Source organism: Meles meles, chromosome 16 (genome assembly GCF_922984935.1).
Source record: "Meles meles chromosome 16, mMelMel3.1 paternal haplotype, whole genome shotgun sequence".
Classification (NCBI taxonomy): Eukaryota; Metazoa; Chordata; class Mammalia; order Carnivora; family Mustelidae; genus Meles; species Meles meles.
The window spans coordinates 15,945,107-16,089,285 of NC_060081.1; the positions used below are offsets into that span (position 1 = coordinate 15,945,107).

The 144,179-nt window shown below is 42.1% G+C and overlaps 1 protein-coding gene and 1 pseudogene across 1 annotated transcript; both read right to left on the reverse strand.

Moving 5' to 3' along the window:
- Window positions 1–8,387: 8,387 nt before the first annotated feature.
- MRPS9 (mitochondrial ribosomal protein S9) lies at window positions 8,388–73,079 on the reverse strand. The gene is made up of 11 exons (XM_045981408.1): window positions 72,910–73,079; window positions 61,124–61,303; window positions 40,547–40,609; window positions 40,427–40,457; window positions 27,631–27,710; window positions 18,901–18,986; window positions 18,000–18,075; window positions 15,363–15,528; window positions 14,345–14,453; window positions 10,390–10,559; window positions 8,388–8,671 (listed from the first exon to the last, which is right to left on the reverse strand). The coding sequence occupies exons 1-11, from the start codon at window positions 73,042–73,044 to the stop codon at window positions 8,580–8,582; spliced, it is 1,188 nt and encodes a 395-aa protein (XP_045837364.1). The 5' UTR covers window positions 73,045–73,079; the 3' UTR covers window positions 8,388–8,579.
- A 25,080-nt stretch (window positions 73,080–98,159) lies between these two features.
- Window positions 98,160–99,113, reverse strand: LOC123927132 (annotated as a pseudogene).
- Between the last annotated feature and the right edge of the window lie 45,066 nt (window positions 99,114–144,179).

The window sequence follows — 144,179 nt, forward strand, 5'->3', positions numbered from 1 at the left end:
GGCTGCACCAGCTGGCACATTGCTCCCTTTGTGATAGACTGTGGCTTTTATGAGGCATCAGTAAGGAAGTCCTTGAACTCTGGCCAATGTTTATTCCCACCCTTCCTGGGATCCAGGCCCTGGGGCCCTGAAGATAAGCCGAACCTTCTCCGTGCTTTTGCGGAGCTTTATCTAGAGATCTGCGGCGAGACGAACACGCCAGCAGAAACTCCCTGTTGAGCGCTGTGACTGCTGTGAGGGGCAGGTATTGTGGGAGCAGAGGGGAGCCCGTGGGGGCGGTGGGGCCAGGCCTGGGCACCTCAGATGGCTGGTGGGAGGGTATTGTAAGGAAGAAATAGTCCCAGAAAGGTGGGGAGAGGGCCCCTGAGCACTGGGCAGTAGGGAGAGCTCGTAGACGGTCTCTACAGACCTGCAATGACAATTTCTATCTTAGGACAACCTGGGACAACACCTGCGTTCACGGTCCTTTTGTGTGTGACTGCTGCCTTGTGGGGTGGGGACAGGACCTGCTGGCTTCCAACTGCCCCCCCTTTTTTCCCTAAGATTAAAAAAAAAGTTTATTAGCAAGCATATAGGCATGGAGAACAGCAGAGGGAGAGGGAGAAGCGGATTCCCCGCTGAGCAGGGAGCCTGACGTGGGACTCGATCCCAGGACCCTGAGGCCATATTCTGAGCCTTCAGGGTGTTGAGCCACCCAGATGCCCCCAAACTGCCCCTTCTCCTGCTCCAACCGCGGGCTGCTGTGGGAGAGGCCAGGGTTCCTACACGACCCCAGCTCCCTGGAGCCAGCTGGAGGTGGGCTCGAGTGTGGTTTCCCAGCATCGCTGGGAAGCACCTTGAGGGCCTGGGGAGACGTGAGGTTTGAGAGCTGGCGGGAGCAGCAGTTGTGCAAGGGAAGGAGGCAGAGGGCGCAGATGGGAGTTCTGGGAACCCTGCATGCTGGAGGCCCGAGGGGCTGCTCCCCCTTCCTGCAGGATAGCTGGGCATCTCTTCATGCAAATAGGCCAGGTTCCCTGAGAGCTTCCCAAAAACCCCCCTTTCAGGTGAAAGATGGTCCAAGTTTGGGGCATTTGTGGCCTGGGACCAGAAGGGTTCTCATATGACCAACATGGTACTCGGATCCCTTAACTTCATCTGTTAAACCCTACTAGGAAAACCTGCCTTCTCTCAGCCACTTCTCCCCTCCCTTCGGAGGAGCGATGCTCTAAAATTGCAAAGGAGAAAATCCACGTTAAGAGCGGGGGACACAGAGAGAGGTGTTGCTTCCAGAAGCAGGATGGGGAGCATTTACCAGAAGGTTGCCTGGTGCAGAGCTCGGTGTGAATCTTTCCTGCCTGACCTGGAGGCAGAGATCTCCCATGGTGAGGCTGGCTGCCCTGGAGAGGTTTCAGTCTTTGGGGGAGAAATACAGCCAGGTGGTGGGAAAAGGTAGAAGGAATCAATCTAGATTTCTCATGAACAGCTTTCAGAGAGGGCCCCAAAGTGGTTCTAGCTTTTGTTCAAGAAAGCTTAAGCAGCAGTGATTTAATGAAAAGTAATAGGGATTTATCCCCCTCCCCCGCAATAAAGGGGTGTCCTCAATTCTCTTAAAAACATTTCCTGGAGGGAACTCGGCTTATCACCAGGTACATAAACGGCGGAAAGAAATCCAGCGCTAACACAGTAAAGGGATAATAATCCTACAACAGTCAGAGTGTAATGGGGCCTTTCGAGGCTGAGACCTTGTTTGAAATGGAGATTTTATTATGATTCGGGTACAGGGAGGCCATCAGATTAGAACGCAACTGCCCCTGGACCATTCTGAGGCGGCGGCCATGCCACACCACACAGGACCACACAGGAAAGGGCCAGAGTTGGCTAGGAAGGAGAAAGAGCAAGGGGGAAAACCTCGTTTTTATTGTGGTTTCTCAGGGTGGAGTGCATTAGATGGTGTAAGCAGGCTTAGGGATGGCTCATTTCGGAGGGCTCTGGGCCACAGCAGGTGGCTGGGGGTGTGCACATGGGGCTGGCTGGTTTGCATATAGGAGGTGGTCTGGCGGCAGGTTCCGCTCCGGTCAGCAAGGTCCCAGGATGTCAAGGCTTACTACGGGTCTCTTATACAGATCTGTCCCATAAATCGTTTATGTGATTTACGCGGTGAGACTTTAAGTGCCTTCTAATCCTAATGAAATACTCGATTGTTACATTAACTCAATCGTTAATGTACATATCACTAATTTTATTGATGATTCTAAGTTTAAAAAGCTAGTAATCTGTGGCTGAAGGGAAAGCAATAACAACGATAGGACTTGAATTCTTTCAAAACCTTTTTCTTTTTTTTTTAAAGATTGAAAATATCTTTTTTTTTTAAATTTTTATTTATTTATTTGACAGAGAGAGAGATCACAAGTAGGCAGAGAGGCAGGCAGAGAGAGAGGAGGAAGCAGGCTCCCTGCGAAGCAGAGAGCCCGATGCGGTGCTCGATCCCAGGACCCCGAGACCATGACCTGAGCCAAAGGCAGTGGCCTAATCCACTGAGCTACCCAGGTGCCCCCAAAACCTTTTTCAATAACTCGCAATCTGGTGTCTGTGCAGTGGCAGCAAACCTTCTCTGGCAAGGCTCTGCACACGGTACTGACCTTCAGTCATTTTTACAGGTTAGTGTTCAGAGACCGTCTTTCTTACTAACGCGCGGTTTCAGCTACAGGCGTAGGCTAAGAGAAACTTCTGTTGTGTTTCGTGAGTTTGTTCACTGAAGGGGCAGTCATTTCTGTGAGGGGACGACAGCTTCCACTTTTTTGGTTCCTCGCCTGTTAATTCTGGGGACCATGTTACAGCCCATTCAAGGCACTTGGCATCAGTATTTGCAAAACCAAGCTACTGACGGCCGCTGCCTTGCTGGTTGGTAGCCGCCCTCGCTCTGAGCCCCTCCCGAGGCTGCACGCACCCGACGTTGGAAGGTTCCTGAATCGGGTCCGGCCTCGATACTCTCACAGACACTACACGGAAACACTCGGTCGGCAACACCCAACTGCTCCACCGTTTGCGCCACCACGTTTGAGTTTTCTCTGGGTGGCCTGTGAAGTCGGCGCTACAGAAGGCAGAGACACATACCCAAAGGACCTGCTCCTTCTTTTCCCAGACCACCGGCTCATACCAGCGCCTCCCCTCTAGCCCTCTTGAGAGCTCGTGGATCACCATGAACTTTTGTTTCACCACATGGGAGAAGGTGAAAGAGGGATTTTTTCATGAGAACAAACCAACGTTTACAGAGCACTTCCTGTGGCGGCGGTCCTCGGAGGTGTGCTGCTGCCCCCCCACGTCACGAATGAGCAGTCGAGGTGGGAGGAGGTCGGCTTGCCCGAGGTCACACATGGCCTCCAGGGACCGTGTTCTGAAGCCTCCTCGTACCACCACTCAGGGTGGCCTTATACTTATTTTATCCCGCAAGTTCGTGATGAAAACCCCACACACTGCCTTTGGAAGGTGTATTGGGTAGAGGCCCATGGACCTGTCTCCCCAACCCTCTGCCCCACCTGGCACAGCGCCCCTCACCAGCATCTACCGCATCTGCTCGGCCTCACCCACTGCTTTCAGTGCTTCGAGCAGAGGTCAAGCTTATTTTCCTTAAAACAGACAGAAACAAGACCAAAAACCAAAACCCTTTCTATATCTGTGGTTCCTACCATGACAGGGATGGCCCCCCCCCGGGCATCTCGTGAGATCGATGGACCAATGCCCGGGAAGGATTGCATAGCCATAAAACCTCGGGAAGGATTCTGAGGTTTCATGCATGTCCTGAAGCGTGGGGAGCCAAAGAGAGAAATACTTAGGAGTTACACTGAGATAACCCAGTGATACCGAGAGGTGTAGGCTGGGCCATCGTAGGCAAACTGGGGGAGTCCTCAGTTTCCTCAGGCTTCATCCATGGACTCACCACATTGCTGTTCACATCTCACCTGGAACCTTCTCCCACAGGCCCCTGGCCCACTCATTGTCCTCCCAGTGATCCCATCTTGATGGCATGGCAGTGACACCCCCCTCTGGTGTGACCAAGGCTCTAGATTCCAGTGTGGCTTGGCCACTCCCTCACTGTGCAACTTTGGGGAAGTGATGTAACAACGTCCCTGGGCACGATTTTTCTCAGCGACTATCTAATAGGGTTGCTGTGAGGATTCAACATGTTCTTGTTTGTCAAGTACTCAGAACAGTACTTGGCACTGAGTAAGGACTACAGAAACGTTAGCACTGAACTATCTGAAGGCAATCATCTTGTCAAATGCCCATTTTAAAAAAAGTTATCAGTTCTTCCCAACGCTGCATACATAGTGGGTGTTCAGAACACACTCCCCAAGTTTCTGAGCAAGGTGGCCGAGGAGGTCAAGAATCAGAGCCTGGAAAGCTCAGTGCCCAGCTCCTGCCCTAACCACTTGTTTGCCGAAGAGCTAGCCTCAAGCTGAGCGAAGAAACCAGGGCCTGGACCAGCTCTAATCATCTTCCTTGGTGGCCTGGTGCCACACTCTGACAGCCGGGGCTGTCCCACTCTGTCTTATGTGATCCTCGCCAAAGGGCAAGTGGAGCTCGCGGGGCAGACTGCGACCCGCTGCACACACGGAGCCCCAACTGTCCGCCAGCATGGGCAGCTTCCTTCTCCAGGGGCCTCTGGTCACTCCTCGACCTCCTCCTTCCTCCACTGTCCCTGCTGCTGCTTCTGGCTCATCTCCCTCCTTCAGGCTTTAAACTTCTCTGTTGTTTCTCCAGAGGGGAGGCTTGGCCTTCCTGCCGCACATCCCTCCTTGCTGGTTCCAGCCATGTTTCAAATGGGTCACCAGGTACTGGCCTCCCAACCGGGCCACCGGCCTGATGCCCCTTCTGAGTTACAGGCCCTTGTTTCCAACTATCCCCAAACACCTGAAACTCCATGCCGGTCCCTCTGGTGTCACTGTCCCCTGTGTCACCAACTGCCCTTCCTATGGTTGCATTCTCTGCACTACGAGCTGCCTGCTCGCTCTCCTACTTGTATCTGCCCCTGCCTCCTACAGCCAGTCACCCAGCTCTGCTCCGGCCCGCTCTGGGACATTCTGCACACCCACCCCCATTCTGGTCCCCCTTCCTTCAGTCACAGCAGGCTCCTGATGGGTCCCCTACTTCGAGTCCCTCCTGCTCCTGCAACAACTGTGATCTTCTGAGGTAGAGACTCCCTTGGAGGTTCCTGAGAGCCGCCTCGCAGGGAGGTGGGACCTAACACACTCTGTTGTTACAGGCTGACCCTCGTATAGTGTGGGGGTTCGGGGTGCCAATCCCTGTGAGGTAGAAAATCCATACAGAACTTCTGACTCTCCCAAAACGTAACTAATAGCTTACTGTTGATGGGAAGACTTACCCATAACAAATAGTTGTTAATTATGAATTTTGTGTATTAATTATATATTTCTATAATAAAGCTAGAAGAAATGTTAAGAAAATCCTAACACACATTCACAGTACTGTACTTACTGGAAAAAAAAAAAATCCAGATATAAGTAGACCAATGCAGCTCAAAGGTCAACTGTTGGGCGCCTGAGTGGCTCAGTGCGTTAAAGCCTCTGCCTTCGGCTCGGGTCATGATCCCAGGGTCCTGGATCGAGCCTCGCATCAGGCTCTCTGCTCAGCAGGGAGCCTGCTTCCTCCTCTCTCTCTCTGTCTCTGCCTGCCTCTCTGCCTACTTGTGATCTCTGCCTGTCAAATAAATAAAATCTTAAAAAAAAAAAAAGGTCAACTGTACTATGTGCTATGATCTTCCCTAATAGCTAAAATATTTCAGTCATGTCGCTTATAGTGTGAAATCATTGTTCTAATCTCAATCTTCATGGCTATTTCCTTGAAGGAGAGAAACCAGGTTCAGGCATGCCCCGTGGGCAGCAAGGGCGGACACCGCTCTGTGACGTCGCAGGCCGCCCCGAACCTGCACAGCACCCTCCCAGCAGCAGCACCCCTGCCTGCTGCCCCCTCCCCCGCCCCCGCCCCAAGCACCGTGGACTTGCTTTCCACCCATCTCTCTCCCACTGCTGGGGTCCGCACTGCCGCCACCTGCCCTTGCTCCCGTCTCAGCCAAGTCTCCTGTCCTCTAGGGCCCTGGCCCGTGGCTCTGTTCCTGGCTTCCCCGCACCGGCACCCTGGTGCCCCCTTCCCCCCAGATGTCTCCTCCACAAGAAGCGCTGGCCGGTGCACTGCGTCTGTCCTGTCCTGCCCGAGTTGGCAAGAGCGTGGCAGGTGCTCACTGAGACCTCAGCGGACCCGAGCCCCACGGCAGGACTGCTCGTCAGTTCCTGCTCGTAGAGGTGACAGAGAGCACGCTCTGACAAGAGGCAGAACAGAACCTGCCACAACTCCACAAGAGAATGACTGCGGCAGAGAGAACCTGAGCGCATTCTCTACGACCCCGTCTGAGATGAACAATGCACTGGGCACGATGCGGGGGTACATACGCCCTTGTTTTCCTCGGGTTACCGTATGGTGTAAGGATTTCCAGGGTATGTACCCATTTCAGAACTGAGCCTAGATTTTTCAAAAAACAAACTTACCGAGAAATCAATACTAGATAACTCCCTAGAGAAAGGATAACTGAACATCAAGGGTCTAATTTTTGAAGTACTGTTTTTATTAAAACTGTACTAAAATGGATTTAAGGCACCTGTCACCAATTACCTTCCCCCCAAAAAAACCTACTGTAAAATTAAAGTTAAAATCTAAGTTTCTTATATTAAATAACTTTAGAAACCCTGTAACAAACTCTTCAATTTAATCCTTAGCTCTGACCGAGGAGTCCAGCTGTAGGCCAGACACCTGTCTGCGGTCTTTCCGACCCAATGCAGGTGATCACAGAGCCTACCCCAGGGATGCAGCCCTCCCCACCCCTGCCCTGCAAACAGCCAGTGTGTGGCAGTCTCTGGGCGACCTGCAGTCTAGGACTCGGCACCTGGGTCCCCCCCCTTGCTGTTCCGCCTCCGTGAATTCCTGGCCTACCCACCTTCCTTCAGAGCCTCCACATCTCCTTCCACAGGAACCTCTGCTGAGTCCTCCATGGGCTGGGGGAGCGCTCCCCAGGGTTCAGAGTCTTGCTTATGCTATAGCAGGAAGCAGGTACAGACTTCACTGTTAATTTCACCTGGCTTATCTTTCCAGCTTTACTGAGGCAGAACTGACAAAGTTGTAATGTATTTAAAATGTACAATGTGAAGATCTGATCTACAGTAGTCGTCCCCCCCTACCCCCCGCCCCCTGCGGCCAACTGTGCTTTCAGATACCCAAGGTCAACCAGAGTCTGCAAGCAAATGCTCCTCTTCCTGCTAGATCGTCAGAGGGTCGGGAGTGGCCTAACGCTGTGCCCCAGTGCTCACGTCCTTCCCCTCACCTCACCTCCTCCCTGTGGGCAGTTCTCCATCTCACACCACCACGAGGAGGGGGAGTACAGCACAACAGGGTTCTGAGAGCTGCCACATCCACATGACTTACCACACTGCACTCTTACAACCACTCTACACGATTACTAATTACTGTTGCTAATCTCTTACTATGCCTAATTTATAAATTAAACTTGATCATAGATATTCATGGATAGAAAAAGAAAACCGGTCCTATATCAGGTTCAGTACTACCTGTGGTTTCAGGAGTCCGCTGGGGGCCTTGGAATGTATACCTGTGGATGGGGGGGGGGGGGGGCTACTGTACGTATACACGGGTTGTGAAAGGTTCCTACCATCCAGTTAATTAACCCACCCATCAACTCCTATTACCCCGTAACATTTTTTTTTTTTTTTTTTTTGGTGACAATGTTTCAGATCTACTAAGCAAATTTTCATTATAGAATACAGAATCATCAACCATAATCACCACCTTAGATCCTCAGAACTAAGTCTCTTCTAGCTGAAAGCCTGTACCCAACCTGGAGGGCACTGTGTTCGGGGAAATAAGCTGGAGAAGACAACACCACACGGTATTGCTTCTGTGTAGCCTCTTAGAGCTGAACTCCTACAAATAGTAGAGTGGTGGCTGCCAGGGCCTGAGGGGAGAACTGGCCTGTTGTCTGAGTCTGCTCCTTGGGACACTTGGCAGCTCAGCCCTCTCTGGCTCCTGACAAAGACCCCCACAACTGACTTTATTCTCAACAAGCACTTTCGCCTCTCATGTTGTAACAATGGCTGTATGGGAAAACAAGAGAATCAGGAGAAATGAGTTCTCTCATTAAATTAGCAATGTAGCTTTCAGGTCCCTTCGTTTTGGAGGCTGGGCCCTCTCGTCTGCAAACTGAGGTTACTCAGTTGACTAGATGCTGTTGAATGTTCCTTTCAGATCTAATATGCCAAGATTCTATGAATCATGCTTCTAAAACTACCTTCTGAGAAAGTTTAAAAAATAAAGCAGCAGAATGAAGTTAAATATTTTTTAAAAATTATGTTTACAAGGTAACCTTTACAAAGTAGCATTTAAAAATAAATCCTCTCCCAACTCAAATGCCTGATAGTGTTGCCCTCATACCGGCCAGCAAATATTTATTGTATGTCTGCCGCATGCCAGGCACATATACACGGCGTTTCCTCTCCTTGCCCGTGAAAGAACACTTAGCGCTTCTTCCAGGTAAACTTTCTGCGGGCTCCCTCTTGGCCTGGCTTCTTCCGTTCTCTGACGCGTGGATCGGCAGTCAGCAGTCCAGCTGCGGTGTAGAAAGAGAAGTCTTTATGAACCATGGAAAATGCATGCTGCCTAGCAGGAAAGCCAAGCAGTCCTGTAATAATTTACCAGCCCGGTGTAAGCATCATGACAGCAGTTTGCTCTCACTCTTTTAGGATGGTTCCCCATTTTGGAGACCAACACTGGCTACATCATTCGAGTCTGTTCTTCTCCTAGGAGGCCTATGGTTCCTTGTAGGTTTTTAAGCCTGTTCGACTAAAGATAAGTCCGCTCTAGGGTGCGCGGTCACTATTCACTGTGAACGCACTGACGCTGCCTGCTTATTACTGATGTGAAAGTTCTAACAGAGACCAGAGGCAGAAAAAGACACTACACAGCAAAGTAAGAGGAAGCAGATGGACACTGTAGACTTAAGAACATGAATATACAAATATACATATACAGTATGACTTATCAAACTTCTGGAAGCGTTCACTCTCCTAACCATAAAGGGTGAATACGATTTCTAGACAAGTGATAGTTTCTCTCAGCAGACGCCCCGAATGATACGCCCCTGCGGCGGCTGGAACCACAGATTTCAAGAACAGCAGTGATGAGAAAGCTCTAATGATGCACTGATAAATATGCAAACAGACCACAGTTTTCCTTGTCTTTTTTACTCTTTACACTAGCACTTCTTCTCCCTGTAGACCAGCTGTGGGTATCTTACTAGAAGCATCTGAATGGGTGGAAAGCAAAGGCAAACTTCAACCACTTGCTGTATACCCCTAAGTTTTGCATTTACTTGTCTTTAAAAGGGCACAGAATAAATATTTTGGACAAAATGCAGACAAGACTTGTCTAACTTCCAGGTTGAATTGTAAGTGATAATGCTTTATTACTTTTCAGTATGGCCACTAGGTCAAACTGGCAGAATTATGAAATAAGGTCCTACAAGTTATTAGAATGACCAGACATGAATCCTACAAAACGGTGAATTGTTTATAAGCGAATGGATTTTTAGAGACTTCAGGAGTCAAGCAGCCTAAGCTGGAAGTGGCGCCTCTCTGCAGCGCAGCAGCTCACGCGGGAGGAGACAGGCCTTCTTCCTTGCCCAGAGAGAAGCTGCAGGGCCCCGTGGCTCGGTGACTCGCCCGGGGCCACACAGCCTGTTAGTAGCGCCCCCAGCGTTCTCTCCCCTTGGCCAACGGTCCGAAGACGGGCTTCACCGGGAGTGCTGAAAGCAGCGCCCTAACGAACGAACTGATGGCCTGTCCTTTCCCACCCCGCGGATGCTTGTATTCGTGGCGAGGTGACAGAGTCGCCCAGTACTCAAAGTCACGTCACAGTGGAAAAACGGAAATCTCCAATAATGCTGGAAAGCTACAGTATGGGCTTCATCATCACATCGAACACCCAAGTTCTGTGATGAAACAAAAACAGTCACTGACCCGTCTGTTATCCGTCACCACAGAGTGGCGCTCTGACCCTAGCTCAGCAGTTAGGCCGTCGAGGCCAAAAGAAAGCTTCCCTGATGCTGGGAGGGCTCTGTTTCTTTTCCTAATTCAAATCCACCTCACAGAAACCAGCACTGAAAAGCGCGGGTACGGTTCTGGAGCACAGAGAAGGGAAGCCAGCCAACGGCAGGCCTGCGTAGTTAATGGAATCTTTTCTGATTTCGGGGAACTGGCGCGACTGGCGCGGGAACCAGCGAGCACTCCCAGACAGGGTGGAGACCACCACCCCCTCCGCAGCTCCTACCTTGTCTCATCCACTCGACCTCTTCCTCGGTGACAAAACTGCACAAGGCTCTGGCCACCGCCAGGCGTATGGCTCCAGCCTGGGACGACCGCCCACCGCCCGAGACCGTGCAGGTCGTGTCGTGTTTTCCAAGTCGGTCGAGGAAGTGGAAGGGGAACATCAACTGTTCTCTGGAACATATGGCAAGCAAAGGCAGCTCACTATCGAGATAGTTGTGTTCTACGCTGCTTGCACTGTCAACATTAGCGAAAGCGCATCGGGCACACCGGTGTGCCTGCTTCAGTCACCCATAACAGGAACACCTCCTGGTGTTTCTGATGTCAAGAAAGCTCTGCAGACAGCCATGTTTCTTCTTCTTCTTCTTCCTGGATAGAGCAATACACACCCTCTCACAGTTGAACCCTTTTCTCTCATGAGAACCTTGCGAAGCTTGAAAATAACCTTGTAAAGAAGTCTCAGAGCTGGGAAATTCCACTAATCAGTGGCATCTCCCTGGATTCGATGATCAGTTATCAAATGCCAGTCAGAGTCACTAAACCAACTGTCCCATGACATACCTGTGTGGTGCAGGACACTCATCCTAACGTGCTTTGTGCAGTTACTAGAACCACATTCATCTCCTCCCCACCCCCAAAACACCTCTTCCTATGACTGGTTCCTGAAGTGGCAGGGCCAGGCGACACAGCGCAGAGCCAGCCAGCCCGCTGCCCTCGGCAGTCCGTGCCTGGCTGGGCCCGCAGGACCAAAGGAATGGACAGTGGAATTCAGACAGAACGTGGCCCCAGACCTTCTCTTGTTCAGCCAGCAAGTGTCTGTTGAACACTATTTATGTCCCAAGTCCAGTCACCACTGTCTCTGTCACGTACGTTGATCTTGCTATTTTGCCCTAATATCTCTACTGAAGATTTAGGAAAAGCCGATTCATTGTGCACTGACTTGCTTTTTCTGACAGTGTAGCTTTCTAGGCCCTGAATAAAACTTATTATACCACAGTGATGCTGAAAGACAGATACGGACAGGACATTCAAGTGTTACTCCTCAAGCTACAGATGGATGGAACCTTCTCTCTGAACAAGACCTTCCACGGTTAATGAGAATCTGCAATGGGGATGCTGTTTTAACAGGGATGAAATGACAACACAGACCCGAAACTACATAAATCCACACTGTTTCTCTTGAATACAGCAAACCAAATCAAAAATAGGAATCTTGGGGCGCCTGGGTGGCTCAGTGGGTTAAAGCCTCTGCCTTCGGCTCAGGTCATGGTCCCGGGGTCCTGGGATCGAGCCCCGCATCGGGCTCTCTGCTTGGCAGGGAGCCTGCTTCCTCCTCTCTCTCTATGCCTGCCTCTCTCCCTACTTGTGATCTCTATCTGTCAAATAAATAAATAAAATCTTTAAAAAAAAAAAAAAAAAAAAAGGAATCTTATGAAAATATACTACTGTTCTAAGTAACAGCCATATAATCACAATAACTAAAGAAAATTTAGAGACTGATAAAGTAATTCCACCATTCCACTTTTCCAGCAGGGCAAGACAGGGCAAGACAGGCCAAGATGGCATCTATGGGACTGCCATGCGGACGTGTAGGGGGCCGTCTCTGGGTTGCCTGACACAAGTAAATGGTTAGTGATGTAAGTGACATTACTGAGCAGCTCTGGTCACCCACTTGTTTGGGAGCCTAAACACTTAGTGTGTTAATTCCTAAAATTCTAAGATTCCCTAACAAATGCTTATATAAAGAAATAGAGACAAATTCAGAAAAAACACATTCTCTAATCTACTCCAGATACACTACAGTGACTGAGCCAGGGGTCAAGGTAAGACAGCCCACCCAGAAGGGTCTGGACAGTTGGGACGTTGGTGCACACTGAGGAAGAAAACTTAATTTATATGTAAGTGTGATCCAAAGGGTAACAATTGAAGATAATTGTATATAGCTATTGATTTAACTAATCTGGACTGCAAACAAATCTGTGCAAAAACAGTCTTCCTCTGTTCTCAGGCATCTCCGATGGAATCCTGAGTTTAAAGAATCAGATCTATTTTGCTCTTTATTATCTACTCAAGGTTATTTTGAAAAAATATATAAAACAATCTCATTTCTATCCACTCTGAACACAACTCCTTATTGGCACCAGTTCAAAAGCCCATAATTCGGCATATGTACAAATACATGATTTTTTTGATTTTTCTTCAATTGCTGAGAATGCTAACCTTATCTCCCTTATTACATGGCTAATGCTGTGTGAGTAACATATTTCTTTGGGACAGATGATCAAGAGTTGTGTTAGTGGTTGGCTGACAGAGCAAAGGCCTTTCCAAATCAGAAGGGTTATTAATCTTTGTATTCCACAGTACTGGGCACTCAGGAATAGATGTCTGTTGTATAAGTGAAGGAAGGAATGAATGAACAAGAATTTCCTGATAACACTGGGAAGGCAACACAGTCAACGTTCATTCCCAATGATCTATTTGTGCAAAGAGCCTGAAGAAAGGACTCTGCAAAGATAGCTAGTCATCCAGCTGACTTACAGGTGAGCACCGGAGAGATCAAGTCCAGCTCTCCTACGCTAGAAGACAGAACAAGAAGCGAGATCACTTGATAACCATGCCCAATCCCTACAGCCACTTTAACAAGACGAGACGGTCCCGGTGCCCATTTCTGCCAAGACTCTTGACTTAGGCTTCCCAGTCAGAGAGGAAGTCTCTTGATCATAGATATCATATCCTAAATAGCTCTGTCTTCACAATGCCCAGAACAAGACGGTATACCCTAACAGTCCTCAATAAATGCCTGCTGAATTCAAACCGGAAAATAAGTTCTAAGGATACCACTGAATGATGAGATCAAGCCATAACTGAGATTTATGGTTAAATCATCAGAAGTTATATCTGAAAGCAAACTAACTGGTCGAATGCCATTTCTCCAAGCAGTTTCCTGTGCTGGCGTTCTGGGCCTCTCTCTGGCTTTTAAGGGAAAGAAGAGCTTCCTCTACCCATCTCCCTGTGAGAAGGATGGCAGAATTAGTCTACTGCATTTGGATGGAGTGAGAGTGGGTTACTCCTCGACACAGATACACATACCAATGAAATAAACATGCATTCCCCGAAGTCATTATTCCGTTCAGAAACTGACGTGACGTTAGCAGCGTCCTCTTTCCTTACATGAGCGGGGTCGGCACTGCCCCTTGCACCCTAAACAGCGCACTGCACATCCCGGAAGCAGGAAGACTATGGAGGCGGGCCTCATCATGCAGAACTCGTGTTACTTGTGGGTAATGACAGTAACTCCTAGAAAAATAATAACCATCTCCAAAAGAGGCCTTTAGATAGTTATTCAGAGATCGAAGACGAGCATATTTAGAGGACATGAATTGTAATACTTATTTATGATTAATGTCTATTTCTCCACGGGATACAACGCTCAAAAAATAAAACTGCCATATTTGGCACCGGGGACTAAAGCAAAGCCTGATGAGCTCTTATTTTAACACATCAACGTCAGGTTTCTCTGCTTGCTCAATATGCAATCAGTTTCCTCTGAGTCGGAAAAAAAATTCAGAGTGATAAAGCAGATTTTTTCTGGTATTTATGCTGTTAAGGGCCAAGGTTGGTTTGTGTTGCTTTGTGCACACATGCCCCCCAGCTAGGGAAACAGAAGGTGGGACTCAACTCTTCTCTCATTTTGGCTCAGTCTGCATCTCAGAAAAAAAGGTACATCTAAAATACTCAACTTCCAGTAGGATCTGATGGAGACAGGAAGATTCAATTCATGAGGAATTCTACAGAGGCTTTTTCAAAATCTGGAAAATGGCATAAAAAAGATAGTGACAGCTTCCCTCTAGCTAGTTTGATTTAAATTAATTACATCATTCAGACATATATAATCAGAAAATCACAAGCCTTTTTAATAAGTATAAAGACAAAATGCAAACGCAAAACGAGAAACAAACCTGTCTTGTGTCACTGGAAAGTAAAGCAGGTAATCGATTCCATTTACTTTTATTCTTCCACTTCCATGTTCATAAACAACTGCTTCTGCTTTTGCGCTCTTTCTTTTACCTTTGTAAATATAAAATTTCTATTAGTAAAAATCTTCAAGGCGAACGTTCTGAGATAGGTAAAACAACATTAGATTTTCTTCCGCAGAAGGACAATATACTATTACACTGTACATAGGAAGTTCCACGAGTATTACAAGTCAAACAAAAATAAAACAGGCACACTACACCATAATCGAGGTAACAGAGCTTACTATGGGGTAATTTTGTTCCTCAACTCTATTTTAGGAACACCATGATCATTTAAAATCAGTTTCAACAAGCGATGAAGTAATTCGTATTTATTAACCTTACTTTAGAAAAACAACCAATTTACGGTGGTCTTCTTTGATAATAAGAATATATCTAATCATAGAACTTAAAAAAATTGAGTAGTATGATACAATATAATTGGTAGAAATGAAAAGAATCCCCAGGAAAGGACCCATTTCTTTGAAGAGCCAAAGGAAGAGTTGAAGGTTTATCATTTACTAGGTCAGGCCTTAAGAGCTGCATCAGAATGAATGCCTGCGTGGCTCCAAGGAACACGCGAGGTTGAGGACCTCAAGTTTTCACGTTTCATAGTTTGGGTATCTGGTAAGCAGGTTTCCTGAGCATTTTACAGGGGAAAGCTTTACTACAGTTTTTGTTTCTGCCAGTTGAAAAGGTGAAAATAAAAAGATTTCACATAAATCTGTAAAAATAAAAAGTGTTAATATAATGGGGTAGGTATGCATCCACATTTTTTCTTGGGACATGAGAAGGTTCAGATTTTTGAAACTTCAACAGTCTTAAAAATTAGAATAGCCAATGCAGCAGTAGCAAAAAAAAAAAAAGAATCAACTGAATACCAGGGAGCAATAGCAAGTAAAAATAATTGTCGTTTCTCAGTTTTCATGAAATTTATTTTCTCCCCACGGAATGTCATTACCTTCGCTGGTGCTGAAGGCCATTCCTTGCTCGTCATACTGCACAGGTTCAATCAGGTGTTTTTTTGATTGAATAGTTACACTCCTACGGAATCTCTGTACAAATTCTTCTTCGGCACCACAGTGCAGCGTCAATAACCTTTCTAGCAGCCGAATGAACTGTGCATACTGCAGACAATAAAATCAAAATTCATTAGAAGATGCAAGTGTAATTGCATTTGCTAAATTTTTTCTATTTTCGTATACCTGATCTTTCCAATGTTGCTTTTCCTGATGAATTTTGACAGGATGACACTCCTGCACCGTCAGCTGCTTTTAAAACACAGCGTGCAGACGCCGCGCCTCCCCTGTGCAGCCCTCAGTGCCCAATCTTTTCTTTTGAGAAACAAAAGAGACTTACCAAGCAAAGAAAAATCAGTTTCTCTGTATTATAATTACATGAAATTGAGGTTTAAATTCATTTTCAAAAAATATTTAGATGATCTTCAAGTGTAATTTCTACTCTTTTATTAGCCGGATCAAGAGGAGGTTTAAAAATAATTTCCAGTTAAGTTATGTATAGTAAAATGGGGAGAGTTTGATTTCGAGAAAATGCACCTCTTAAATTATATTTCATAATACATTTGGCAAATATATCTTTAGCTGTTCAAGCTGTGTTACTTTAATGTTTATGATTTCCTTTAAAACCGAACAATCAAGCTATTTAAAAATTCAAGAGATACTTGACTTAAAGGGCAACCTCTTGAAATAAATTATCGCTGCTACTCTGTGCGTTTTTTTTAATAGTTCTCGAACATGTGATTAGAAAGTAAACAACTTGGTATTAACCCCTTAAAATTAGACGCCAGAGTAATCATTCTAAAGTGTTTATGCAGAAGGAGACAACTAATACTCAAGATCCTTAGTTAATGTGAAGTGTGAGACCCAATTTTTGATAACGTTATTTGTGTTTCTGTCAACCCTAAAAATCATACGCCTCTGTCGCCTCTGACTTTATCGTGAACATCTGCCATTACTAATCTGAAATGTGGAGAAATCTCAACAGTAAGTTTAAAAAGATTGCTTCAATTACTGCTTCCTGTGCTGTCACAATAAAAAAGGGGCATTTTCTAGGTAAGGGTGACAGACTTCGCCACCTGCGGTACCTGGACTGACACAGCTCTGTTCTTTCCCTCCATTTCCAGGCCTGTGCCCTCCGCTCTCAGTGGCTCTCTCAATTCTACTGCACACTGACCATGAACATACAGAGGGGTAGTACGAGTCCAGCACGGCCTTTCTGATGCGCTGGGGGTAAGGTTTAAGAAGTCCCTACCTTCCTCATCTTGATACCAGCCAGCAGCTTCAGGATTTCTTATGCTATCCAGTACCCCCAAAGTATAGCTGACTATCATCTACGCATCTACTGTCTATGCATAAGAGATATACATATCATTACGTGTATGTACAGAAAATGCATCTATTTGTTTTGTCTTCCCAGTTGCACACCTCTGAAAAATCCCTGGGATGTTTTCCAAATGGAAAAATAAAACCAAAAAACAAAGCCAAACTTGCATTATAAAAAAAAATAAATAAAAATCAAAGCAGCCAAAAAACACAGGAAACAATGAAACGATATATTTAATGAAGAAGCAAAGAGAGATTTTTCAGTTAGATCCAAATGCAGCAATAGTGACTTGGCAGTTAGGATATTAGAAATTAACTCCAGATCTACCACTCACCAAATGCCTGACACCTTGTTAAGCAAATTGCAACGTTTCCAAATCATTAATTTCTCCAATATGTTAAATGAGAAAAAGAGCAATTTAAGTACACGACTTAGAATCAACATGGGTGGCAAGGTACTAACAATGTTAGCCAGTGCCATGGAAGGAAAAACCCTTCTTGGAACAATTTGTGAAACTTACACTCCAATCGTCTACAAACAATCTAAATTTAGAACATCAACATATTTAAAACCATCAAATTCCCTCAGATAATACTGGCACATATTAGAGCACTTAGCGAAAGAGCACTCCAATTAAAACCCGAAGCCCAAACTTTACAGGGTGGAAGACTCACCTGGGGAGCTGGTTAAAAGTATGAATTCCGGGGTGACACCACTGCAAAGTCTGAGTGAGGGCTGAATCTTAGGAAACTGCATTTTCTAATCAGTTTTCTGGCTGCATTTAAGTGATTCTGACATAGGTGGTTTCGCAGATTCCAAGATGAAAAATACCGCCCTTCTAGAAACTGCACCCAAGTAGGCCAGGGAGCGGCAAACTGCACGAAGGCAACCATGTGCTCCCTTCTTTTTCTACCTAACCTGTGATAACTCCTTACACTTGTCATTATTAGCTTGTAAAATTAGCTCTCTGCTTTACTGAAGGAGATGAAAAATGACACCTGCCACGCTTCCCAAGAACCGCTGGCAGAGGACTGCAAGGGCACTTGTGGATAGGAGGATCCGGAGAGCAGGCATGCCACCTTCCTGACCGCAATAAGGCCCCTTGGCAGAAAATGACTATAAATACGTTTCAGAAAGGGAACTGTCTTAACAAACACCTGCCCCTGAGAAACATTGCTGTGAGACCCTAAATACAGCAATTGTCTACATTCTTATGGTACAAGGTCCCCTTAAATTTAAAAGATTAATTACTCACATCTTGATCTGACAGTTTTTCCACTAACATTTCTTCTAGTTCCTCCTTAATCAGCCATCTGCTGCCAATCAGGTCTCTGTTAAAATATCACATATATTCTCTTTTAAATTAACCATGCAATTAAGAGTTCTATCACAAAAGGTCCCACATGTAGTAGCGATTCTTGATTGGGAAACAAATTTTTGTATTCCAGAGCATTAAATTTCACCCAAGTAAACTATTTTTGAGAAGTGTTATTTCATTCCCTCACTCTACTTTAGAAAAGACTCCCAGTCTAGCAAACGTTTTGCTGGAGGACTTAAACATGCTCTTGTGGAACTCATCTGATACACCAAGCTACCAGGTTTCTTAAAAATTAACACTGCACTTATTTTTCACTATTTACCTCAAAGGAGAAGCAATGGACACAGAGTTGGCCTGCCTGCGGACTAAAGTAATCATCAAGTAAAGAGCTAGCGGTGGTGTGAACAATTTTGAAAAGGGATTCTCGAAGACTTATGTCTTCTGCATAAGAAGTAGTAAGTGAAGCAGCAGGCCAAAATCACCGGGCTGACAGAACTATCCTGTCCAATGGAAGCCCAAATCTTAACATTTATAGGCCTTGCTTTTGGCATTTTAGTAAATATACAGCTATATAAACAAAAATTCTGAGGACCTCATCTCCAAATATAAGTGCCACTTAATACATCAATCCGGAATGAAGATAAAAATAACAGCAGTAACATCTACTTCGTCCCCAAAACTCACAAAAAACTCACCTGTTATTTTGACCCTAACTTTAATGATCAATGCTGAAACAGGGAACACATGTGCAAGCTTTAAGTGTGCCTAAACACCAATGACAAGTGGCATGTTTTTCATTCAAAATTTTCATGTATTATAATGCAAGAGAAGAACTTACTTGGTTTCAGTTTTTTCTGAAAATAGACCTTTGGCTTGCAACTGATTCTGACGTTTTTCTGCTTCTAGTAGCTTTCCATATGCTTCCTGTGGCAAATAAAATACATGCGCTAAAATAAGAGCTATGGTACATTATGACTTCTACTTCCTATTTTCCCTGTGAACATTCCTCAGTTCAGAAGGGACCTCCTCACAGAATCTGGCTGCACAGCAAATAATACTGAAAGTACTTTTTAATTATACTGTTTCTCAAACTAAAGGACAGTGGTGTAATTTCAATGAGATTTAGTATCATACACAATAGCATACATTAACTGATTTTTAAATAATTCTTTAAGAAACTGACTCTATAAAGAACTCTATTTAAAAAAAACTCTAGTGAGGTTGGTAAACACAAAAGAAAGCTACAAACTATTTTTCTTTAAGTTCCACAAACAGGACCAAAAATTATCCTGTTTAAAAAAAAATCATAATTTATGTAGCAATATGCACTTTAAATTCAGGGAATTAACCAGCAAAGTTATGGTATTTATAGCTGAAGTGCTTATCTAATATTCAATATTTATATAGTATTTAAGTCCTCACCATGTTAGTCAGTATCTTAGAAAGTCTTCTACTTGTTTTATTATTTGATTTCTTTCCGCTAATTTACTTCCCAACAAAGTCTGTAAATGTATGTCACTTGTTAAATTGTAATATAAACGGGGGAAACTGCCATTTTGTTAGAACTTGCAGAATGCAATCATCTGGCAATGAACAGTATCAATAAAATAAATTTTCCAGGAAATCAGTTTACAAAAGTAGAATCATGCAAGTTGTCTCCCAGTTTTTTGACTGAACAAGTGTTCACTGAGGACTCACATGCAATATGTGTGTATTCACTCACGATTTAACATAATCTACCACACTAATACCTAATGAGTAGACATTTCCAAAGGATGAGCCAGAGATGATATAAATGACATTTTTTCTCTTGCTGATCACGTCACCTTCCAATATCACCAGCTACTGTCCAATAATGAAGACACAACCTGTTACTGTAGACACGTCGATCCATATCCCAGTCTTAGTAATTTCAGATTTTGGAAGGGCAACATCTTGTGGGATCTGATTAAGCTGCCATATATATTACAAGGTTGCTCACGAAGTTTGTTCTAAGAAAATGGAAGTGTCTCTTTGCACAGGTCTCTGTCTGTACGAGCATGCGTACGTTAACGGCGTGCATGGGGATCTCAAACAAAGTGAAACCATCACCAGTTGGGTAACTGCAAAGGTCGGTTCCCAGGGAAGCAGCAGCAGCACAAGTGTAGAACTGGTTAGACTGTAACTTCTCAGGCCCCAACCCAGACTTTCAGATGAGGAACCTCTGGGGTGGGGCCCACTGATCTGTCTTAATGACTCCAAGTTACATACACTGACGTTTGGATCTAAACACCAGAAGTACCAAGAGCCTAGTACAACATAATATAACAAAGGGAAAAATTCAGTTAATTCTATTCTCTTGTCCATTATTAAGTTTAACAATCTCTACAGCTATATCCATAGTACAAATCCACCGCCTGTGGCAACAGAACTACAAAGGTCTACCCCCAAGAAAGCAAAAATGAATGTGAACCATCCACACGTAATATGTATACCTGCTACTCAACTTAAAACTCTACAATTTATCTCCAAAGAATTGGTAAGCCTCATTTGACCGGTTGTGTAATTTATCTCCCAAGAATTGGTAAGTCTCATTTGACTTTTAACTCATTTTAGAAAGCTAAGGTACTGGGTTGTGACCCCAACTGGATACCGTATCAGAAAAATTTCTGTACACCTGTTTCTAGAAAGGAATTCTCAAATGCTCTGAGCAGGTGAAATAAAGGAAGAAACAAGAACCCACAAGAAGTAGACAGACACCATGTACACCGCATCTCTCTGTGCATCTGGCCCCAGGCTGTTGGCAGGCGGGGCCCAGCCACACTGCTATACCTTGGGGATCTGGGGAGGGAAAAGCATAGGTCTCTCTGGTCTGCTCCAGAGTCTGGACGTTCTGAGGGTATGGAAGCCAGAGATGTAGTATCTTTCAAATCCAGCCAAACAAACAAACAAAACAGATCCAAGAGAACACCAACAACAGTAGTAAGATGCCTTCTCCGGTTTGTAAGGCTGTTAATTTCTGGAATAACTACGGCAACTAGAAAATAATAATAATAATGAACCTGCCTCATAATCAAATTTTGAGTCACTTGTGGACTGCTTAGGTCATCATTTTCCAATGACTCTGGACCAGCTCTAAGTCCATGCTCTTCTTCACATTTCTTTTTCACTGTGCCATCACCTTCCATGGTTATATTTAGCTCCATAATCATTTGTAAATAGTGCAAGTGAAATAATCAGAAAAAAATGTGTACTATGAGAAAACCAGCCAAAAACAGTATATAGCAAATTTCAAACATGGTAAATTCTATTTATTTATAGCAGATGCTTACACTTTGATGGTTGTAATCCATCGAACTACATAATTCTCATTAAGGCACCCCATACATTTCTTTAAATAGGAAAACATGCATTAATATTTAGCGCAGTGCCTGACCCGTAGTAATGGTCAAGAAATGATAGCAGGGGGGAGGGATGGCATTCAAGAGTCTAACAATGCAAACACTTACTGGTGTACCATTTCTATTTATTCTTTCTCTTCTATATAATAAGACCACTCTGAGATTCTATCTTGGTTAGTCAGAGACAACAGCTCTCTGGAAAGTAGAGTCTATAGCTTCAGCTCCCTGAAGAGATGTGTACTAACCTGCATCAAAAAATCCCAGAGGGTATAATATATGTCAGGAACTGTCAGCATCACAGATTATCACTGATAGCTTCTGGTATATTGTTAAGTTTCCACTTAATTTTTAAAGGACACTGGAGAATTAGCATGACCCCACCCATACTAAGTTTATATACTGTATTTAATAGTATAATTTTCAAATATGACAGGAATAACCCAGATGTGAAATGCTGAATCATTAATCACAGCTATGATTAATATTTCATAAAATCAAAGCAAGCCTATCCACCCCTCGTGTCATCAGATTTCCATAATGTATGAGTCAAATTTAGAAGGTGCCTAATTTGAAAATACCAGATGCTCAGGTTGCAGAAAAGGGATGCTTAAACGAAATCCTTCCAAGAGCATGAGCAATATGATTTTTTAGTATCCTTCTCAAATCTGTTTTGGCTATGTTAATCATGTAGAAATTCCAATTTTAGGAAGGGTAAACAAATTTTCTTGTGGGGGTGGTATAGGAGAAGTCTATTATATATATATATATATATATATATATATAATATATATATTATATTATATTATGATACCCAAAACATACAACAGTAAACTGACAGTAACTATCCTCTTAGATACTAGTTAAATAAGAGGAAAGTAATGTACTTAAAATATGTGTTTGTCCAAAAAAAAAAAAAAAATCACAGAAGATCAGATTTCCTAAGTAGCAATCATCCCAATTTTTTTGCTACAGGCATAAAAATGAAATAAAGTGAAATAAACATAATACAGAATTCACTTATCACAGTTACTGCTATTTATCTCATGTTTCAAGTGACATACCACACACCCTCGCTATCACTTTGTGAACACAATACACTGCACATATCGCCTTAAAAGAGCAGGCAGAAATATGTCAGCACCACCCTGCAGCTTTTTAAACATCAGCACTCTGCCCAGTTTTAAGGAGTTACTTCATAATACCTCATTTCGAGAAGGCTCACTGTTTTAACTCCATTTTTAAAAGATAAGGGCACGAAATCAGAAGTTTTAAATATTCACCACAAGGGGCGCCTGGGTGGCTCAGTGGGTTAAGCCTCTGCCTTCGGCTCGGGTCATGATCCCGGGATCGAGCCCCGCATCGGGCTCTCTGCTTGGTGGGGAGCCTGCTTCCTCCTCTCTCTCTGCCTACTTGTGAGCCTCTCTCTCTCTGTCGAATAAATAAATAAAATCTTAAAAAAAAACAATATTCACCACAAGGTTACAAAGACGATGCAAACTACGTAAGAGTTCTGTGGCACTAAGTCCCCAGGACTTTTGTTTCTTGAAGTCTGGGATCTTCACATAGTGAAGTTGCTTCTAGGGCTGCTGTTCTCATGCTTCATGAACACAGAGGATTACTTAAGTCATTTAAAATAAACCAGAGAATTTCTAAATAAGCCAGGCTTCTTTCAAGAGTCAAATGAGTCCCATTTATGCATAAGTTATCAGGATTAGAATTACCTGGTTTTCTTCCAAATTTTAACCTTTTTCTTTTCACTTCAGCAGAGTAGTTTAAATAATATATAATGATCTACTTATTCCTTAACTTCAAACTTTTTTGGGAACACATTTCATCTGTGGCCATGTAATTCCTTCAATTTACAGAAATCCTTTGAAAATATTCCACTGTTTACTGTAAAGTGAATCCTAAAATATAAATGAGGTTTATAGATTTAAGAGGCTCAATTCCTGGTACAGTAAAAACTGCATCAAAAAGAGATGCACAGCCATATCATAGAAATTGGGGTGAGGGAGTTTGTGTGAAATGTCAGCAAATGCCCAAGGTATTTGGTAACTGATTTCTTCAATGTTTGTACGGCCTTTTCCAAGCACTGGTCTCATGGAACGTTAAAAGGGGCTCTGGGCAGCAAGGGTTCCGTGACCCAATGTTTGAGCAGCAGTGGGTTACCGCAACAGGCTTCTTTACTGCCGGACTTTATCATGCTATCCCGTAGCTCCTGGTGGAGTTTCCCAGGACTCAAGGGCAGCGCTGCCAAACTCACTTCATTGGCAGAACCTTTTTCATGAAGAATATTTTATTACCTGTGTTTCTCAGCAAACTTTGGGAAAGGCTGCAGTAGATAAGCCCAGACTAAATGAATCATATTTTACAAAGAGTTTCCACTTCAGAGTCAAATAATCCCTTCCCGTAATGAATTTTAAATAATTTTCAATTCACTTATAGTGAGTGAATTTAAAATTTTTCAAGAATGTGTACATATTAATGAGTAAACCTGAATTAACATTTTTCCTACAAGTGAAGGCCCTACCCAAACTCAACCATGGCTGTCCAGGTTGTACATATCTTGCTCATGGGTAAAACCTTCTTTACCACCAGCGTGGCCGGCCAGAAAAGGCTCCAGCTGCTGTGGGCAAGGGGAGCCAACCCCCCTCCCCCGCCAGACTGGCAGGCCCAAGGGCAGACAGACCACCCTTCCGCCCGGTCCCCTGACTGTGCACACATGGCTTTCTCCCTCATCTAGACCGAGGCTATTCACAGCTCAGCTGCGCCATGGCATAGCCTTTTCTTTTCTGCACACATAACCTTTATCCTCTTTAAAAAGTCTTCCCTTTCCTTTACACTTTGGCTCGGTTGTTTCAGGAAACTTCTCTTTTTCTCCCTCTGTTCATTCCTTCTGCTCCTGAAACCCTAAACTCAAACTCTAAATCATGTCTGAAAAGTATACAAGTTCTACTCGTCACACGGCCACTAAGGAAATGGAAAGCCATCCATTTTGGGTGAGAAAAGACAGATGAGCCAATGCCATCAAGCGTGGAGCTCCCTTTTTAGTACTCAAGGACCTTTTGAGAAACTCCTTAAGTCCCTTACTTCTTTTTACTTAAACTATTTTTACTCCTTAAGACACTACTTGTTTGTTCTGTCCTATACTTTTTACATACATATGCATCCCACATTCACTACAGTGTAAAATAAGTGGGTTTTTATTGACTTTCCCAAGAACCTGAAGACATATATTGTATCCATAGGAGAAAGGCAGTCCCAAGGAAGGGGGCAACAACCTTTGGAAAGTAACACATTTACAAAGGCTGAGACTGCTACAGATCAGCACGTTTCCTCCACTCCACTTCACGCTTTCCTATCACGCTTCACATCGGGGCAGGAACAATAAATTGCTTCTTTCTTCTCGTCCTCATCTTTCCTCAAAAATCTCCCTGCTCCTCCACAAAGATGGGATGGACTGATGAGAGGCCAACTGGAAACAGTGTTCACTAAAGCACTGGAGGTTATCCTTAACTGTAAGCCACACAGGGACTCTCTTGTATTAGTAGCTGTGAGGTAAAACATAAGCCTATAACACCAACAGTGACCAAATACCAAAAAGAGGAACTGGCATTATTACAGAAGACAAAAAGGTTAACTGATGTCAGAAAGGTCTCCTGAGCAGAACTGCACACATATTTGAGACCGTGAGGTTTTTTGTCTGTTTGTTTGTCAAAAAGCTTGGCCCACGACTGCCATGCCTCACAAAATTACAGTTAGCTAACGAGAAAACCTAGTTTGGCTTAGGGTCTTTTTGCCGTGTCACATGGTAAGAACCTGTATCAAAAGAAATGGCAACGGCAAAGATACACTTCCAAGTGTTTAAGGCCTGCCACAGTCTTTGGGGGTCGACTCCTTGCTGCAGTGGGATCACTCTCCCACAGAATCGAATGGCATCTGAACCCCCTCCACCCCAAGAGGAGGCAGAACAAAGGAGTGAGCAAACACATGAAGCAGTTTCAAGTTTTAGCCTTTTTTTCCTTATACCCCATGCCTGACTTCCCTACAAAACCACCTCTGTAAAGTGACCAGTGGATATTTAGTCACAGTGCTTCAGAGTAGCAGAGGGTCTCTAGGAGGGCGATCACCTGCACCACCTAGGAAATGAGGCTGGCATGACCACAGCTGTTAAGAGCATCCACCATACAGGAAGTGATGGGCACAGATTTAGGAAAGCATTTGTCCTTTTTTTTCCATGCATACATTTACTTTAAGATTCCATAAAAAGTTGGTTTAGAAACACAAGGTTTTATTAATGACCTGAATTAAAACACTCAGGTTAAACCAAACGATCTGTCATTCATACATGTAAACTGTTCTGATGAGCAATACAACAAATGCTAAGCCCCACACTGCTTGGGGAGTCAAAACACCCGACACAATGAACGGACCTAAATTACAGAGTTGAACAGAAAAGCCTGAAGAACTCAGATTACGTACAGAAACTGTATTACTCAGAACAAAAAAAAAAAAAAAAAGAAAAAAGAAAACCTTTTGTTAATCAGTTGTAATTTGACATCTTCAGTCGGACTACGGTAGTGAAACCGACCGCTTTCTTGAGCAGTACCTTCCTAAAACACAGAAACCAACCCAAACCCATGTTAGGGCCCTTCTACAATGTAATTTCTTCATTATGATGGAATGCAACAAAATATCTTGCCCTTGGGTTGCTCAGTTTCAGCCCAAACAAATGCAAATGGCTTGTCAGCTGACAGCTGTTTGATAAGGCTCCCCTACAAGACCTGCATACTTTACTTTTTTCCGTGAAACTCGGGATGAAAGGCAGAAGGCAGGAAGAGAATTAATGTAGCATACAGTCTAAAGGCAATGCTACAACCGTGATTAAGTAGAAAAGTTAAAAGGCACAGATTTTCCACAGCTTCGCTGCGTGCAACCCATCCGTGTAACAAGTTGACAGGCCTAGCGCGTCAGCTCCATCATCCCCTCAGACAGCTAAAACGCAGCATTGCATCCCTTTTCAGAGAAAATTTGCGTCTGCACCATGAAGCGTTGTACATTATTTCTTAGCACTGCAGGGGGCTCAAGTCCATATGGAACCTTCACAAATATTACCACAGATCAAACCAGCGGCGTTTGGAGGCAGATTTGACATACCTATTTAAATGAACAGCAGGGGTCCTCGGGCAGCCTCGGGCTGCGGGGGAGGCTCGGCGGAGAGCCAGCCGCAGCTCCATTAGTCAGCAAAGACACACTCTACATTTATCATTCATTTCATTTCTGCCAGGGCAAGAAGCTCATTTGCCCAAGGTCAACAAAAAGCGAAAAGAAGGTTTTCTTTTTTTTCCCCAAGAAATAAATGTACCTGACAAGTGGGGATTTTGTCCTTTGGGTTTGTGGAGCACAAATAAACACCAGAGAGTTCTAAAAAAGCCGAGTGAATGTGTGCCTGGGATTCAAGCAACCTGAAAGCTGACTGAGGCCGGGGAAGCCCGGTGCCTGTTTTTGCAATTTTTTAAAAACCGTATAATGAAGAAAATAAAACTTGACGCCGTGTTCTTAAAGCAAGATGGGTTTTGTTGTCCAAAACTGGGTATTAGCAGCTAGCCATTTTATTCATAATACCCTAGGGAACCCCCAAATTTACACGCTATCAGACACTTAGAGCGCTGAAACAACAACGAGAAAAAGCTGTTCCCAGTACACTCAAACGCAGTTGCAAGTCAACGTGTAATAAAACCATTTCTTAGGTCTTTGGAGGGCACAAATTCTAGACTCGTAATGCTGCATTTGCCTCTGAAAGGCAAAAACTGTATAGGAATAAACAAAAAGTACAGACAACAATTTGACCGTGGTAAACGCCTTACAGCCCCTGACAGCAGCCTTACCCTCCACGCACGTGTGTGCATTATGACTGAGTGGAGCACCGACTTCCGAAAATGATCGAAATTTGTAAGTACCAGCATTTTAAGGCCAGACGTTCAGATATAAATTCTATGGCGTTTATTTACCTTTAGCAAAAATGAGTTAATATGATATAAAGTCTTTCGACATACTGCTTTACCTCTAGAGATCTTAGTTTTGCTCAGTCTGAAACATACTAGGTAAATCCTGAAGCCGAGCAAGATCTCTGGTATAGTCACTTAGCTTACAGTTCATGCTATTAATCATCGATGTAATATACTTACATGCATTAATGAATAATACGACTGTTTGCCGGTATAAAAGAGAAAATGAAATGGACGGCCATCTTCTCCCCACTGGATCGCTAATAAAAAGCGAAATGAAAATAAACAAAAATAAAAATTTATAGCTATATTTAACTGAAGTTAGGAGACATGTCTACAATTCTGATTAACTTTTAATGACAAAACAGCGTTAATATTTAGAATTTTAGTATTTGGTTCAGCATGTTTAATGTGCTATAAACTATTTAGGATATTTAATATTCCACACTCATTAACATAAAACAGTGTTTGTATCTGATAAAATATTCCTGTGTAGTTCATCATGAGAATTTCTAGAACTTGTTTTAAATAAACACACATAAAATAGCAAAAAATCATCTTGTTGGAACAAAGAATTTAGGTTTGGCTAAAAATACAACACACTCCCATATTCTTCAAAAGGAAAACTGATAAAGTCAATGATGTCATACATTCAGGAAATTAGGGAAAGGCATAAAATAACAAAGAAAAAAACTAAATGGATTTTTCCATGCCACATTATTTGCTCCAACTCTGGTAACACACCTCTGAGTTCAACCGTCTAAAACAGAAGGGCCCCCACAAGGTGTTATGTGTAATTCCTTTTGAAATACAGATGGTCATTCACATCTAATAAACACCAAACAAACTGAGGAATGGACTCACTGTAGTAAATAAACCAAACCTGACTCCACATCCTTTGCCCTTATTTCTACTGAGTTGTTTCCTGGTTAACCATTTGTGGGAACTTCAATACGTTAAAGGTACACTCCTCTGTCAATTACAGAAGTTGAAAACTCTTTTCTCCCAATCTATCACTCACTTCTTAAAAAAAAATTTTTTTTTTTTTTGGAGAAAGCATTTTTTTTTAAAGGAATGAGGTCCTTTATCTTTTTTTTTTCCATGGGGAGCGTATATGAGACAAACACAAACAGCCTTAATGTGCTGAAATCCTTTGTCACCCACCTTTCACTTTGGTTTACAGTGTCTTTCATAGTCAAGAAGTTTAAAATAAATGCATACTGTAGAATCTGTCACTTTTCTCTGTAGCACGGTTTATTGGCTGTTTTTCACTATCACCCCTACTAAGGAGCCTTGCTAGACATCTTTTTCCCTAACTGCCTCCCTCCCCATGAAACTTCAATATCACAAATATACCGGAGATCTGCTGATGTATACAGAGGTCCTCTGGAGGGTCAAAAACATTCTAACAGTTCAGACTTTTCTCACCTCCTATGAATCCATTTATGTCCCCTCGGGGACAACATCACTCCTATGGAGAGAGCATGCTTTAAGACTTTGGGCTTCCTAAAAATTATTTTCCCGTATTTTCTTCTGGAATTTTTTTTTTCATGCTCAGAAATTTCATCTATTTGAAATCTATATTCATCAGGCAGAATCCAAGTTATTACCTTGTGCAGCAAAGAGAGTCTTTGTCCTATCAGTTTTTTGATACTACACTCTTCTGTTGAGTCAATCTTTTTTTTTTTTAAGATTAATTTTAGAGAGAAAGAGAGTGCACTCAAGCAAGCACGAGCAGGGGGAGAGGCAAAGGGAGAAGGAGACTGAATCTTAAGCACACTCCAAGTCGAGAATGGAGCCCAAAGTGGAGCTCGATCTCATGACCTCAAGATCATGAACTGAGCCAAGACCAAGAGTCCGACGCTTAACTGACTGTTCCGTCCAGATGCCCCACTACGCTCCTGTGCTGAAATACCACCTGTACAATAAGTAGGATATTTCTGCTTCCGAGGGTTACTGACATTACACACAGGCCAGTTTAAGTGAATATATTTAAAACAAAGACCAAAATTTCATAATAAATTCTGAAGAAAAAGTCTTGACAGGGATTTTAGCTTGAAAAAGAAAACTAGATTCTTATATGCCAAAGGCAGTGGATAAATTAAATACTTCTCCAACATCATTCTCAGACTTCATGAAATCCTGCATATTTTCCAATAGTTGTAACTTCACTATGCAATCCATTTGCACTGTATGCAGTGTTAAAGCAGTCAGAAAGTGCCTAAGAAAGACAAATATCATCGCTGCACATAAGACTCTACTGTAAAACTTGGGAAGGGTTTTTGAGTGGGCCTCGTTTCGTGGATGAGTACATAGAGGTGCATGTGTATATACTTGATTTCATAATATTTCATTCAATCCAAGATGTCACAGATTTTAAGATGCCCCATCACGTGTCTTATACAAAGAAGGAAGGAGAAAATGCTGAGCATCATGGTTTACGTTGATTGTAAAATTAATCCTGTGGTCAAAAATGTTAAAACTGAAAAACTGTCTTAGGATTCACAAAATATGACATTGACAAACATGCTGATGCTGAATACTCTAATCTGGTCCACTGGTCGGTCTGTCAGGACACTGCACCACCACCACCCTTTGACTAAAACAAAGCTGCATTTGATAGCTGATAAGGTAAGGTTCCTACATTACCCTTACTTCCTTTTAAAAAGTTCTCTCTGCTTCTTACACATTTACTCTTTCAAATAAAGCTTATAAATATCTCCCAAAAGTCCTACCGGGACTTTGATTAAAATTATATTACGTTCGGGACTTCTGGGTAGCTCAGTTGTTAATCATCTGTCCTCGGTTCAGGTCATGATCCCAGGGTCCTGGGATCGAGCCCCACATTGGGCTCCCTACTCTAGGAAGTCTGTTTTTCCTCTTCCACTCCCCCTGTTTGCGTTCCTTCTCTCTCTGTGTCAAATAAATAAATAAAATCTTAAAAAAAAAACCCAACACTGTATTATGTTTGTTAATAATTTTTAAGGAAGTAACTTTCCAATATTTCCTTACAGGAACATGAAATCTTTTTTCTAGCTATTCAGACTTTCACCTATGAGGTTTATAATTTTATTAATTTTCATACTTACTACAAAATAATTTTCATAATTTTCTACATAAAAACTCATGCATATTTTTCTAAGTTTTACCTGTATTTTAGTTTTTAGTGTTCTTGATACTGTCCCCTCATTTAACTATGTTTTCTATAAAATTAACTTTATGCGATATACCCTTCTTTCACTATTTTTTCAACGCTTTATTTTTTTAAGAGCAGTTCACAGAAAAGTTGAGAGGAGGGTAGAGATTTCCCATATACCATCTTTGCCCCCAAATACGTACAGCCACTCCATCATACAACAGCCCCTGACAGATGTTACCTTTGTTACAAGTGATGAACCTACTCTCTCTGGTGAATTATTATCACCCTAAGTCCACAGTTAACAGGGCTCACTCTTGTACACTCGGTGAGTTTGGATCCAGCACTATAGTATCATACAGAGTAGTTTCAGTGCCCTAAGGATCCTCTGTGCTCTACTTACTCCCCTTAAGCCCTGGCAACCACTGACCTTCCCATTGTTTCTGTAATTAAGCCTTTTCTAGAATGTCATATACATAGAACATAGTAGGTAGCCTTTTCAGATTGGCTTCTTTTGCTCAGACATTTGCATTTAAGTCTCCTCCATGTCTTCTCATAGCTTGACAGCACCTTTCTTTTTAGTGCTGAATAATATCCCATCATCTCTACATACCACAGTTTCATTACCCATTCAAATGCGGAAGGACAGCTTGGTTACTTTCAAGTTTTGCCAATTATGAATCAGCTGCTATAAACACCTGTCTACGGGTTTCTGTGTGGACCTAAGTGTTTAACCGCTCTGGACAAATACCAAGGAACACAAATGCTGGATCGTATGGGAAGAGTGTGTTTAGTTTTGTAAGAAACCGCTGAACTTTCTTTCAAAGTGGTTGTACCATTTCTGCATCTCCATCAGTGATGAATGAGCGCTCCTGTTGCTCACCATCCTTGGCCAATTTGGTGGTGTCAGTGTTCTGGATTTTGGCCATTCTAACAGGCGTGTAGTGGTATCTCACTGTTGCTTTAATTGGCATTTCCCTGAAGCGAAGCATCTTTTCATATGTTTACCATGTGTATACCTTCTGTGTTATCTATTAAGAACTTTGGCCAATTCTTAAATTGGGTCATTGGTTTTCTTACTGTTGAGTTTAAGAGTTCCTCGTATATTTTGGATAACAGTCCTTTATCAAATATGTCTTTTCCAAATATTTCTACAATCTGTGGCTAGTCTTTTCATTCTCTTGACAGTGTCTTTCTCACAGCAGAAAATGTGAATTTTAATGAAATCCAGCTTCTCCTTTGGTGTTGTACATAAAAAGCCATAGCCAAACCCCAGGTCTTCTGGGTTATTAATTACTGATTCAATTTCTTTAACTGATATAGGCTTATTCAAAATGTCTACGTCTGGTGTAAGTTCTGGCAGATTGTATCTAACCTACAAGGAATTGGTCCATTTCTTGTAGGTCATCACATCTGGAGGCACAGAGTTGTTCACGGTATTCCTTGATTGTCTTTTTAATGTCCCTGATCTGTAGCAGTACCCTTTCTTTCATTTCCGGTACTAATCATCTGTGTCCATGCTCCTTTCTTTCAGCTAGCCTGACTAGAGACTCATCGATTTTATTGATAAAATAAAACTGACATATAAAATCTATTATCAAAGAACCAGTTTTTGTTGATTTTCTTCACTGATTTCTTGTTTTCAACTTCACTGACTTCTGCTATAATTTTTATCATTTTTTCTTCTACTTACTTCAGATTTAATTTGCTCTTCTTTGTCTAGTTTCCTAAGATGGAAGCTTAGACAAGTGATTTTGATCTTCTTTTCTCCTATACACTTTCACAATGCTATAAATTTCCCTCTGAACACTTCTTTTGTCCATTGTTTTTATAAAGATTAAATACCAGAATTTCCTGGCCACAGACAAGGCTGAAGTTGACTGTTCTAGACTCTTTCAGTTTATTTACCTATGTCTACCTACCTACTGATACAGAGGACTGTCTGCATGTTTTTTTAAAAACACAAATGGTATTAAGCTGTATTTACATTACATACTTCTTACAGACTATTTGTCTTCCCCTGCCCCCAAAATTCATGTTGGAGCCTAATCCTCCATGTGCTGGTATTTTGGTATGGGGCCCTTGGAAGGCGATCAGGTCATACAGGCAAAGCCATCATAAATAGGATAAGTGCCGTCACAGAAGGAACCCCAGAGATTCCGGGCCCCTCTGCCACATGAGAACACAGGGAAAGACAGCCGTCCATGAACCAGGAAGCCGGCTCTCACCTGGTGTCTTGATTTTGGACTTCCAGCCTCCAGAACTAGGAGAAATACATTTCTTTGGTTTGTAAGCCACCCAGTGTATAGTAACCTGAATGGACTAAGAAAACACTACACCATTTTCACTTCCTTTTCTCACCCAACAGTGTGTCTCATTTGTACTAATGCAACTGGAGCTGCTTTCTTCTCTTTCAATTTGGAGAGTGAAAGAGAGGGAGTGGGAGAGAACGAGCAGAAACGCGTGAGTGAGGAGCGAGGAGTAGGGGCAGAGGGAGAGAGAATTTTAAGCAGGCTCCAGTGTCTGTGCGGAGCCTGACCAAGGCTGGACCATACAACCCTGAGATCACGACCAAGCCAAAATCAAGAGCTGGCTGCTTAACCGAGACCGAGCCACTCAGCACCCCTGGAACTAGCTCTCTCTTGATTATCAGCACATTACTCCACAGTAGGTTCTCTGACATGTAGTTAGCTACCCTAATTAGTGAACATTTAGACTGTTTCTAATTCTTTGCTAACACATACTATTTACAATTTCTAATCTGGTAAGTGATAATGATCTATCATTGTTTTATGAAACATTGTTTCTGATCTGATAATTCCTGTGTTTACTGGTTACTTGTATTTTCATTTATGAATTGACTATGTTCCCCTTTGCCTACTTTGTCGGATGCTTAACTGACTGAGCCATCCAGGTACCCCTGATGACCTTTTAAAATTTATACTTTTTTTCCCAAAGAGAAGTTTTGAATTTTAAAATAGTTAATTTACCGATCTTTGTCCTTTTCATTTTTTTGTGACTTAAGGACATAATATTATCTACTATCTATGTTTATCCTTCAACTAACCACTTTAATTCTCTTCTAGAGTGTAAACTTAATTCCAAAATCATAATGAACTTCTGAGTCTTGACCCAATTCTGTTATGTTCTGGATACACTCTATTTTTTTTTTTTTTTTTAACATTCCATTGAGTGGATTAAGAAATAGGACACTTCTGGGGCACCTGCGTGGCACAGCTGGTTGGTGCCCAGCTCTTGGTTTCAGCTCAGGTCATTGCCTTGGGGTCGTGGGATCAAGCCCTGTGTTGGGCTCCAGTCTGTGCAGAGTCTGCTTGAGATGCTCTCTCCCTCTCCTTACCCCTCCCACCTGTGCTCATTCTGTCTCTAAAATAAATAGGTAAATCTTAAAAAAAAAAAAAGGAGGGGGGGACACTTTTGTCCACAGAAATGTGGATGCCTCTTTCCATTTATTTTTTTAAAGACTGCTACAAAAATAAAACAGAAAATGAGAATAATCCAAATGTTCAGCTGAAGAAAATCATCCTTAGTAAAACCAATGACAAAACAGAAGAAAAGTGAAATGCAACACTCCAAACTGAATTAAATATTTTCAAACAAGCATTTGGGTTTACTGGAGGATACTCTGAATCAAATCTTCAAAATAAGACATCATAATGGACAAAAAAAAAAAAAAACCAACCCGAAAGTAATGAAACAACTTGATTAAACTCAGAGAAGAAACAGGAAAAAAGCTAAAAATCATCAGAAATGTAAGAAGAAATAGATTAAAAGAAGAAATAGATTAAAAACACGATAAAGGACATTGGAGGAAAAACTACTAAAAACATCATCAAGAAAATGAAAATGAGACAAAGAAAAAATGAAGATGAGTCAGAGAGACAGACTAGAAAACAACCAAAGAAGGAATAACATTTATATAACTAGAGTCCCAAGGGGCAAAACAGAAAGTGAAACAGAACTAATATTTAAAACTATTAAAAAAACCTTCCTGGATATAAAGGACTTGAATCTACAATACTGAAGGAGCTCACTGGCAGCACAGTAAGCTAACTTTTCATAATCAACTCAATGTCATACTTCCACAAAGCTACTAAACAAAGGTAAAGAATCCTTAGGACCACCAGGAAAAAAGATTAAATGACTTATAAGGAAAGAATAGCTGGACTGGCCTGAGACGTCTCAAAAACAACAGACAAAGCAGGACAACAATAGTGCAGCACTTCCAAGAAACTCAAGAAAGTGTGAACCAAAGACTTTCCCCTCTAGCCTAGCTGTCCTTCAAATATCAAGGCTATAGGAAAATAATTTTAAACACGAAAATGCTCAAGAAATTTTGTAACCTATGACATCTCCTTGAAGAATCTACTACAAAAGGAACTCCATTCAACCAAGAGATGACAAGGGAAACTTTAACAAAAGGAGTTTAATAATTTAATTACAGATGTAAAATTAGAACAAAGATGAAGAGGTGTACACAAAGAAATGTTGAAAAAACAGAATATACCCAGATACCTATTTTTCTATGTGTATATGTACATATGTATTTGTAAAGCTGGAATTCAATGTTTCTGAAACAGTTCCTGTCCATCAAAATACATACAGGTGAGAAAAATCACAATTTATTTGTTACCAATGTGACCATCGTGTTACTTCGATCATCATTACACTCCATTCCATACTGACTTGTGTGGGTTTGGCCACCATGTTGTCAACCGGCAGGGTGCTCATATCATCTCTGTACAATTAGCACTTTGCCTTTCACCTATACTGTGGCATGTTTTTATAAGAGTACCACTTAAGGGACACCTGGGTGGCTCAGTCGGTTAAGCGTCCGACTCTTGATTTCGGCTCAGGTCATGACCTCAGGGTTCTGAGACAGAGCCCCAAGTCAGGCTCAGCATAGAGTTTGCTTGAGTCTTTCCCCTCCTCCCTCTCCCATCCCTTTTGCTACTCTCCCCCACTCCCTGCAAGCGCGTTCTCTCTTTCATGTGTGCTCTAGCTAAAATAAAAATCTTTAAAAAAAAGAGTATCATTTAAAAAATTACAACTCACATAGTTTAAATGTTTTCAATATTCAGATATCCAAATAAGGATATTCTACTGTAATTCTAATATGGTTTTTAGTTTGTGTCTGTTTTTTCTAGGTGGGCAATCTTAACATCTATGAATAATAACTGACTTATTCCTAACCTCTGTGCCTTTTTTAATCACACTGGTTAAGCCTTTCGGAACAATACTGAATACCAGAGGCAAGTACAGACGTACTTATCTTATTTCTGAACTTACGACAAAGTAATTCCAGTGCCCTGCTTTTTAGTTTAATGGGTTTCTGTTTCTCGTGATAGTTTTTCTCAAATAAAGTTTCTTTTTAGTTCTAGTTTAAGAGTTTCATCAAAAAATGCTGAATTTTGTTGAATGATCTTTTTTTCATCTATGAAAATATTTACTCCCTGACTCAAGCAACTCATTAATAAATTCCTAATGTTAAACCATCCTTATATTCCTGGGAGTAAAAAGGCCTTCTGGTATATTCTCTTAATATAATGCTTTATTTCGTTTGCTATCGTTCTATTTAGTAAGAACAGACTACAAGTTTTTATGCAATTCGTGTCCAGATCTAGTAATTGTCTGAGCCTTTAAAGTGAACCTGAAGGTTTTGTTATCTTTTTGCTCTGCAACAGTTCACATAACGCAAAAGTTCAAGCTTTCTCAAGTGTGACAGAACTCACAGAACCTCTGGGCCTGGTACCTCTCTGATTAGATCTCTCATCACTTCTGACTTCCCCAGCTTTTAGGCTAACCAGTAATCTCCCTAAGATAATCACTACCTGTTTGAGAGTCAGGGAAGTGTGGCAGTGCTTTACAGTCGAGACTGTCAAGGCCTACCTATATCCTGCTTCAGCCACTTCCTTGTAGACCTGCAGTTCTGCTCTCTCAGATTGATTTCTTGGGTGTTCAGAACAATCTGCTATTTATCTAGCTGTGTTTGAGGGACGATGCAAGCTTAAGGTCCCAGTACGCCTCCACCATCTTAACTCTACCCCCTCTGCCCTAGCCACTTCCTAGCTGTGGGTTCTTGGTAGAATACTCTCCAGGTTTTAATTCCTTTATCTGTAAAATGGGGCATGTATCAGTATCTACTTAATAAAACTGTTGTGAAGATTATGAGCAAACACACACAAAGCACTCAGAACTGCGCCTGGCTCACTCGAAGTTTCAATAAATACTCGTCATTAATTAGGGTATTTTTCAAATTAATTAGAATAAAGCTACCCACAACAACCTTTACTTCAAAAATATCCTCTGAAGGGGTGCCTGGATGGCTCAGTCACTGAGCATCTGCCTTCGGCTCAGGTCATGATCCCGGGATCCTGGGATCGAGCCCCACATAGGGCTCCCTGCTCAGCAGGAAGCCTGCTTCTCCCTCTCCCACTCCCCCTGCTTGTGTTCCCTCTCTCATTGAGTCTTTCGCTGTCAAATAAATAAATAAAACCTTTAAAAATTAGTAAAAATAAATAGAAATATCTTCTGAATATTATTGAAAATGATAAATATTGTCCGTTTATGTTTTCTTTTTTCCTTACCAGACTAGCCAGATGTTGATCAATTTCACTGGCTTTTTCAAAGAACTAGCTGGCTTCATTTATCCTACCTCATCTTTAAAATTTCTTCATTCATCAATTTCGTTCCCTTCCTACTTTCTTGAAATGAATACTTTCATTTATTTCCAGTCTGTTAATGTCTATTAAATACGTTTGCCTCTGCATAATACCTGCCTATATCCCATAGGGTTTGATATGAACTGTTCTCATCTTTCTACATTTCTAAATAATCTGTAATTTCAATTCTGATTTCCTCTTTAATCCAACAGTTTTATGGTTCTAGTGATCTGAAGTCAGAGGATCTAACCTATATAATTTCTACTTTTTTGGAACTTGTTAGATTTTCTCTATGATCTATTACCTCATAATTCTATTAATATTCCATTAGCATCTATACAGAAAAATGTATTCTTTGTACTTGTATGTGTAAGCTATAAAATCATGCTGTGTTATTCGAATTCTTTAGAGCCTTATTTAACAGCTTTTGCTATGAACATTTCAATGCTAAATGCATGGTACAAAAAGGTTCATGGTCGTCAAATCCACTTAAAGGATATTAGAGTCTATCAATATCAATTAACATTCTTGTCTCATCGAACCACTCCTCAACCCCCCTGAATTCCATTTCATCTCGTGTTAGGTGCTATTCCTTGCGTCTGTCATCAATCTGGCATATATCTTTGTTTTTCCGATATTTTTATCACTTGCCTTAAACAGCAGAGCAAGATTTTTATGTTAACTCAATCTGGAAGCTTCCACCTTTTAATAAAGGAAGTGGTGGCACTTTACAAGCATCATAATCTATTCAAATCTAAATTTTGCTGATTATTTTTTAACATAAAAATTAGTTTGTCTTATGTTTACAAAGTACAGCAAAATTGGTAGGTAGGTGGCAAAAAATATTTTGCTAATTCTAAAGGACTCCTGTCTAAATATAGTTAACTGCAATATGTAATAAAACCCCACCAATACTGACAAAATAACAGAACATTTTGCAGGATGTCTGGAAGCTTCAGTTGTTACATTCTAGCTGATAGTAATGACAAATTTCTAATACTGAGAAGCTGGTATGATTTGAAAGAAACAGTTTTAGAGGCACAGATATACAAGAGATGCAAAAAGAGACAGGACATGTAAGTGAGGAACCTGTGAGGCTGAAATATAGAGAAGCTACTAAAAATAAGAAAAAAAAATCAGTTACCACATTTACAGAAAAAGCCATTAAGTTTCTATGTCCTGTATATACAGTTCTATTTCAATAAACTTGAGCTGCAACTTTAAAACGGATGTGCACTTGTAAGACAGCCTTTGTTTATTATCTCCCCAAGAGCTACCAACTGAAATGTTATAGTTTATAATCAACTATGCCAGAAAAATGAAGAAATATGAAAGACAATGTATTTATAAAAGAACCCCTAATTTTTTAACAAGATTCAAAATAAAAGTTATCATTTCAAAGAGCGAAGCAGAGAAGTAGAATGAAAGAACGCCTAGCTCTGGGGGCCCCTGGGTGGCTTTCAGTCAGTTAAGTTTCTGCTTTCAGCTGGGGTCATGGTCCCAGGCTTCTGGCATTGAGCCCCACATCAGGCTCCCTTCTCAGCAGGGAGTCTGCTTTTCCCTCTGCCCTTGCTCATGCTCTCTCTCCCTCAAATAAAAAAAAAAAAAAAAGCCTAGCTCTGAACACAGGTTAAGCCTTAGCAGAAATATCAATGCAAAACATTTTTTTTAATTGAAATATCTGCTCTCTTACCAATCTCTACTGAATCAGCTCTAAAAGAGACTGAGTAATGCAGCCTGTATAATGAGAATCTGTGGCTACCAGGCTCTCCTCTATGAAATTTATGTATCTTTGCTGCAGAGTTAAATGCTTATGAAGAGTCAGCTGTGTCCATTCCCAAACCTGTTTATTACAATTGTATTTATTTCTGTAATTACATGAATTAAGTACAATATAAGCAGATGATATATGAGTGGAAATAGAAAAGACCGTTTTTGGTGCTGTGAAAACTAAGTTGAATGCTTCAGAAAAACTGTAAGGCAAGCTACTAAAAAAAAAGTTTGTTCCACTTCATTGTGGTTAGAGGAAAAATCTGTAGAAATAGAGAAATATTCTGCATTTAGATTTCTTAGAAATTTAAGTTCTTTGTTCCACTGTGAGGAAACCAAAACTAAAAAATTTTGATAATGTGTCAGTGACAGCAGGGTTATGCAAAAGGAATGGGGAGAAACAGATACCTACTGAAAGAAAAAAAACCATCTAGGGTTATAGCAAAAGATTGATGAATAAAAATAAACTTACAGAGTGTTTTTAAGAAGTAATTTCTAGCTTTAGTACTTAATTTTTTTTTTTTTTTTTAAAGCAGGCTCAATGCCCAGCATGGAGCCCAGTGTAGGGCTTGAACTCATGACCCTGAGATCAAGACCTGAGCTAAGATCAAGAGTCCAAGGCTTGACCCACTGAGCCACCCTAGCTTTTGCATTTTTAAATTAACCGATAATTACCACCAGTCAACACTGGCTAACAGGCTTTCTTTTAATGTAAATTGGAAAACAGTAATTATTATTTCCTGGCAACCTTAAAGCTTTTCTTCAAAATTTAATGTTTGTTTTCTTCAAAATTTAATTTTACACAGTTAAGAGATAAAGAGAAAATCTTAGAAGAAATCAGAGAAAACAGAAGGCCAGACAAGAATGATGGCTAACTGCTTATCAGAAACAATGAAAGACAAAAGACAATGGACTTATATCAACAAAGGAAAGAGCGGAGGTGGGAGGGTCTATACTCAGTGAAAATATACTTCCGAAATGAACAAAAATTTTCCATTTTCAAATAAAGGCGAATTAGTCTCCAGCAGATCTGTACCAAATTCTTCCTCAAAAAGGCATTTTAGAATGCAAATAAATGAGTGTACACTAGTATAGGCATAAACTCTAATATTATTTAATTAAAAAGAAATAATTTGTAAGTTCTAGTCATTTATTGTTAGTTATGAAATATCGCTGACCAGCCTCGCAACCGCCATGACACAAGGGAGTGTCCCACCATATGTGGGTGGCTGCTGATCCGGAGGCTGACACTGCAGTGAAGGAAGCACTGCTCGCGCACTCTGCAGTTAGCAATAACCAGCAAGAATCGTGCCTCAGATAAACCCCGCGGGCTATGACACTGCCACTGCGCAAAGCTACTGCTCATTCATTCTGGAGCAAACTTACTTACCTCTTTGTTTCGGAAAAATCTGTTCAGGATGCTGTAAAATAAATTACAGTGCATTAGATAATCACTGTAACATATTATAAACCTAAGTGAAATTTTAAAAATATTAATGAAGAGAATTACCTTCATTATTGGCCTGGCTTGCTTCTCAAACAAACCACTCGGAAAAAGGTAAGCAATAGCTCTCTGAAAATATACACAAAGGTTAATTAACAACTGTTATAAACACAAGTTAATGTTATGACTAATACTTCCTGAGTGCTTAGTACATGCCAGAGAGCTCGTAGTCTTTTAAACAGGAGAAAAAAATGACCACATACACATCCCCCAGAGAAAAATTATTTGTCACTATTAAACTGGTTATTAACAATTTTCAAGTGTCAGTTTCAAACACGCATGTACTCCCACAAATCCCTTTTTATTATTATTTTTTTTCAAGATTTTGTATTTATTTGTCAAAGAGAGAGAGAGCGAGCGAGCAAGCACAAGCGCACAAATAGGCAGAGAGGCAGGCAGAGAGAGGAGGAAGCAGGCTCCCAGCCAAGCAAGGAGCCCGATGCAGGGCTCGATCCCAGGACTCTGGGATCATGACCCAAGCGAAGTCAGTGGCGTAACCGACTGAGCCACCCAGGCGTCCCCAAATCCCTCTTTCAAAAGCAAACGAGAGATGCCCCTCTACAACCTCTGTGGTAATGTGCTCAGGAGCCCCGCTTCGGACTCCCCGTTGGCAGTGCGAATATCAGAGACCGAATACTGAGAAGAGCAGGCTCCAAGCCTCCCCCACTGTGACAGCCCCTGTGTTTTTAGATGCTCTCTGAACTCTTCCTAGGAAGTTTTGAGAGGTTTTTATACTACATTTTCCCAACCGGGTTCTCTTAAATGTCTGTTTCTCAATGGGGACACTATTGGCATTCTGAGTGTGACAGCTCCGTTGTAGGCGGCCTTGCCCTTCCCTGTCCTGTAGGTCACTTAACAGCCCTGGCCCTTCTCCACCATCTCTGCCAGTAATAACCCTAGCGCCTGTGACGAATCTCGTCCACAGACATTTCCAAAGCCCTCCACCTCCCAGGACTGCCACCAACTTGAGAACAACTGTGTGAGCTCTGCCAGTGTCTTCGCCAACACGCCTCACAATCAAAAGCAAACCACATGCGTTTTCCTTTCTCTCGAATGGTGTCAGATGAGAAGTCTGTGGCCTTGGATCTTATTAGCACTGCATCTGAACTCTAAATGAGCGGGCAGCTCACGTGGACACAGCGCTGCTCTGCTGGAGAAGCTGTTCTCAGGATGGGCCTCTGTGACCTCCCACGCAGTCAATGTGCTAAGACCGGATTCCACCCCTGAAAGTCGGGTCTGTAACCTAGGGCTTATCAATTCAGTTATCTTAGGGAGCCCATCTGTGTCTCTGAGTCAAGCTTCATTCTTCCATTTGGCCTTCTGACAATAAGACGGACACTTAAGAAACCCTTCGATCACATAGCAGAGTGCTAATTTTGTTAACATTTTTTTTTCTTTTTTAAAGCCAGGGACGACTTTGCCTTTCCTTCTCTGAGGGAGAAAAGGTGGACTTTTTAATAAGTGATGTTGAGACAACTGATTGCCATTTGGAAAAAGATAAAAGTGGATGCAAACCCGACACCATATACAAGGATAAGCCACAGATGGGTCAGACAGCTGAACACAGAAAATCAAACAACTATGAGGAGAAAACATGGCGAATTCCTCTATATAAGCTACACCTCCACAGGCAAAACCAACACCATCACAGGTTATTTGCTGATTTACAACCACCAAATATTAGAACCCCCCCCCAAGGTTGGCTGCATAAATGATGGCATGCCCATGCCACCAAGCACTGCAGCCATAAAAAAAGACTGATAAAAGCAAGACACAAGGGAAATGGGCTTAGAGTGTGACCTTTGGTGTAAGAAAAAGAAATAAGAAAATACATAGAGGAATAGGGGGAAATATACATAGGATTCTTTCCACAAGGAACGGTACAGTGTAAACGAATAAAAATGATCATTTATTAAGGGGTAGGTGGCAGCAGGGTGAGGGCTACGGGGATGAGTAAGGCTTTCCTGGGAATGCCTTTATTCAGCTGAACTTTGAAGCACGAATATGCTGTATATATTAAAGACCAAAATTTTCAAAAGAAACTCTAAAACTTAATATAAACAAAATAAGCAAACCTCATTTCTTTCTTTAAGGTTTTATTTATTTGACAGAGAGAGAGAGAAAGACAGTGAGAGAGGGAACACAAGCAAGGGGGGTGGGGAGAGGGAGAAGCAGGCTCCCCACTGAGCAGAGAGCCCATGTGAGGCTCAATCCCAGGACCCTGGGATCATGACCTGAGCTGAAGGCAGAGGCTTAACAACTGAGCCACCCAGGTGCCCTATACAAACCTAACTTCTAATGACAAAAACAACAACAACAACAACAACAAAACACCACAATAGCAAAGAATTCTTCAACTTTACTCGGAAGGCTTATTGTTAGTAATATTAATATTAAAATTCTGAAACATTTTGTGTCTATTATAGCATAAAGTAAATAAAGGTATCAATTTTATGGTGACCAAGATGTTACTGTAGGAGAAAAGATACAAACATAAAAGAAATGTAATGTTAAGTTTGAATTAGACAAACCAAAACATACTTGTGATCTTTAGAATATATTATTTCCTGGATTATTCCTATAATATTTAAAAGAGATTACTTTTTAGTTCTGTCCCCTCAAAGAGCATAGATGTAATGAAACTCTAGAATCAAGGAGTGGTCTCTAGAATCCAAATCTTGGTTTCTAAATACAGTTTCCTAGTATAAGGAACACAGCATTTTAGGTAAAGGATTAATCCTAGGCCTAAGGCAGGGAAAGTACAGAATAAGCCTGAGACACCTTCTTGTGCCAGAAAACAAGGAAGTGCTCGAAAGGACAGAGAAGCCAGCTTCAAGAAGCTCCCACTGGCCACACTTGTGACAATGTGAACATCAAAAAGAACAATGACAATGCCTGGTAACATACTTAATACAAACATTTGAAGAGTGTGCCTCTACACACACACACACACACACACTCACTCTCTCTCTCTTTCCAGGGTTCTGAAGTAGGAAGCAAGGAGAAAAGGAAGGCCTCTTTATGAAACGATACCAGTTAATAAAAGTAGAAGGAATTAAAGAAGTAGAAAATCACCGTTTTATAACCTCCAAAGTAATCTTCAATTTCAGCCAAGGATCACCAGTGGATGATAAAGTCATCGGCTGAAAGGTTACTGGGGACTAGAATATTCAAATGGACCCCAAATAATCACCCTACAGATGGCTTAGTTATGAAGGGAAAAAAATCACTTTTACAATAAAGAGGTCGGTGGTCACCACATTAACCAAGGGGTCAGATGTACAATCAATAGTGGGACAAGCTCATTATATACCTCCTGGTGTGAGGGAACAAGAACTATACAATATCACACAAGTATTACCCTTTATACATTCTAAATCTAATCACCAGGAGCAAGCAGAAAGCCAGAATATAGACAACCGTGTAAGACAAGTGGTCTGGATTCTACAAAACTAGCTAGCTATAAAGCCATTTTAGGGAAAACTGAGGAAATTTAAGTACAGACTATAGATTATAGAGTGTTACACATTTATTGTTAATTGTATTAGATATAAACGTGGTTACCATGGAAAAATGGTATGAAGGATGTATGTATGTAGGGCTAAAGTAAATGCGGATACATTTAGGGGTTAGGTGTTATGATACTGCATTTTCAACTCACTCAAAATAAGTTTTATATACACAGAGAGAAAGGGAATGTGGCAAAATGTTAACTGTCAAATCTATGTGAAACGTATGTATGTACAAGTGTCTTTATATTCACCGAATATTCAAGTTTTCTGGAAATTTGAAAAATTTGAAAATAAAAAGATGAGAAATGTTAAAAATTAAAAAGTAAGTCCATCGGGTCTTTCCAAACCTAACCTGTCTCCAGAGGGCCATACCTGTAGTAGCCCAGCTGGCCTTCAGGCCTGGTTCCCATAATCAGCCATGGCAGTCCCAAGGCTGGTCAGACATCTTAGCCAAGGCCTGAGTGAGAATAACAGCACGGAAGACTGATGTACAACTCTGCAGCCTGGGGTAAGCACGCAGGATTACAAGGGTGAAAGTCCAACCAACTTTTGCATCAGGTTCAAGCTGTCACTGGTATCATTTTCAAACATAAAAATTACTAGTAACCTAGGTGACCAATGAAAGAGTTCAAGAAAGCAATGAAAATGTAAAGAATTTCATCCCGTAGCAGACTTCTCATGAAAACTAAGACATACACGAGTCACGAGGAAGTTAATCAGTAGAACTTGAAAATAAGGACTGACTGCAAAGGGTGTCTAGGTCTTCCAGGCAATTTCTGTATTGACTTAAAAAAAAGTTAGTAAAGATTTTGGTAGAAATATTCTGAAATTTCCTAGAAGGATCAGGAAAAGTAGCACTGCCTTTAAAAACAAACAAACAAACAAAAAAAACCCTCAGCTAAGAAAAAACACATATTTACTAATTCATAATTCCTCACTCTATTAGATGATAATGTTGGTTTTATTTATTTTAGAAAGAACGTGCAATGCAGGGGGGTGGGCAGGAGCAGAGGGAGAGGAAGCAGACTTGGCACTGAGCATGAGCATGATGACCCTGAGATCATGACCTGAGCCTAAACCAAGAGTCAGATGCTTAACCAACTAAGCCACCCAGGCACCGCAGGTGATAATAGTAACACAACCAACTACACTGTATTAACTATATTATGCTATATTATATACTCTATTACTAATTACTGACAGGGCATGTACAAGGTGCTCTGCTATACTGTACCAACTATATTATATTTGTACCAAATTATATTAGGTTTTGTACTAAGTACTGTGGAAAAGGTCCACAGAGTAAGACACCATGTTAAATAAACAGCAAAATCACAGGTTCAGTAAAAATAATAAAAAACAAAGGATGGCAGAAAAATGAATGAAGATACAGAACATAAAAGAGTTATTCCCCCAAATCCGTATTACATCTTTTACACCAAATTATGTGGAACAGGCTTTCTAATTCCAGTGGAGTTATGATATATTAGTCATAAACTGGTTACTTTTTAACCAAACAGAAGATACAAAACAGGAAAGGCAACAGTAGGAGTGAACATTTCGTCATCCATCCAGCATGAAAGGGACAGTGCGACCACCTAACCCATCACTTCCATTTACCTCCTACGGGCATTCTGAAGAGATTCCTTACAAATTCTGAGGCTAACAAAGGACTACCTGGGTTTTATGAAAAAATAATTTTATTGGCTTTCCAGGACTGCAGCAGTTGTTAAAACTCAAGTAGGTGAACACCGTTAAAAAAAAAAAATTATTTATAGGAAGAAGAGAATTTTGAGTGCGTGCATGAAGCTGCAGTGTTTGGAGCAGAGCACGCGTGCTGTAACATAGTAAAACCCGTACCTTCGCTGCACTTCAGAATTCGCAACAGCGAATGCTGAATACTTAAGTAACATAAGACCCTTACTACTATAACCATAAATATTCTCCAGGAACACCATTCCCAGTGATTCTAACTTGTGAGGACATCGGCTTGATCTAGTTGTTGTGGGGATGAAATAAGGTATTTGCAAAAACACAGCACCCCGCAGGCACTAGACAAATGTTAGCTATACGAAAATGTTCTATGTGAAACACTTTCCACATTATTTTGTATTAAGACTTAAAGTGGCAAAGATAGAGCCTGCACCTCCTGAAATTTAGTATCTGAATGTGTTCTTCCCTGCTGAGGTCAGGGAGCCAACCTAGGTCTCTCAGAAAACGGATTTACTTCTCTACTGGCATCAAGGACATTCACCTAGTTAGCGGTAAAATTAGGAGAAAAGCCTAACTGTGCTCAAAGGAAAATAAATTGACCATTTACTGTGAATCAGTTTTACCTCGACCAATTTTATTCAACAAATACTCATTGTACCTAAGTTCCAGGACTGTGAGTTTAGGAAGCTATAGTTCCTGACCACATTCTAGCAGCGGAGACAGATGTATACACAATCTCAATTATGGGGGTCACTGTCACAGTACACATGGAATAACGTGGCTTAGTAAAAGAATATTTTACAGGACCTGTGCTGCAGCTACTTCTAGGTTACACAGGGGGAACCAAGGGGAGTGGCCACGAGCTTTTTTCAGCAATACTTTTTTTTTTTTTTTTAAGATTTTGTTTATTTGACAGAGAGACACAGAGAGAGGGAACATAAGCAGGGGGAGTGGGAGAGGGAGAAGCAGGCTTCCCACTGAGCAGGGAGCCCGATTCGGGGCTCGATCCCAGGACCCCGAGACTATGACCGGAGCCGAAGGCAGATGCTTAACGACTGAGCCACCCAGGCCCCCCACAGCAATACTTTTCATCTGACTTTTCTTAGCAGTCACTTGCTCCTTGCCAAGTCAGGTCCTTTACATACTGTTTTCTCTGCCTGGAATACCATTGTTCCATCTCTCTTTAACATTTTCCTGCTTCTCTTTTGAGACCTAGCTCAAATGCCAGCCCTCCAGAGCGACCTCCCCTGACTCCCCAAGGACTCTATCATTTCCCTTCTTTGTTTAAACCTGTAGGAGCGCTCTCCACACTTGGCTCCTTCCAATGGACCGAGCTCTCAAGTCTCTCTAGAGACTTAAGAAGATCACTGGCCAGTCTGTTATTTTCTCCCCATCCTTCTTCCTGGCTTGAACTTCCACACTTCTTGCAGCAATCACAATGGCTGATGCTCACCTCCTTTCATTCACATACCAATTCCTGCCCTGTGTGTGAGCCACCTACACAAAACTCCCAGTGTTACCCAGGCCAATAAACCCCCCTCAATTCCCATTTCTATCCTTAGAAGCACACACCCACTTTCTCAACGACGTTACTCTTCAGGCCAAATTCTGATCCTGCAACTGCTTGGGCTCACCAAGGCTTCCTCTGGAACCTCACGACCTACAGCCAGGTCTCTACCACAGAAGGTTGCTGTTTTCCGCACACAGCCATGTTCTCCTACCTCTCTCCAAGTTCTTCCATGGTCTCTTGTAAACACAGCTCTGCTCCTTGCTTAAATGCTAGTTCCCTCAGAGTACCATCTCTGATTCTCTCCTGTCAAGCAAATTCATGCAGAGAAGCTAAATCTATTTCTCTAGTTTCTAAACCACTCCCGACTGTCAGTTGTCTTTAGGATTGTTCCACTGAAGTATCCTAAAAGCACATTCATAGCTGCTCCTCAAATAACTTACTTTTGCCTCCTCAAAGTTCTTTCTCCCAGGCCCTGTTACCAATTCTTTGGATTTTACTTTGGTCACATGTAGAGGGTGCTCTCGAAGGCAAAGGACCTTGGTTTCTTGGTCATTGACTGCCCACCCCAGAGGGAGAACATTGGCAGGTATCATAGTCCCCGTTATTTGAGGAGGATACATTCCAAGACCCTCAGCAGCTGCCTAAAGCCGCAGATAGTACTGATCCCTATATATACTATGCTTTTTCCTATACATACATGCCTATGATAAAGGTTATTTTATAAATCAGATACAGTAAAAAGTTAACAATTAAATAACAATATACTGTAATAAAGTTACGTGAATGTGGCCTCTTTCTCAAAACACTTTATTGTACTGTACTAACATCTTCTTGTGATGGTATGAGATGCTAAAATGCCTATGTGATAAGATAATGCGAAGTGAATGATGGAGGCACTGTAATGTAACGTTAGACTACTAGTGATCTTCTGATATGACAGAAGGCGGATCATCTGCTTCTGGATGGGTTATAGAAACCACAGAAAGCAAAACAATAGCTAGCATGGGAAAACAGTACTCAAAGGGTAAATAAAGAAGCAAACTGACTGCACAGTCCTTGAGTGAATCAATTAGACTATGTAACACTTTATAGACAATTGGGGGAATTTAAATACAGATTAATATACAAATGATCCCATACTCAGTCATATACTCAGCCATACTGAGTCCCATGCTCAGACTATATTAAAATTAATTTTGTTAAATGTGATAATGGTATTGTGGTTATATAGGAAAATATCCTAATTTTTTGGAGATGTATACTCAAGTATGTAGGGGTAAAGTATCATAACGTTTGTAACTGACTTTAAAGGAAAATAATTCAGCAGCACCTGGGTGGCTCAGTCGGTCAGACTCAGGTCATGATCTCTGGGTCCTAGGATCAAGCCCCAGGTCAGGCTTCCCACTCAGTGGGGAGTCTGCTTCTCCCTCTCCCTCTGGTCCCACCACAATACCCTCCCCATGTTCTAAGAAAGAAAGAAGGAAAGAAGAAAAGAAACAAAAAAAAAGAAGGAAGGAAGAAAAGAAGAAAGAAAAAAAAACAGTTTAGCCACAAAATATACAGGGGAAGCAAGTATGGCAAAATCTTATTTAAAGTAGGTGATGGTTACATAGTATGCGTTATACAATTATTTCTTCTTTTCTGTATGACTGAAATTTGTATAAGAAAAAGCATACAAATTAATGTTTATGGCTATCGCTATTGGCCTAGACTATTTCAGTTTTTCAATTTTATTTCCTACTCCTATGTAATATACATACATAAATACATATATGTATGTGTACACGGACATATATACACACACACACACACACACACACACACACACACACGTCATGAAGCTTTTGCTCATCTATAACTGAATAACCGAACCTGAAATTGTTTTAGTAAACCTGTTGTTTCAGTCAGATAAAAGCAACCATTTCCTACATTTCTAAATTTCTATTTATTCTTACAGTGTATTTTTGAACTGTTTTCAAAACCAATTCTTCCGGTATTTGGAACCGTGTCATTGAAAAACAATATAAAAATGAAATTGCAGAATATTACTTATACTTCCAAAGTATTCCCTTTCTTTCAAATAACAAAAGGCAAAAAAATACAAATTCTTACTTGTGGGGAGATCACGGAGCAATCCTCTGATTAACACAGTCCGGAAGAACTTTCTCAAACAAAGGAAATATTCTATAATCTGTGCGGGCTGATATGATATGTGGCCCATGTGGTTATTGTGCATTTGACATATGGCGAGAGCAGCTAAGGAATTAGACTAAGGAACTAAAGGTTAATGTTAGTTAGTATTAACTAACTTCAAACAATCCCACACAGCTAGTGGCAACCACACAGGTCTAGACTGTTTTAACCAAAGCGCTCATGCAGCATGGACAGCCCTGCACTGATGTTACTACTGTGTATCTCAGCAAGGTTTCAAACTCTGTTAAATTGTTACAAAGTTATAAAATCTGTGATTTAATTTTATCGGTCTACCCAACGAATACCCACATTCATAACAGAATATTGTCTTTGAATAGAAGATTTCTAGGATGAATCTGGTGGGTCTTGCTCCCATTGCAGGGGCCAGTGTGCTCATAGCTATCTATTTATCTGCATAGATATATAGATAGATGAACTGTCTATCATGATAGCCATCCCTCTTTTTCTCTTTATGAAGTGAGAGCATTTTAATACTTCAGATTTGTGATGTGATTCCCTGGGGGTTTGAATGGAGAACTCAGTATTATGGAAACCACGTGGAAAGCTGAATTTCCTGACCTCTCTCTTGGAACCATTGAGGCTCTATTCTACTAACCAGAATGACTTCAACTTCCTGTGTCTAAGGCAAGAGCACTTGGATTCTATACCTCATTTCAGCCTGAATTTTAGAGCTGGGGGTAGGAAGTAGAAACATTTATATACAGAAAGTTGCAGGAAAATATAGGTATGGTATACACACAAGTACTCATATGGGGCAAAAATGAAAGTAACATCACAAAAGACTTCAGATACCCAGTGAGTCTTCTTGCAGTGTTTATTGATTCAGGACAGCTCCCACTGTCCTCCTCCCACCTTGCACATTAATCTTAACTTGTTATGGGAAAGAAAAAGATGTAAACATCCAGTTGTGACCAATACTGAAAATTCCCGCTTGTTGTGCACCTCCTTTCTCCTAGAAACAAAAGCAAACACAAAACAAAACAAAAAACCCCAACCAAACTAACGACAAAAAAGACAAGCATCCACCTCTTTCTTAAAGCCTCAGAACGCCTACCTGAAGGAACAAGGTATCCTCCAGAGCCCATGAGGACAGAGCCTTGTCTGCAACATGCCCTCCAGGGGACATGCCTGCCAGACTCTGCAGGGCCTTCAGCCCAGGTCCACAGTAACTGTCCCCACCACCATCTTAGAGGCAGGAATGGTGAGGGGAGGAAAGCACGTGTCAACTTGCTCTCCAAAGCCTGGTGCTAGTAGTGACACAGCTCCTGGACATTCTGCACATTTGCCAAGTATGAGAACATGTGTGCTACAGTCTGCTGTTCCAGAACCAACCTCACCGGCATGATCTCACTGAAGTCCCGGCATCTCCTGTTAACTACTAGAAGCTCTGCATTAGCTATGAGGGCACTGGCCCCTGCAACGGGAGCAAGACCCACCAGGCAGCACAACAGCCTTACTGCTTCCTGCCTTTCACACCATCTTCTTACCCTAGGAGCCCCAATGATAAGATTACGCTTTTCCTGACCAGGATTACTCAGTTTTAATTCAAGGTCAGGTGAGGAGAAGTTAGCTCAGTGGCAGGCACATCCCACACCCATAAAGCAGTCTGTTAGGGCCTAGTGACTTCACACCTTATTTTAGTAGAAAGGCATTTGTGCAAGCCCTTCCAAAGTCGGCATTTAACCCTCTACCTCCCTCCATACCTCCACTAAATTCGCCCCTTTGGCTTCCTCAGTTGCTTTCTATTAATAGTCACAGGCTCAAGAGACTTCCTCAAGCTTTCCTTGTAGGTGGTAGACAACATCCTCACTCCTTACAACTGACAGCCTCTGGCCCAAACTGGGAAAACATTTCATGAAAGACAAAGTCTTCCATGGGCTGATCTCTTGAGTCTTTGGGGTTTTCCAAAATATGCAACAGGAAAATACTATTCCCAGTTCAACATAAAGCTGTGGATGGTATTTCAAAGAAGAGAATTATAATAAAATGTAAGTAACAAAAATGGTTAGCAGCATAAGGGCTTTTTCCATAAAATTTTTAATTAAGGTAAAGATTTAGTCGGGAAAGGTTCAGAAGTACCAGAAAAAGAAAGAAAGAAAGAAAGGCAAAGAAAGCGTTAAAATACTTGTCATTTTTAAGCAATTTTCCTGATGTTATTCAAAAATATCTGTATTAGGATGGTAAAAGTGCAGAATTTAAATATTTTGATAAGGTGAAATTAAGTCAACCAGAAAATCAGAGGAGGAAGGTGATGAGAGAAATACTTGACTCTCTGCTAATGTTAACCTATCTATCAACTATAATGTTCTCGGATTCCCTGGTGCATTGGGCACTTAGCAGGCACTAGAGACGTACCAGCAGAACATGGCCTAGGTCTTCAAGTATCTTAAAATTAGAGGAAACTGGGCATTTCACATGTGACTTGTGGTTTTGCCCACTTAGACCATGTTTTTCAACAACAGAACTAACAAATTTCCTAATTATCTGAAATAAGCACCTTTTCATTTCTAAATAATCTACACAAAACACGATTATGTAAACTGAGAAGCATCCAGTTCTTCCACAAAGACAAACGACAAAAATCGATGCCCGTGAACAACACAGTTTGAACTTGAGGGTCCATGTATGTGCTGATTTTTTTTATAAACAGCACAGTACTGTAAATGTATTTTCCTTATGATTTTCTTAGTAACATTTTTTTCTCTAGCTTGCTTTATTGTGATTATACAGTATATAATAGACCTCACATGCAAAATACGTGTTATCAACTGCTTATGTTATTGGTAAGGCTTCCAGGTAACATTAGCCTATTAGTAAGTAGTTAAGCGTTCCGAGTCAAAAGTTATATGCGGATTTTGACTATAGAGGGGGTCAGCACCCCTAACCCCTGTGCTGTTCAAGGGCCAACTGTCTATCAGTTGGGACTCAACTCTTCAAGAAGCTTGAAAACAGTATTACTAACCTAATGTTACTTATTTTAGGTTAGCATTTGTGTTTCAAAAGAACATTTTCTCAGTCTAGGAACCAGATTCCAGATATAGACTGTAGTTTAACACTGGTATACAAACACCAAATCATTGCCTTACTCTGATTTTTGAAGCTGTTGATGACTTACTCTTTCGGTCTGAAGTTCACTCAGAAGAAACTCTGAGCCAGAGGGAAAGAGAGAGAGAAAAAAGAGCATTTTCCTGTAATAAGTTCTAGCTTAGTATTTCCTATATTAAATTCTGAAATTTGTATGGAATTCAACACGGCAAAGTTCTTAGGTGTTTTAAACTCATGTCAAACTTGAAAAAGTCGTTTCATATTGGAAGTAGGGCTCAGCGGTTGGTTGTCACAATAACAACAACAACAACATGCTTCTATTGGAAATAAAGAAGTGGAGTATACATTTAACGGTAAGTAGAGGAACCTTAAACAATTTATTAGACCATAGTACTGGCTTACCTGGATCTAAAACAAAACAAAACAAAACAAAAAAAGCTGACAAAAATAAAGAATATAAATTAAAAAAAATTAATCCAAATAAATCATGGACTAAGCAATTCTCCTTTGTGAATACGTTTCCTATATTTTCAGATTTTTAACTAGAATACAGGGAATTCATGGGTTCCCTAAAATGAAGGCAAAGTATTTAACTACATTCTTAGGCTTAAATCAAAGTATAAAAGGATTGCAGGCTCAACCCAGGAGGAGCACTGGGTCAGGAATGCAATCTCTATTAATTAGGTATCCCAGCTGGGCAGTGGGTCTGCAGCTGTTAACTTGATCAATGACTTACCTAAATGTCATCTCTACTGATTCGCTTATAAATTACCAGCAAGTGAGACTAATGTACAGGTGCTAATTTATTTAAACTGTTCTCTACAGTTCTACATAGCTTTATAAACTGCATCTGGCACCTAATGTTAGCTGTCAGTTGCACTTAGACATGCCTGTCCTAACGACTCTGTTCATTAGAAGTGAGCACAAATTATGAAATATTGTGAAAAATGATACATCAAATGGAATGGGCACAGCAAATCAATTAGAGAAACTTCATACAGCATATTCACACTTAGGAGAATAAAACATTCTGGTTTCAGAATGAGGTCTATAATACCAATTAAAAAGTAATTGGTAGACTTCAGCAGTGTTATATATCAATTTGCTGGCTTTTTTCCTGAAATTCTATAGTTATGGAGAACTCAACTTTAATTCCCAAATAAAGACATTAGTAAATGCAAGTGCAGTTTTGTATCCATAATACTTAATACAACTGAGATGTCTCCAACTTAAAATTGGTAACTGCTATCACTTCATTCAAAAAGGAAAATGCAAACAGCAGTGGTTCTCAACTTTCTTCTATGCTGACAGCACGATTTCGAAATTGCTGTCACCCAGTGTCTGCTCCAGCTTAATAACATGTTACAGGGTCACCGGACAAGGCTTTCCCTTTGGGTCACTGAGGGAAATTGCTGCAGCCCCGCCTCTGGTACAGGCTCTGGGGCTGATTTCTTTACAGTCTCCAAACACGCAGAGTCTTCCCTTGGCCAGACTGTAACCACTTTGAGCTGAGTTACAGAATCCACTGCAGTGTAATGTTCAATCTGATGGTTCAGTTCTCCTTGTGGTTAACTATAGGTTGAGAGTCAAAAATATTTTTTACACACTGATCAACACTTGGCAGCAACCTGTGAAAGGCTGAGGAATGGTTGAGAACCACGGCATTAAGACACATTTTCAAAACGGTGTGCATGTCAGCATTTGCAGCGATGGAAGTATATTGTATACATGGACACCTGTATATGTGTGTCACCATATACACTACTCACTAGCAACAAGGGGGCACCCGCTTTCCTCTGGCCATATCTCCCACAGGTGGTCAGGGGCATCAGTGGGATGCAATAGGTAGTTTCAGTGGGAAACTGAAATAGTTTCTTTTCAAAAGAACTTAAAATATTAGGCAAAGATGAAATTATCTTGAAATGGGGAAAATCTGTACTTGCCCATAACTAATTTCTTTCCAGTTAATTCGTTGTTTCACAAACCAAAAATAACTTTTCATATAAATGCAATACCAAGATTGAGCATTAAATATAAAAAAGTAATTTTGCAGAAACAATTCTAGCAGATACACAATGCTGGAGCTTTAATAATAAACTTCTAATTAACGTTAACTTTTAAGCAAATATTAAAAATGATAATTATTTTTATTCACAAAATTTTATGTCATTTCCTTTCTATTTTACCAACATTTGTACTCTTTTTAAAAGCCTCTGTAACTGAAAGAACACTAACATGTAAGATTAGGCCTGTGTAATTTTCACATGTTCTATATGCTGGACTCAGTAAAGCCAGGGGCCAGATTTCTATTCAATTTTAACTTTCTGGAATAAAGTTCTAAACCTAGAAATCCACCAAAAAAAAAAAAAGAAAAAGCCTATGAAGAGCTAAAATAGGTGACATAAATTCATGATTTTACTTAGTAGGAAGGGCACACAGGTCCTCATGCCAAGTCCGAGGGCTCTTAAGTTTTAATTCACAGGGCCTAACAAGTTTAGTTATGCTAGAAGCCTAGAAGGCGAGAGCTGCCAGAGGCAGACACATGCACAGATATCCTGACAGGAAAGGATATGTCAGGAATCAGTCAGTACAGGGACAAACAGAAACTACGAGCCCCAGCCAGGGTATCAGCTTAACAACCACACTAAAAGGAAAATCCTGAGGCACTGTAAGGTTAAATTAAACTCACTGTACTCTACTAACAAGGTTGGGGAGAACCCTATTTTAGAAAACATTACCCAAAAAATTAATCTTTGAAAGTGTGGAAAAACAGACTTTGCATATAGGAAGACCTTGTACAGCTCTGGCTTCCTATTTATAACAATAAATAGCAGTCCCATAATGTTTTTCTAAAGACTGAATGTGGCAATGTAAATCAGGCTCCCAGATAGCATCTTGAATGTATATAGGAGGTTTTCAATACGTGGTGATATTTTTCATTACAAGTAACAATTAAAAATAGGTTTCCCTTATCTGGAAGCTTCACTTGTGTGAATATCTAATTTTCTGATCACATAAAGTAAGAGAAAAATTACTGTACCTGGTTTTAAATTCTGTATTAAAAGCCAAACACATTACAGAAAACATTACAAGCTCTAAATATAGAAAAGCAATCATGATGTTCTTCCAAAAATTACCTGGAAGCTTAAAATATTTTCCTGGTTTTGGATATCAAATTATTTGGTTTTGTCTTTGGAAATAACTAAGCACTCTGTCAGTATGAGAACACTACATAAGACTCTTTAGCTATATACTCTATTTCAGGTTATACAAACAGCCAAATCTCAAACAAAGATAAGAGTTTTGAAAACACACAAAACCAGGAACCACAATGGGTATGTCATTTTAACGCTTTGGTAAAAGTTGGCTGTCACTGTCCTCTTTTGCTTTTACATCTACTTAGATGCCAAAGAGAGCCCACTAAATTTAATAAAATGCCCAAAGAGTTCATTGATATAAAATGTGAGACTTAAGTGAGGCAGATCAGTTACTAACACAGCAGAATTACGTCACTGGTGTCAAGGAAAGGGGCTAACACTTCCTCGCAGGCATTTAGGCTGGGCAAGACAAGATCTCAACCTGTGTGCACACCACCACCTCCGGTGTCAATCACTCCACGGTACACCAATCTGCTCAACAGCACTTCCTACTGTTCTCAACACACAGTCTTCGGTGGGATGGAAGATTTGTGTGATGAAGGCAATCAGAGAACGAGTGAAGGATTCAAATTATGGTATATTTTACTTACAGCATTTAATAGTAATAGTAATAGTAATAGTAATACAACGGCACCTAAATTACCAATGTGAAAATCATACAGTGAGCCTAGGCTTTCTCAACCAGGTAAATGAATTAAATTATAGGCCATGTCGACTACCTGGAAGTTAAATCCTCTTGAAAATATTTTTTTAACAACCCAAACAAATAATTCTGATTAAAGATCCAAACACTGAACTAACCACTCCAAACAAAATACAGTTTTTAAAATGTTAAGAAAATGGTTATCTTCTCAGACAGAATTACAAAACCGTTGAACAATTCTATTTCTTTCAATGAGCTAAATATGCTCCATGTACACCCAAAAATGTAGTAAACTCAGTTGGGTAGTATGAGCCTCTTGCTCAGAACCATTACTCAGGGACACATAGGTCACAGGGAGAGGACAGACCAGTTTTAAATGCAAACAGTAATATAAAGAAAACTACCCAAAAAAATCCCAGGGCCAAATGATTTCAACCAAACATTTAGAGAATTAATACCAACTCTTCACAAACTCTTCTAAAATAGAGGAAAACACCTACCAACTCCATTGAACAAGGCCAAGTATTACCTGGATATCAAAATGAGACAGAGACACATACAAGAAAACTATAGATCAGTATCAGATGCAAAAATCACAACAAATACTATCAAACTGGGCACCTGGGTGGCTCAGTGGGTTGAAGCCTCTACCTTAAGCTCAGGTCATGATCCCAGAGTCCTGGGATTGAGCCCCCCTTGGGGCTCTCTGCTCAGCGGTGAGCCTGCTTCCTCCTCTCTCTCTGCCTGCCTCTCTGCTTACTTGTGATCTCTGTCTGTCAAATAAATAAATAAAATCTTTAAAAAAAATACTATCAAACCAAATCCAACAATACATTAAAAAAATCATTCACCACAATTAAGTGATGGATTTATTCCCAGATGCAAGGGTGGTTCAATATTCACAATCAATCAACATGATACATCACATCAATAAAAGAAAGGATAAAAGCCGTATGACCACCTCAATAGATGCAGAAAAAGTATTTAACAAAGTACAACATCCAGTCATAATAAAAGTCCTTAATAAAGTAGGTTTAGAAGGAATACACCTCAACATAATAAAGGCCATAAATGAAAACCTACAGATATCATTATACTCATCAGGGAAGAACTGAGAGCTTTTCGCCTAAGGTCAGGAGCAAGACAAGGATGTCCACTCTCACCACTTTCATTCAATATAGTACTGAAAGTTGTAGCTATAGCAATTAGACAACAGAAAGAAAAAAGGCATCCACAATTTGTAAGTAAATAGTAAAACTTCCACTATTTGTAGATGACGTAATACTACATATAGAAGACCCTAAAGACTCCACCAAAAAACTACTAGGACTGATAAATGAATTCAGTCAAGTCACAGGATACAAAGTTAATGTGCAGAAATCTGTTGGGTTTCCATATGCTGATAATGAAGCAGGAAAAAGAAAAATTATGAAAACAACCCCATGTACAACTGCATCAAAAATAATGATACCAAGGAATAAACCCAACCAAAAGGTGAAAGACCTATACCCTGAAAATTATAAAACACTGATGAACACTGATAAATTGAAGATGACACCAAGAAATGGAAAGACACTCCATGCTCATGGACTGGAATAACAAACACTGCTAAAATGTCTGTAATACCCAAAGCAATCTACACATTTAAAGCAGTCCCTATCAAAATACCGATAGCATTTTTCACAGAACTAGAACAAAAAAAATCCTAAAATTTATATGGAGCCACAAAAGACTCTGCATAGCCAAAGAAATTTTGACAAAGAAAAACAAAGCTGGGGTTATCACAAGTCCAGGCTTCAAATTATATGACAAAACTGCAGTAATCAAAACAGTAAGATACTGGCACGAAAACAGACACACAGATGGAATGGAATAGAAATCAATGGAATAGAACAGAAAACCCAGAAATAAACCCATGGCTACATGATCAATTAATCTTCAACAAAGCAGGAAAGAATATCCAATGGGAAAAAGACAGTATCTTCAACAAATGGTGTTAGGAAAACCGGACAGCCACATGCAAAAGAATAAAACCGGATTACCTTCTTTTACCATACTCAAAAATATACTCAAAATGGATTAAAGACCTAACTGTGAGAACTGAAACCATAAAAATCCTAGAAGAGAGAACACAGGCAGTAATTTCTCTGACATCGGCCATAGCACCATTTTTCTAGATATGTTTCCTGAGGCAAAGAAAACAAAAGCAAAAATAAATTGATGGCTCTACATCAAAATAAAAAACTTCGGCACAGCAAAGGAAACAATCAGCAAAACCAAAAAGCAACCTACAGGATGGGAGAAGATATTTGTAAATGACATATCTGATAAAGGATTAGTGTGTGTGTGTGGGGGGGGTTATATATATAAACACAAATGTATGTTCTTTATATCTCATATATATATTACATATAAAGATCGTACACAACTCAACACCCAAAAAGCAAATAATCCAACTAACAATCAGCAGAAGACATGAACAGACATTCCTTGAAATAAGACATCCAGATGGCCAATAGACACGTGAAGAGATGCTCCAACATTACTCGTTATCAGGGAAATGCAAATCAAAACTACAATATGTCACCTCACACCTGTCTGAATGGCTAAAATCAACAACACAAGAAACAATAGGTGTTGACAAGGATGTGGAGAAAAAGGAACTCGTGCACTGTTGGTGGGAACGCGAATTGGTGTAGCCACCGTGAAAACAGTATGGAGGTTCCTTAAAAAGTTAAAAATAGGGGCGCCTGGGTGGCTCAGCGGGTTAAAGCCTCTGCCTTCGGCTCAGGTCATGATCCCAGGGTCCTGGGATCGAGCCCCGCATCGGGCTCTCTGCTTGGCTGGGAGCCTGCTTCCTCCTCTCTCTCTCTCTGCCTGCCTCTCTGCCTACTTGTAATCTCTATCTGTCAAATAAATAAATCTTTAAAAAAAAAAAAAAGTTAAAAATAGAACCACCCAGTGATCTAGCAATCATACTACTGAGTATTTACCAAACAAAGAACAGAAAACCAAAAACCAAAAACACTAATTCAAAGGGATACATACATCCCTGTGTTTATGACAGCATTACTTAGAATAGCCAAATCACAGCAGCAGTCCAAATATCGCGTGCGCACACGCACATACGCGCACATATATATCTCCGCACTGGAATATTATTCAGTCATAAAAAAGAATGAAACCTTCCCATTTGCAATGACATGGATGGAGATAGAGTGTAATGCTGAGTGAAAGAAGTCAGAGATAAACAAATACGATATGATTTCACTCATGTGGAATTTAGGAAACCAAAAAAAAACACAAAAACAAACAAAAAACCCCACAAAACACGCGCAAAGGAAAAAAAAGAGAGAGAGAGAGAGAGAGAAACCAAGAAGTAGACCCTAAACTATACAGAACAAACTGATAGTTATCAGAGGGGAGGGGCTGGAGGGGCTGGGTGAACTAGGTGATGGAGATTAAGGAGCGCACTTGTGGTGATGAGCACTGGGTGATGTGTGGAAGTGTGCAACCACTATATAGTATACCTGAAACTAACACCACATTGCACATTAACTATACTGGAATTCAAAATAAAATTGTAAAAAGTTAGAACAAACTCCAAAGTGGTTAAATTTTAAGTACCTTTGCTAGGTATGTTGGGATGTCTGACAAAAAGTATTATTTTTTTTAAATTTTTTTTTTAAAGATTTTATTTATTTATTTGACAGACAGAGATCAGAAGTAGAGAGGCAGGCAGAGAGAGAGAGAGGAGGAAGCAGGCTTCCCGCCAAGGAGCCCGATGCGGGGCTCGATCCCGGACCCTGGGATCATGACCTGAGGGAAAGGCAGAGGTTTTAACCCACTGAGCCACCCAGGCGCCCCTTTTAATTTTTTTTTTTAAAGATAAAAGTATTATTTATTATTACTACTTTTATCAGGGTTAGAACAACTCAAAAGTGGAATAATAGGGCGCCTGGGTGGCTCAGTGGGTTAAGCCGCTGCCTTCGGCTCAGGTCATGATCTCAGGGTTCTGGGATCGAGTCCCGCATCGGGCTCTCTGCTCAGCGGCGAGCCTGCTTCCTCCTCTCTCTCTGCCTGCCTCTCTGCCTACTTGTGATCTCTATCTGTCAAATAAATAAAATCTTTAAAAAAAAAAGAAGGTGGAATAATAACAGAGTTCTAACTTTAATTCTCAAATCATTTAGAACATGTCCTGACTTTGAAAATTCAAATATATAGTTAAGATAATAAAAAACACTCAACTCAGGTTTACTTATGGGATTTCTGTAAACTTCACTATATTTTCATCACCATCTGTTTTACCATTTTGTAAGAAAGCTGAGTTTAAGCCTCCACAATAGGATACATGTTTCCAAATTGAGTATGAGCATTCACAGTGGCTCCTAAGACCCTGAATCAAGAAAATTATCCATTTCTGATTAAAATCTAAAACTCGCTATGCTTCATAATGCTTAAAATACAAAGTAGCATCTCTCTTTGAAACCTTGGTTCCAACCTGGAATGCATAGTGGTATTTGTCCTTATTCTGACAGTTTGATTAAAACTGACACAGAGCTAGTGGCACCTGGGGTAGCACAGTCGGTTAAGACAAAACTCTTGGTTTTGTCTCAGGTCGTGATCCCAGGGTCATGAGATCGAGCCCTGCCTCAGGCTCCCAGCCCAGCACAGTGTCCGCTTAAACTTTCCCTCACTCTCTGCCCCTCCCCGCTAGAATGCTCTCTCTCTCCCTCTAAAATAAATAAATCATAAAGAAACTCTACAGCAATTACTTTCCCAACTTACATCAATGTCCTCTTGCGTGAAAGTTTCTGGATCTTCTCCCATCATGTTGGCTAAATGTCTCTTTCCGATGTTGAACTCTTCAATTTGCTTTTTAATAAAATCCACTGTGTAACTTTCACGTCTTAAGGCTGCAACATTTTTCTTTGTTGTTACACCTGTGGTGTGCCTTAGCCTTAATATCTAGCAGAAAATATAAACAAAAAGAGAAAAGGTTTTAAATTAAAGAATTATCTTTAGGCCACCATCTCTAAATAAAACAGGATGTTCAAACAGTTCTCTTTATTATAGTACTCAGTTGGCAAGAGTCTGGAAACAGGTAAAAAGGATTGTTAAGAAAGCCACTGGAAATTGTACTCCACTCAAAAGTTTGCTTTTAAAAGCCTCTGCTTACTGTTTAAACTACTGGCATTTCAACACATTAAAACCCCCCAAACCCCAAATACGTAAGTGATATGCTAACTCCTCATCTACTACAAACATCCACATTTGATACCGCTTGGCCAGTGTCAACTAGTTGTGATATGTGACACACAGGCAATGAAAAGTAAAATGACACTCCCTCAAAAAGAGGCAAATGCACACGGAGACGAACAGAGCAGGCAGAAGACAAGAGAAGGAAGAAGCATGTACTGGGGGACAGCACACTTTGGCGATTGGTAGTCACCTTGTTGTAAAGTACAAACATGGCCCATCTTTCAGGGCCTTAAAATAATAGCTTAGCTTAGCTTGAGACTATTCTGTGGTCCTTTGATACAGCGAAGAAACCGCTTCACTAAGTACTGACAAGATTTATCATTAACTTGGTTCAATACACTAACTTACAGACATAAGGGCTTTCCCATCCTTTTAAACTATCAGTAATGATACCACAATTGTGGCTGTTGATCCTTTTACATTGTAGCACTAGGAATTTCCCCTCAAGGCATTAATAGTTCACCTATAATAAAGGGTGCTAAAGAACCAGAAAAATGTTTTCAAATGACTGTTCAGCCACATTCAGTGGCTGAATATAACTAGAACAGATATCTGGTCCTGGCTTTTCTCAAAATCTTAATCTGTGATTCTCTACTTTCATCCCAGCCTCAACAATTTTAAACACTCTTAAGCAATTCAGACCTTAAGAACTGTAATTCTTAGTAACTCCTTCACTTCCCTTTTTATTAACATAAATTTTCTCTTGCACATACCATCACCAACACCATCCCTGTCATCCATTCCCTGACACTTTGAGAACCAGAGATTTAAGTAACTGTAATAATTTGTCACCACAGCAACAATAAAAAGCAGAAGAAAAAATACAGGACAAATATTACAAAACCCTATTAATAGTAAAAATTATGTTCTTAAATGCTCACAAATTAAAACAGTGATAAAATGATTTCTTGTTACTCTTAAATAAGATAGGGCAATTTAAAATTCCATGAAACCATATAGTTGATTTTTCCTCAGGGGAGCACAAAGGAGTTTCTCTCTTTATATTATTAATCAAGAATCTTCCTTTTTTAACATTTTATTTATTTGAGAGAGAGAGTGAGAGAGAGAGAGAGAGAGAGAGAGGGAGCACGAACAGGGGGAGGGTCAGAGGGAGAAGCAGGCTCCTAGCCGAGCAGCGAGCCTGATGTGGGACTTGATCCCAGCACCCTGGGATGATAACCTAACAGATGCTTAACTGACTGAGCCATCCAGGCGTTCCATTAATTGAGAATCTTAAGATGCTTTATAAATATACAGTGTCACTATCAATTAGTAAAACACGACCCAAACTTGCTTACGTACAGTGAGTACACCCCTGCTACCTTTCCCCACTGCCGGTGCCGACAGCACCAAATCCTCATTATGAGTTGTGCCATCTTACTCTATTTTTACTTTTTCCAGGGTTTGCTTCTGTTTTTTTTTTTTTAATGACTTCATGTTTTCTTTGAACATGGGAAGGTGTTGCTTCCCATGTTCAAAGCGAAGAGAAAATGCCTGCCTGCCCCAAGAATCACGGCAAAGCTGTGGATTTGGAGGAGAAAGCCGCTGTCACTAGTAGAGGTGATTTCCCCCAATGTTCCCCTGCCAAAAGGATGATTATGAGGCTGGTTTCGTAAGTCATATGACAAAAATGTTTTTGTCCATAGCTAAAAGAATCCATTCATAATACAGGTAAGCCTACTACACTTTCCACCAATCACCAACCACAGCCCTCAGGAGAAATGAGTCTCCCAGCGAATACGGGAGAGTTCCCCTCACTGAAGTAATGAGTTCTAAAGGAAGAGTAAGATTAGGAGGAAAGTGATGAGTTCAATTTGGGCATGACAAGTTTGAGACACTTGATGGGCATCTCGGGAGAGATAGGTGTCCTCGAGGCAGATGGCTCTGTGGGTGTGTACACAGGAGAGACTGGAGCTGGAGATGCTGTCTTGTTAATAATCAGCATGAGACATGATGTGACCATGTAAGTAGGGGAAATGGCAGGCATTAGTGTTAGAAAAAGAAACATCTATTTTACTAGGCAAAGAAACAACACAGTTTGTGAGGAAAAGCAGACAGAAAGGTAAAATTACTTATGTATTTTGGCCATTATTTTTATGAAACAGGACAAGAGATGAGTCTGCAGAGTTAAGTGGGAGGACAGATTTGATGGACTGAATACTTCATATTCAAAGAGCGATGATACAGTGGTTGTAAAGTAAACAGAACAATTAAAGGAAGAAAATAAGAAAAAAAAATTAAAGCACCTCTTTATACTGGATGTGGGCCAGGAGAATAATACCAAAGAAACAGTTATGAATCTATATCCATACAACAGCTACAATATTTTATTAATTATCTTCCTGTTTCCTATATACTTCCTTTGTATGTTTCAGTGGTACATTCAATGTACTAATTAGTTCAGAAGAGTTCTATCATAAGGCAAATTGTACCCTTCAAATTTAAAGTGTTCCATTCTCAGGCAGTACTTTTACCTTGAATTTAATTGCTGAATCACAATATTGCAACTCTTTCAAACTTCTCTTTGCCTTTTCCTGGAATATCACTGCCCATTTTTTTCATTTAAATTTTGAATCACTTCAGGTTTTGAGTCCATCTGACTTTTTTAATACATGAGAATATCCTATTTAAATGGACTTAATAGATAGTCTCATTTTTTCATCTTATTTTGTCTTTATTGTTTTTATGTTTTCATTCCTGTTTTCTTTCTTTTGCTAGATGGTCTATAGTTTTTTATATTTGTCTTTTGATCTGGCAATTTAAATACCAAACAGCCTACTTTGATTTTAATAATGATCACCTATATGTCTCTTAATAAAATGTTTAAATTATTTCTCCTACTTCAGGAAGTAATACTCATTGAATTCTCACTTATTGTTTACTTCTTTGACCATAGAAATTATCTGTTTTTCTGTCCTCCAACCATATCAGCTTCTCTCAGTCTAATTTCTTATCCCTTTGTTCTGCATCCTGTATGATTTTTATCATTTTATGATTTGGGTTTTTTTTTTTTTTTGTTTTCTGCAGTGTTAATTCTGCAGCCACTCTGAATTTTTAGCTTCTTAAATCACTGGTCTATCTCCAAAAATCTTTCCTTAACTGTTTCTTTAATTGTATCTTGTCTTATGGCTTATTTCACACAGTTCACCCTCTCTCAACCTTTTAAGAATGTCCCTGACAGTGTGAAGCAGTTATAGTAAAATAATTCTTCCATTTGTTGAACAAATTTCCTTTGTGTTTTCTTCATCTCTCTCTCCCACACTGTTCCTTTTCTTTTGTTCCAATAACACTTCAGTATCACCTCAAGCAAGAGAGTTGGTTTTGTCTTGAGGATTCATTTCTTCACTTGATTTAAAATTATCTTGTATCTATATTCTTCAGACTTTGTGACATGTGGTGGTTTTCTTAGTTTTAATATAAATGAGACTTAAAAAACTGTAAATTTTTTATTGTTCACGTTAGAAAGAAGTTTTTGTTTTTTTTTTAAAAAGCCCCCACTTTGCTATATTTCACAAAATCTCTTTAGGATCTTTAAGATCTTTTCAAAGACATTTGTATACACTGTGGGAGAATATGACACTCTGGAAATTCCTATTTATTATAAAGCCATACAGCATCAATGCCACACTACTGAATAGATTTATAAATGTTCTAAATTATTCCAGCAATGATTCACACAAAAATATTTACATTCAAAAGAGTCCGTTATTCATTAGTACAATCCATTAAGTAAGATGAGGCTGAATGTGAATCAACTAGATCTTCAGCTAGGAACAGCCAGAATTCCTGGAGAGAACATGCTTTGCCGATTAAGTACAAATCCTCAACAAAATTTTCTACAGGTTCTACTTCCAACTGAAAAGCTATGACAGGGAATTTTTCTCACACTTTGTTTTTAGGGACTGGTATAGATACAACTTGACAGATTTGTTTCTTTTTTAAGATAATCAGTGGGTCAGACAACTATAATTTCAATCAAGCAGGTTGCCAAAGAAGCAGACACATCCTGACAGAGCAGTGATGTCCCAAATTTGGCCAAATGCCAGTGCCACACACTACTTTCATGATATTACAAGTATTAAGGAGTTTCCTTTTTGTTCAATTGGATAAAAATGGAACAAAGAAGAACTGCCACTAATCTGAACAGAAATGGCAAAAGAAAAAATACTTTGAGGAATTAAAAAAAAAAAGTAAAGACTCAAGTCAGATTAGAGAAAACATGGATAGAAATAATATAAGGACATCAAGAGAGAAAGGATAGTAACCTTTTTGAATGAGTTTATATTTTTATCAACTAGCATTCTCTAGATGCAAGCAAAAGAAAATGACTTTGCTTAAGCAAAGGAGACATTTCTTAGAAGACGAAGAGGGGCCCAGGACTATACTTGAAGCAGGCAGCTAAAAACAGGAACTCTAATGATACATAACACATTCAAGAAGTCTGTGGCCATTAAGATAAAATGCTATTCCAACTTTCCTTAGCTCTTTGCTCAAGATCTCACCAGCGGGACTATCTAATGAGGTTACCTTGGGTCAGATGCCCCAGATTACAGTTTCTTCCCCCATTGTATCTAGTGGGGAGAACTCATTCCTCCTGAGAAAACAGGAATGCCTGGTGAAAGGGAAATAGACACCAGTTTAAACGAATAAGGAAATCTACTACACTACTTGAGCAAAATTTCACCATTTATATTCTTTCCACAAAGTTATAAACTTAGAGCCTTAACATACTTCCCAATCAAATGAAATATAGGGGCTTTGCTTGAATTGTGCTTTAAACAAACCAACTATAAAAATTTATTGCTGGGGGCGCCTGGGTTGCTCAGTGGTTAAGTCTCTGCCTTCGGCTCAGGTCATGATCTCAGGGTCCTGGGATCGAGTCCCACATCGGGCTCTCTGCTCCGCGGGAAGCCTGCTTCCTCCTCTCTCTCTCTCTCTCTCTCTCTCTCTGCCTGCCTTTCTGCCTACTTGTGATCTCTGTCAAATAAATAAAATATTAAAAAAATTATTGCTGGGAAAACCAGAAAAATTTGAACATGGAACAGGTAACAGATGATATTAAAATTATTGTTCCTTCTGTCAGATATTTGCATAGTGGCATAGAAGCTATGTGTTGTTGTTGTTGTTGTTGTTTAAGATTTATTTATTTATTTGAAAGAGATAGCATAAGCAGAAGGTGGGGCAGAGAAAGAGAAGTAGACTCCCTGCTGAGCAGGCAGCTGGATGCAGGGACTCCACCCCAGGACCCTGAGATCAGGACCCAAGTGAAGGCAGATGCTTAACCAACTGTGGCACCCAGGTGCCCCCATGTTGTTGTTTTTTTTTTTCCTTTTAAAAACTGCCTGTTAGAGATGCACATTCAAGTGTGTTTGTGTGTGTGTGTGTGTGTGTATAGATGGGGAAGTGTGAGATTTATATAAAAGCTCACAGGAAAAAAAGGTAGGGAGACGGATGAAACAGGATTGGAAAACAGTTAACAATTATTGAAGCTGGCTGACTTATACACAGGGTTCATTATAGTATTCTATTTTTATAAATGCCTGACAGAACACGCTTTATTTTTCATAATAAAATTCTAAAAAGTAAGCTATTTTACAAGTTCATTTGATAAATTTGGGCAAATACTATGGGCCAGGCTATCTACAGAATTTTAACAGAAATACCTGTCAAGCAGAACTGAGTTGGTGTTAAAATAAGAACACTGCCATACGAAGTATGGTCAAATTGCAGTTTTCTTACCAATCTATCTGGCAAAAAGGAGTGTGGCAGGTGTTCACATGTATACACACATGTACACATGCACATATCCCTATCTGTAAGAACCCTTCACAAGTTCAAATTCAGGAAATGAATGAGCACCTAGGAGGTATCTATGGGCACTGTACTAGGTATCAGAATAGGGATACGAAGGTTATGCTATTTATCTCAAGAGGTTACAGCTGTAGGGGAAAGACCTAAACACACAAGACACTTAGTTCATAAAAAAGAAGTAATAAAAAAGAAGTAAATGTGTCTCTTTCATAGTTGCAGACAGCTTCCAATGGCTCCCAGTAATTCTACCATTGGTATTCTTTTTTTTTTTTTTTAAAGATTTTATTTATTTATTTGACAGGGATCACAAGCAGGCAGAGAGACAGGCGGGGGGGGGGGGGGGGGGGGAGGAGGAGGCCCCCTGCCGAGCAGAGAGCCCAACCCAGGATCCGGAGACCATGACCCGAGTCAGTGACAAAGGCTTAACCCACTGACCCACCCAGCCCCCCCCCATTGGTATTATTCCTGTTGTTCAATCTCCTCCCCTTGAGCGTGGGCTTCTGTAACTTGCTTGAGTAACCTCTTTCTAATGACCAGAATATTACTAAAGTGACACAATGTCACCTTTAAGATTATGCAACAAAAAGACTCTGCTCCCTCTTTTTCTACCCTGTCCTAATCAACCTGATGGAAGCCAGATGTGGTATGCTGTTCTACAGAGACCCACGTGACAAGATCTGAGGGTGGCCTCCAGCCAACAGCCCATCCAACAGCCTGCAGGATATGAATCCCGCTAACACCCACAATAAACAAACTGGGAGGAAGATTTCCACCCTCCAGCCTTGAGACAATTGGAGCCACAGCCAACACCTGGAATGCTACGTTATGGGTGACCCGGAAGGAAAACCCAGCAAAGCTGTGCCTGCAATCCTGACCCACAGAAACCATGAAATAGCAAACGTCTGCTGTTTATAAGGTGCAGAATTTGGGGGTAACTTGTTAGGCAGCAATAAGTAACTAATTAATTCATCATCCTACTTACAACAATGAAGCACAATACAAGTAGATTTAGTACTTTAACTCTATCCTTAAAAGGACAGGATGAGATCTCAAAAAAAACCCTTATCCCATCAAACGGGTTTTAATTTCCATTGCTAATAAAATAGGATTTTTAAAAAATTCAAAAGTTACCTAGGGGAAACATAACCAATTTACAGAGCTGCAGACAGCATTTGATACAAATGGAAGTCAATTTTTAATTTCAAAGAGTTTTTAAGCAATTTATCAGTAAACTTTATTAAGACCCTATCATAAGGGCGCCTGGGTGGCTCAGTGGGTTGGGCCGCTGCCTTCGGCTCGGGTCATGATCTCGGGATCCTGGGATCGAGTCCCGCATCGGGCTCTCTGCTCGGCAGGGAGCCTGCTTCCCTCTCTCTCTCTCTGCCTGCCTCTCTATCTACTTGTGATCTCTCTCTGTCAAATAAATAAATAAAATCTTAAAAAAAAAAAAAAAAGACCCTATCATAAACCAGCTGTATGCTATGATAAATACAGGACATTATAATCTCTAGGCGCTCATAAGATGAGAGAAGGAAAGAACAGATACTTAAAACAAGAACGATGTTTTTACAATAAAATCAAAATACACAAGGGCTAAGCCACCAAATGTCATTGATCATTCCTTAGCAGACAGTCCGATTCAACAAAGGGGGGGGCGGGTGGTAACTGACCCAGTAAACACGGAAAATTTAAGCACTGAGTGGTAGAAAATAAAATTAAAAGGATGTATCATTGATAACTGATAATACTAGCTTTCAAAACAGGAAACTGGTCTACTGGTTTTCCTTATTATAAAAGTCAAAGGGGTGCCTAGCTGGCTCAGTCAATACAGCATGCAACTCTTGATCACCGGGATGTAAGTTCAAGCCCCATGCTGGGTGCAGAGATTATTTAAAAATAAAATCTTAAAAAAAAAAAAATCAAGGGCACCTGGGTGCCTCAGTCAGTTAAGCGTCCGACTCTTGGTTTCGCTGAGGTTATGAACTCAGAGTCCTGAGATGGAGCCCCAAGTTGGGCTCCATGCTCAGCGGGGGGTTGGGAATCTATTTGAGAATTCTCTCTCCTCTTCCTCTGACCTACCTGCCCCGTGCTCACACACACTCTCTATATATAAAATAAACAAATCTTTTTTAAAAAGCCATAAATATTTCAGAAAGCTAAATTAACACTGTTACATTATATTGATAGAGGATTTGGGAATCCATGGGTAGCCTTTGTAGGACATGACTGTCAACTGCTATAATGCCAGTGCTGCTCTCACTAGTTTAAGACAAAACAAAACAAAAAAGCCCAAGTACCTTAGTATAGCAAAACAGATCATAATCTGGACCCTGCCAAAGTTTCTTCTCTCTCACCATTCTTGCACCAATTATTATACCAATTATAACTGCTCTAACCAATTAGATGTTGCTGCTAGGTCCACTGACTCTGTAGGTCTCTGTCCCTTCTGTACCTAGTAACATCATCATAGAACAGAACACCCTCTTTTTTCATGGACCTCCTATCTGCTCCTGGAGACTGTATCATCTCCTTCGAGAAGCCGCCCACCACTCTACCCATTTCAACTCATCTGCACTAGGTACTGCACTTCTGTGCTCTTCTGTACTTTCCGCTGCAAACCTTTATGGTAAACTGTGTGTAGGTTCCTGATACTCAGGGGTTCATAACCTGAAGTTCTGCCATTCACAAATAAGATTTTCTCCTCCATCCCAAATTTGGTTCACTTAGATATTTGCAATTGTAGTGGCATTAATACAAAACATGTATACAAGATGGGTACACAAGAGAAGTCTGCTAGTGAGGGTCCCAACTAAGCACACAGGAGTCACAGTTTATTGGAACTTGTTTCTTTTTCCAGATGGCATCAGCGTTCCTCACTTTTTTGACTGTGACCCACAGTAATGACTACTATTTAGATCACCACCTAGGACACACTTATACATATAAAAAAATGCAAAAACTCTATGAGATGTATTTGATTATTATTATTCCATAGTTTTAGAAATATGGCCCTTAAGAAAAATGTAACTATGTCTTTCTTTTCCTGAGTGAGAAAGAGAGCATATTTGTGTGTGCACGGGAGTGGGGGGCAGAGCGAGAGAGGGAGAGAGAACCCTAAACAGGCTCCACCCCCCCCTCGCTTGATCCATGACCCCGAGATCTTGACCTAAGCCCAAATCGAGTTGGATGTCCAACCGACAGAGCCACCCAGGTAGCCCAAGAAAAATATAACTATTAATGTTAGATATAGAAGTGAAGGAATATTAATATTTAAGACAGACAAGCTCTGTGCCAAAAAAAAAGTTTTATGAATATCTTTAATCACATATATGGTAACAGTAAGGGTCTGAGTGGGGTCAGTTAAGTCCTTCAGTTATACGTGAGATGCGCTTCTTGTGGTAAAATATAAGCTGTGACACTACAAAGGAATTTGGAGATTCAGCAGTCTCAGGATCATCCCTGGAGAGTGCTAAGGGTCAATACTGTCTGGTAATTATTTGAAAATGATCTGTTTATGTCACAGTGCCTGACTCAAGTAAAGTGCTCAGTAAACATTTACCATATGGAGGGGGAAAAAGCTTTATTTCAATCAAGGAGATGAAAATTAAAGTAGCAAGGAGAAATCGCTGTTCACCCATCTTATTGAAAAAAATAGCTAACACCAGTAGAAAAAGGGGCACGCTCATATATCAATGATGGAGTGTGGATTGCTACTGCCTTCTTGGAAAGCTATGTGGAAATATCTATTCAAATGTAAGATGTACACATACTTTGCAACAATAAACTCCCCAAACTGGAATGCTCTTCTACACAAATAAAAGGAATAGTACCTAAGAATTATTACAGAATGTTAATATATTAATGGTAAGAAAATGGAAACAAAATAAATGGCCATCAACCATTACCACTGACACATATGTACGCATATCATAAAAAGGATCATAGAGAAAGACAGGATACACAGATTCTGGAGTCTGAGGGAGGGAAAGAAAGTTAGCACCCCTCCCACCCCACACATACACACATAAAGTGTCAGCAATGAAAACATTCTATATGCTACAGCCCCTTTTATAGCTAACTAAGCATATGCAGGGAAAATATATTCAAAAGAGATGCATGAAAAAATGAAAGTTTCAACATGTTTTCCAATAATAAAGTATTAGAGGTGCCTGGGAGGCTCAGTCAGTTAAGCATCCAACTCTTGGTTTCGGCCCAGGTCATGATCTCAGATCCTGGGATGGAGGCCCAAGTAGGGCTCCACGGCTGAGCAGGGAGTCTGCTTCTGCTTCTCCCTCACCCTCTCCGTCTGTGTCTTCCCATGCTCATGCTCTCTCTCTTTCAAATAAATAAAATCTTTTTTAAAAGTATTAAAAAATAAGTGATGGATAAATGAATAGATAGACTGGTTGGTTAAGATTAAAATATAAAAGAAAGATAATAAAAAATACACAGCATTCCTTTTTTCAATAGTTTTTATATAATACTTGACTTCTTTACAGTATTTGGAACTTGTTTATCACTTTCCCTACTTAAAACATTCACCTATTTTCCATGACATCACACTGTCTGGTTCCCCCCCTTCTTCTTTAGCATTTCATTCTCAATCTTTAGGATGTTCTTCTTTCTTGACTGCTGTCCTTCAGGACCTGTCCCTCTACTTATAACAATTCAGGACACGTTCACTAGGTGTTTAGATTCACTTCCAAGGCCTCGATTACTATCTACAAGTTAACGGAGCATTTGTAAATCATATCTCTTCTTGAACTATAAACTTGTCAATCTTTGCGCCTACTGGAAATCTTCACTTGGACATCCCAATTAAAACTGTATAATAAACATAATTACATCCAAAACTAAACTCGTTTTCTTCCCTCTCAAAACTTTTCCCTCCTTTTGAGATCCCATGTCAGCAAATGGCACCATCACCCAACTGAGTTCCGTGAAGCTAAAATCTTGGCTTCTCACCGCCCTCAGGAGTAAAGGAAATGTGAAAGTTCTGGTCTCCATCTCTCCAGAGAAAAGATGTTGGGGGAAAATTAAGAAAATAGAAACTGCACAGATGCAAGGCACTTTAAAAATCACTGTCAGTCTTATCCACTGTGACTTTCTCCAGTAAGTCTTCCAGCCTACTGCAGAAGTCCAGTTCTCATTTACCTCCCCTGGCGCGGCCCTCCTCCCCACTGGACCGAGGACAAGCCAGAAGGACCCGACCCTACACCACACCTAAGGCACGGACTCCCCTTAGCTTCGCAGCCAACTCAAGGAAGAGGGGTCGCTCTAGTTCCGTCTGCAGACAACTTCCTCACTGCACCCTACGAAAACCAGAAACAACCTCGACTGGCCGCTGCAAACCAATACCGAGTCCTCCTCTCTCAACCTCAGACCTCTACTAAATACCCCAGACCCCTAAATCCCCGTCTGAGGGCACGTGAGACGCCAGGGGAAGGTTGCGGCCGCGGCTCCACATCTTTGCGCTACACGGACCAGTGCTTCTCCCTTACCTGGAATCCAGTACCTGTCTGCAACTCAGCAGCCGCGGCTTTCCAAACGCCTTGTCTCCGGGTGAGGCTAACCCTACCTCCGAGAAAGAGCCGGTAGAAAGCTGCTGCGCCGCAGGACACACAGGGAGCCGCCATATTGGCTACCGGAGAGCGGGGTAGCGGGGCGAAGGGGCAGGGCTTGATAAGGCCTGCGCAGGCGCGGGCGGGAGCTAGGTTCCGGGGGCTGTCGGGAAGAAACAGGGGGCGTGTTCTGAGGGCCGGAGCGGCTCGTCGCTGGTTGGGTGTGTGAGCCCTCGGGGCGTGTCCGACTCCACCCCCTTGTCCGTCGTTGTCCTAAACTGCAGCGCTTGGTCACTTTCCTCTCCTGCAGCTGCTGAATTCTGCGGTTGTTTAAGTCTCGGTACGACTTTCACGAGGCTCTTCCACCAGCCCTTCCTTCCCTTGCCTGGGGCTGCACCTCGAGCCGGCTCTCCTTGAACGGCAGAACTCGCGCCACAGCGGAGGCTGCTGTTCTTGCTCACGCAAGAATGAACTCCAAGCCTTGGCTGCTATGTATGTCTTTCTACTATGGGTTTCCCCTTCTCTCTACCTTTCCACATTTGCAGGGTCCAGGGTCTCCTCCACCTGCCTCCAGCAACTGCCAAACCACTCTACCTTCCATGGCGCTCACACTTCTGTTGCTGAACTGTAACGCGCAGGCTAAACCATTCACAGATGAGGACCAAACAGCCCTGGCCGTGTTTACGCGCCTCTCCCCACAGTGTCAGCGTTAAGCCTCACTTGAAACCCAATCAGAATTAAATGCACCGTCATGGAATAAAAATGAATATACCTTGCTTTCGGAGACTTGTGGGCCCTTGAGAGTAACTCCCAGGGTGTTTTCTACAAAATACATTTTTAAATGATGCAGTAAGCCGCTCTGAAAGGATTTCCACACATTTAGATTTTTTTTTTTTTTTATTTCTTTGACAGAGAGAAATCACAACTAGGCAGAGAGGCAGGCAGAGAGAGAGGAGGAAGCAGGCTCCCTGCCAAGCAGAGAGCCCGATGCGGGGCTCGAACCCAGGACCCTGGGACCATGACCTGAGCTGAAGGCAGAGGCTTTAACCCACTGAGCCACCCAGGCGCCCCGATTTCCACACATTTAGAATGGAAGAATCAGTAAAATTAAAACACAAACACACAAAGTTGTCAAGCAAATGCATACACCATCATTTCTTAAAACACATTTAGTCATTAAAAAGGTAGAAATGACATAATCCCAGAAAAAAAAAAAACTGTTCTTTTAAGTGGAATGTATTTTGCTGTATTGAAAACTCACTCTAGCGAACCATAAGAGACTATGGACTCTGAAAAACAACCTGAGGGTTTTGAAGGGTCAGGGGTGGGAGGTTGGGGGAACAGGTGGTGGGTAATGGGGAGGGCACGTTTTGCATGGAGCACTGGGTGTTGTGCAAAAAGAATGAATACTGTTACGCTGAAAAAATAAATAAAATGGGAAAAAAATAAATAAAAAAAAGAATAAAAACCAAAAAAAAAAGAAAACTCACTCTTGTTCTTACTACCTTTTAGACTAGTAAAACTTTCATCAGAAATTGGCAGAGGTTCACAAATTTGGGAACCAAAACTTCATAGCTCATTCAAATAGATTCCTTTAAACAGCAGTTCCCACACATTGTCACAAAAAGGTTTTTAACTTAGTTGTGGGTATTTAAGTAGAAAACAAATAAATATGTGAAAGCAGAATTTTTACTATTTCTTTTTAAAAATGACATTCTGGAACATACAAGAACTAAGTAAGTTCGGAAATTAAGGTGAGGGATTGTAGGGGTTTTTTTTCTTTTTTCTTTCTTTCTTTTTTTTCTTCTAAAATCCATGTTATAATCTTTCATTAGATTACAGTAAAGTGAATGTAATACATTTCCTGCCTCTAGGGGCAACACTTGGACTGCTGCATGAAATTTCCTGTGTAGCCTTTGAGTTTGGAACAAATATACCATTATAGGTTGACATTAGGTACATAATTTGGAGTCAGAAAAAAAGACTGGAATCAGGAATGTACTGGTAAACTTTTAAAATATGTAAAAAAAATTGTAGTTTTACTACACTGCTAAAGCTGAGATTCATTTAAGTTTCCTCTCATTTTCTGAACACCTCTTTTGTCAGTGGCATCAGGCATCCTAGGCACAAGGATCATAAAGTCCCCAAGGTCCAATATGGTGGAATCACATCTAATGTGAGGGTTTGGTTCTAAAGTCAGCTTATAGTCAAAATGAACTAACAAGTGCTGCTGAAATGCGAGGTAGCGGTAACTTGTAGATGCTTCTGGTGGAGTACAGCCCTCCTGAAATCAACCAACCAATCAAAGATGTTAAAAGGAGCACACCCTATAATCCGTCAATTACAGTCTTAGGTATATAGCCTGTATTATCGTAAATTCTTGGGCAATATGCCAGAAGACATGTACCTATGTCATCAGCGAGACCCCTGAACTCAGGAAACTCCTAGAAGCTCTGATTAACTGTAAATTTTTATCTTTTAGAAACTAACAAATGGCTGGAACAAGAAAAAAAAACAAACAAACCAAAAAACCTTTGAATATGACCCTCCCCCCAGAACAGACACCTGGGCAGAGGAATCGTGAAGTATCTGAGTTTCATTATAATGTTAAAATCCCCACCCTGAGAGGGACATAGCCTCATTAGCATAACATACAACATATGTAAGACGTGTTTTCTGAATGAGAATGCGTAACTCTATGCCTGACCATTCCATGTGATGATGAAATCTTCCCCTCTGAATAGTCATCCCAAACCCTAATAAAATGAACCTCCTTATCCCTGCTCTGGGAGACATAGCTTTGGAAAGATTCCCGTGATCTCAGGCAACTCCACCTGGTGTAGTCTCTGTGGCTAAGTCACCAAGGAGCAGACACACATCAGTGCATCAACATAAAAATGTTCATAACATTGTTTTGTGGGTTTTTTCTTTTGTAACAGCAAAAGTAACCATTTATTGATCAGAGGATGGATGGATGTCAATGACAATGAATGAACCACAACTACACAATAAAGATGGGTTTCACCAGGTAGAGGAAAAAAAAGAAGTCACATATGCTTACCTAGTCTGATTCCATTTACATAAAGTTCGAAACCACGTAAAATGAAGCAAGATATCGTTTAAGGGTCTATCCTTATCTGTCGTAAAACCATAAAGAAAAGCAAGAGCATGATCAACACCCTCTGGGGAATAGTGAATAACCCAGAAAGGAGGGAGAGGGTGCCGTGAGCAGGGCACACAGAAGTGTCAGTGTTCCTGCTAATGTTCTTTGTCTTTAGATAACTGGTGGACATACAGGTGTTCATTTTACCCTTGAATTTCTAAAAATACAGATACACATAACAGGTAGAGCTGATTTCATCTCACCTCCCGCCGTGACTCACACCAGGAGACGTGGCAGGCTATGGCAGGAGTATAAATTAGTACAATTGTTATTTCTTTTTCCTGTGTTTCTCATATCCCATTTCCTTACTCTTCTCTCCTTCATTATCCCTTCTTCATTTCTTTCTTCCCCTTCCCTGTGTAGATTGCTTAATGATGAATGATGTCGTTTCCAGAACAATCATACACACACACACACACACACACACACACACACACACACACACACACCTTTAAAAGATTCCTGGAACTAGAGTTTTATGAATCAGTGTGAAAAACCTTAGCCTAGAAAAAGCACAAAGTCTTCATGGGTCCACAGATAACTGAGCTCTTCAGAGAAGTTTGGGTCAAAGATGACCAAACACTCCATGGTTCATGAAAAGTGCACTGAATTTGGATCAAGAAATACGTGTTGTCGTCTGAACTCTGCCACAAACTCTTTGACACTCGGTCGTTCGTTTAGCTTATGGAAAACCTACATTTCTCATTAGTGTAACCAAGGGTTGGATGAGATCAGTGGCTCTCAAAAGTATGGCCCCTAGAGCAGGAACCTCGGCATTCCTAATTATATTGTGTGTTAAATTACATCCAATTCAGAAGATGTTGAAGTCCTAACACCCAGTACCTCATAACGTGAACTTTTTTGGAAATAAGGGTTGTTCCAGAGGTAACCAGGTAAAAAAGAGGTCATTTCCGTGGGTCCTAATCCAATATGATAATATTTTAGGAACTCTCAGACTTCCAGCCTCCAGAATTGTGAGATGATAAATATCTGTTGCTTAAGTTACCAATTTTATGGCACTTTCTTACAGCAGCCCCAGGAATATACCCAGTGTATTGTTTTTTTAAAAACATCTACAACTTTTGGTACTCCTTTTTTTTTTTTTAAGAGAAGATTTTATTTATTTGAGAGAGAGGGCATGCACAAGAGGGAGTATGAGTGAGAGGAGGGGCAGAGGGAGAAACAGAGTCCCCACTGAGCAGGGAGCCTGATGCCTGACTCGATCCCAGGACCCCGGGATCATGACCCACGCCAAAGGCAGACACTTAACCGACTGAGCCACCAGGTGCCCCGGCATGCCTCCTTTTAAAAGGTGAAGTCCTGGGGCGCCTGGGTGGCTCAGTGGGTTAAAGCCTCTGCCTTCGGCTCAGATCATGATCCCAGGGTTCTGGGATCAAGCCCCGCATCCGGCTCTCTGCTCTGCGGACAGCCTGCTTCCTCCTCTCTCTCTGCCTGCCTCTCTGCCTACTTGTGATCTCTGTCTGTCAAATAAATAAATAAACATCTTAAAAAAAAAAAAAGGTGAAGTCCTTCCTTTTGAATATGAGCTGGATTTAATGACCTGTCTCTGAAGGATAGACTTTGGATACTAATCACAAAAGCTGGCTTCCTGCTTGCTCTCTGTCTCTTGAAACACCCACTCTGGGGAGAATTCAGACGCTGTGTGGTGAGACAGCCATCCGGAGAGATCTGCCTAGGGAGGCACAAAAGTCTCTTGCTGAGAGAGGTGGGAGTGAGCCATCCTAAAACTGGGTCCTCCAGCCGAGTCTTCATATGACTTCAGTCCCCAACCAACAGCTTGATTACCACCTCATGAGAGATCCTGAGCCAGAGCCACCAATCTTAGACACTGGGCCACAGAAATTATGTGAAAATACATGTACGTTCTTAAAAGAAGCCACTACAATATGGGGTCATTTGTCACGCAGCAATAAATAACAAACACACCTGGGAATTCCTTAGAAATGCAAATTCTTCAGTCCCAGTCCAGACCTACTACATCTCGAAGTGAGACCCAGCATAAAGCCTTCCAAATCATTCACAGATCTTGTCGAGATCAGATTCCATTACATTTCATCTGGTGTCAGTATCCTTTCATCCCGGCCATCTGGTCTGACCCTGCAAATCCCTATGTGCCTTTTGTGTGCATGTGTGGTTAAAAAATGCATAATATAAAGTTTACCATTTTAACATTTCTGAGTGTATATAGTTCAGTGGCATTAAATACAGTCATAGTGTTGGGCAATCAGCACCACCATCCGTCTCCAGAACGTGTCAATCTTCCCAAACTGAAACTCTGTCCCCATCAGACACCTCCCAGTCTCCCTCTTCCCACTCCCTGGTAACCACCCTCCTCCCACTTTCTGTCTTCATGTATTTGACTATTTTAAGTACCACAGCTAAGTGAAATCACACAGTATTTGTCCGTTTGGGCTTGCCTTATTTTACTTAGCATACCGTTTCCAAGTTTCACGCATGTGGTAGCATGTCTCAGGATTTTCATTCCTTTTTAAGGATCAATAGTGTTCCGTTGTACATAGGTTCCACATTTGGTCTATCTGTCCATCCACCGCGGGATACGTGAGCTGTTTCCACCTTCTGGCTATTGTGAATAATGGTGCGATGAACACTTGTGTACAAGTGTCTGTTCGAATCCTGGCTTTCAGTCCTTTTGGGTACATGTCCAGAAGTGACATTGCAGGATTCATGTTTTTAATGGGGCCAGACTTCCAACTTAACCTGCCCAGGCAGGTGCCCACACACCTTCAGTGAAATTTAAATCTACAACTTAAAAAGGTTTTATTATCTAGACCGGCTACATACGCGGTACACGTGGAATAAGGAAATGAGTAATGCAAATTTCACTGGAGTGTAAAAATATTTATGAGAGGTAATTTTAGTACCTAATTGCTATATATGAAGCTTCTATAAGAGTTTAAAAACTGAATCCATCTCAGCCTGCAAGTAAATCTATTCTCCCCAAATGCGTATACTTTACAATATTAATTGCATTTTAATTAATAACAAAGAGAACAAATATCTTCTTTGGTGTTTTCCCCCACTGCGTTCAATGTGGACCCAATCCATCCACATATGCTCTTTACCCACGAGCTGTCAATTATGCTTGCTATAAAAGACACAGCACTTAGGGAGCTGTCAGTCAAGACTGTTATGATGCTTCAAGAATCATTTCTCCAGGCTTCGTTATCAAAAATAAAACAAATTTACATGGAACATAAAGGTGGATCGATCACACCATTTGCTGTGCATTGAAAATGATTTCCAACATACATGGTTTCACGGCAATGTGCTTAGGGCCAGTGTCTTCTGGACCATATTTGTAATTATTTTACATAGATTAAGACTTTTTTTTTAAGTGCAAGTAGCCAGTAGAAGTAGATACTCTGGGTGGTGGAATTAGAAGTGGTTTCCGTGTTAGGAATAGTAGCACGTACAAAATGTTCTACGACCTTCTGGGTATTTCTTTCACCCATGCCCTCCCTTCGCACGGATTTGACTCGACACAGGACTCCCTTGTGATGAGCCCTGAACAGAGGTAAAGAAGGTCTAGAAAAAGGGAGCTAAACAGTCAAGCTTATAGACTGGATATAGTCAAGATACTAGGATTTCAGAACAAAACAAAACAAAAAACGGTTAGGAAGGAATATAATTGGGACCAATAAAATCAGTGAGGGCCTGGCTAAAATAAATATAGACTTAATAATCAAACGCCAGAACACTGGAGCCAAAATAAACTTCTTGAGGCATAAAGAGACTATTTTAGGACAAAGAGAGGAGGTGCCACTTTACACAGCAGGGAGTCGATTTTAAAAATGGATTGCGGGGAAGAAGTTGATGCAGCCTGAAAATGTAAATAAGTAGGAGATTGTCATCTGGGCCTGAAAAGAAAAGAGACGTTCTGAAGTATAATCTTCATTCTTCGCTTTTGAGGAAATGAAGGTAAGAGCAACATATTGGCAGCATTTCTGAGAAAGCGCCTGCATTTCGGTGGACCTTGAGACGCAATTCCAAGAAATATGGAAGAGAGATGTATAAATTATACATCGTCTGCAAGCGAACACACACAAAACATTAATTGAAAGAGTATTATGTAATATTACATGGCGGTCACTGAGAGCTATTCTAAGTTTTGCCTCATTGGATCGTAGCAACATCTTTACGAGGAAGCTACTATTATCATCCTCATATTAGACATAAGGAAGTTGGGAGCATGGCTGTGTTAAGTAATTTGTGTAGGGTCCTACGGCTAAGAAGGCCTGGAGCCGAGCAACATGGTACCAGAAGACTCATGCCTAACCACACTTCCATATAATATCCCGTCCCAGGAGAATTGTGAGTTAGTTAACCGGCGTATCTTGAGAACCCTAACTCTCCCCTTTATAGGTTCCATCTGCTGCTGTTCACCTCTTCAGGGACCCATTTCATTTGTCCTCTTGGATTAGCATCCAACCCTGCTTAATTCTGTCTGCTGCTCTCATGCTTCTCACCCATCCCATCTCCTGTGTAAGGGCATGAGAATACATCTGTCTAAGTCGCTCTTCAGATACATTTTCTTTTGTTTGCACAGTGATGTGGGTGTGTGTATATGTGTGTATGTGTATATGTGAAGTTCAAATGCACAAACTTCGGGTTGACCACATGCCCTCTGTTCACCGTGTCCCCTCCACTCTTGGAGCCCCACTTCAGGCTGTTCCCACACATGCTCATATTCCATCCTGCTTTCTGCACTGCCCACCGTGACTGCGACACACATGAACTGGAAAAATGTTTCCTGATATAAACATGAACCCCAGCACTATTCAGATTTTGCCGACTCAAACACAGCTAGGAATGCTGGGGCTCTAGGGCTCAAAGGATCCGTCCAGAAGGGCCAACCAAGGAACTGGTTATTTCATGATCTGGAGACATAGATAAACCCGCCTAGTAGCTCTGCTGACTTCGCTGCCCAGCTGAAAAGTGGAAATTTAGTACTTTAGGAATTGAAGTGAGAGTTCAATCTATACAAAAACTATTGTGTCTTTATCACCCAATATGTATTGATACCTACTTTGCAATGGTCTGTGATAGAAACCATCTGAGTATTAATATGATACCTGTCTTTCAGGAGCTTATAAACTTATAGGCAGAAAAAAATATTTACACAAATATCATTCGAGAAAGACTGTGATATGGTCACAAAAGAACCGCAAAGTAATTTGGGAGTTTGAGAAGGAAAACATTACTTCTTGCCAAATGGATCAAGATGGTTTTATTTCCCAAATCTTTTATAGAGCTGCAAATCAAAATAAGAAAACTTTCTAACTCATTTCTTTACCATTATGCAGAATCACTTTCAAACCCTCTCCGAAAGCAATTAACCTACCCCATTTTATAATACCTACCAAGTAGAATTTTCTATCTCAATTTATCAAATCAGGCGATTAAAAATTATTCTTCACTATCCTTAAATGACACTTAAGTATTTGCATGTCCTCTCTCCAATTTCCACTGAAGACACATTGCTGGCCCATTTTTTTTCCAAGTGTTTTCAAAAATCAAGTATCATATCTGAAATCTGAAATTGTGTCCAATTTCCAGAAGCATATCACAGCCTAGTGTCTGATTAAACTATCTCATCTCTTTATGAATAGTTTGCTGTGATTAGATTGTAAACACCTGCGTGGTGTTATTTTGACTTTAGACTCAAAGTAACAGTTTTATCCTAGGAAATACAGATTCCTGAAATAAGCATTTCCGTTTTCAAAACCAGTTTTTAGAATTACATTCTTAATGACCTTTGAAACTTACAAATATTTATGCCTCTGTGGTAAGTCCGTGATTTCCTGTCATCTTATATATACATCTGGCACTTTTTAGACATAGGTTGCCGACCTCGAGGCTCACACTTGTCAAATATTCATGTTTCTTAGAACTTCTTATCCAATCAGCGAAATGTATTTCTTTATGGAAGCAGAATCAAGAGTTCAGTTTAAGAATTCAAGGACTTGTACAGTTATACCAGAGAAGATAGAATTGATAGTATGAGGTAGCACGACTTCCAAAGTTTCTAAAATACATTTGGCCTGTTGTTGGAAAGAGACAATGTAAGAAAAGAAACAAGGTTTTAGTTTTGATCTTCTGTCTATTGTGTGTCCATAATCTCACACACACACACACACACACACACACACACACACACACATTATAGATTTCATTGTAGATTCATTGTAGATTTGCAGCTTCCTAGCAGCTAGAAGGAATCCTTTCAGACAGTAGGTAGAAGCTTGGGTTAATTACACTGTGTCAGTTTCACTTTCAGGCAAGGGTATCCACTCTTAACTGGTTTCAGCAGAAAGGGATTTATTCAGGTATTCAAAAACTCATTGAAAGGGACGGTGGATCAAGCCGCAGCTGCACTTTGAGGAACATCTCCCTGAGGACCACATAGCTATTACGTGCACCAGCCAACTGGATATGCCTCATGCTCTGCTCATCTTCTCCCACTTAAACCAGCTACAAATTCCAGTCTCACATGGATACCTCTGATCAGCGGAAACGAAGCTATCCCTGGAACTCAAGCTGCAAGGGAGTCTTAAACTTCTCTGCTTTAGCAGTACAGGGAAAAAGTAATTTTGTAATTGCTCTGCTCACTCCTAACCCTGTTTCAGACAGTACCCGGGATCTGGAATATACAGGTTGGTGAAAGGAAGGAAATTGGAAGGGCTGTTGAGCAGGCTAATACACGGGTTTTGCAACAACCACTTAATAGGGATATCACAAAGGGGGCTTAAGCCTCTAGTAGATGCTTACATGAGATGAATCTGAAGTCCTTTTCAAATCCCTCGAGCACAGGGTCCATGTGTGTTTTGTTCATATTGTATCCCCAGCTGGGCTGTGCCTGGCACAATACAAGGCAATCAATAAACGCTTGTTGGTTAAATGAATGATTACATGAAACATAAAACAGCTTTTTTCCTACTGCCGCCATCCTTCAGGAGTCTAGGGTCATATACAGATTATTTTCCAATTTTTGTTAGATGTCAGATAGATAGCTCTGGTAATTCTGTCATTTGATTTCCTTTTCTTAAGGAGGTCTACAAATTGAGAATTTGTGAGCACTTTCGAGTCCACCTTCTCTGTATACTGTCAGCTACGTTTATGTTGATGCCTGCGTAGCTCAGTGTAAGTGTACTGGCCACTACAGTAACAGTGTGGCTGCCCATTGGGTCCATTTCTACTTTTATTACAGAAAAGGACCATTGATGATTTTCACCCCTCAGAAAATGCCTTCCTTCTAACCTTAGAAAGTGGCATCTTAGACCTTGAAACAAGACGAGGCCAACATAATGTGTTAGAAAATAATGATCCTCAGATCTGTTTCCCAAACAGCGTGTCCTCCATGTGGCTTTATCTCTGTGATTTGGGGTGAAGGATAACAAGGAGAACCGCCGGTTTCTTGGCAAATGCTTCTCTCCTTTGTTTCATATTCATAATACTGGAGGGTTTTTTTTTTTAACTTATTTTTTTACTTATATTAAAACCCTGATTTTTTTCATTTCCTAAAAAACTTCACTGATGCTTCATTTTCTGTCCAGACATCTCCATTATCTTCTGCGTGCAGACCCAGCGTGTACATATCTCCGTAAATGAGTTATTGTAATGATTATTTAATTGAGGTACCCAAAGTTCAGCACCTTTAGGAATTAATTAAAGCAAATGGATTGCTCATTATACACAATGTTTTATTTTACAAATTTCCACTTTGTAAGATTTGTCTTTCTCCAAAACGAGATTTATAACCATATCTAGACCAAAATGTACACTTTAACTTTATTCAATAACTTATATTTTTCAAAGGGTTTTTTTGTATTTTACCTCATTCGATTCTCACAGCATTCTAATTAGAGTTTAAGCATACCAAGAACTGTCAAGTTTGGATACCCTGGCTTGCATATTTTAAGTGTCAAAAGCATATATTAACATTAGAAAAGTGTTATTTGATCTTTAGAAAGAAAAAAAAAACCTATTAACACTATGAAAATAAAATACTTCAAAGGAAAAATAAAACATTATCTAGGGAGATTGGTTGTGAAAATGGAATTTCTTAAATTTCTTAGATGTTCTCAATTTCTTCATACACACACACACAATCAAAATACCCTGAACAATGTGAAAAAATACTTCAATGATTTTTTATATAATTTCATGACTGCAAACACTAACTTGCCCTAAATGTTGGTATCCAGGTTTCATGACTACTTCCTTGGCCAGGAGTCCAAGCTTATTCTCCAAGTTCATAGTAAGTAAGACTGAGTAAGTAAGAATTTAGAAAATCAATTGGCTGAGACTGCCCCCCCCCCTTTTTTTTTCCTGGCCATTTTCCTCCTTTGACTTATAATCCTTTCCACATAAACTCTTTCTCTCATAACTTGATATTAATATCCCTCTTTTTTTCTCATTGCGGTAGCATACACATAATGTAAAATTTACCATCTTAACTATTTAAAGTGTCGGTTCAATGGCATTAAGCACATCTGAGCACATCACCACCATCCATCTCCAGAACTCTTTTTATCTTGCAAACCTAGAGAAAACATTCCGCCCTCCCAAGCCCTCACAACCACTATTCTCTTTTCTGTCCTTACCTTATGAATTTGATGACTTAAGGAACCTATATGCCTTTTGGTGACCTGCTTATCTCACTTAGCATAATGTCCTCAGTGGTTTTAGCAGCTTGAATATATCATCCCACTGCCTCCAGTTCCAAAGTTTCTGAAGACAAGTCTGATGATGATTCTATTGAGGGTTCCTGTTTGTTAAGAGCCACTTGTCTTGCTGTTGTCAAGATTCTTTCCTCATCTTTGGCTTTCAACACTTTGATTATAATGCATCTTGGTGTGGGTTCCTTCAAATTTATTCTGCATGGATTTCATTGAGTTTTTCATTTATACCCATGTCTTTCATTACATTTGGGGAGTTGGGGCCCATTATTTCTTTAAATAATCTCTCTTCCCCTTTGTCTCTCTTCTCTCTTTTGAGATGCCCATATGTGTATGCTGATTGGGTTATGGTGTTCCAGCAGTCCCTCAGTCTCTGTTCACTTTTCTTCAATCTTTTTTTCTTGTCTCAGACTTGATATTTTCCATTTTCCATACTGACACTCACTGAGTCTTTCTTCTGCCTGCTCAAATCTGCCTCTGAATCCCTCTAGTGAATTTTTCATGTCAGTTCTATTACTTTTCAGTTGCAGAATTTCTGTTTCTTTCTTTTTTTAGGTTTTCAAATCTCTTTTCTGTTATTTTCGTTTTGTTTATACACCATTTTCTTTACTTTCTCCATGTCTGCCTTTAGTTCTTCAAGCATCTTTAAAACAGACGTTTTAGAGTCTTTGTCTAGTAGGTCCATCATGTGGGCTTTCTTGGGGACAGTTTCTGTTGTTTCCCTGCCCCTCCCCCTTGAAACGAGCCACACGTTTCTATTTCATTGAATGCCTTGTCGTTTTGTTTTATTGAAAACTGGGCATTTGAATAAAGTAATGAAGTAACTCCAGAAAACAGATTCTCCCTTTTCCCAGGGTTTGCTGATTTGGGTTTTTGTCTTTCTTTTTTGATTGTTGTAGGCTGCTCTGTCCTGGGGATCAGACTGAGGTATAAACTAAAAGTTCTTCTCAAGTTTTTTCTGAGCCTGCTATGTTTCCTGAGCATGCATGACTTTCTAAATTCCCCACTATATATGTGGTTGCTTTTGAATATCCTAGAGCTTAACTATCTGGCTCCCAAAAGAGGAAATGAGGTGTGGGGTGGGGGGACAATAGAAAATTTTAAAAGACCTTGGCCCTTTAAATCCTCTGACAGTCATTTCAGTCTGAAGAGAAGAGGCTTGTAACAGTGGAGGGACGAAGGCAACAATGCCTCTCTGTGTCTGCACTCTGCGCCCGTTCTTCTGTGATCAGAAACAGCAATCAGTGATCAGAGCACAGATCCCGGATATTTGGAGGCAGAGTCCTTATTATCCACCCTGGCTCCCTCAAGCTGTATGCAAGCTGCTCTTGAAACATGTGCACAGCTGTCTATTGTAGGGCCAGAGGATGGGAGATGGGTAGTTGCTACAATGAAATTGACTGAAATTAAGTGCAATTTACCATCCAGAAAATTTACTTCCCCTGGAAGTAGCAAGCCTTCAATAGACTCCAGAGTTCCAAAATAGTTAGAGCAGACAGAATCTGCCAGTGCAATTACTGTCTAGGTGGGGAGACAGATTCCTGGTGCTCTCCATTCTGCCATCTTCCCAGAATCCTCCCTTCGTTTTTATAAGATACAAGGTGGCTTTCTTATTATTTCTTAAAATAGTTCTCTTTGTTTTGTATTTTTAAGACAATGAAATGTTTCCTTGCAGATTTCTGCAAAACTCTGACTAGCTTGTCCCTGCACCAATTAAATAATGTTTAAATAAATACCAAATAACATATTAATAGGGAAAAAGTCTGATATTTTTGCCCAAAGCAAGACATTTTCCCACTAACATGGTATCATATTAAGGAGATTTTTGTTTGTTTGCTTGTTTGTTTCTTATAGACTATGAACAAAAACCATATTAGGAAAGGCAATAGACATCCGTTTGCAAGCGCGATCAATATTGAGGCCATATTCTATGCCAAAGCTTCTTTACATTGACTGCGTGTTGAAAAAACACTGCTGTCTGGCCCTAGGCCCAGAGATTGTGATTGAATGGTCTGGGGTATGTCCTGGGCTTTGGGAGTTCCAAAAGCTCCCAGGTGATTCTAACGAGCATGGGAATCTCTGCTCTGTGCTCTCTTTCTCTTGTGGCAATGAGCATGCCACTCAAAATATGACCCCTCAGGCATTTTTGTACTCTTCCAGGACAAAATTCATGATTTCTGAATGAGCACTGTCCTCATTTTACAATTCCAGGATATTGTCTAATGTTCCTCTGTGTATTGGACACGGTTGGGGCTCAGCCAGATTCAGTTAGATCTCTTTTATTCTTCTGCACCCCTCCTTTGGCTTCTGTATGCTTTTGCTTGTAACTGTCCACACCTCCTTCTTTCTTTGGAGGTCTGCCCAAGGTCTGCCGAAGTCACTTAGGGCACAAGTACAGAAAGCAGGAAATGCCTGGGAGGTCTTGCCTCCTCCGGGAAGCCCCTAGCCAATGGCTGACTGGTGCAGACAATGAAAGCCCAGCTCTCTTGCCTGTAGTTGGGATAAACTGAGGCAAAACTTGTAACCCAGTTTCCCTGCCAGGTCAGGCTAGTTCCTCTCTTCAGTAAACTTTGCATGAGATCATACCCTCCCTTGCCTTTTCCCTTTCCCTTGTCCCTCATTAGTTTCTCCTGGGAGCACTTCCGGAAATAAATCATTTGCATGCTTATCTTTGTCTCGATATCTGCCTCCCCTGGCTCCCTGGTAACTAATCCTAGAAGTAGGTTAGTTAAGAGAGGCAAGAGAAAGTAAGAGAAGCATAGATTGGAAACAAACCAACCAACTTATTCTGCAACGCCTGAGGAAATTTTAGAGTCAATGAAAAGGACTTTCTATGTTTAAACTTTTGAAAGTTTAGAACATCATTTTGTGTGTTTTCAAAAAACTGTCCCGGGGGGTGCCTGGGTGGCTCAGTGGGTTAAGCCGCTGCATTCGGCTCAGGTCATGATCTCAGGGTCCTGGGATCGAGTCCCACGTCGGGCTCTCTGCTCAGCAGTGAGCCTGCTTCCCTCTCTCTCTCTGCCTGCCTCTCTGTCTACTTGTGATCTCTCTCTGTCAAATAAATAAATAAAATCGTTAAAAAAAAAAAAACTGTCCCGGGCTATCATGCCACAACTGCTAATATTTTCATCTATTAGGAAACCGCACTAATAGCGAAATATTTTCATATATGTGATCATTAGTATCAAATTTGCAGAGATGAGGATATGTATTCTGCCAGCATGACTTAACTGGGCTGACTTTGGCAAACTTACATGTCCTAATTATGTTCTTTGGTTACTGGCATGAAAAATCATGACATGCCCATGCAGGGACATAGCTCCATGAAAAGTCAGGGCAGACAGGATTTCTCTTCCACTCACGCAAAGAAAACATTGGGTTACTTTTAAAGAGGTCATAAGAGTTCAAGAATCATTCTGGACCAGTCGCAGGTAGAAAGGCATAGTGGGCTTCAATCTTCTTTCTGACACATAAGCTTTTCTATAAGAGATGCTCATTTTCACCCCGAAGACTGTAACCTTAGCAAAGAAGTAAATGCAACCTGAAGGTTAAAAGGGACCTAAGCCTTCAAGCCTCAGTAAGGAATTGAGGCCAACAGCAGCATGGAGGTAATTCTTTTCTAAATACACAGATTCTGAGCCTGAGTAAAAGGCTTCATTTTCCAGAGCTGTCAGTCTGATGCATTTCTCGACAATTAGATTTACTAAAGAATTTTATAGAGAAAGAGAAAAAGAGAAATTAAGCAAAATGTCCAGATGTCATCTGTTAAAAATGTTTTATTGAGACAATAAACAAATAACATCAACAAGTACTAAAATTTTAATTAAAATATGATTTACAATGTTGCTATACACCACTAGAAGCATTCTTATTGATAGGAAATAAGATTGCATTGTTTGTATCCTTAGGACACTCAAACATCCCATTTGACTTTGTGGGTCTCCCCCCCAAGTAGGGCACTCTTATGATGTACTTTCCATGCCCATGAGCATGAAAATTTTCTTCAACACTTTAAAACACAATAGCAGTATCAATCGTTGCCTTTCATTGCTGGCTACATCACTAAATAGATGTATATTATGTTCTCGTGCCTTCTGCTCAGAAAAATCTAAGTATTGCATTTCTGTCAATTCATTGATTGAAGAGCTTCCCCCTCAGAATGTTGACAGCTGTTTCAGACGTTTATAAAATAACTTGGATAACAGCTGCAAACGGATTGGCTAAAGAAGATTTGGAAGCATGTAATTAGCATTCATCAGATGCACACATTTCCATTGAAAACCCTCTCCAACCCAAAAGTTGACTACCAGGAAGCTGATGACTCTTGTTCAATCTGGGAACAGGCCCTGCTAACACTTAACTTTCCATTAGCTGATTTAAAAAGGAGCATATTAATATAGTTACTATTGAATAGTATGGAACATGTTATTGGTGAATGCCGTCTGTAACTGATTTTGTCCTTTATGCAACCGACAAGCATCGTGTGAGAGTGGCAGGCCATCGCTTAATAATGTAAATAATGGATAAATTTCTTGTACTTGAGCAGATGTAATTCCCAGATATAAAGTAGAAATACACCCAGCTAATTAATTACCTTTATGGACCAAAAAAATACCCTTTGCAAGAAACAACAACATATATATCTTAGTCACCCCTGGGTTAAATGTGCCTTAAAAGCCTCCAAGTAGGGGTGCCTGGGTGGCTCAGTGGGTTGAGCATCTACCTTGGGTTCAGCTCATGATCTCTGGGTCCTGGGATGAGCCCCACTTCTGGCTTCATGCTCAGTGAGGAGCTTGCTTCTCCCTCCCCCTCTGTCCTGCCACCAACTCCTGCGCATGCTCTCACTGTCTCTCAAATAAATACATAAAATCTTAAAAAAAAAATCCTCAAAGGAAATGTCAAAATGTTAACAATGGATGGTTAGTGCTACATGACTGTGGGAGTTTTCCCCTTCTTCCTGTACATCATAGGTATTTTATTTTAACATGTGATTCTTACGTGACTGAGAAAATAAACTTTATATGAAAAGGCTTTGAGCACTTCAAGGACGCTACAAGTGTACCTTCGGAAGCCAAAGGAGCACTTAGTCTTTCTTAACTGTCTTGAAAGGACCTTCCATTTAAAAAGAACTTCCCCAGACACTGAGGTCCTATGGATATGTGAGGAGATATCACAGTGCTTGCTACATAAACAATGAAATGCTTATCAAAGGGCTGAAGTCTTCAGAGAACGGGGATGCGCAAATGGGCTCACATGAGGAAAGACTCTATTTTCTCTGATTGGCGGTATGACTACAGATCTGAATATCCATATAGAAAACGTGCTACCAGAAGAGGTGATGCTACTCGGGAGCCCTGCCCAAAAGCACACCCAAGTCTGTGCATTTGTTCAGACTGTCCAGTCTCTCTGACATCCATTCCTTCTTCCTCATTCAGTATGACTTCGGGGTTCATTTGGATTGTTGGCTTCTTCCCTGAGCTCTTTGCTCTTTCCTGGACTAGGGTGCCTTCTCCTCCTCGACCCCATCTCCTCTCTTCTCTAATACACTGATTTGGTTCTGGGTTCATTCTTAGAGACCATGAATAGCTCTCTCACCACGGCCACGAGTTTTTAGAGACAGAACTGGCTTCTTCATCACTCACTCACCACAATGAGATATCATCTTTTTTATCTTTGTGAATGATGCCTGTATTTATTTTAATTTTTTTACTGGATATGAATGACTAATAATTTTTTACAGCTTCATTGAGGTATAGTTGACACATGTAGATTGCACTTCTATAAAGCGTACCACTTCATAAATTATTAGATATGTATACCTCTGTGAAATCGCCTCACAGTCATAATAATGAACAGATCTATGTGCCCAGAAGTTTCTTTGTGCCCCTTTGTCATCCCTCCATTCAACCCCAGTCCCAGGTGACCACTGAGTTGCTTTCTGGTACTAAAGTTGAGTTAGAATTTTCTAGAAATTTTTGTAAGTGGAATTATGCAGTATATGCTCATTTTTCAGAGACAGAACTCTGTTTGCTTTAACTCAGCTCTTTAAACATTCATCCACATACTTTTGTATCAATAGTTCATTTGTTTTTATTTTTGAGTAATATTCCTTGGTAGAGATTAATCACAACTGGTTTATCCATTCACTTAAGGTTAATGGGCACTTGAGTTCATATATATATATATATATATATATATATATACACACACAGTTTACAAATACATATTTATGTATTTATATATTTATAAATATACATATATATGTCATTTATAAATACAATGCCAGTTCTTGTGCAGACATATGCTCCCATATGTTTAACTTTTTAAGGAAGTAAGTGTTGCTCAGGATCCTTTCCAACACTTGGTGTAGTCAGTCTTTTTATAGCTAGCAATGTGGTGCGTATGAAGGTGTGTCTCATGGTTTTAATTTGAAGTTCTCTAATAACTAATGATACGAAGCATCTTTTCACGTGCTTATTGGCCGCCTGTATATCTTCTTCTGTTCATATCTTTGCCTACTTAAAAAATTGGCTTGTCTTATTCTTGAATTATGAGTTCTTTATCCTTTGTCTTTTGTCGGATATATGTTTTGCAAATAACTTCTTCCAGTATGTGGCTTACCTTTTCATTTTCTTAATATTGCCTTTATTTAAAAATTTTTTTAAAGCTTTTATTTGTTTATTTGACACAGAGAGAGAGAGATCACAGGTAGACAGAGAGGCGGGCAGAGAGAGGAGGAAGCAGGCTCCTGGCTGAGCAGAGAGCCCCATGTGGGGCTCGATCCCAGGACCCTGAGATCATGACCTGAGCGGAAGGCAGAGGTTTTAACCCACTGAGCCACCCAGGCACCCCTGATTTTTCCTTTTATAATTCATATGTTTAGTGTCATATTTAAGAACTCCTTATTAAACCCAAGGTCACTAGGTCTTCTCTTATTTTTTTTATTCTGGTTATGTTTTAGTTTTTGCTCTTAAGGTGTAGATATATGATTTCAAGTTAATATCTTTACATGGCATGGCATAAAGATTGAGGCTATTTTCTGCCTATGGTTATTCTAGCACCATTTGGTGAAAAGATTATCCTTTTGTTGATGAATTGCCTTGGCACCTTTGTTGAAAATAAATTTACCATATATGTATAATTCTATTTCTAGAACCTCTATTGCATTGATCTATTTGTCTAAACACCAATACCACACTATCTTTTACGGTGACTTTATTATAAAGATTAAAAACAGATAATTTAAGGAGCACATGGGTGGCTCAGTTGGTTGGGCATCGGAGTCTTGATTTTGGCCCAAGTCATGATCTTGGTCATGAGATTTGAGCCTCACATCAGGCTCTGCACTGAGCATGGAGACTGCTAGGGATTCTCTCTCTCCTTCTCCCTCTGCCTGTCCTTGCTGGCACACTCAGTAGGTAAAGAAGGAATTATTCAATATATGGATATGAAACCACTGAATATCCATTTTAAGTAAATCAAACTTAAGATTCCTGCATTGTGAGATAGGTGTATCTCTATGTAGATATATGTATTTATCTGTGATGGTTTATAAAAGTTTTATTAAAAATCTTTATGGGAAAATGACCTTCTACATAAAATCCAGAAGCCAGAAAAAATTGAACATAATTTTTAGATTTTCCTGCTAAAATTTAGGTTTGCTCTATGTCGAAAAAATACCGTAGACAAAGTGAAAAGACAAATGGATTAAGAGAGAGTGTTTACGACTCAGAGAACAGGGACAGGCCAGCAGGGCGCTGTGCTCTACCTTCAGTCTGAGAGCCTTGGTGACCTGGTGAGCCTAATCAGCAATTTTCGGCAGCTCGGCAGACAGGGGTGGAAGAAAAGGTCCAAAGTGGGGGCTAAGTAGGAGCCTGTCTCCTACCCCACCAACCTGGAACATGAAAGGCTGACACTCTCACAGTAGAGTTAAACTAGAAATAACACCTCCCCTATTCATCGGATTGGAAAGACATGGCCAATCTCAAAAATGGTTGTTGAGCAGCAAAACTATTACCCACCCTTAAAGCAATGAAAGAAACAGCCTGAATTCACCGTCACTAGGGCTTTTAAAAGACCTCAAGGCCATAATTTAATCTAGAATGGTCTGGGAGTGTCCCCAGAAATCTAGAAAAAGCAAACACAAATCCTTTGTTCAGAAATGCCCCTTTGTCCCAGGTCCCCAGGATTCCCCTCCCCCTTCCAAAAATAAAAAAGCAAAAACAAACTAACAAGGAAAATGAGTAGCTTTCGGTCAAAACCAAACCGAGCCGCGAAAACACAACCATCATGAGAGAGAGCACCAACCAGAGCTAGAAAAGCCTGACCTACAAATACTTCAGATGAGTTCTTCTCAAAACACAGTCCCTATGGGGCACCTGGGTGGCTCAGTGGGTTAAAGCCTCTGCCTCGGCTCAGGTCATGATCTCAGGGTCCTGGGATCGAGCCCCGCATCGGGCTCTCTGCTTGTCAGGGAGCTTGCTTCCTCCTCTCTCTCTGCCTGCCTCTCTGCCTACTTGTGATCTCTCTCTGTCAAATAAATAAATAAAATCTTTAAAAAAAAAACAAAACACAGTCCCTAGACTAAGCAGCATCAACATCACCTGGAAGCTCTTGGAAACAGAAATTCCTGGGTTCTGCCCCGACATGCTAATCACAAACTCCAGGGTTGAGGCCCAGACACGTGTGATTGAACAAGTTCTCATTCATCCTGATATACGTTCAAGTTTCGGAACCATTGCTTGAAATACTAAATTTCGGTGTGCCTGGGTGGCTCAGTCAGTTGAGCGTCTGCCTTGGGCTCAGGTCATGATCCTGGAGTCTCAGGATCGAGGCCCACATCAGGCTCCCTTGCTCAGCGGAGAGCCTGCTTCTCCCTCTGCCCCTCACTCTACTTGCACACTGTACCTCAAATAAATAAGAAAAACAAATGTTAAATTTAAAGAGCCAGTGTGTGGTGCAAGTGTGTTTGATGCGTTGCTCAAGAAAGAGTTGGAAATATGCAAAAGAGCAAACAATTCTGAATAAAGCCAACCAGGGCTTTCAGAAGGGAAGAACACAGTAAGCAGAATTTAAAATTCACCTGATCCAGTTAGCAGTGGGCCAGCTCTCTTTCTCTCCTTCTCAAATAAATAAAATCCTTTAAAAATAAATAAATAAAAATAAAAGATTTTACTTATTTATTTGAGCGAGAGAGAGAGAGAGCATACAGGTGCAGGGAGAAGGGCAGAGAGAGGGGGAGAAGCAGACTCCCCGCTGAGCAGGGAGCCCAATGTGGGGCTCCATCCCAGGGCCCCAGAATGAGCCAAAGGAAGACACTTAACTGACTGAGCCACCCAGCTGCCCCGAAATGTCAAATTTCAATCAGGCTTCAAGGAAGAAGCCAGACTAAGTAAGAGTCTTGGCACTATCCTACAAGAGAATTCAAGACATTTATTGTCTAATAAATTGAAGAGTGTGAATTAAAAGTTGCTCGTGGCAAGCAATTGGTACCAACAGTACGTACAAACAGCATTAGTCTATAACATGCAGGTTTTAGAAAGTATATGGTTAAAACTAACATCTAACTGTAATGGGAAAATGAAAACTCTTGGAAAGCTAAAAACAAAATGCTATCTGCTGACATTATAAAAAATATCTAACATAAGGGATGCTTGGCTGACTCTGTCAGAAGAACGTGCGACTCTTGATCTTGGGGGTCATGAGTTTGAACCCCACATTGGGTGCAGAGATTACTAAAAAATAAGTAAATAAAACTTTTTATGAAAAAGACTACCAAACTTAAAACAATGGCCAATACCATACTTTCACATTATCATTATTAAAGAAAGAAGAAGAGACAGATGGCTGCTATTTACAGATTACTCCCTTTTGAAAGGAAAGCCAAGAAAACACACTAAAGTTTCTTCTTGTCTTTGAGATTCTCAATTTTACCGTACTCTACTCGGAGGTAGAATTGATTTTATTACCTAGCCTGTGAACTTTTCCAACCTGCGGTCTTTCATTATTCCTTTCCTCCTAGAAAATGGAATATTAAATTCTATTTAATAACAGGCAGTTATTTTAAAAAAGAAACCAAGTGGAAATAATAATTGAAAACTGTAATTGCCGAAATCAAGAATTGAATGGGTGGAGTGAAAGTCAGCGTGGATTCCACCGAAAGCAGATTTTTATGAGCAGAAGATCAGGTCGAGGAACCCTCCCAGCAGAAAATAGTAATTCTACCTCTGAAACTAATTTTAAAACAAAAGAAAGAAAGAAGAAAGAAAGGAAGTAGTAAAGAGTCGATGTGCTGGTAACAGGAGTGCCAAAAGGACCAGGGGAAATACAGAGGGGAAGCATTTGAAAAAGAAAATTATGACTGAAAATTCTCAGACTTTTACAGAGAAAAAGCAAATCACATACAAAGGGCCAAAATGTATCAGATTTTCAATATCACTGGTGTCAAGAATATAGGGATAAAATATTAAGGACGCTCAAAGAGGATAGCTAGCCAGGCCTGCATTTCTTCCTGACTCTTTGAGAGGCGGGTGGAGAGGAGAAGGGGAAGGATGTGGCCAGAGAAGACGGTGGGGAAGAGTGCGCTGGTCTAGGCTGGAGAGAATGTGATGAAACGCACACAGCCCAGAGAAATGTACCACTTGGTTAAACAGCCAAAGACTATTTAAGCACAACAGTTGTGAAGAACTCTGTGAGCCACGGTTCAGAAATTTACAGCAAAATATTTTCTTCTGCTGAATGCTTTCTGTGAGTGAGTGAGTGTGTGTGTGTGTGTGTGTGTGTGTACAAGCATGTGCTTGAAACGAACTCACAGAAGGGGATGGATGTTCCATCCGGGTTGATGTGTAGCAGGTAAGACAGTCTCACTGAAATAAGGAGCTTGGAGACAGACGTGACCAAAGGGAAGTAAGCTCTCAGGAATTTCTAGAAATCTTGGAAAGCAGGGAGGGTAGGACATCCAAAAAGCTTTGAGTCAACCCTGCTGGGAGAGCCAGGTTCTGGGAGACTTCCTTCCCGCTGACATCTGGGGGACTATCCCTTCTGCTTCCAGAACAGAAAGGTGATCTCCAGGGTCGTTCCTGCACCTTGGGTGCTCTCTGCGTGAGTTCCCTGACAACCATCTTCCAGACCTCTGGGTTCTCAAAACATCCTGGGTTCAGTACACTGTACTCAGCCTGTCTGCTTTATTAACTCGCCTTTCCTTCCTTCCGTTTGTCCAAATAGCAGTTTCCAAAGTGCCCGAGGGGGCCTCTTTACCTTCTCCAGCTCAGGGTTCCATGAGGTCGCCCCCGCCCCACCCCGGCCCCGGAAGCCAAGGCTCCCAGAGTTCCATTGTAGGTATACATGAGTCACCTTGAACTTGAGGGGCCTGAATGGCTGCAAGTTCACCGTTGGGAAACACTTTGTTTAATATCCACTTCATTTCAAACTTTCCAAACTTTTCCTGTAAAGTTTAGGAACTATTTTAGATTTCACAGGCCATATGGCCTCCGTAGCAACCGTGCCGTTCTGCCATTTTGCACGAAAGCAGCCCTAGACGATATGTAAACAAATAGTTATGGCTGGGTGCCAGTGACATTTTATTTACAAAAACAGCCAGTGGGAAGGAGCTGGCCCGCAGGCTGGGGTTTGATGTAAGCAAGCACTTGCCAAAATGAACACCGGGTCCGGATAAATGGCTGGATCTGGGTAATTTTGACCCGAACTTCTTGTGGGTGTCCAGTCCCTCGCCCCAGATTTTTATAGATTTCTCAAGGTGAATTTTAGTTCTAGACTTTGGCTTTGCCTGGGTTTCCTCTGTTCTGTACCTGGTCTGCCCTGGTTTATGTACATAAGGCATTCACTGATTTATGTATTTATTAAACTATTCTCACTAAATTTTTGTGACTGTATCATTTTGCTGGGGCTATCCCAACAAAGTATCAAACACTGGGTGGCTTAACAACAGAAATTTATTTTCTCAAAATTCTAGAGGCTGGAAGTCCAAGATCAAGGTGCCAGCAGGGTTCATTTCTTCTGAGGTCTCTCTCTTTGGCTTGTGGATGGCCATCTTCTCTCTGTGACTTCACATGGCCTTCCCTCTGTGTGTGTCTGTGTCCTGATCTCCTCTTCTTAGAAGGACACCAGCCATACTGGACTAGAGCCCACCCGAATGACCCCATTTTAATGTACCTTTTCAAAGATCCTGATTCAGATACAGTCACATTCTGAGGAAATGGAGAGTTAGAACATCAACCCCCCCACAATAGAAATTTAGGGATAACACAATTCAGCCCACGTTTATGAGAATATAAATTCTATGAAGACTTGTTATTGGAGGGGGTCTTCATATGCATTACACACAATTATTAAATAATTAAATAATTAAATTATTAAAATTATTAAATTGCGTGTTAACCATTCCTATTGTTAAAACCTTTTTACAAAGGTTTTATTTAAATTCCAGTTAGGGCACCTGAGTGGCTCAGTCGGTTAAATGTCTGACTTTGGCTCATGGCATGATCCCAGGGTCCTGGGATTGACCCCTGCATAGGACTGCCTGCTCCATGGGGCGCCTGCTTCTCCCTTTCCACTCCCCTTGCTTGTGTTCTTTCTCTTGCCGTGTCGCTCTCTGTCAAATGAATAAGTAAAATCTTTTTAAAATAACTAAATAGATTAAATAAATAAATAAATTCCGGTTAGTCAACATACAGTGTAAAATTAGTTTCAGGTGTACGACGTAGTGGTTCAACACACTTCCATATAATACCCAGGGTTCATCACCAACGCCATCCTTAATCCTATCATCTATTTAACTCATCCCCCCCACACACCTCCTCTCTGGTAACCACCAGTTCGTTCTCGTATAATAGAGTCTGTTTTGTGGTTTGTCTCTATCTTTTATTCCTTCGCTTATTTTGTTTTGTAGCTTAAGTTCCACATAGGAATGAAATCATATAGTATTTGTCTTTCTCTGTTTGACTTATTTCACTTAGCATAATACTCCCTAGCTCTATCCATGTCACTGGCAAGAGGCAAGATTTCATTATTTTTCATGACTGAGTAATACCCCCACATATATATACACACATATGTATTTTTTAAGACACATTTATTCAGCATCATGATCAGACTGTTGTATTTAGCAATCAATAGCATGGATGGAAAAAGAAAAAAATCTACCTTAAAACCCATTGTTGAAATGCATTACACTTTCCACAGAACAGAAACTAAATTAACTTGTTGTACAATTAATCACAAATCCAGTCCTCAAGTTTTTTTTGCCAGAGCAGGTGAGTATTGTCTAAAACCTGGCTTCTTTGTGGCAGCTAGGCCCTGCCCCCACTTGCTTGACAGAGTTCACAAATCTGTCGTAACCGATGATCTTCCCGGCCCTTTTCTGGCTCTCCTGTCTTGCTAAGCTTCGGTTCCTGGCAGTGATTAAAACGCCCACGACTGCCATCACTATTGCTACTGCTGAGACCACCACAGCCATCTCGGTTTCGTTGTTTGGCAAAAAGTATTGGCCTCCACCACCATAGGGGTCAGAGCTTCTACCTCCCAAATTTCCTCCTTTCATGGGTCCAAAATTTGAGCATTGACTGTTGTAATTGCCAGAATCATTATGCCTCCTGCCACCTCCATAGCTGATTCCATCACGATCAAATCCGTTATAGCCATGCCCACTGCCACCATTTCCACCACCACCTCGACTGCCGCCAAAACCACCTTTGCCCACTGAAGTCTTCTCCATGACCAATGTTGTCATTCCCACCAAATCCACCTGCACGACCACCACCAGAGTTTTCAGAACCACTCTGACCTCTTTGGCTGGAGGAAGCTCTAGCCATCTCTTCCTAAGATAGGGCTTTCCTTACTTCATAGTCATGGCTATTCACAGTATGGGCTTTTTAAACGACAATCTTGTCTACAGAGTCACGGTCATCAAATTTAAAAAAGCAAACCTCTCTTCTTGCCACTGCCTTGGTCAGTCATGATTTTAGTCACTTTGATTTTCACATATTATTCAAAATAATCTCTTAGATGATGTGCTTCAGTGTCTTCTTTAAGGCCACCAACAAAAATCTTCTTCAATGAAGTGGGCCCTTTGTCTTCAAGAATCTTCTCTTGAGACTGTCCTCTTTGGTTCCACAAGTCTTCCATTCCCCTTTGTGTGACCTTGCATTTGTGGCTGCATCCACCTTCTCCACGGCGGCATACGTGACAAATTCAAAGCCTCTGGAGCGTTTGGTGTTTGGATCTTTCATGACCCCACGGTCCATGAGCGTCCCCCATTGCTCAGAATGACTCCTCAGACTTCCTTTGCTTGTTTCAAAGCTAACCCTCCAATGAATAGCTTCCGCACCTGTTCAGGCTCTTTGAGAGACTGATTTTGACATGATGGTGGTGGGACTGGGGAGACTTTAACAATTCTTACCTGGTGGTGTCCACAGGCAGAAAGGACCACATCTTCTTTATCCATTCATCTGTCAATGGACACTAGGGCTGCTTCCGTAATTTGGCTGTTGTAGATAATGCTGCTATAAACATAGGGGCACATGTATCCATTTGAATTAATATTTTTGTATTTTTTTTAAAGATTTCATTTATTTATTTGAGAGAGAGAGAGAGAGACAGAACACAGGGAGAAGGAGAGGGAGAGGGACAAGCAGACTCCATGCTGAGTGCAGAGCCCAACTTGGGGCTCAATCTCAGGACCCTGAGATCATGACCTGAGCCAAAACCAAGATTTGGACATTTAAATGACTGAGCCACTCAGGCACCCCGAATTAGTATGTTTGCCTTTTTTAGGTAAATATTTAGTAAGACTACATTATAATGTAGCTGTATTTTTAACTTTTTGAGGACCCTCCATGCTCTTTTCCACAGTGGCTGCACCAGTTAGCATTCCCACCAACAGTACAAATGGGTAAAAGCCTTTTCTGAACCACTCTGGATTTTAATCAGTTTCTGTTCCCCAAGAGGTGTCCAGATTTCCACCATCCAACTAGCATTCTTTCTTCTTTTTTTTTTTTTTTTTTGCCTCTCCCTCCCAAATCCTTACCTCCTTCCTTCTGCATGCGGTCACACACTTGGCCTGAAGATTGCGGTCAAACACATGGCCATCAATCGATCACGCCTCCACAATGAAGACTCAAGAAAGACCCTGGACACTGAAGCTCAAGTGGGTGTCCTAGAATTCACTGGACCTAGAATAACCAAAATGATATTGGAAAAGATGAGCAAAGATAAAGGACTTAAATTACCTGGGCTTTTAAAAATTAGTTAATTAATTATTTTTAGAGAGAGAGAGCGAGCGTGTAAAAGTCACATATTTCATATATCAAATGGATATGTATTTCTGAATTATATTATGATATGATAAACTATTTGTCTCTTACTGGCATAATAACATGCTACTTTAATTGTAATAGTTTCTGAGGACATTTTCATATTTGATAAGACACATCTCTACTCATTATTCAGTTTTTCAAACACTTCTTTGTAATTCTCATGGAATTACTGTTCCAGATGAAATTTAAGATCAATTTATTAAGTTCCTTCAAAATTCTTTTGGTATTTTGATAGAGAAAGCATGATGCTTACATATGGCATAGGGAAGATTGACATCTTTATGTTATTTGAGTCTTCCTATCTAAGAGTATTGGGTTTTCCCATTTGGTGGGGGCTTTATTTCATGTTTATCAATAAAGCTGCATAGTTTTTTTTTTTAACAGGTTCCTATATATATTTTTTATTCTTATCGATTTTTTTTAGTTGTCATTTTTGCAAATGGGATTTTGTTTTCAATTCATTTCTAACTACTTATGGCTAGTTAGACAAAAGATATTAACTTGAAAATGCTTATTCTTTATGAGATACAATTGACATGTAACATTATATTCATTTCAGGTGGTTTTGGTCTAAGTAGACAATCATACCTTTAAATAGTATTTAAAATGGTTTTTTTTGGTTACATATTTTTTCTAATGGATATAGGATTTTATTCATATTTTGTACCTATAAAAATCACTACCAGTTATTTGGCTTTTATTTTTGATTTATTAATGTAACATTTTACTTTTTTTAGAGAGAACAAGAGACAGAAAGAGAGTGTGAAAATTGGGGGGTTGGGCAGAGGGAGAGAATCTTAAGCAGTCTCCATGCCCAGCACAGAACAGATGTGGGGCTCGATCTCGTGACCCTGAGATCATAACCTGAGCAAAAATCAAGAGTCCGGATGCTTAACCGACCGAGCCACCCAGGGGCCCCACATTTTAAATTTTTTAATGCTGAAGCATCTTATCAATCCCAAAAGTAAATCTTAGTTATTTTATATCATTGTAAAATTTACTGCTTGACTATATATGCTGATATCTTTCTTAGAATTTTGGTTATTTATTCTTATGCTATTGTTTTCTCATGCAGAACATGGTATGTGTCTGCATATAACTTAGGGCGAGTTCATTTTGGGTTGTTGCTCACCTTTGAATGAGATGAGTTCTTCCTGGACCGGTTATCTATGGGAAGTGCATGTCAGACAGCAAGCAGGGTCATGTTCCAGGCTGGCAAGAATTCCTACAGCAGTGATCTATGTGATGCTTTATCCAGCCTCACTCTTCCTGCTTCTCAGAGCTTCCAATCAAACCAAGGCCAGGGACATCGCAACAACCAGCTCTCAAGAATGATTACATTTGCCCTCTGAGTGTGTACTTGCTTCTGAGGATGGCGATTTTATTTCAGTCAGGATTCAGTGGGGAAAACAATTCCACCAGTTACTTCAGCAGAGCGAGTTTAATATTTGAGCTTGATTAAACAGATACTGGAAGATGGAAAGTGAGAAAAGGGACACTGACTTAACACAGCAATGGGAACCGCAGGAGGCACCTACCACTCTCAGCACAGGAGGAAGTCGGGAGAGCCTGCGGTCATCACAGCATAGGAGCTTGGTGGTGGGGGCACAGACTGCTCAGACGGATGTCAGCCAGTCGGTTGCTATTTCAGAGGGGATAAGATGATGTTTTAGGAACGCAGAAAAATCTGGAGACTGAAATCAACTCTCTGTGGACCCAACGGCCACTACTGGGATGAACCCCAGCCCTGGACAGACCCTTTCCTCTTTCTGTTCCTCTTCTAGCGCGCCCCTAGTGGCAGACTCCGGCAGGAGAAATGTGCCCGCCCCGCAGGGTGAGTGGGAAGCTGAGAGCAGCTTCAGGATAGGCGTGGGTCACTGGGGATCTCTGGGCACCTCCCGCTGCTGTTTCACCGTCCCCACCTTGGCCAGCCCTTCCTCACCGGCTGTGGTTCAGGGTTACAGATGTCTCCTCATTTCAGCGGAAACGGATTTTTCTTCTGTTTTTTGTTCTTTTAATATTCTCATTGGTACTTTTTTTTCCCCCCGTCCTCCAGCATGATTTTTGAGGACAGGGAAGGGTAATCCTCTTTACCCCACTATTTATTTTTTTTTAAAGATTATTTATTTAGTTGACAGAGAAAGAGAGAGAGAGAGAGAGAGAACAAGCAGGGAGAGTGAGAAGCAGGCTCTCCGCTGAGCAGGGAGTCCGATGCGGGACTCGATCCCAGGACCCTGAGATCATGACATGACCCAAAGACAGACACTTAACCGGCTGAGCCACCCAGGCACCCCTTTGCCCCACCATTTAAGAACATGAAGTCATAAATGTGCTATTGGCTCTTTAATTTCCTTTAACAAATCTTGATCTCTCCCAGCTTTGTGGATAGCATTTTATTATGATTTATTTTTTCTTTCGTCACTGAGAACATAGTTGTCTTTTCTCACCCTGATAAGATACATAATTGTTACTTAAACTTTCTTCTGATTTCTGCAGTCATTTTCAGAAATAGGTTTTCCTTCCGTATTTTGAGAATTATGCTCTGTATCCCCTAATGAGCAATAAAAAAGTATGTATAAACACACACCCACACACATACACGGACGCACCCTTGCTCACACACACACACTGGACTAGAATGAGAAAGAGTCCATCTAAGACTTGGTTCCCAGCAGTTAACAGGATGTGTAGATTTCCCTAGGCCCCAGGCATCGGTCATTTTTATTTTGCTAGAATCTCATTCTCATTTATATTCCGGAGTTCAGACTGAAGTTGCTGCATGGCCCAGTTCTGAGTGTTTGGCAGCCATCTGTAAATGTCACTGCGTGGCGTTGCAATGGTGGAAGGATGGGGACCAGTGAGTTGTGTGGCCTTTCCGCGAGCTTCCTCTAGGGATGCCAGCGGTGTTGATTGAACGCCCTTTCCAATACATGTCAAGAGGATACCTGTATGAGATCCAGGACAAATAGAATTGAGCCTGGACCTACCTACCAGCACTAGCACCAGGGCATTGTTGTTGAAATCGTTTACTGAGTGATGAACAACCCCTCTTGGTGAACTGGAGAATGGGAGGCACACGTCTAACCGGGTGAAGGTTTCTGTGAGCCACCCCCACTCAGCGCCTTCTCTGGGGATCCATCCTGACTCAATGACCAGGATTTGGGAACCTGTGCCTGGCCTTCACGAGGCCTCATCTCGGCTCTTACTGCCTGTGCTCATTACCCATCCTGCAATCTTCTTTGCTAGTTTGGTTGGAAATGTTTATTTTGAGGGGTGCCTGGGTGGCTCAGTTGGTTAAGTGTCTGACTCTTGATTTCAGCTCAGATCGTGATCTCAGGGTTGTGAGATCGAGCCCTGAGTTTGGCTCCATGTTGGGGATTGGAGTCTGCTTGAGATTCTCTCTCTGCCTCCCACTCGCTCTTTCTCTGCTTCCCCCTCTCTGAAAACAACAACAATAACAACAAAAAAACCCACAAAAACTTAAAATTTTTATTTTGAAATCACTATAGAGTGGCCAAAATTTAAGATATAATTAAATGTTAAAAGTGTCAACATAGCTCCAGATTAAAGAGTTGCAGAAAACCTTCTTGCAGGTTTCAGGTACCCTTCACCTAGTTCCTCTCAATGGTAACATCTCACACAACTATAAAATAATGTCACACCAGGAAACTGACAATCCACAGAACTTCCCAGATTTTATGAGTTTTACATGCATTTTGAGGGACGGGGATCTTGGAGGGAGAGAGACAGAGGGGGTAGGGGAGTGTGTAATGTCCAAGTGTATGTCCTGTGTAAATTCAGGTACTCACCACGACAGTCAAGACACACAAGTGTTCCATAACCACAAAGGCTCTCTCCTGCTTTCTGCTCCCAACTACCACCCCTTAACCTCTGGCAATGGTCAATCTAGTCTGTCTCTATAGTTACATTATTTTAAGAATGTTACATAAACGGAATGATGTGAAGATTTTGTTGGTTGTTGTTGTATGTGTGTTGGTATGTGTGTGTCAGCATGAATCCCTGGAGATTTATACAAGTTGTTGTGTGGGTCAAAAGTTTGCTCCTTGTTATTGCTGAATAGTATTCCATGGCCTGGACATACCACAGGTGGTTTACCACGGTGCTTATTGACCGTCATCTGGTTTGATTCCAGTTTTAAGGTATTGTGAACAGAACAGCTACGAACATTTATGTGCAGGTTTACGTGTGTTCATCAATTTTTACCTCTCTGGGATAAGTGTCTGGAATGTCATTACTGGTTGTACGATAGTCACAGGGTGAGTTTTACTAAAAACCACCAAACTGCTTTCCTGAGCAGTGGTACCATTTTACATTACCACCAACAAGGTCTGAGTGATCCAGGTTCTCTACATCTTCACCAGAATTTGGTGTCAACATTATTTTTTATTGTTGCTTTAAACAACTAATGGTGTGTAAGGCTATTTGTAGTGATTTCAATCTACATCCCCTGGTGACTAATGAAATTGAACAGTTCTCTCTGTTCTTATTTGCCATCTGTGTATCCTCTTCAGTCAAACGTTCATGTACTTTGCCTACTTTCTAACAAGGATTTTTTTATGATGAGCTCCGGGACTTCCTTACATAGTTAAGATATGAATCTTTTGTTGGATATGTGGTTTTCAAATATTTTCTCTTGTTATGTAGTTTGTCTTTTCATCCTCTTTAAAAAAAAAATGATTTATCTACTTGAGAGAGAGAGAGAGAAGACAAGTGGGGTGGATGGGCAGAGGAAGAGGGGGACAAGCAGACTCCCCTGACCTGGAAGCCCTGACACGGGGCTTGATCCCACGACCCTGAGATCATGACCTGAGCTGAAACCAAGATTTGGAGGCTTTAACTGGCACACCCAGGTGCCCCCATCTTTTCATACTCTTTTTTTTAAAATATTTTATTTATTTATTTGACAGAGAGAGAGGTCACAAATAGGCAGAGAGGCAGGCAGATAGAGGGAGAAACAGGGTCCCCACTGAGCAGTGAGCAGAGAGCCTGATGCGGGGCTCAATCCCAGGACCCTGAGATCACGACCTGAGCCGAAGGCAGAAGCTTAAACCACTGAGCCACCCAAGCGCCCCTCTTTTCATACTCTTAATGGGACCTTTCACAGAGCAAATGTTTTTAATTCTGTTGAGTTCTAATCTGTTACATTTTCCTTTTATAGGTCACACCACAAACTTTGGTGTCTAGTGTAAGAACTTGAAGACTTTGTTCTGTGTTATTTTTTTTCCAAAGATTTATATTTTACATTCAGGTCCATTTGTATCTTTTTTTTTTTTTAAATAAAGAACTGAATTTGCTGCTAAGTGAAGACTAGTGTATCTTGTAAGTTACATTACTAATACTAGCCCATGACTATTACCACTAGTAGAAGACAGGGGACATCCACACTACCTTCTCCTTACTCTTCCTGCCTAGTTCTCTAACATACAGGACTGATGTGATATATGGAGACATGCAGCTCCCAGGAATGCTTTTTAAAATTTTTTATTTATTCATTTTAAGTAACCTCTACACCCACCATGGGGCTGGAACTCATGATCCCGTGATAAAAAGTCCCACGCTCCTTCACCCAAGATGGCCAGGTGCACCACTCCTAGGAACATTTTAAAAACTACTAAGCTTAGAACTAATTTGCTATCTCTGAGCCAAGTGATTTTCTGATTCTTTTCAAACTGTCTTTTTAGGATGCCTAAAGGAAAAGGTGAGTCAAAGTGGTTAGTACACCAGCTCCCTTCTGAATGTAGTATCGCAGCCGTTCTTGGTTATCACCTACGCAAATCCTGGCCCTCTACGGGGAGCTTCTAGCTTCAGGGTGAGGGTTAGATCCTCAGACGTACCACTCTATCCACAATAACGGAGACTTTAAACTTGACTTAGCTGCAAACTTCTCCCCTACCCAGCGGGTGTCTTCTGTAGGAAGCCCAAGGAACGGAGTGTGGCTCTCTCTCCCTCCCCCGGCTCTGCTCCCCGTCTGCCCATCAGAGCAGAGGGAGGAGGAAGCAGAAGAGTGGTAGGTGAGGAGAAGCGTCAGATGGTGGCTTTCCCAGGACAGTGTGCTGCCCTCTGATCCTGGAAGTTATCAAATTTAGTCTTTATTCTGTTAATTCTTTGGAGATTTTTGTCACTGGGGCCTTTTAAGCTATAGTTCTTTCAACCCAGGGGAATGCTTTTCTTGCAGCTTAATTGTATAATAGACTAGAGTTTATTTCTTTGTTAACCTTATCCAGAGAAACCTTTTGATTTTCACAATGAAGCTTGTCTTTTTAAGACAGATAAAGTAGTTGTTGATATAACCACCCTTGGCAGATTAAGATCTTTTAGAAACAACCTCCCTTCAGTAGAAAGGATTAAGGAAAGGGAATCCCAGTTGAGAGGGCTGTGATAGCCTGTAGGGCTTGTAACAGCTACCGGTTGCTGTGTAACAAACCACCCCAAACTTGGGCAATTTGGGCTGAGCTCACTGGGGTGCCTCTGGTGTTCCCAGCTTGACTTTTCTTGGCAAAACACCCTCCTGTGTTCAGAGCCTCAGCTGGAAGCCTAGGACAGCTGCGAGGCCAGCTCCAGATGCTGTTTCATTGTCCAGCAGGCCAAGTAGGGCTTATCTGCATGGTGGCCAAAGGGTTCCCAGCAGGGCGGCTGGGTGGCTCAGTCATTGAGCATCTGCCTTCGGCTCGGGTCATGATCCTGTGGTCTTGGGATTGAGTCCCACATCAGGCTCCCTGCTCAGCAGGGAGCCTGCTTCTCCCTCTCCCACTCCCCCTGCTTGTGTTCCCTTTCTGGCTGTCTCTTTCAGTCAAACAAATAAAATCTTAAAAAAAAAAAAAAAAAGGAAGGGGTTCCCAGCAGCAAGAGAAGCAGCAGCAAGACCTCTTGACGCCTGGGCTTGGAACGCACACAACCTCACTTCCCTGCATTCTGTTCAGAGCCGGTCCCAGACAGCCCCGGTTGAAGAGCCGGAGAGACGCACTTCAGGTCTCAATGAGCAGAGTTACAAATTATGACTACGTTTAGGAATGCTTTAACCTAAATGCCTTCTTCTCATCTTCCCCAGGAGACTAAGCCAAGAGACAGAAAATAGGGAACCAGGAAGAGCCAAGCCAGACTATAAGACAGGTTGTTAAATCACTTCTCTGCCCAGTTACAATCCTCCTGAGTACGAGTGCCCAGATCAGGAAGGCAGTGCTGCTTTGGACCAAGGGAGTGAGAATAGAAAGATGAGAGATTCATGCAATTTATGTCTTCTTTTTTTGGTGCGCATTATCAAATAAATACGCCCTTTGATTCCTTTTATAAGTACCGCATTCTAAGACTGTTTAATTTGGGCCCAGGAGAACTGAAATAGGCTTTCTGTAAATAGCCCAAGCTGTGACCAAGGCCATTTTGTAATGAAATTCAAGTTCAACCACTGATACCATATGCAGATGCTATATACCATTTTCCATTTGTCTGACACCGAGTGCGGGGAGAGGGGGCATTCACTGCACAATTACCATCTCCCATCCATGTGTTTTTGAAATTCTTTGGTCGCCACAAATTTATTGTGCTTGAGTTTAAGAAGACATTTGCTTTTCCCTTGCATCCATGGCAAGTAAGTTTTTGGAAAGACAAGTTGCAAATGTACTGAAATGGTCTTGATCTAATTTTCCTGTGCACGAGTGAACATTCAAGGCAAAGCAATAAGTATGACAAACATTTTGGCCTATTAGCCTAACTATTTAGGGCCATTGATTTTGAACTGTTTTCAAGGTTTCAATAACATAAACATATCAGCTGGAAATGATACGTTTCCACCCATTTCCATCCGCTGACTCAGATGGAAAAGCCCGTATATTTTCATAACTTAAAAAATCGGTTATTTTCCCAGGCAAATGCACAAGTGGAATGTTCAAGGCACTTTCCAACATTACACCTGCCTTCCGGAGACAGAATAAGCTTCTTTGTGTCTCAGGAAGGGGAAAAAACACCGACCGCTGAATACCTCGTGGCTTTGCACAAGGACACTATTTAGTATGAGATGTATTTAAATTATAGATGTGAACCGGGATTTAGGCCCTTAGCTGGTACGTGATGACTGACATTATTGCTGAAGCGGCAATATGATGTGGTGTAATATAATGGTGGAAACTTGACCCATTCTGTCTAGATTTTTGGTACACTGCTGAATACTATCGATGTTAGTTTCTCTGGGTAAATGACAGAATCATGCAAAGCATTAATATATATATATATATATATATATATATATATATATATATATATAGCAAAGGTATACTTTGCTCCTTTGGCTCCGACATGGTCACACTTTAGAGTAATCTTAGCATGAAACTGTTCAAATACCTACCATCTTACCCGCTGAGTTCATAAAGTATGTGAACATCTCCTCTTGTGAACCACTGTGTCTGGGGCCTCCTTTCAGCTGTCTTGTATTTTCCAGAAAGAACAGAATGCATTCAGCACTACAGACTGCTGAATTCCCCTTGTCCATTTGCCTTTAAGTAGTATTTTATTCTTAAATGTGTAATTCTCATTTTTCCCTGGAGAATTTTTGTGTCACGAGTAGAAAGTTACTTATTTCTGTTTTTGTTTGTTTGTTTGTTTTTTAGGTGAGATACCAGGCTGTGAGGGAAAAAACAAGGGCTTTGCTGTCAGACACTAACAATTCGGTCCAGAATGCACCACGGCCACTTTCTAGCTCCTTGAACGTCAGCCTCGCGTCTGTGTCATTGGGACGACAGCCCCAGCGAGGCAAGTGGTTGGTGATAATTAGCACCAAGGAATGTAAATTTCTTACCACGTAGTGTGGCATAAATAGTGGATATAATTATAATTTACTTCGCCCAGAATATGCCTGTATGTATGTGTATGGTTCATCTTTAGTTGTGTACTCTAGAATTTTCTTTTTCTATGTAAAACATTTTATTTGTACATTGCACTAGTTCTTACATTCTGTTAGGCTCATTAGTGTTCCTGATAACCACTTAGCCAGAAGCACTGTACGGCAGTTCGACACCTAAGTGGGTTCTGTGGGGACAGAGCATGGTTAACTGCACTGTCTGCTCAGTATATGGTGTTCAGGGATTGAGGGGGTTGAGGGCAGGACACTTGTATTTTTGTTTTTGAAACTATAAACTCTAGTTGGTGACATTTATCCTGATGAGCCCACAGAACAGTGTATGATAAAATGACCACTTTTTAAAATGTTACTATTTGATCTTTTATTTTTAAAAATTAAAAAAAATAACTTATTCATTTCAGAGAGAGAAAGACAACCAGTGGGGGGAAGGAGCGGAGGGAGAGGGATAAGCAGACCCCACATGGAGCTTGATCCCACAACCCTGAGGTCACCATGTGACGAAGCCAAGAGTTGGATGCTTAACCGACTAAGCCACCCAGTTGGCCCTACAATGTTATTATTTTAAATGTTATCTTGAATTATTTAAAAATGCTTTTAATTATTTAAAAATGTTACTTTGACTATTTAGAAACCTCCTGTCAGTGGAATTATGCAGTATTTGTCTTTTTGTACCTGGCTTATTTTACTCAGCATAGTGCCCTCAAGGTTTGTCTGCATTGTTGCAAATGGCAAGATTTCCTTCTTTTTAAAGGCTAAATAGTATTCTACTGCCTTTATATACAACCTTGGCTCTATCCATTCACCCATCGATGGACATTTAAGTTTTTTCCCACATCTTGGTTTGCTGCAATGGACAGGGCTCCTTTTTAGAGATCCTGATTTTGATTAGGGGGAATATAAACCCAAAAGTGGGATTACCAGAGCCTATGGAAGTATGGGGGGGAATCCTCCATACTGTTTTTTCCACAGAGGCTGCACCCTTTTACATTCCCACCTGCAGTGTATGAGGATTCCAATTTCTCCATATCCTCGTCAATATTCGTTATCTTTTGTTTTTTGATAATAGCCAAACTCTGCAACAGATTAAAAGGGTGGTTGCCGTGGCTGAGGGGAAGAGGGAATGGGGGGTTGTAGTACAAGGGGTGTCAGGTTTCAGTGATGCAAGATGAACAAGTTTGAGAGCTCTACTCTACAACATTGTACAACAAAACTGTACTGTGCACTTGGAAATTTAAGAGGACAGATTTTGGGTTAAGTGTTCTTACTACAGTAAAAAAGTCATTGCCACATACATTTATTTTAAATTACCTCGACTGTCGGTACATTTGTGAAAAACCCATAAAAGGCACGACACCAAGAGCAAACCCCCAACTAGGGATTTGGGGTATAATGTGTCAGTTTGGTGACTTGATTGTAACAAATATACCACAGGGCATGGGATGTTAATAGTGAGGACGTTCTGAGTCGTGTAGGGGCAGGAAAGTGTGGAAACTCTCTGTACTTCCTGCTTGATCTCTTTGTGAACCAAAAACTGCTCTAAAAAATAAAGTCTAGGGGCATCTGGGTGGCTCAGTGGATTAAAGCCTCTGCCTTTGGCTCAGGTCATGATCTCAGGGTTCTGGGATCGAGCCCCGCATCATGCTCTCTGCTTGGCGGGGAGCCTGCTTCCTCCTCTCTCTCTGCCTGCCTCTCTGCCTACTTGTGATCTCTGTCTCTCAAATAAATAAACAAAATCTTTAAAAAAATAAAAAATAAAGTCTATATTTTAAAAATGTTATTAGCACATTAGCTCCTTGGTTCTACCCATGTCGAAAATACCGAATCTATGGGAAGCTCTCACAGAGACCTCATGTTGGCAGTGTGACACGTACTGTCCCCTGCCTTGGTCCCACTTCCCTATGAGCCACTGTGCCATCTTTCTGCTCTCTTTCACTGGATCATTTGCCGAAGGCTGTCCTCCCATCCCATCTTAAACTCATTCTACTGGCAAGGCCCATGCTGATTTCCAGTTGGCTAAATGCATTACTGATTCTCAGTGGTTACATGTCACAGCACCTGGCACAGCTGGTTGGCCCATCCTTGAAACACATCCTTCATTTGGCTTCCAGCTTGCCGCAAGCTCCTGGTTTCCCTCCTCCTCTTGCCCATTCTTCCTCATTTCTCTGCTTCTGGAGGGCTCAGAGCATAGCCCTGAGACCTGCATGCCTTTTCCAGCTCCACTCACCTCCCTTGATAATCTCATGCAGTTTTATGTCTTCAAATTTCAAATTTGAATATTCAGTCCGTGGGTTAGAGCCTCTGCCTTCGGCTTGGGTCACGATCCCGGGGTCCTGGGATCGGGTCCTGCGTCGTCGGGCTCTCTGCTCAGCAGGGAGCCTGCTTCCCCCTCTCTCTGCCGGCCTCTCTGCCTACTTGTGATCTCTGTCTGTCAAATAAATAAATAAAATCTTAAAAAAAAAAAAAAAAGAACACCCCTGGCAATTCCCACTGCCTTGCGTGGCCCCTTACTTGGGGTCCTGTAGGCATCTCTAATTTACCACTCCCCAGAGTGGGATGACCTTATCCCCTCCCCCAGCCCTGCTGCCCGGCAACTCTTCCCAGACACCTGCAGGCACTCCTGACTTCCTATCTCAAGGCGCACATTCAGTCCATCCGGAAATCCTGTTGCGTCTGCCTTAAAAAGGTAGTGTTGACTCATGTCTCCCACCTCCACTGCCCCCAAATTGGCTGAAACTGCTCATCTAGATTGTTGCATGAGCCTCCGGAATGACCTGCTTACTTCTACTTCTGTTGTCTTGAAATGTCAGTGGGACCCTGTCATTCCCACTCGAAACCTTCCAGTGGCTCCCATTCCATTCAGAGTAAAAGGGAAGTCTTTACAGTGTCTACAAACGCCTCATGGGATCTGCCTGCCCCACTCCCTACCCCCACCAGCCTGCACTTTCCTTTCTAACTTCACCTCCTTCGCTGGGATCCTCTTGCTCACCTGCTCTAGTCACGCCCACTCTTTTTTTTTTTTTTAAGATTTTATTTTTTTAAAGTTTTTTTTTTTTTTTTTTTTTTTTTTTTTTTTTTTTTTAATATTTGAAGAGAGAGAGCGTGAGAGGAGAGAGGTCAGTGGGAGAAGTAGAATCCCTGCAAGCAGGGAGCCTGATGTGAGACTCAATCCCCGGACTCCGGGATCATAACCAACTGAGCAACAGAGGGCGCCACGCCCACTCTTTCTTTGCTGTTTTTCAAATATGCCGAACAGGCTTCCATGGAGGGCCTTGTCCCTTGCTCCTCCCTGATCCTGGGTCCCTCACGCCCCAGATACTCACGCCTTGCCACTGTTACTTCTATGACACTCCCAAGAATATTTTCAAATGTCCCCTTCTCAATGACTCGTCCTTGACCACGTTATTTAAATTGCAGCCCTGAGCCTTTATCCTCCTTCTCCTCTTCATTTTTCTTCAAAACACTCATCATCATTTTTTTTTTTTTTTTTGGAGAGAATGAGAGAGAGACTCTCAAGCAGGCTGCATGCCCCGGGCTGAGCCTGATACCAGATTCCGTCTCACAACCCTGAGATCATGACCTGAGCTGAAATCAAGTGTTGGACGTTTAACCCATTGAGCTACCCAGGCGCCCCCATCATCTTCTTGTTATATATTTATTTGCTTGGTTTATTGCCCATCTCCCCATCTAGAATGTAGGGCACTGATGAGTGTACTGATTTTTTTTCTCCCTACTGCCATAGCCTTAGCCCCTAGCAAGCATAGGACATTCTTCTAATACATGAATGAATGGGTTAGTGAATGAAAGCCTGTTTCCTTTGACTGAACTGATAGCCCCTCCTCATGCAAATGAGAGATAAATGCCTAACTATGCTCTTGAAAACGTTTCCAAGGCTAGGAAAATGTAAGTCAAAATCTTTAGAGAGATTGTTGCCGTAAATATAACCGACATATTACGCTACAGCTCAAAATGTAAAGTAAACATCATTTTCATCAGAAATAAAGGTAGTTACTTGCACTAAACCCTGTTCATCAGGTGCTGAAGGGTAATTAAAGAGGCACAGGCAGGATGTCTATAGATCCTGAAAGGCAGGATAAGTCTTATTTTTGAGTTTATGGCTTGATTAGATCAATTTGTCTTCCTTCTACTTTTTTACTCAGTGAATGAAAAATGAGCGAAAACATTTCTTACAATTCCGTGCTTTTAGGAAGTTTTTAAGTCTAGTAAGAAATGTGTCTTAATTTTTCAAAGCTCTCCCTAAGAGTAGACTTCTTCATTTTATGTTAGCTTCAGTTCAGAAGGGAATTTCAATGATGCGATTAGTGTGGAAGGCAAGGTGCACTGGTGGAAAGGAATTTTTGTTTGTTTGGTTTGGGTCGATCCCCTTCTGCCTTGGTCCATAATTTGCTCTGGAATTTCAAGGAACTCCCATCACTCTTCAGTTTCCAGGCTGCAAAATATGAAGAAGAAAAATTGCAGCTCTTTTGTAAGAATGCTGCCGTGTTTTACAAACCAATGCTAAGAAAGATAAAAATACTTTAAAATCTGAGAAAGAAATTTACGATATAATGTCAAGTGTACTCAACACATATTCTAAGAGTGGAAACAGTGATCAAAGGCTTCTGCTGGAAACGCCTCTGCAAGGTGATACCCTGTCCCCACTGATCCATCCACAGATCCCCTCTATGGCTTCACGAAAGTGGTCTGGGCTGACCCCCGAAGGGGCAGCTTTACATAAGAGCCCAATGTCCAGGTCTCCGTATTTTGGCCTATTTTAGAAATGGGTAGAAAATGAAATCGTCAGTAAAGGAAGCACAACAACAAAAGTATTTTTAAATGACTCTTCAGGGGTTCCTGGGTGGCTCAGTCCGTTAAGCATCCGACTCCTGATTTCGGCTCCAGTCATGATCTCGGGGTCCTGAGATCAGGCCCAGACTCCGTGCTCAGCGGGGAGTCCATCTGGGTTTCTGTCTCACTCTCCCTCTGCCCCTCGCCCCACTTGTTTGCACTTTCAAATGAATAAATAAAATCTTTTTAAAAAAATAACCTTTTAAAACTGAGTAAATTATCTAAACTAACTTGAAGTTTTGGAATAATGAAGACAGGCTTTATATTCGAGCCTGGGGCTGGTTTTTTAATATCCTCATTTGTTTTTTTCTCTCATTTCCTTTTGCTTACTCTTCTTTTCTCTCTCTCATTTACTGAGTAATAAGAAATAAACTGATGTCGATAAAATTTGCCTCTTATCTCATCTGCTTGATCAGTATGTGTCCTCCCCCGCTCTGTGAGTCTTGTGGGTTTTTAGCTGTAAAAAGCCCTTCCCCATCAGTCTGTTCTGAAATGCTTCATTCTCCTGTGCTTAGGCCAAGATGTGGATATTATTTAAGTTTATATAGACTGAAAAGTAGCTATTACCTCAATCTGGTGGTATTACAGTTGATTACTTCCTGAAGTACCTCTTTAGATCAAGAATCCTCCTAATAAAAAAATCTCTTAAAAAAATGCTTTTAAATTGCACAATGTGGAATTAACCAGCCTTCACGCACCACTCAGGCCTCTGCTGGGCTCAAATGTGAAAGGCCCCCTTTCTCCTCCCGGAATGCCATGGAATTGGGGATGGTGGGTGCAGTAGTAGTGCGTTAGCTTAAAGATGACAAGCCCTGGGTTCAGCCTATAACCAATGACCTGAGAAAGACCACTGGTTTTCCCTCTGCTCCTCTTTTCCACACAGAACTCGGAATAGAGTAAAGAAAGCAAAAAGCCGTGGGGGAAAAAAAAGGCTCTTATGGAAGCTCCAACTATGATTATCCCATTCGGATCAGATTTCTCTGTTTTTAAGTATTTCAGCTTAAAAAAGAAAGCCAAACTGCTTACATTTGGTAGCAGTGAAAACTCCCTGGCTTTTTTTAAGTCGCTGCACCAAATGTTTCTATTTTATAGTGGCTTCGTGATGGCGTATCCTTCTTCTGTTTTTAGGTATGACGGATGCTGGTGCCATCTCCGTTGTGCTTGGGATCGGGGAGCAGAGCCATCAGCCGGCAGCTCTCTCCCGGAGGGACTTGCTCATGTCCTCGCGAGGCCAGGATCACATTCCATTTGCAACCTGCTTGGGGTCAGCAGAAGAGAGCCTGTCTGATTCTCGCTGAAGCAATGATCATTTGTTTAGTGTCAGCTGATACTGAAGTGTTAATTCTGCCTTGACTACTAATTTATAAAACCCTCCCCTCCTGACCTTAACCTCTTCTTTCTGGAGGTGAAGTCGTCCTACCACCCACCCTCAGAACCAGAGACGTTGCTGTCATTGTTAAGGTACTAGAGTCTCTCTTGGGTATTTTCGGACTTTTTTTTATGTGTATTCATGGAACTGTAAATCTCCTTATCCGGGGTCAAATATTCTCCACAGCATCGATATTAACTAGAATATTTGGAAATAAGAAGTAAAATATTCCTGACATAAAGCCTGGGGCCCTTCATTTTTAAATATTTTGGTATGTTTTAGGGAATTCTCATTGTGAGATCAATTCCTTGCTCAAAAAATCAGAATTTTCATTTTCACCAAGTCCTCAGGAGAGGGAAGCTTCTCTCCTTATCCCATCATTCATTGGAACACGGTGGATGGGATCACGCCGTGGTCAGGTCTATGGGGTTTATCAGCATCGTGCCTGGCACCTTGAATGAGTGAACCAGGATCCACCTTCAAATGGCTAAGCTTTTCTCAGTTCAGAGACAAAAATCCCTATCCTCTGACCAGCGTCTAGCTGACTGGGTTTAGACGCCATTCATTAGAACACACGTGTAATGGGAAGTAAAATTTTTGCATGAGTTAAAGAGGTTAGCCTGGGGATTAAAAAAGGGAAAGATCTTAAAAAAAAAAAAGTACAGACAATACCCCATTACCCCTTTACTTACAGAAACAGTGTTAGAGGAGCCTGGGCTAGAGGACGAATTCTCAGTGTGGGGGCTCTTCCAGAGGTGGTAATGGGGAGAGGCCCGAAGAGTAAAGAATAAAGAGTAAGAGTAAACTTGGCAGATCACCTTCATCAATTTTTTTCTTTCTAGATGTTACCTATTTATTTTGGGGAGAGAGAGAGCGCGCCAGAGCATAGGAGCAGTAGGGGAGGGGCAGAAGGAGAAGCAGACTCCCTGCTGAGCCAGGAGCCCACCCCGGGGCCCAGTGGGATCTTGACCTGAGCTGAAGGCAGACGCTCAACTGCTCAACCTCAACCAACAGAGCCACACAAGCTCCCCTCCTTTAGCAATTTTTTAATGTGGAAAGGCAAGTTGGATGCTTTGTGTGGGGTCCACTGAAGTGCAAAGCGTACCTGAGGCAGAGAATATGTTAGTATGACTTTGGATGTTAGCAGCCAGGGAGGGGAGGGAAGGCCCAGAGAGCAAGTGGTTTGAAAAGATACCAACAGCATGGGACCAAAAGGATAAACTTGGCCTTCTCCACATCAGTGGATGACAAAACTTTTGAGGGCTGCTAAGTCAAGCTGTATTGTCATTACACCAATAATTTGTTCAGTAGGTATTTATCAAGCACCTGTTGCATGTCGGGCCCTTGGATTAGGCTCCAGGAATACAATAATTAATTTAAAAAAGAAAAAGAGGGGCGGGGAGCCTGGGTGGCTCAGAGGGTTAAGCCTCTGCCTTTGGCTCAGGTCATGATATCAGGGTCCTGGGATTAAGTCGTATAGGGCTCTCTGCTCAGTGGGGGGACTGTGTCCCCCTCTCTCTCTGCCTGCCTCTCTGCCTACTTGTGATCTCTCTCTGTGTCAAATAAATAAATAAAATATTTAATAAAAAAGAAAAGAAAAAGAGGGGCACCTGGGTGGTTCAGTCAGTGGAGCAGCTGCCTTCGGCTCAGGTCATGATCCCAGGGTCTAGGACTGAGCCCCTCATTGGGCTCCCTGAGCGAGGAGCCTGCTTTTCCCTCTCCATCTGCTCCCCATGCTTGTCCTCTCTCTCACTCAAATACAGAAATAAAATCTAAAAAATAAAGAAAGAAAAAGACAAGGTCTTTACCTTCTGGGACTTGCCATCTAATGGGAAACAGGCTAGTCACTAGATAAATGCCTCTGGATTATGAGTTATAATTACAATCCAGAAGAAAAGGAACAATGTGGGAGATCTTCCCTAAAGTGGGTAAAAGGTGGAACGAGGGAAGCTTTTCTGAGGAAGTGACTTCTGAGCTCAGGGATGAAGAAAGTGTAAGAGAAAAGAAAGAACATTTTGGAAAGCAGGAAATCCGGGGGCAGCAACCGACACACAACCAGAGCTGACTGAGCTGGGAAGAGAACTACACCAAATAAAGTCATCAGGTTTAGCAGTGATGAGATCATGCAGGGCCTTGGAAGTTCTACTAAAAAATTTTTTATTTCAGTCTCAAAGACATGGAAACTTCTGAAAGCTTTTAAATGAGAGAAGGGCACAATCCAGCCAGAGCTGTCAAAAGCTCGCTCCGGCTGAGTTATGGAGAATAACGAGGGGGCGAGGACCGGATGATGCAATAGTCTTGCAATAGGCAAGACTCATGACACACTGCCTGAGGTGTGGCAGTGGACACACACAGATGGCTCAGGGATGCGTGTGACCCCGCATGCCCGACCAGAAACACATGAGAAGAGCCGTCCACACCTTTAGATCATCTCCCATGATCTGAGGAGGTGGGTAGACACCCATCATGGACATGCTGAGTGGAGGAGAGTCAGCAGGCTCCGGTCCAGGCATCTGGCTGGTGAGTGAGTCAATACGGTTGACTTCTTTCTTGATGAGCCATTGCACATGGGCAACGCTGCCGACGTGTCCATGTTCCTTTTAGAACACATGCTCCCAGAGAATGGCTGTGGTTGGTGGATCCATTTCAACTGGGAGCTGTTTGAGCTGCTCTGCTGGTCTACACCTTTGCTGTCAACACCTTTTCGGAAGCTACCCACCTTTGATCACTGCTTGCCAGGCTGGCCTGTGTGTGTGTGTGTGTGTGTGTGTGTGTGTCTGTCTGTCTGTCTGTGTTTCCCACGTCGTGGCCCCACCCCGTTCCCATTGGGCTCCCTTACCGTACTGACCCAGGGAGGGCTAAAAGATTCCCCGGTAAGAATCTGGAATTGAAGCAGGGAAACGTGAGAGCAAGGCTGTGAAACTACCCTGCTAATAGTAGGAGAAATGTAAATGAAAACCACTTACCAAAAGATGCCTTTTATAGCATCTACATTATTATACTAACAGAAGTAAATTGTATTTTGATTGTGGCCGGTTGAAAACCACATCCTACATGTATGAGGTATATAATCAGCTTAATCAGTTGCTGATCCCAGGACAATTTCATCCCAGTGTATTGGGAGAGCGCAAATAACATAGAGTTTATTCCATTCTTCTTAGTAATTTAAATGTCACTTTGTTAAATGAACTTGAAGACAGATTTGCATTACTTCAATGCAGGGTTTCCAATAATAATGTAATACTTTTTTCCTCCCTTCCACTACCAAGGCAATCACTTAATGTAAAAAGCAAGTGGTTAAATTCAAAACATTTTCCCGAATGAGTGTCTTTTAGGGCTGTGATTTCGGGGGGGTGGGGGGTTAGGGTCCTGGGGTCAAGTGCATTTTCAAAGTCTCACTAAATGTACCAAGTGTTAAGCTATTGCGACTCGCCCACTTCTGCAAACCCACTTGCGTCATCTTTTCGGATACTGGGGCTGGAACTCGGGCGTCACACTCTATTGCTGGGTCCGCAGCCGCCAAGGTAGACTTTGCCAACAGGGGGCGCTCGAGGAGAGGGGAGGAAAGGTGAGCTTTGGAGGTAGAGAGGGTTCCTGGTTCTTTGGCGTTTGCCTCCAGATCCACCAACCGTGGCGCCTCGCCCAGGCTCACCTCTCTGCTCACACTAATGTTCGTTCACATAGTAACAGCTGAATCACCTCTGGCGGGGCTCATGCCCCCAGGACCAGCTTCGCCTCCCCGCCTGCGGACAGTGCCAGCAACTTCTCAGACCACCAGGCCCCAGCTCTGCACAGCCTCTTCTTGGAGCCTCTAGGTTTAAATCATCTCAACCCCCAGCCCTGGGGGGAGGGGACTACAACCTGCAGTGGCTACCGCTGTCCTAGCTTAGTGTTTCCTTTTTGCCGTTGCCACTCTCGATATCCAGCTATCCGGCTAACGTTTCTTCCTGTTAAATGATCTCTGTTAACGTCAGATGGTCTCAGATGTCGTTTTCTCTCCTGGCTGGACGTTGAAGGACACATAAGTTCTCGTGACCCACTGACTGCTTTCTGTGGGGCTTTGACAGGTCAGCCTTCTTCTGAATCCTGAGACTACCTGGATCAGGACTTGGTGTCGCCGAGACGTGACCGGCACGGGTCTGTGATGATGGAGGCTGTGCAGCCTGGTGCGGTCACTGCTGGCTGAGAGCCTCTGGGTCCTGCCAAGCTTCGGTTTTCATCTAACAGGCTGAAAAGGTCCATGCCGTAGGAACATTATAGAAATGATAGAATCGGAAGCCGTACAAGAAACACTGGCCGATTCTTCCAGCTGGACACAGCAGAGAATTCTTAAATAGTAGAATACAGAGATTTCTTTTCCTAGAGGGAACTGATAATATAAAACAATTTTCAGCTCTGGGTTTGAGTGACTGCAGCTCAAAGCCCCAGATTACCCTCTTACTATATGTGTGGCCAGATTTACATCTGGAACTCAGGGAACTATGGTCAACAGTAAAGTCCTTTTCTTCTTCATTTATAGACATTAGACACTCTGGCAACAAAATGCTAAAGAGAAGCTTATTAAAAAAACACACAATCCATAGCACGGAGGTGGGGTCAGAAAGCCACGGTTTCTATGTTCGCCTCCAACCTTTGTAAGACTTAGTGATCTTTGCTGAGTTATGTTCCGGCTTCCTCATCTCCAAAAACACAACGATGATTTCTGCCTTGACTGGCTGTCTGAAAATTAAATAAGATAATATCTGTAAAGCTTGCGTCCAATGCAGGTCCGGCGTTGTCGGCAGCCTCTCTCCTTCGCCAAGCATCTGCTCCTCCAAGGCAAAGCCAACCAGGTTGGTGTGAGGATGGCGGACTCTCGCCGTATTTGATAAGAGCCACAATTTCCCTTTGCTTTCAGTGTTCAGCTTAGCTCCACCCCCAGCCCAGGCCCCGGTAATTATGGTGTTCACACTAGCTAGCTACAAAGATAAACCAAGACATGTCTCTTACACTTTATGCCGCTGGTTCCACATCCCTTTGTTTCTATCCGTCATCCATTTCTTGACTTCCTCTGGGACATTAGGAAGTTACATTGCAACGTGGCAGAGAGAATTCAATCATCGTGAAGCTTCTCTGTCCGGGTAGCTCTGATGGCCCAATTTATCCAGGCCGAGGCTTTCTGCTGTGGGGACCATGGGATCTCCAGCCCGGTCTGTACCTTCTCGAGGCATTTCAGGGGTCCCCCAGCCATGGTGTCTCACCCAGAAGAGAAACAGGTCATTTCCTCCTGATCTAGTCCATGGGTCCCAGAATCAGTGCTTTGTTTGTTTGTTTGTTTGTTTGTTTTGAAGATTTATTTATTTACTTGGGGGGGTGGCAGGCGGGATGTGTGCGAGTGGGAGGAAGGGCAGAGGGAGAAGAAGAGAGCATGTGAAGCCAGCTTTGCCCTGAGCGCAGAGCCCAACACGGGGCTCAATCTCACAACCCTGAGATCACGACCTAAGCTGAAACCAAGAGTCTGACACTCAACGGACTGTGCCACCCACATATTGCCCCCCCCACCTCCCGGCGACCCAGAATCAGTGTTTTAAACAAAACTCAAATCAGATTCTTCTTCTGCTTCAAACCTTCAATGACTCCCAGTTCTCTGTAAAGTAATATCTAGGCTCCCATCTGATCTTCAGAGATGTCGCCGACAGTCAGCCACATCACCCTTTTGTAGTCCCTTTGGTGCCAACTCTGGGCTGAGAGCAAGCCTTGGCATGCTAGGTCACAGGAAGCCTTGCAGCTTCTCCCTCATTCTTCTGGAGCGCCCATTCTGGAGGAAGATAACTGCCCACGTCAAAAGTCCAACTACCACCGGACACCACCACCCCATGAGGAAGGCAAAGGGAGCTCCGTGGAAAGGCGGAGAGACTACCGAGAGAGGGGGAAAGGCCAGCCTCCCTGCTGCTCGTGTCAAGCCTTCAGATGACCACAGCCCCAGCCACTTACTGACGGCGGTGGCAGAGAAACTCCAGCTAGACCAGCAGGAGAACTTCCTGGTGGAACCGAGTCAGACGGTGGTTGGGACCGCAGGAGGTAGGGACAGAGAGGTGGGGCGCTGGCCAGCATCTCTCTCTCTTTTCCTCTCTCTTCATGAAGTCTGAGGGCTACACCACGTGTTGTCTCCATTGGGGGGCTCCTTCTCTATCAGTCCCGTAGTTCCAGAGCCCAGGTTCAAGGGCAGGGGATGCAAGTACTGTCTCTCCCTGAAAGAAGTTTCAGGATTCCTAGCCACGTTTACAAACGGCCACGGTCTGACCTGTGGCCGCAAGTTGTTTCTCTCTCTCTTGTGTGCAAAACACACGCCCCCTTCCCTCTTTTGCCTACACCCTGCCATTGCAAACATCACACTGTTTTAATTAGTTGTTTACATGTTTGCCTGCCCTCTGAACTTCCTTCAAGACAGAGAAGGTGTCTAATTCATCTTCGGATCCCTTGTGGCTCATATGCTTATTACCCAGCATATAATATATATCCAGGAAAGGTTGAACCGTCATAAATTACACTGCACACACATAAGTAAGTGGATTGTAATCAACATAAATTGAGAAAGGAGAATATCAGCTAATGGTTAGATTAAATCCTGTATTTAATTACATATTTCCCAAACAGATCTCTCTCTCTTTTCAACTCATTAGGATCATGTAGAAAATTAAAAGTAAATTTGAAAAAAATGGGGGAGTGTAAATGGAAACTGCAGAAGGCTGTTCTTCTGTCTTGCTAGGGGAACAAATAATTATATTAATATTCACTCTCCTGCTCTAACTGCTCATGTTTCATCTTTATTTTTGCCTTCCTTTCCTACTGAGCAGGGTCAGGGAAAGGGCAGGAGTCAGAAGGGTCCAACCGCCTGGTGTGACTTGACTCCGTAGGCAGGCAATTCACCAGCTCCTTCAACCTCTCCCGTCAAAAGCACTTCGATCTAACGCATCCGAAGTACGCGGGGGGAAGCAGGTCGGTCCTGGCTCTGAGCCATCGTGGACAAGAGTGGAGAGAAGTAGAAGCAGGGTTGGGGGAGAAGTTTGACTTACATTAAAAGAAAAAACAAAACAACCAAACCAAACCCAGGAGAATGTCCACCGCCGACCCCCGCCATCAGCACCCCATCAGCACCCCGCCAGCACTGGGTCTTCTCTCACCTGGCAATAAAGGGGACTCAGGGAGAAGTTTTGAGCTCCAAATGTGATGTGTGATGTCAGCCCCCTGTCTGCAAACTGGAAGGAATGCCGTTCCTCCTTGATCACTCAGTGTAGAACCTGGTACAGGATCGAGTTTCCAGGAGGATTCTCCTGGGAGGCATAGAGCCAGCGTGGAGAGAGAAAACCATTATTCATTCACTTATTCTCTCACAAAGGAGCGTCTCTGTATAGCCTGCCCTGTGCCAGGCACTGGGCCAGGCCATAGGAAGAAGATAGAGCACGAGACAGCCATGGATTCCACCCTTGGGGAGCTTGCCCTCCAGTGAGGGAGACACAGGATAAGTGTTAAGTCAAAAATCCTTAGGGTGCCTGGGTGGCTCAGTCGGCTAAGCGTCTGCCTTCAGCTCGGGTCATGATCTCAGGGTCCTGGGATCAAGCCCCATGTGGGGCTTTCTGCTCAGTGAGGAGTCTGCTTCTCTCCCTCTGCGCTCTCTTTCTCTCTCTGTTGTTTATTAAATAAATAAAACCTTTACAAAAAGTTAACAACAACAAAAGTCCACACACTGCTTGTGTTGTAGTGTGTTTCCAAGAAGGAAATCAACAAGGGGATAGTATGGAGAGGAAGCAGAGGGGGTGGTATTTTAGGCAAGGTAGTCAAGGAAAGTCCTGAAAAGGAAACATTTCAGTTAACACACGAGAGGCAAGAAGGAGTCAGCCACATACAGCTAAGGGAGAAGGAGTCCCCGAAGCTGAAAGAATCCTGGAGGTTCCAGGCACTGGTGGACACGGGCAGGGTCCAGATGCTGCAGCCCTCGTAAGGCAGGCTGGAGAGTGCAGGGTTTTCTTTTAAGTGCCATGAGAAATCATTAAAGGATTTTAAGCTGGGGAGTAAATAATTATATTTTAATAACTTCAGCCTAGAGGCCGTATGGAGAATAGGATAGAATTGGAGAGGCCAGTTGTCAGACTGTTCCAACGGTCCAGACAGGACACAAAGGTGGCTTAGAGTGACAGTGGGGATGGGGAGGAAGGAGTGGATTGAAGGTGTAGTTTGACAGTTGAGCCAGCAGGACCTACTGGTAGACTGCCTGGGGTGAGGGTGGCTGGGACAGAAGTGAGAGAAGCCTCTGGGATTTCTTTTGGGTGGGATGATCTTTGAAAGCTTGTGGACATTCAGAGGGAAATGTCAGGCCACCGTTGACTGATGGGCTGGAGCACAGAGGAGAGCACAGCACAGAGGTTGAAATGCATGAGATCAGATGAGCCTGCTGATGAGAACATAAGATAGAAGAGAGAAGAAAATCCCGGCCAAGGGCTCCGAAGTTCAGAGATTAAGGAAGACAAGGACTAGGGATGGGTTGGCTGAGGCGAATCTTTATGCCTTGGTTCACACCGTACCCTTGTTCCGGAATGCCCTTGTCTCCTTTCCTCGCCTGGTAAAATCCCATGCATCTTTCAAAACTCAAATAAAATGTCACCACTTCTGAGAATCTCTTCTGACTCCCTATCCCGGTCCCCACGATAGCAAAATCAGTCGCTCCCTTTCCTGTCTTCCCATGGCTGTTTGTTCCCAGGCTCTCTGGGTCCTGAGAACACTGTGTTCTGGGCAATTGTTGACTTTTCCATTTCCCAAACTGAGCTGGAGCTCTTCTGAGCACATACCGTGGCTTTATTTATTCTTATAAACAAGTACAGTTCCAGTACCTAGCAAACCATAAATATCTGTGGAGTGAGGGAACGAGCGGAAGAATGGTATCCACAGTACAAATGAAAATAAGCCCTGAAATCACCGGTGGCTCTGGGCCACCTGAAGAGATTGCCTGATGTAGGTTAGGAAGAAGGGACTCGGACCCTCACAACCAGACCTTTGAAAACTCAGTTGCCTGCAGAAACATGTCCCAGATGTTGCTTGTAAGAGAAAGCTCGACGATTAACTTTTCATGAATGCTCAGCACGGAGTCTTTGATCTCATCTAAGAGCACCAAAGTGTCTCCTGGAAGTCAGCGCAGAGGTCCTGAGGAGTCCGGTTGAAGGTGAGGGAGTCAGGGTGTGCCAGCCTCCAGCAGAGATCCAGATAAAGAAATGTGAAGATGTGGAAGCAGGAAGAGGTTGTCCTTTTCTGGCCTGCAGGTCCTTTCCACTGAGCTGAGCCCTGGCGTGATGCTGGCAGCAAAGAACCCACCGTCCCAGGAAGAGGGAAAGGAGCTTTGCCCAAGAGGGGCTCAGACAGGAAGCACAAAAGGAACAAGAGATAGTGTCTCTGCTCACTCATAAGAAATTATGTGTAGATCATTTCTTGAAATCTCTGTGTCAAATTAGATCAGCATTCTGTCCAAGGCTTTGTGTGGAGTATATACACAGTAACTGTCGGCTCACATTGAATTTTACATGGTCAAATTCTATTCAACACCTCCAATACCGCCTTCTGCGCAGTGATTTTTTATAAGGCGAGATTCATCGTCATCACCGTGATCATTCCTGACCTCCTTTCCTAGTTAGGGTGAGTGTCATTGCATTGGAAACCCCAACTCAAATTAGCTGTCAACATACATACGATATGTCTCATGAGCACATTCTGCAGATGCACTGCAGAGTTGAGATAATTGATTCAGCAAATTAATAGTGTCACCGAGGATCTATTTTGCTCACTATCTCTTCTCAGTGGGGGTAGCAAAGCTGGTAGCAAGTACCAGCAGCCACTCCAGGTGACTTTCCAGATATGACACTGTTCAGGGGAAAGGAGGGCCTACTGTCTTTTCCTCTAGCTCCATCTGAGAAGAAGGACCTCTCCCCAGGAGCTTCTTAGGAAGCTTCTCCTATTGGCTCATCCATAAGGATGGAGAGACAAGCCCATTCCCAAGTCAGTGACCAGCACAACTTGTCTGCGCTTCCTCTAAATCACAAAGGCTCTTGAGGATCAACCATGATGTCCGCATTTGTAGAGTGGCTTCAGTTTGCCAAATGCTTCATGTGTCTACCCAATGGCATCTCCGTGAGGTAGGTAAAGTGGATCTTATTGTTCCCATGTTGTGTATGAGACATCAGCTGTCCATAGAATAGTACCTTGCTTTTAAGAAATGTGTTTTCACAGGGAGACCTGGGTGGCTCAGTCAGTTGAGCATCTGACTCCTGATTTCAGCTCAGGTCATGATCTCAGTGTTCTGAGTTTGAGCCCTGTGTTGGGCTCTGTGCCCAGCAGGGGATTCCACACGTCCCTCTCCTTCCCCCTCCACCCCTCCTCCTGCTCGCATGCTCTTTCTCTCTCTCAAATAAACAAATAAATAAAATCTTTTAAAAACTTTTTTTTTGAAGAAATGGTAGAAAATAAAATATCACTATTTAAAAACTCCAAATAAAAGAACATATTTAGCTAATAATCACTAGGGGTGACTAAGCCACTAGGTGAACAGCTAGTGACAAACCTAACAAGGGGCTGGGCAGTTTCGTAATGCCTGAAACTGTTAATCATTCTTAATGTCACTGAAAAAGAGAGGCGGCCGGATAGCATCACCTGCTGATGTGATATATTAAGAGGCACACAATGTAAATCCGAGTCTTGTCAAATGTCTGATTCTACCCACCAGTTGGAGACAGAAGAATACGTTAAGATACTATGGGAATGCAATGAAACCCCACATGTAGGAAACTTTACAACCAACCAACCTGCTGTCTTCAACAGATAAATGGTAAGAAAAAGGGGAAAGAGGAAGGGGGAACTTACAGATTAAAAGAAATTTATGAGACTTATCAGCTAAATGGTGATGGGATCTTGTTCAATCCTAATTAAAACAAAGTTTTTTTTTAAGTTTAATGTTTTATTTTTTCCTTTTTTAATTCAAGCACAATGAACATAGAGGTTTTTTTTTTTTTTGTAAAGTTTTTTTATTTGAGAAGGAGAGAGTGAGCATGAGAAAGGGGGGGATGGACAGAGAGAGAGGGAGAAGCGGACTCCCTGCCAAGCAGGGATCCCAATGTGGGGCTCAAACCCAGGGCCCCCGGATCATGACCTGAGCCAAAGGCAGATGCTTAACCCACTGAGCCACCCAGGCGCCCCAACAATATAGTGATTCCACAATTCTAAACATTTTATAACATTACATACATCAAGTTTTAATAAAAATTATGAGACCACGTGGAAAATCTTAATGGTGATTGAGAATTTGATGGTAGAAAGGAATTTTTATTAACTCTGTTGCATATAATAATAGTAACGGGTATAGATTCTGAACTATATATGGATAAAATTATACAATGTCTGGGATTTCTTTTCAAATAATCCAGTACAGGTTGCGGGTGGGTGAGTGAGTGGAGAACAGATGGTCTTATGCAAACAAGCATTGGGGCTGGGTCATGTGTAGATTGGGGGCTCATCCCGTTATTTTTTCTACTTTTGTGTATGTTTAAATATTTCCATAATAAAAGTGAAAGGTATAGAAAGAGAAGAAAGCATTGTCCCACAAATCTGCGCCTCCCACTGTCCACAAGGCAGGTGCACTGCAGGTTGTGCTTTTCTTAATAGCGTTTGCAGATCTGAATTTATGAATTGACTGGCCTTGAAAGGGTAAAGGCCTCCGAATGGTTTCTTCTTTGTGTGACCGACTGGCTTGATATGTAGATTTCATCATTTTTGCCCTTCCTTTCATGTGTAGATTTATTCATTTGTGAAACAAATATTTACTGAGTCTGTCCTCTGTTCCAGTTAAACACTAATCACTGGCCAGAGAGTAGTGAGCAAAACAGGCAAGGTCTGAGCCCTCTTAAAATCTACGGTCCCAAACCCAAACAATGAGTGGGTGAGAAGGGCATAGAAGGGTCCAGGGTAGTCCTGCGAAGTTCCGATTCCACTGGTCTCTCCTGAGACACGCCCGTGATTTGTCTTCCTACCGGTAGCCCAGTCTCAACTCAAATACTAGATGGAAATTGATGATCAGCCCTGAGTTTGCCAAAGTCACGTAGCTCTTGAGGATTAGAGAGTAGAAAATATAAAAATGTCTTTTATAATTTGTCCCAAATCAAATGTTTCCCCATTTATAATTCCTTACCAGAGACTGCAGGTTAAATCCTGTAACATAAGAGAAGTTGTGGGGCACCTGGGTGGCTCAGTCATTAAGCGTCTGCCTTCGGCTCAGGCCATGATCCCAGGGTTCTGGGATCTAGCCCCGCATTGGGCTCCCTGCTTGGCGGGAAGCCTGCTTCACCCTCTCCCATTCCCCCCGCTTGTGTTCCCTCTCTTGCTGTGTTTGTCTCTGTCAAATAAATAGATAAAATCTTAAAAAAGAAAAATTAAAAAAAAAAGAAAAATTGTATATTTTGCTAAAAGTTGTATCACATGCTTTTGTGAAGTTTTATGCAGGAAGTTTTAACAGTTTGATCGCAGTAAAACCTGGAGATTCAATTACTGGCTTGTATTTTGGAGAAAGACAGTAACAGAACTGGCATCTGGGGTTTTCTGTTGATTAAATAAAAATAGAAACAAAATCAAAGTGCCAAACTCTATAACCCCACTTCTTACAGCATTCTGTTTATGACAGTGGGCAATTTCATTATGGTCTAGTGTTACACAGGTATTTAAGCCTTTGCTACCAGACTGAGCTCTCTCTCTCTCTATATATATATTCCACCCCCCCCCCCCCCGCCCAGGCTAGAGACTAGTAATTTTTTTTATTGAGTATGTAAGCTTCTCTCTTCTCTTTTTCTCCCCACCTGGCCACCTGTTCTTCCCCATGTGGAGGGATCTGTCAGAAAGTTTTGGTAGGAAACTCTTGTGAGTTGGGGAGGATAAGGATCTTCAGATACAGGAACCCCAGGAGATAAGGGGGTCAAAGGTGATGAAAGTGAAGGGAGCCCATAACCTCCATCCTGTTTCTCTTCTCTCCACATTCCTCCCTTCCCTGTCCCCAGATGTCCACATGTCCCCATTCATAGATCTTTCTGCAACTGAGGGATGAGATGGATGGACAGTTGTCCCAAAATGTCAGATTGCTCTATGGATTAAATAGAAGAAGTCACTCTTGGAGGGTTTTTCTGGTTTGACACTTTGAGCTTGCCTGGGACTGACCCAACTGATACATCACCCACCTGGACACATCCTACTCCGGGATGGTTTCCACCACTGCACAGATTTAATTTTTGTTCTTTGTCGTACATTGTGTTGTTTAAACTCACACTGGGCCGTTTGAGTGGAAAGAGAAGCATAACAGACATCGACATTGCAAAACAGTTACTAATAAGCATAAAATGGCAATGAGTCTGCAAATTCTCTTGATACCACCTATAGAATGTCTCGTGTTGCACACAACTATGTCACTAGCTCTTCACAATTCAATGTTAAAAAGAGAAAATATATCCCATTTGGCTTTTAATTTACTGGAAATTAAAAATGTGAAAGTAGATAGTCAATGTGTGGTTTGCAAAGTCTGACAAATATTAGTGTGAGATGTTCTCTCTTACCTTGTCATGGATGGGAAAAAAGTGAAAGTGATCAACACGAGCCAATAAATTTTTGAAGAGCAATATGCAAGATTTCTAACTATCGGGCCACGGGATAGATTTTTAGTCCATCCGACACCATAATGTGTTGTTAAATTTCAACCTGCATTTTAAGATCCATTCAGTCTCCAAGGTTGGGAAAATACATCATTTGAAAATTAATTCATCAACCAAATTAATTCATCAATCAGTTCTCAAACTGGTATTTCAAAGTGAAACATCCTATGTTATTCGCATCTTGATAAACTTAAATGTAATCTTTTTCGTAGGTAATAAGAAGTAAAGGTCATAAAATACGACCCTGAGGAGAAGACTGATACAAAACATTGGTAATGGAAAAATCACAGAACAGTGAGATAATTTGGAAAAATTCCAGGATCTAGGGGACTATATACTACTGTTAAAGGGGCTTGCAGGAAAAAGGGAAAAGGCAAGAACCACTGCTTGGTAAGAGCCCCACCAAATGCCCCCTCTTTCAGTGTCCCTGTACCATACACTTTGAGATTTTTTCCCTTGGGGTCTGGAGATCTCTGCAAAGCACCAATATTCTGCGACCAGAATCGATTGATCGCCATCAAATTAACAGCTGCTCCTTAGAGCTGACTTTCAGCAGCCTCAAAGCCCTAGGAATGGCTGAGCAGAAACCTGTCCTCCTCCCAGATTCCAGGCAGGACGTCGGGCACTCGTGGGGGGGTCCAGTGATCACCTTAGCTTTGTGGGGAGTGCGCTTCGTCCCCCGGCTGGCCCAAAGCTCAAGCAGGGCTATCTGTTTGCAAATGGAATCAAGAATGTCTTTCTCTGATGGTGAAAAATCACCTAGATCAGTGAGGGATGGCACGTCTCATTCAAAATGCATAAAGTGACATTCGTGGAGAAACCGGGAGGTCCGAACGGAGTCTACAGTTTTAAGTTTGCTCTGTGATATGTTAACACGAGGGAAGGGGAGGTGAAGGGTCTATGGAGCTGTCTGTAGTCCTTGCCTGTCAATGTAAAAATCAAGGAAAAAGATAAGGTTAAAAAAATAAATAAAGTAAAAATAAATAAATAAATAAATAAAGTGCTGAAAAAGTCCCTTTGACAAGAAGACCAGAGATTTTGATGCCACGTGGGGAGCATCCGTTTGCCCACTGCAAATACGGCGCCCCACCTGGAAAATATTTTGAGAAGGAGCGCCTTGAACAATGCATTTCTGATGCCGATTGCAAGCAGTTTATCCTTCTGGAGCGTTCTCCATCCTGCAGATCAGTTCGAGTGTCCCTATTGTAGTCTGTTTGCACCTGGAGCTGCGGAGGCCGGGCTCAGGAGTTTCCGTCCTCATAATGCTGCTTCCCAGCCACCCATTGACTCAGGCCCCTACTGCATTTCACACTTGGATTAACTCAATCATGCAAATTATGTCAAGCCTAAAAGAAATCAGGCTGTGGGCAAATAAGAAATGCTAATAAAAATTGAAAATACGACTCACAGCCGTGTTGCTCTTTTATGACCCTGCTGCCCATGGGCCTCAGAGGTGCAGGCTCTGGCCAGGAGGGAAAGGGAGAGACAGCCAGGTTTGAGTTATCACATAAAGAAAAACCATAGGGTTAATTAGATCCCTGAATCTTGAGTCATCTCTTTGGGTGGAATTCCCTGGTTCCGACGAGATTAGTCGGATAACAGCTTCCCGTGCAAAGCATTGCTTGAAATATATTCGTTTGTCCTTACCAAGCAGGGAGTTCCAAAGGATATTTTGCAGGTTTTCTTTGGTCCGTCCTATATAAACAACTCCTGTCTTGGCCCCGGACTTCTGCCACGATGGTCCCTCTCCTGGGAACGCCCTCTGTAGAGACTTGTATCCCCCACTCCGATGCTAATCGTCCCTTCTGAGGTCTGGCTCCAACACATTCTCTCAATTCAGAAGGCTGTCCAGTTGGCTTTCAGGAGACAGGCTCCCTTCCCTCTCTGCTCTGTCCCTTTTTGCTGGCTTAGGTGAGTCACAAACATTTACTGCTTTACACTGTACTCTTCTGTGGATGGGAGCCTCCTTTCTGCCTGGTGTGCGGGTCCCCTGATGGGAGAGCCATGCCCTCTGGGCGTCTCCCCCCAGATCTGCTACCACCGTTTTCCCTCGTCATCGTGGGTGTTCAGTAACTATTTAAGAAGGACTTACTTAGTGTTTAGGTGCTAGACAAAGGAGGTACCATGATGAAAGGTATTATTAGAGCTTCTGACTTCTATCTCAGACTTGCTCCTTGCCCAGACAATTTGGTTTCTCTCCCTACTGGCAGAGAATACCAGCCAAAGAGAGGGATCTACCAGGTGCATTTCTAAACAAAAGCCAACTTGAAAAAGGACCAGGAACACACAGAGGTGCTGGGGCGCTGGTGGAAACCCTTGAGTGCATGATTCCAGCCTGTCCTTGGCTCCTGGGGGGGGGGTGAACCCAAATGAGTAGCAGGTGCTAGTTTTGACCCCCTGCTCCCTCCGGAATTCTCGCTCTGCTTAGCCCTGGGCCCCCTTCAGGGGCTTCATCTCCTTTGCTTTAAAGCTATTGACTTAAGATTGCCTGCCCAAGAAAACTTCCTGTACCCACGAACATGGATTTGATTTAAGTTTATTGAATGCAGAAACTACATTTACAACTTTTCTGTATAGGTCACAGCCCTTAACTTAGACTGTAGTTTAAAATTATTTGCTTCACAATCACCCCTACCCGTGGAATAAGCTGACCTAGCAGGACCCTTCTCCGACCTCACCCTGATTTCTCGTCACCTGCTCCTGCCCTGTTGCTTGGGAACGTGGCCTGGGGAAGGTGCCACAGAACACAAACAATGGCATCCATGCTAATGACGATGGGGTCACTGTTGATCATTGCTGGAGCAACTTCTACTGAGTGCTTCCAAGAGCCAGGCGTTGCGTTTAAGGGACCCACGCTCACGATCTCATTTAATTTTTCCTTTGGAAAGACTCTGGAGCCTCTGGATGCTCGATTGTGGTCCTTATGATAAACATTTACACCCAAGGGAGCTGGGGCTTAGCAAGACTCAGAGCCTGAGCCCCACATCGGCAAGCAAAGCAGCGTTTCTCCCAGTCCTGTGGTCGTTCTCAATCTCAGGGTGCATCAGGAAGAGCGAAAGCCACGAGACATACATTTTCTTATGAATAATCACTGTTCTCCACAAACGGACAGGAATGTGGCTGGTTCTTTCTTTTGGGTTGACGTAAACAGTCAGAATTGGCCAGAGTCTATTCTCCACGTCCAGTGGGGAGGCTGGTGCCCGCAGGTCAGTCAGTTCATCAATGAATGTACTTGGATGACCATATATGCAGGCAGAAGGAGCCTGCAAATTTCCCCCCGAAGGATCTTTCTCCACAACCTGAGCTTTTGAGAAAAGAGCCACAACGTTAGATTTTATTCTGCATTCGTCTTTCCGTTCCTGCCTCTCCCGGAGAAAGCTCAGCAACAAATATTGGCAATAAAGTTATCCACCGTAATCATTCTTCTCTTAAGCCAACTCACTTATATTTAATGTCCACCCAAGTTGGTGGGTTAAAAATAACCTCCTATTTTCTCCCGTTCAGGGTGATTGGCATCTCTTTTTCCGCTCAAAATTAGAGAGCGTACCCAAGCTCAGGAGCGGTTGTACTCCTGGCGGCTTGTTGGAACCGCACACGCGCACACGCACACCCTGGCAGATACAACAGGGTTAATGAGCCATGGCCAGAAGTTTGATTTTTCTGTCAAGTGCTCCCATCCGTTTTCAATAAACAGAAGAACAACATAAACTCCGTTGCCCGCGCTCCGCAGCTTAAACCCAGCCGGTCGCTCCCGGTACCAGGAGTGTTGAGCTGAGTTATGATTCTAAACGACTGACAAATGCTTTTACGAGCCCCTTTGGTAGGCTACTCTGACGACTGGCTTTGCTCCCCCAGTCCCATCGCTCTGCCTCTCTCCAATATGGGCCGCTCTGTGCTTTGCCAGGGGAAACCGTCAAGTGTAATATCACATTTACAACTAAATGGCTTCAATTTATTGTCACTGGTGTAAAAATGCCAAAATACCCACTGTTTTCCCTTTAAGCCACGCTGTGTGCTCTTTTGCAGAAAGCTGTCTCCCGCAAGGACTAGAAGAAGAGCCAAGGTACGGAGAACTGAGCACAGCAGATGGTAGGAACCAGGTAGGATCGCGGAACGAGCGCTGACATCGCGGCAGTCGTCCCCCGTTCTGATGAAGCTGTATTCTGTTTCCAGGAAACATCTCTCCTTACCAAAAACCCTCATTCCCAGAGCCTGCTTGGTCCACATTCGCTCGAAACTTACGTTGTCCCAAAAAAAGAAAAAAGAAAAAAGAAAAAGAAAGAAAAGAGAAAATTAAAAAAAAAGAAAAGAAAAGATGAAGAATACACATGTCTTTTCTCTTTTCCTTTTGATTTTGCAAAACATTAGGATTTAGGTGGGACCTGCACTTCTTCATTCCCCGAGATAGTCGTTGCCTTAAACCAAACTGACCACAGGATGTCACCAGTGTTCCATGAAAATCCCCAGGAAAGGGCATTTACCTGGTAATGCAAAACTGGTTTCTTAAAGAAGGAAGGTCGTGGCACATGCATATGGTCACACCTACAATTTCCAATAAAATCCGGTTTTGCAGCGGCAGCCCCAGCTTTATCGTGTCCAATGAAAGCAGATCTGAGCCGAAGTTGTCCTTGAAGAAGAGGAGCCACCTACAAGGAAAGCCAGTAAACTTAACAGCCCAGAGCTGCTATTTAATTGTCCCTTAAGAGAAGTCACCCTGAGGCAGAGTTAATAACCAATACCAGATCTTATTTTTTCTCACTTTAATTTTCTTTGAAAGCTTCATGCTCGAGCAATGTGGCGACGAATATGTAACGGAATTAGATGCTGCTCAAATACCTTCCTTGCAGCGACACAGTTAGCCAATCCCCAAATGAGAGTCTAAACAGGTAAAGGGACCTGAGTAGACATCTGAAACCTATTGAGGGAAATTTGGAAAGAGGAATTAGTGAGATCAGGAGCCCCCGTCCTCTCTTGCTCTGTGATGGGGCGCACGCAGCCGTGGTGCGAAAGGGCAGGTCGTGGGCGAGAGCTTTAAGGGGCCGTGCCCAGGGGAGAACACGAGGGGAAGCCGAGGGCCAGAAATGAGGGAGGCAAAGTTTCAGACTCTGTTTGTAAAACACTTCTGTCGCTTCGTAAATCGAGAGGCCGGAGTTCTCTATTAAACAACAACAACAACAAAACAAGACCAAAAAACAGAGTGACTTTTCAATGTTCTCTCCAGAAAACAAAACAAAACAAAACAAAACAAAACAAAAAAACATAGGTCAAGCCAGCCAAAGAGCAAGGCAGCTTGTCAGCTTCCTTCTTGGCCTGGATGAACCCACGGATGAACCCATGAAATCTTCCACAAGACTCCTGTTGGTTTGTGTTATCAAAGCTTCATGAATTGAGTCAACAAGTATCCTGCCTTCATCCACTCCAGCGGTGTTATCTTGAGTCCTCACCTTTGCTGCTGACCGTGGAAGCCTATTCTTTTCAGGCAAGAAGTCAGACAGCCCACGGTGGTTCATCTTCAGGACAGTGTGACAGGAAAGCGTTTGCACAGAGGCTGGTTCCCACTCTTTCATTTATCCGTCCGTGGATACAAATCTGAGCACTCTGTTCATTTCAAAGCTTCGTGTGGACAATGCTTTTATTGGAATGGCGGCTGATCTGTGCTGAATTGACCCCCTAACCCCAATCCCCTCAAATGATGAATTTCTAACCCCCAGTGTCTTGGGATAGGACCATATTTGGAGACAGGGTCTTTAAAGAGGGATTTCAGTTCAAAGGAGGTCATATGGGTGGACCCTAATCTACTAATATGATTAGTATATGAAAAGGAGATGAGGGTGCAGACCCACACAGAAGGAAGGAAGACCATGTGAAGACATAGGGAGAAGGTGGCCATCCACAAGCCGAGGAGAGAGGCCTCAGAAGAAACCAATGCTGCCCACACTTTGATCTTGAACTTCCAGCTTCCAGGTTTGTAGGAAAATAAATTTCTGATGTTTAAGGCACCCGGCCTGGGGTGCTTCATGATGGAAGCCCTAGAACACTAGTACCGGGGCTAAAATATCTCACCTTGGTAATACGAGTTCTGTAATACTAGTCACAAGCTCTTCGGTTATACACAGCTCCTGTCTCCATAGTAATGGCTGACACGGAGAGCCTGCCGAGTGTGCGTGGGCTCAGTGACTGCAGACGCAGCCCACACCACCAGCGAACCCATCCTTCACATGAAATCAGACAACAGTGGGGCTGGCTGGGCCTTATAAACTCTCTGGCCTCATCTAATTTAACTCTGGGCTCTGTTACAGCAGTCTGGACAGATGGAGCACGGGAGATCCCCCCCCCAACCCCAGAGTCGGGGTTCCCCACGGTGCCTTTGGGGCTCACTCTGCACAGCAAACACGATGTGTTGGAATTCCTTCAGCTGCGTCGAAACCTCTGCGGGTTGTATCTGAGTTAGTAACTTGCCCAGTTTATGCCCTTATGCCTGGACCAACCCGGAGGCGAGCTGGTCTCAGCCCAGCGTCTTTCCACGACACACTGCCTCATAAAATTACCTGATTTCTTTAAAAAGAAAACAGAGAGAAAAATTTAAAAAAAGACAAGCTGATAGATAATCGTTCTCACCACCAAGGGATTTGCAAGTCAAAGAAAGGATTCGCCATGGAGGCTCTCTAGGAAGGTCCCCTCATATATCAGAAATATGACCGGCTTTATAGAAATTCAATTTGTGACTCTTTAAGACTCGCCTGTTTTGTGAAGTGAAAGGGAGCACACAGAGACTCCGAACATACCAGGTGGAGTCAATAGTCATACCCCGGGAGGGCTCCCTAAGGGAAGGGGTCACAGGCCAGTGAGGAAGGGATACACTTCGTTGCCCTTGAATCTGAGGGGAACTTTGTGTACAGCAAGCACCGTGCACCCTGTTCCATGCACATTAGGCCACTGATTTCCTTTTCACAACCCTGGGGGGTAAGAACGATGTTTATCCCCATTCCACAGGTCAAGAGACCGAGGCAGGGAAAGATGAGGTGCTTTGCTCAAGGTCGGGTTCCTCGCTGGTCCAAACCGCCATGAGCATCCCTAGAAAGTAGAGACTTCAGCTTGAATCTGAACTGGAAATTAGAAAATCAAGAAGAGCCACTGGACATTCACGGACTCAGAAATAGAGAACACATATGGACCGTCTGGTTCTGAAATTGTTTAATGACTGGAAACTAGTTTCAAACCTGAGTCTGGCCCAGTTTTGAGGGGTCCGTTGAGAGGAATACGAGGCTTATTTTCCAAAGTGAGTTGCTGCATTTTTCAAGGCAATGATTTCAGTCTGAGGTGGGAGGAAACAGATACGAGGGAGGTGTAATTTAAACATTTTATAACTAATTGATGTGTAAAGTAAAATATAAAGATCCTCCTTGTAGTTTTGACAATTGTGGAATATTCAAAGCCTTCCTTTTTAAGGATTAGGGAAAATATTCAGGTCCTTATTTGTTCAACTCAACCATCTAATTACATGACTGTCGTCTTCAAAATACCCTACTACAGTCTCAGAGGATACGTGTGAGTGTTCTACGCCATGTCTTTCTTACAATAATAATAAGCAGAAAGTAAATACAATTTGGTGTTTAAATAGCTTTCCTCTTTTCTTTGGCCACCCGGGTCTTCATTTCGTTTAATTAATCTGTTCACTGCCAACGCGTATCACCTCTTTGCCACGCTTTGGGATGCTGCGATTTCCTGGTGTACAAAGGAACGATCCGTGTGGTTGGATTCTGGACCGTGAGCTTGCAGGTGGGTCTGCGTGCGCTCTGGAAACATTTGTCCTCATCCCTGTGTGTCAGCAGGGACTTCTCGAGGTGTTAGTGGCTTCTGCCCGTTCTGAGCCGTCCACGGGGTCCGACTCCCCATGCTGGACTCACCAGCTTAGAGAAAGCAAATGATGTCTAAACACTGAAGGCACAACTGGTTATCTAGCTCGTTTGTGCCATTACTGGGTGTTAACTTCTGTAAGCCAATATTTAAGTCTGGTCACTTGCTTGGTTTTCCGTGTTGTTTTTAATGCACAGAGTATCTTCCATTCAGTAAGCCCTTGCCTCTCTTCCTTCCTTCCTTCCTCTGTGTGTGTGTGTGTTTGTCCTCATTTCCCTCCCTTGCTGCCCCCTCATCAGTACATTCCTTGGCCATCCCCTGGTAGGAGAATCGTGGGGCTGGGGGTGGGGTGGAGGGCGAAGGGGGCCCAGGCAGGAATGACTGCCTACCTTTGATGCCTTTTCCAGCGCGGTGCTCTGACTAATGAACAGAGGCCACTAATGAAGAACGAGGCCGGGTCTCTCCTTTTCCAGAGACTGAGCCCATTACCCTCTTGGTCCCCACTAGCCTGCGGGCACCCAGCCTGCTTCCCGAATGGATGACTTCTGGCTCACTGTGCTGCTCCCAGTCCTGGTGCCAGTGGCCGTGAATAACCTTGCTTTTGTGCGTATTTATTTTATTTCGAATTTCTCCACCCTGGTTCTTTCCACCTCCAAACACCCCCCCCCAACTCCCGCCGCCCCCTTCACTGGCCCCATGTGGTGATGTTTCTTGAAATGTTAGATTCTTTCTTCCTCTGTCCCCCCTCCAGCTCTGGAAGCATTTTGTTTCTGTACTGCTTTGTGAAGCTGGTGCTGAGTCCAGATCCTTGGGGCTTTAAAGTCGAATTAATTATTAAACAGGAAGGGAGCGGTACTTTCAGCAGGCGCCAAGTAACTATACTTAAACTGCAACCTGGCACTGTTTTTCCCACCCTGGTGCTGTGGTTTGCTGAAGGCAACTGGAGATTTTTATTCTAGTCTTAATCAAGCATCTCTGTAAGTTTTCAGGCCGTTAAGATTTGGCAGCAGAGGGCTAGGGAGTCTGTCTTCATCACCCCCTGACCATTTTGGGAAAAAAAGAAAATTATTATTGTTTTTTAAATCAGAAGTACTTTCCCAAGTTCATAAATCAACCTGAAATTGACCGCTCCCTACTGCGCACCTTTCCTGAGAACAGGGTGGGCTTTTCTCTCAAGCGTATGTGCGTGTTGTCTTATATTTCTGTCAGTTAGTTCCCGCTTGTAGAGAAAGATGAGGTTTTTCGGCTAGAATCATCAGAACATTGACTTGTTGCCTTGTGATTGTTATGGTCGTGGCTTTAATTTGGAGTCTAAGTTGATGATACCAGGATTGAGAACTACTAATGACGGACGTGTAGTAGAATTCCCCAATTTCCTGAATCCAGGCATGAATACTTTTAAGAAATCCACAACCCTTCGGAGTTGCTGGGCCCACTTGGCCCAGATACTGGCCATGGGTGTTCTGTCCCAGCTTCGCGGGGAGCTGGTGCCAGTGTTTTGTAGAGAAACCCAAGCCCCTATCAAAGGTATCAAAGTAACAGCCTGAAAGGGCCAGCTGACCCCATGCCGGGCGCCCCCGTTTGATTTCCACGGGGCTGCTGGCGTGTGGTGGCGGCCCTTTCCCGGTCTCAGCTGACTGGCTTTCCACAGGAAGCTGGATAGGAAGAGCGCTCAGTCTGCTTCATTAAGTCTCCCCTGTGGCTGAGCAGCAGTGCGGGCTGCCACAGTGGGAGCGGGGAAGAGCTCTCTGGGTGCAGCGGGGTGCGTAGGTAGGAGCATGAAGCATCCTCAAGAGGAAAGGGAACAAAGATTTGGTTAAAAATTTAGATTCATGCATATACATTGGGAACAGGGCAGAAAAACAGTAAGCCCAACGCACACAACCCTCCTGCCCTCCTCCCGCCGGCCTATGACGAGTGTGCACGTTCGTGACTGAGCAAGGTACACCCTTCCCACCCTTCACGGTGTGTGTGTGGGGGGGAGTTTTCACCGTCTTTCTATGTGAGAACGGGCAAAAAGGAGGGATGATCTGGGAGCCTGGCTAGCCAATACTCTTTTGAAACGCTTATTTCCTCTTAGAGATAAATATATGTGTGTGCACACATATATATACATTTATTTATACGGGCTGACAATTCTTACTTTTATTAAAAACACATAAAATTCCTACCTTATGTATATTATCTACATCTTGACTGTATAATTTCCATCAGCCAATAAATCGAATAATGCTAAGCGAAAAGTGTGCTCCATTGGCTCCTTTAAAAAGACTGGTGAGAAGAACCCAGATAAATTCACACTCCTGAGAATTTAACTAAACTCTAAATTTCAACAACCTTCTCTAGATTTCCCTGCATCGCCATCTTTCCCACTGGCTGACCTTTTCTCACTGTCTCACCCTGGGCCTCCCCCACCTTCCCGCCACCCCCCAAGTGCCGATGCTGCTTTCGGTTCCCACTCTCCTTTGGGTCCTGTTACTTAGGGTTCTACAACGGCTGCACTATCGTCAGGCTTCTGACCCTGCGAAGTGATTTAAAAACTTCGATGAAAAACGACGCTTTCCGCATCAACCAGTATTTGGAGCATATATTTACTAAACAGACGAGTTTGTACAATTTTGACCTGTTCTTCGTGTCCCGTTCTCCCCTCCGCCCTGAAAATATATTAAGAACTGGTTTTAAAATGAAATGATCGGATTTCTGGTCTTCGACTAAACAAAGATCTCAGTCCTTTTGGTTTGAAAATGAGTTGTTGCTCTCATCTCTCGCCCATGGAGAGTTTGCAGCACAAAACTTTCAAAAATCCTTTATTTAAAATAATCTCCTAGGGGCTGCCCTGAGTCCTCCACGTCTAGATATTGGAGCACGCTGGAAAAGTGAGTTCGCTTAGTTGAAAAGGAAAACTGGCCAACGACAATAACAACACTGTAAACGAACACAAAAACAAAAGCAAGAAAAGGAAAGAATATGGGGAATCTAAAATATCCACGCACTGCTTTTTCAACACCTTTTATTCCCCCTAGCTTTCAAGATAACTCTCAAAATATCGTGAAGACCTATAGTTTCCTGCAGACTATCCCCCCCGGAACGCCAAAAAAGAAATAGTTAGGAAATGCGTGTTTCTGTCTGATTTGCATCAACTCCGTTCCGAAAGAATAATGATGCATTGCTGTCTTCACGACGAAGATTTACTTTAAAAGGGGGTGGTCTGGGCAGTTGTCACCGTCCCTACTTGCTCCTTGGAACGAGCAGCGCCGGGCAGGGCAGGCTTCCGTGCCGCGAGACAGGCTCCGATTCTCGGCTGAGCCCAGGCGCCTGCCAAGTTGTAGACCATCTCTGCAGGTGTATGGGCCACAGCCCTGGGCAAGGCCGTCCCTGCCCTCCCCCAGAGGTCTCGGAGCCCTTCTGCAGCCCAGCTGGTTCCAATTTGAGGCCTACACTCAGTGCTGGAGCTGTATTGAGTTTCTTCCCTGAAACCAACAAAACCTGCTTCAGCATTTTGCTTGGATTAAAATATTTGTCCCTTTTTTCACAGGGCAGAAGGAGGACTCCTGAAGCCTCCGAAGGAAGGAAATCATTACAGGGCCCTACAGAAGTAGGTCATGTGCTACAGCTGCTCATAGTTTAAGAGGAAGAAACATGGGACCTCAAACCTGGAACACGACTCTTTCAAAATGCTTGAGAGCAGCCCAAGAAAAACATCCTCCCGAGGCTTATCTAATAAGCATGATCTATAATCGTCTCAATGTGTGCTTGCGTTTCCTTCGGAGTTTGCACCTACTTCCCAGAGCTAACGAGATGCTGAAACAGAACACAGAAAAATTTAATGAAGGGGATTTAATAGTTTGTGTTAAAGCTAATATGGTCCATTAGGAACTGTCATTTTTATAAACAATGAAGATATGTTACCCTCTCCTTTGGTGTAAAGTCATTCCATGCAGGACCTGTAAACATTCAGTAATGATCTGTAGAACATGCATGAAAGACAATTAAGGCGCCACTTGAAAGAAAAGTCTCTTTTGCTCGCATATTTGGTTTCTTGCTAAATAAACTAGGAAAGATCATACATGTGTCAGCATAAGCTGCCACCGTGCAGAGGAACACGTGTGTGCATCGCCTTGACAAAATCAAAGAATAGGGGTCTTGTAAGCGTGTTTGGTTTGTGTAAGCTTGGGACTATCGGAGGCGATTAGTTAATTTAGGATCACAGTTTCAGTTCTTCAGTTCATGCTACAGTAATAGATCTGCTGCTATGGTACCGGGGTGTGGGGAACATGAAATTAACAGTTCACGATGCCATTAAAGGCGCAATGACAACCTTCGAAAGCTGTAAATAAAAAAGTTTCTGTAAAATCTACGTACTGCCAAGATAGTACGTTCTGCTGAATTTATTTTTTTAATTGCGGCCAGCACCCAGCAGGGGTTGGGTTTTAGGAACTGTCTACTTTTTGGAGCCTAACGAAATGTCCTTGAGGAAATGAAATCTACTCCACTCTCTCTGACTTCGTAAATAGAGTTTGCTCCCTCGCTCCCCCTTTTCTTTTAAAGACAAATGGCTCCTTCTTATAGGTTTTAGGTTTGGCAGAACTTGATGAAAAATTCTCCCAACTCCTTGGTGTCTCCTTCGGTGGACAAGAGGCGAAGGTGCGGGGATGGGGGGAGTGGGGAGGACCACATTAAAACTATTCTACTTATTCACATAGACTTGAAAGCTCTGGTGAAGAGTTTTGAGAAGTAGCCTCAGGCAGAACTTGATATCAATGAAGGCCAGGAACAAAAAACATTTAAAAGCAGATTACAAATCCCTCCTAACAAAGCAAAATCAAATCACTGATCGATAAGTGCAGCTGGGTTTAAATTGTTTCCTTAAAAAGGCTTTACAAACTTTTTTGAACCATAGGCTGGAGGCTGAACCTTTTATGCTTCAGAGCAAGTTCCTTCTGGAAAAGTCTTTCCCCTCTCTTCCAGGGAGGCCTCTCCTGGGACAAGCCGGAGTTCCTCTCTTCTTGCTAAACCTGGCCCTGTGGCTGGAAAAGGCTGGCAACATGGTTTCCAAGAAAGGGGAAGATGTTCTTTGATGTATGTCAAGGGCTCTAAGATATTTTAGCAAATCGTCCCAGTAGCCTAGCTGGATTCCCCATGGTCATCTCGGAACTATTTGTGAAATGCCCAAACTGGGGTGTCTCCTGTTGCTATAGAATCAACCTGAAGCCTAAAGAAAATCTTTAACAAAGAAAGGCCCCTGACACTAGGTCACTCAAGCCACGAGAATGTGGGGGGTAGATTGTGGCTTGCTGTCTAGATCAAGGCCATGTGGGGGATGTGGAGGCATACACCTCCCAGACCCATACTTAAACTCAGAGGCCTAGTCCTTTTGGTGACTGAATTCAAACGGAGTTTTTTTGTTTAAAAAAAAAAAAACAACAAAAAAACAAGGGGAGAGAGAAAAGAAAGGAAACCAATGAGCAAGTGGTGTTCAATTTATTCCCATATGTTCCAAATGGCACAGAGATAAGCAAAAAGGGTTCTGGTACATTTTTTAATGATTTCATTATCACCAGACAAGAATTGAAAGATCGTCCAGATGTTAGTGGAGAGATAGAAAAATGAGATTAAAATGTAAAAATAATAACAATACCATGAACGGCTCCCTGCCCCTAGAAAAGGCCAGGGCCGACCTGATGTGATCTTTGAAGTTAGGCCTATTTGCAAATCAGTTTCTACAAAAGGAAGGTGAAGATTAGGTACAAAAACTTGGTTCTGGCCTGGCCCTCTCTTCTGTCCATGAGCATCATTTGACTGGCCGGTGGGGGTGGGGGGTGGATTTGTAATTTTGGAAAAGAATCAGCAGGGGCAAAAGGTAAAGGGAGTCTCCCTTGTTCACATGGGCCTCGCCAGGCTGAGTGGTGGCCTGGCCAGTGGCCTCAGGTAGCCCGTGTCTCACACACACAAGGATATGTGGAAGACAGGAATTACCCCCTTGCAAGTGGGTCACAGACCTACTCCTCCTTTTTTCCTGGGCTACTCCACTCCCATAATATTCACCTTGAAGGAATGGATCCTGCCCCATTACAAAGTGTCTTGGCCACTCTTGTCTGAAGAAAGCTCTCCCTTTTCTGAGGGCTCCTGTCCTACTCGTGTAGAAATGATTTACTGCCCAGCAAATGGTTTTATTATCTCCTCACAGGCCTGCGTGTCATCTAAGAAGACAGTAAGCTCCCTGAACCTGAGGGCTGAAGTTTTCTCATTCCTCCTCTGGGCTCTGACTGTCCCAACTGCTCAGTAAAAATTGGTCTATTAGGGATGCCTGGGTGGCTCAGTTGATTACGCGTCTGCCTTCGGCTCAAGTCATGATCCTGGCGCCCAGGGATGGAGCCCCGCATCGGGCTCCCGGCTGAGCAGGGAGCCTGCTTCTCCCTCTGTCTGCCGCTCCCCTCTGCCACTTGTGTGCTCTCTCTCTCTGACAAATAAATAAATAAAAATCTTTAAAAAGGTGGAAGGAAGAAGCCTTTTTGGGAAAGAAATCTCCCATTGACAGCACTGCCTGTCCCCTCGAGCCTTCCTCTAGAAATCCCTTGAGAGCTGGAACTTCGACTCCTGAGTCTGGATTTCAGGCCCTCGTCACCCTTTTATTCCATTAGGCTAAAACCTTCCACTACAGGGCATAAGGAGCAGAACTCCCATCTCCCTGAAAATATTTGAGTTGCCGTGTTTCTTCGTTCTGCATGACAAACGCAGGACACGTTTGTTTCATGGCTAAAGCACTATCTGACCTACCTTGCAACCCCAGGAAAATTTCTCCAGCAACAGAGTTGTTTTCTAATGTTGGAAATAACCTGTCTCAGCAAAACGTTACATGAATACAATAAACATCAGTATAGCTATCCAGGTTGTGTAGTTGAAACATTTTTTAGGGACACTTGTAAATTAGGTTCTCAAAATTCTAACAATATCTACTTGCCTTTTTGCTTAGAATTCTTTAATTTAATTTTTTAAAAGATTTTTATCTATTTATTTGAGAGGGAGAGGAAAAACAAACAAACAAACATGATCGAGGGTCGGGGGAGAAGCAAGCTCCCTGCTGAGCAGGGTGCTCTATCCCAGGACCCGGAGATCATGATTTGAGCCAAAGGCAGATGCTTAACTGACTGAGCCACCCAAAGCACCCCAACCTTTACATAAGATTTTTTTAATTTTAGATTTTATCTTTAAGTAATCTCTACATCAAACATGGGGCTCGAAATCACAACTCTGAGATCAAGAGTCATGTGTTCTATAGACTAAACCAACCAGGTGCCCCTCTAATTCTTTCCCTTTTACCAAAAGACACCTAATTTCCTGTT

What these genes read in the sequence shown, in the direction of transcription:
- MRPS9 (XM_045981408.1), bottom strand. Translation starts at nt 73,044, where the DNA reads ATGGCGGCTCCCTGTGTGTCCTGCGGCGCAGCAGCTTTCTACCGGCTC. An exon ending in AGACAGGTACTGGATTCCAG is followed by an intron (nt 61,304 to 72,909) that starts GTAAGGGAGAAG and finishes ATTTTCTGCTAG; the next exon opens with ATATTAAGGCTAAGGCACAC. An exon ending in TCAGAAAAAACTGAAACCAA is followed by an intron (nt 18,076 to 18,900) that starts GTAAGTTCTTCT and finishes ATATTTTAACAG; the next exon opens with AGACCTGATTGGCAGCAGAT.